The sequence below is a fragment of the Pezoporus wallicus genome, unplaced genomic scaffold (assembly GCF_028554395.1).
Source record: "Pezoporus wallicus isolate ANWC-B61680 ecotype Strahan unplaced genomic scaffold, APGP_CSIRO_Pwel_v1 contig_13071, whole genome shotgun sequence".
Taxonomy (NCBI): Eukaryota; Metazoa; Chordata; class Aves; order Psittaciformes; family Psittacidae; genus Pezoporus; species Pezoporus wallicus.
In genome coordinates, this window is record NW_026641407.1 from 1 (window position 1) to 103,530 (window position 103,530).

At 54.8% G+C, this 103,530-nt stretch overlaps 9 protein-coding genes across 11 annotated transcripts; 7 read left to right on the plus strand and 2 right to left on the minus strand.

The window, feature by feature from the left end:
* The first annotated feature begins 14,564 nt into the window (after window positions 1-14,564).
* Window positions 14,565-23,565, plus strand: USP49 (ubiquitin specific peptidase 49). Of its 2 annotated transcripts, none has more exons than XM_057423566.1 (6): window positions 14,565-14,801; window positions 15,646-17,056; window positions 19,102-19,306; window positions 20,813-20,921; window positions 21,665-21,719; window positions 22,632-22,803. In XM_057423566.1, the coding sequence occupies exons 2-6, from the start codon at window positions 15,674-15,676 to the stop codon at window positions 22,662-22,664; spliced, it is 1,785 nt and encodes a 594-aa protein (XP_057279549.1). In that variant the 5' UTR covers window positions 14,565-14,801; window positions 15,646-15,673; the 3' UTR covers window positions 22,665-22,803. The 2 variants fall into 2 exon arrangements, with proteins under 2 accessions (XP_057279549.1, XP_057279548.1); XM_057423565.1 differs by having other exon boundaries at window positions 14,567-14,801; window positions 21,665-21,870; window positions 22,632-23,565.
* A 5,462-nt stretch (window positions 23,566-29,027) lies between these two features.
* On the minus strand, window positions 29,028-30,425 carry TOMM6 (translocase of outer mitochondrial membrane 6). Its single transcript, XM_057423563.1, has 3 exons — window positions 30,295-30,425; window positions 29,480-29,578; window positions 29,028-29,349 (listed from the first exon to the last, which is right to left on the minus strand). Exons 1-2 carry the CDS (start codon window positions 30,423-30,425, stop codon window positions 29,482-29,484), a joined length of 228 nt encoding a protein of 75 aa, XP_057279546.1. The 3' UTR covers window positions 29,028-29,349; window positions 29,480-29,481.
* Window positions 30,426-35,904: 5,479 nt separating this feature from the next.
* LOC130606948 (uncharacterized) lies at window positions 35,905-38,716 on the plus strand. Its single transcript, XM_057423592.1, has 6 exons — window positions 35,905-36,108; window positions 36,560-36,671; window positions 37,177-37,871; window positions 38,033-38,124; window positions 38,288-38,421; window positions 38,565-38,716. Exons 1-6 carry the CDS (start codon window positions 35,905-35,907, stop codon window positions 38,714-38,716), a joined length of 1,389 nt encoding a protein of 462 aa, XP_057279575.1.
* Window positions 38,717-38,893: 177 nt separating this feature from the next.
* On the plus strand, window positions 38,894-40,892 carry LOC130606921 (periphilin-1-like). Its single transcript, XM_057423557.1, has 5 exons — window positions 38,894-38,914; window positions 39,384-39,512; window positions 39,652-39,774; window positions 40,278-40,385; window positions 40,637-40,892. The coding sequence occupies exons 1-5, from the start codon at window positions 38,909-38,911 to the stop codon at window positions 40,817-40,819; spliced, it is 549 nt and encodes a 182-aa protein (XP_057279540.1). The 5' UTR covers window positions 38,894-38,908; the 3' UTR covers window positions 40,820-40,892.
* Window positions 40,893-41,261: 369 nt separating this feature from the next.
* PRICKLE4 (prickle planar cell polarity protein 4) lies at window positions 41,262-48,131 on the minus strand. Its single transcript, XM_057423569.1, has 8 exons — window positions 47,986-48,131; window positions 44,554-44,709; window positions 44,108-44,215; window positions 43,890-44,027; window positions 43,598-43,798; window positions 43,214-43,400; window positions 42,437-42,736; window positions 41,262-42,176 (listed from the first exon to the last, which is right to left on the minus strand). The coding sequence occupies exons 2-8, from the start codon at window positions 44,704-44,706 to the stop codon at window positions 41,683-41,685; spliced, it is 1,581 nt and encodes a 526-aa protein (XP_057279552.1). The 5' UTR covers window positions 44,707-44,709; window positions 47,986-48,131; the 3' UTR covers window positions 41,262-41,682.
* A 2,085-nt stretch (window positions 48,132-50,216) lies between these two features.
* FRS3 (fibroblast growth factor receptor substrate 3) lies at window positions 50,217-58,332 on the plus strand. 2 transcript variants are annotated; one of them, XM_057423579.1, is made up of 7 exons: window positions 50,217-50,370; window positions 52,391-52,524; window positions 52,717-52,805; window positions 53,329-53,515; window positions 55,400-55,561; window positions 55,931-56,088; window positions 56,590-58,332. In XM_057423579.1, exons 3-7 carry the CDS (start codon window positions 52,740-52,742, stop codon window positions 57,502-57,504), a joined length of 1,488 nt encoding a protein of 495 aa, XP_057279562.1. In that variant the 5' UTR covers window positions 50,217-50,370; window positions 52,391-52,524; window positions 52,717-52,739; the 3' UTR covers window positions 57,505-58,332. The 2 variants fall into 2 exon arrangements, with proteins under 2 accessions (XP_057279562.1, XP_057279563.1); XM_057423580.1 differs by having other exon boundaries at window positions 50,230-50,370; window positions 52,424-52,524.
* Window positions 58,333-63,736: 5,404 nt separating this feature from the next.
* Window positions 63,737-67,596, plus strand: PGC (progastricsin). Its single transcript, XM_057423583.1, has 9 exons — window positions 63,737-64,012; window positions 64,283-64,436; window positions 64,825-64,942; window positions 65,776-65,894; window positions 66,134-66,333; window positions 66,476-66,598; window positions 66,819-66,963; window positions 67,200-67,298; window positions 67,413-67,596. The coding sequence occupies exons 1-9, from the start codon at window positions 63,957-63,959 to the stop codon at window positions 67,563-67,565; spliced, it is 1,167 nt and encodes a 388-aa protein (XP_057279566.1). The 5' UTR covers window positions 63,737-63,956; the 3' UTR covers window positions 67,566-67,596.
* Window positions 67,597-70,146: 2,550 nt separating this feature from the next.
* LOC130606940 (pepsin B-like) lies at window positions 70,147-73,259 on the plus strand. The gene is made up of 9 exons (XM_057423582.1): window positions 70,147-70,269; window positions 70,364-70,514; window positions 70,962-71,079; window positions 71,288-71,406; window positions 71,833-72,032; window positions 72,184-72,306; window positions 72,389-72,533; window positions 72,659-72,757; window positions 72,995-73,259. The coding sequence occupies exons 1-9, from the start codon at window positions 70,190-70,192 to the stop codon at window positions 73,145-73,147; spliced, it is 1,188 nt and encodes a 395-aa protein (XP_057279565.1). The 5' UTR covers window positions 70,147-70,189; the 3' UTR covers window positions 73,148-73,259.
* A 12,577-nt stretch (window positions 73,260-85,836) lies between these two features.
* Window positions 85,837-89,121, plus strand: TFEB (transcription factor EB). Its single transcript, XM_057423581.1, has 8 exons — window positions 85,837-86,150; window positions 86,235-86,489; window positions 86,582-86,662; window positions 87,109-87,229; window positions 87,404-87,460; window positions 87,910-87,985; window positions 88,127-88,274; window positions 88,542-89,121. The coding sequence occupies exons 1-8, from the start codon at window positions 85,956-85,958 to the stop codon at window positions 88,980-88,982; spliced, it is 1,374 nt and encodes a 457-aa protein (XP_057279564.1). The 5' UTR covers window positions 85,837-85,955; the 3' UTR covers window positions 88,983-89,121.
* The last annotated feature ends 14,409 nt before the right edge of the window (window positions 89,122-103,530 follow it).

A 103,530-nucleotide genomic window follows, 5' to 3' on the forward strand; every position in this document is an offset into this window, starting at 1 on the left:
CAATTGGGAGAGCATTGATGCAGCACCCGCTTGGTTTGGAATATATGGAGGGGGGGGAAGCATCTTTACTTAGAGCTACCCTCGTACTTCTGGCCAGGGAAGGATGCTCGTGGAGTAACAGAGCTCTTTTCATGTGAAATGTTCCCAAATCGGGTCCTTTCCTGTACCACTGCCTCGGAGGAGATGCTGCTGCAGCCTGAGGAGCGAGTGGAGCAGGATGTGATGGGTGCTGCGGGCTCCTCAGCCCAGGCACAACTCAAAGTTGGAGCTGCTGATGTAGCAGCAATGGCTCTGGTGGTGAAGGCAAGGAGAGAAATAGGGACCGGATTAAACCGGGTAATCAGGAGGTGGAATAGGAAGCAAAAAATAGGGTGTTAGGGAGAGGAGAGGGGATATGAGAAGGGGAAGAGGGAGAGCTGCGGAGTGGGAGGGTGAGAGCGGTTGTGACTATAAACTCCACGTGGGTGTGAACTGTGGATTAAACTTGCCCTTGGATTAAAGGAGTGAAGTGTCTGGAGTTATGCCCTGTTGACGTGCAGCATCGCTGGGCTTTGCGCTGAAGCGCTGTGGCTCTGCCTGCAGAACAAGGCTCCGCTGTTGAACAATTGTCAGATGCGTTGGTAGGATGTTAAAAACAGAAGGATCCAGGGCACCGAAAGCGTTTGGGGTTGGGTTTAATTGCTTTGGAAATAGCTGAGCTGCAAATGCTTGAACAGGACGTGCCAAGCGAGCAGCATTTGATGTCTGTGAGCATTCAAACAAGCAGTAAATGCTTGTTTGTTCCCCCCCCTCATCCTTCTTCCTCCTCATCTGAGCCGACTTCAAGTGCAAAGGGAGGTTGGAAGTTGGCAGCTTCTCAGGTCTGGAGTGATTCTTGGTCTCGTGCAAGTTCTGGTTCGTTACAAAGAATTGTGCTTGCTCAGGAGCAGGGTTTAACAATAGTCACGCATGCAGCGGTTTATGGAATGCTGCAGCCACTGCGTCCAAACCAGGGGTTCATTTAGTGCCCAGAGATCGTTAGGAAAGAATCTGCCTCTGCAGTTCCTGTGGAGAATGGGGTTGTGAGGGATGCAGAGCCCTGTGGTGGACAAGACACCCTGGAGCCCTGTAAGGATGGGGAAGCGGAGAAGGAGCCTCGTGTGCTTGGTCTGAGCAGGGCTTGGATTGGGAAGCTCGAAGGGAATGGCGAAGGATCTCCTTTTGTGTGTTGTGCTGTTGATGACAGGGGTTCTGCTGCCTGGGGTGCTCAGCTTGGTGGATCCCCTCTGCTCTTGGGTATGAAAGGATCCAGTGTGGGTCCTTGCTGCAGCGGGTCTCTTGGGACTGATCAGAAGCCTTCCCTTGGTGCGTGTGTGTTTGCAGCTCTCTGGTTGTCTTCTTCAGTGCTAAACCATGCTTGTTAATAGGCATTTGTAAGAGTAGTTGCTGTTTTGTCCCAGCTCCTCGGAACGAGTGACAAGAAACCCTTTCCCTAGCGTCAAAGTTGCTGTGAATTACTGAATATGCCCTTTAAGATCCTACTTTTCTTGGCCCTTTTCCCTTTTGTTGGCTGTTTTCATAGTGAAATGTCTTTGGTAGCAACAAGAGACACCAAGATAAGTTGTCTGAAGGCTTTGCCTGTGATTGGGTGCAGCGATGGGGAGAAGGAAGATGGGGCAGCTCCAGCGACAGCTTGCCTGGTGGGAGATGCTCCCAAAGACCCTTTATTTCCTGCAGAAATCTCTCACTGTGTTTAACAACCTTTGTGGTTTTCATCTTGAGTATTTCATCAAGGCCTGGCTTTGGGGTTGGCTGGGGTTTATTTCTCCTTTGGGGAATGAAACCTTCGGAGATGCTCTTGTCTCGGCAGCCTGTTGTTAATTGCTCGATGTAGAAACGCTTCACCTTCCCTCAGCACTTAACCACAGCGAACAGGCTGTTGAGTTGATGCAGGTTGTACAGAACATAACTCCCCCTCCCTCCCTCAGTGTCACTGAATGGGAAACCAACCTCGTTAGCACAAAACCCTTAAGGAATCCTTGCTCTGGAGCGCACCAAGGAGTTCTTTAACCACTGCCGTTTCAAAATGGGATTTCCAGCTCGGAATGCCCACGTTGTGTGGTCGCATCACCCCCTGGACCGGTGTTAGCGCTCTTCACGTTGCTTCTTATGAGACCTTCGATCAAAGATGGCTCGTGCGAGGCTGTTAAGTCGTATATGGCTCAGAAGGCATTGAATTGCAGCCCCAGCTCACAGGCTTCTATGGAGCAGCTCTGCCACGCCACTGAACAAACCAGGTTACAGTGGGAGTGAGGGGAGAGCAGGTAGAAATGGAGGTGGGGATTCTCCCCTTTGCCAGTGATTTCTGAGTGGTCCCAAGCTAACGATGGGTGGTTTTGCGGTAATTCGCAGCACAGAACATTGAGGGAAACGCAGATTAAAATGCACACTCTGTGGGTTTGGGAGGAGAAAAATCCCTTCACTTTCTGCGGCGGTGTTAAGAGCGAGTTGGTGGCTTTAGGAGGTGTAAGGTTAGTGGTTAGTGGCTTTAGGAGCTGTAAGATAGCTGGAAAACAAATCAAACTTGGCTGCTTTGTGCTGTGTCGTTAATTAGCTTTTTGCTTACACAATAGTGAGGAGGGCACGTTAACTATTGCACCACCACCACCGCTCAGGAAATGGGAAAGTTGTGCTGCTGAAAGCAGGCGCCCTCAGTAAGTCCCTTTAACCCGGGAATTACACTGGAATTCACTGGGAAGTGGGGCCTTTGAAGAACTTTACTGAGAAAGGAGAAGGAAAATGCAGCAGCTGGGTGAAAACCAGCTTCTTTCTGTGCTTCTCCCCACGGTGTGCACGCTTGCTGTCTGGTCACGCTGCCTCGGCTGCGTAATTCATCCACGTTTGCAGGCAGAAAACTGGCATACAGGGATCTGACAGCTCGCCCTTAGCATGAGTGCAGTGGAAAGGTTCCTGGTGTTAACGTGTCAGTCGTGGATGTCCCCTTGAAAAGAAAAGAAATCTGGTTCAAGGGATGCTTTTTGGAGGGCTGTGATTTAGTGAAATGCAAAAGGGTCCTTTAGCCGGAGCGAAAGTCACGTCCTCGAGCACAGGAATCCCTATAGAACATTGGAACTCCTAAATAACATGCGCCATCGTGGTCTTTACAAGTAAATAATAGCCTGGTCTATTGTAGTGCGCTCCAGTGCATGGTATATATCACCCAAACTTTTACACTCAACCTCTAACCGAGTGCAGTGAAAAAGAAGCTTCCCCCCCTTCCCCGGGCAAAGCCAGGGATGCTTTAGAAAGAACCAATTTAATGGAGAAAAGCTTTAGTGCATTTATGTGCTTTTCAGGCTTTTCAGTCAAACCATGGAAGATCGAGGCAAGAGTTATGGGCCGCAGCTGTGTTCCTCCATTGAGCTCCTGTATAGGACATCAGCTGAGCCGATTAAGGAGTGGTGACCACAGCTCCATCCCCTGATTCGCTCTGAAAGGCGCTTGATTGAGGAGCATCGCCTTGCAACCATGTTTTCCCATTCACTTGCAGTGGGCGGCTTAGATTTGATTAAGAAATACTGGCCCAGAATGGCATTCTGCCCCTCTCTCTCATGCTGCTGAAAGGGCTCTGAAGACAATTGGAGGGTTTGAACTCTCCATGCAAGAAGAGCCCTTGCAGCCTGGCGAGGTGGGTGTGCGGGTGAAGGGCTAAGGAGCTTTTAGGCAGGAATCCTAACAGGAGCGTCCTGGGAAGGGCAGTCAGCGCTGGTTTGTGTTTCCGCACTGCTGCAGCTTTGTTCCCTGCTTTCCTGAAGGGATCCGTGTCTCGAAGCCTGACTTCATTGCAATCACTTGGTGACAAACGTGCTTTCCTCCTCCTCAAAGCGCGAAGCCGTGGTTTATATCCAATCCTTTCTTTTGGTGTGATGGGACCCGTTCAGCCTCTTGCCTGGTGCTGCAGTTAACTCTACCCACTAATTTCAGATAGTTTAGACTTTCACATTATGCTGTATATTAAATGTGTTCCAGCTGAATAACAAGTGCCTTGTGTATTAAGGAAATGATAGAGATTTGTGGCTGGCTTCTAGCTTGAACATTATCTGCATAAATCCAGCACTGGAGTGCATCGGAAGAAATACCATTTAGGCTGAACTTCAGCAATCACAGTCGGGGGGAAGACTTCCCTACCCTGCAGGTTTGTGTAGCTCAGGGCAACGAGGTGCTAATGTCTCCTTTGACTAATTGGGCTTCACATTTGCGTTCACTGTGGGGTTTTAATGGTTCAGGGGGGTTCTGGGTGGAGGGAGAGATCTAAGGATTGATTTGAACAGATTGTGTGTCTGTTTGTGTGTGTGTATCTATAGATGTGTTGTGGGAACGGGACAACCCGATGTGATTTTGGATGCTGAGGGGTTTTCCAGTCATTAAGCAGCAGGGGAAAAGGCTGTGTTCTAATGCAGGGATTGCGGCTGGCTGAGGCTGTTCCAGAGGGCTAAAGGTGAATTAAACACAAGTGGATTGTGTGTTACTGAAAGAGCAAACCCCATCCGCTCATGGAGCAGTGCTTGGGAACCCATGGAGATCGGCTGCTTGTAGCTGTCAGGGTCCAACTAAAGCATCTCATTCCAGCCCCACGCTGATGCCCGCAGCTCTTCCATCCAGGGACCTTCATCCATAGGGACAGACTGGTTTCACTGGAGGAGGAGGAGGACATCAGGAGGGTGACTCTTTGCTTAGGGGCTGCTTTCCACGTTGTTGGTGTGGAGTGAAACCGTTTGCCGATGGCATGGAAATGTCGGTGTCCTGTTTGGGGTATTTGGTATTTAATGTAGAAGGAAGCCGTGCTTAAAAGCATGTTGGTTGGTGTGACAGGAGGGCTTCGCTGCCCGTCCCTGCAGAATCCGTTGTGTCTTCTGCAGCTGGAGAAACGTGATGGGGACACAAGTGCCACGCTGGGTACAAAGGAGCAGGTTGGTCTCGAGAGCTGTTTCTCTCTGAGGAGAACAAAGAGGGGTTTTATGTGCTTAAAACCCCACACAAACGTGGAAAACGTGTTTCAGTGTTAAGGACAAGTGTTCTAGGCTTAGCGTAGTATTAATTATTCCCCCAAAAATCAATGTAAAACTCTGCTCTTCCTGTAGAAAACAGAAGTTAAATCAGCAAACTGTTTATTCACTGGAGTTGTGAGAAAGAGCCGTTAGCTTGGATTTAATGATGTTTAATCATTCCTTCAAAAATACAAAGGAGCTACTAAAAGCTGTTCAGCTGAGCTTTAAGGAACTAATAGCTGTAGCTCAGATTCAGAAGTGATTTCGGTCCAGAGGTAAGTCTATAATCCTCCCAGTCATGAGTTAATCTGTTCTCAGGCTAAGACTAGAAGCAAATCTGTTTAACTAAGAATAGTTAATTCACCTGAATGGGAGCAAGGATGAAGATCCTGCTCACGAGAGTTTATGTGGGGGAAATGGAATATTCCTGACAGAGCATGGAAATAGCGAGTGCTTGCCAAAGGTGGCCTGAAGAATCCTGCGTTGTAATACGCACCACTCTTTTCCTCAGCTTGGACACTATGGAAATGACTGATGCAGGGAATGAGGACGAACACATCCTGTTTATTATCCAGTGGGAAGGGTTTAGGAACAGCTTGTTGAGGCACAGGATGGAAATCAAATCAAAAGAGGTGCAAATCCACCTCTCCCTCTTTCCTTCCCTTGCCTTGTTGCCATTTCGTCTCAAGACAAATTGATGTGATGAACTCTAACCTCCCAGCATCTGTTACTTTAATAAATTACCCGAGTGTAGAATGGGGCCCGGGTTGGTCTCCAGTTCTTAAAGGAGATTAACAAGCCGGTATGTGCCGTGTGCCCGTCTCCTACCTCGTTCTGTTCCCTTGGCGTGTTGTGGGGAGGACAAAGGCGCTGCTCCGCTATCCCCTGTAATTTATAGGAAAGGATTTCAGCCAGAACAGGATTCATAATATCCAAATTAGGAATAATTCCATCAGGAATGGGGAGGGGGGGGAAAGGTGCATTTAAGAAAGTGAAATCGTTCCTTAGGTACCAGAGACTAGAAGAGCAAACCTTTCGCATCAGTTGGGCTGGATGCAGGGAGGGCTGAGATTGAATATACTCTTGTTGTGTTTGTTAATGCCACTTTAGGTCTCCTTTTGCACACCTGGGATGAGGAGGATTTGCTGTATAGGTTTGTTTTCCAAGCACAGAACAGGGCCATCAGCTGAGCAGAGAAGAGGATGTGTAAATCTCTGTCTAATTCCTTGTTGACAAGAGAACAGAGCAGACCTTGGTAGAGCGCCGTGGTCCAAGCAAAGGCTGGGTCAGGTCGTTTGCTGCTTCTAGAGCCAAGGATGTGGCAGTGCTCATGGGTGCTACACAGATAAATACTATGGAGCATCTTGGGCTGATGCCTGGGGTTTGTTGGCAGAGCAAGTCCTTGCTGCATTTGGCTACACTGGTCACTGTGGGTTACTCCATTTACCAGTTAACAGCATGCATTAAAACCCATAGAGAATTTTCTAGCTGCTGCTCTGTTTCACTCCTCAAAGACCTAATAGTAGTTGATTGGCAAGAGAAGGAAAAGGAAATGATGGAGAGCTGTGTCAAAACCCCTCGTTATTTCTGGCTCCTTGTAATCTCTGCTCCTCAAACGTATCGGAGGCACCTTTCCTGCTTCAAACATTGCAAAATGTGGCTGTGAATACTGTACTTATATTTAATGCTATTTGCCTATTCATTATGGCTGTGAAGATAATAAGGCACAGCCTGCTGGGGTTGTCTCGTTCTTTATTGCCTCAGTAGATGGCACTGACATGTTCGTTTGACTGATTGCTTTATGTGTTGGATCATCTGTGATGTTGGTTTAGATTAGTTAATAGTCTGTCTTAAGATTTTGCCAAGATGAATATGAATTAAAACGGGGGAGGAAGAACAGGAGAGGACTCCCCATAACTTACCAAGTGTTCACTCTCTGGTATGATCCGTCTTTGTGTCGATCACAAAGAGATCCTCGAGGAGGCTCTTACGCTGCCACTGAATCCTGGGGCTCTTCAGCTGATCCGTGCTGCAGCCACCCGTGGGGATGTGAGCAGCAGCAGGAGGCTTCTTTGACGCGTTGGAGCTCCAAAACTTCACCCCGTCCCCCTGCAATGGGTTTGGGTTATTGTAACTGCAGCTTACTTGTTTTATTATAAGCACATTTGGTTTATTATAACTGTCTTTTGATAACAGAAGCGATTGGGGTTTGTGAGCGATGTGAGGGATGCAGCAAGGTACCATCGGTCAGAACGCACCCAGTTCTGACTGTGCTAACGAAGCTCTTTGCCAGCAGTGGGAAGTTCTGTTTAACCTGGTGGTGTTCATGTGAAGGCAGGTGGGAAGGGAGTGGGATTTTCCCTATCAAAGGTTGAGAGTGTGGGTTTGAGTGTTTTTAACATCTCTGAGCTGCTGGTGTGAACCTCGACTCGGAGCGTGTGGGTTATGTGACTGGTGGTGAGAAATCTGATAGACACTGAATGGGAAAAATAATGTTTGAGGAGTCTGGTCAAAAGAATAATGCTTTCTGCATCCCCCAAAATGGGGCTTTTTGGCTGCATTGTAGTAGGCCATGGTAATAATAAGGTAAGGAAAGTGGGGGCACCAGAGAATGCCTGTTTCTCTCTTCTCTTCCTGCTTTGTTTAGCCACGTTGAACCAGAGCATGGCTCGTTGTTAATTATTCCTAGGGTGCCTTGTTCACGTCTGCCCAGGTCCTGACCCATGAGTACGTGAGCGTGTCCTTGGCCATTTGAACACTCTCACTAAGCCTGAATGCAAACCGAGCTGGGCAGTGCTGAGTGAGAAAGCAAGCAAAAAGAACTCAGTTTTGGTGCGAATCCCTGCAGTTTTGGGGGGTGGGGCCTAAAACCTGGATTTCCCAATAGTGAAAATGGATGTAGAGCTCTTGGCTTGGAGTCAGTGCCCCTGATTTTGCATCCATGACAGCTCTGTCACTGTGTGCTCGAGCAGAGAGGTTCTTCAGGAGCAAACACACAGGAGACTCTAAAACGCTTTGGTGTGTCCCAGCCTGCGGTTGTCACAAGTAAGGAAATAGTTGGATGGGGATTCATGGATTCTATCAAGCTGGTTGCTTGACTCATAAAATGAAATGATTGCTTTATATGGGGCAGTTACCATCCACTTTCAGACTGTCCTAATGCAAACCAGCTTTTTCCTGCTTGATTCTGACAATTCAGATTGCCTGTATTTGCTCCAGGCTTCTCCGGCTGTAAGTACCTTTGGAATTCCTGCACTGGCTCTTTCCCTTTTGGACTGGTGCACCAGCACTAGGCTATCCTGTGGATTGGTTACATGCACAGTGAGTTCCCCTTTTATATGGTGTATCCATGTTGAGTTTCCCAGCTTATTAACGCTTCCAAAAGCCAAAACCAAAAGCTGGGAAGCTTCTGAAAAGAAAGGAGAGGGAGAATTTTATGTACTGCCATAAATGAGGAAACATTAACTTCTGGAAAGCCGTGAACTAAGAAGTATATAGCATTTTAATAATGCTTTTTAACATCCAGGGCTGTTACGTTGTGACTTCCCACATTCCCAGGGACTTGCAGGACGTGCATCTTTCTGTTTGCTTGGTGTATGGTGACCCTAAGGAATAAATAGGATTGGTTGGATTGCACATGGAAAAGCTGCTCTTGAAGCTGAAGGTGAAAACTGAGATAGGTGGGGGCTCCACCTGGGCCTTCAGTCACTTGGTTTTATTCATCTCTTGCACTTAGATGAGAAACGGGGAGTTTGGCTTAATAAGAATATTCATGTTTCATCTTTAACGTGCCTCTAAAACGTCCAAGTTTAAACTTGGACATCTGGAGAACGTGGATGGCAGCACAAATCACCTCCTGGCTGGTTCCTGAGGGGGGCTGTATGGAAGAGCTTTGTGAGCCGAAGGATTTCCCCTTCTCTTTGCCCTTCCATGCTTATCTTCAAACCATAAACTGCCAGCTCCATCCCTCATGACTGCTGAACTGGCTCTTGTTGTAAGAGGATCTTCATCAGGAAGGAATGTGGATAGAAGACAGATGCACATTTGCAACTCTTTGTTGGCCTGTATGAAGTCTGAGTTACTGCTCTTGGAGGATGCCAAGGCTTTTGGTGTAGTCATAAATTGATTCTAGTCCATAAATGTATTTGAACCAAACTAAAGGAGTTTGGTGGGGTTTGGTTGGAGTTTGCCAGCAAGCCTCTGGTAAAGAGAGTGTGTATCTGCAGGGAGGTGTAGCGTAGCTAAGCTTTCCCTTCCTGGTGTGTTATGGAATTGGGATGTTAACATCTCTGGTTTGGTAGGTTTGGGGCATTTACATCTCTAAATGGAAGGCAAACACTTGTCTTGTCTCAGCTACCCCCCTAAATCCATGTGAGCAGAACTTCATAGGGAGGATGCTCAATCCCTGTGGGTGGGTTGGTGTTAGGGACAAATTGGAGCCCTTTGAAGCCTTGTTGGCTTTGCTGTGGAGTGTGACGTGTTGGGAGCTAATTGTACTCAGCACACCACAGTGCCTGTGCCCTTCCTTGTACTGTAAAATGAGCTGCGGACCAGTATCCACTAACTTCAGCATCCCAAGACGATGCCGAGAGCAAAGTCCTGCAGAAGTCATGTCCTCTCCCACCAAGGACGCCAGATTTTCTTCATCCTCGTGCTTTGTGGTTTCTGAGGGTTTTGGGCTTGGTTGGGGGGTTTCTTTTTGCAATAATTGGATCTTTCTTTGCAAACTGATTCCTGAGATTCCAGCCTTGAGCCTAGAGCACATCTTTACAGCACGCTGCGAGCTCCCAGAAACAGCATCACATTGACATAGTTATAATTAACTTAAAGGAGTTAATAAACCAGAACTCGCTGTGGAAGTTGGCAGGGAAGTCACATTTTCGTCAAGCTCCCTTGTGATTATAGCTTGGGAGCTGGAACAGCAGAAGGGGGTGGGAGGATGTCCTCCGGTGCCTGTATGGAATGGCTGGAACCAGTGGAAGTCCTGTGAGCTTGCTGTGATTCCCATAGGACACCAGCCAGCTCCCAGGGGAGATGCTGTGGAATTCAGGATGCTTTGGATCAAGGTGGGAGGTTTGTGTGTGTTGGGATGAGGAGGGTGATGCTGGCCGGGAGGGAGATGGGAGCAGCGACTGCTGCTGCTGTCATAGCTCCTGTCTCCTGTCTTGTCATATGTCTTTTACACTGTGGTTAATTCATGGATTCACGGGAGCTGTTTAATTCATTGCTTTGCTGCCTCTTCAATGAAACACCGAATCCTGACTCATCTCTGACTCTTCCTCCTGTGTCTTCCCTTCTTTTTTTCCCCTTTGTCAGCTGTGTTAACTTGCCTGTAACTGACTTGATGGAATGTCAGCCTGGATAGGAGGAATCCAGCAACTGGAGGGTAGGAAGCTGACAATTTCCAAGGAAATATGCTTTCAGAATAATTGAAAAAGTCTTCAGGGCTCTCGTTACCCTTTGGAGATGCAATTTGAAAGTCTGAAAGGGTTTGAACCAGAGGAGTGAAGGGAGAAACCCATTCCTGCCCAGGCAAGCTGATGGCTCTTAGGAGAAAGAGAAGCAGAAAGAGCTTCTTGCATGTTTTCCTGGCTGTTTTCCTTGCTCCATGGTCCAGAACTACTCGAGTTCTGGACCATGCAGTGGCTCTGTAAGGATACAGGGTACCTGCTGAGGTGATGCGCTGGTGGAACTCATTCCTTCATGCAGCAATTCCTCTTCTCTAATGGAGTTATCAATGACGAGAGGTTTCGTGTTTGACAAAGCCCTATTGCCAGTGGCTTGGAGAGGCAAATGCTGCGTGGACACAGAGGTTTGCTGCGTGGACACAGAGGGCTCTCGCTGGCAGAGGAGCACCAAGGTCTTGAGCAGGAACTTTTTGTTCCCATCTTCCGCACAGCTCCGAATCCGTGTTTTCATTAGGCAGCTGGTTGAGGAATTGGTTCCTCACAAGTGGGTGGGTTAAATAATCAGAGGAATACAGTTCTTGAGTGGTTATCTGTGATTTTTAGCTGTCGAGTCTCTCCGATATCTCTTTATCTGCTTTTTGGAGTCTTTGCAGCAGGGTAGTCATCCTCCACCGCTGCTCCTAAATGGGGAGAGAGGGGAAGGTGTTTGGCTTTTTGCATCCAGGATTTTTAAACCTATTTGCTCCAGTGCAGTAGGTTTCTGTGGGGATAGAGAGCAAGAATATCGAAGGGTGGGTTTTTTTCCAACAGTGTTTTAAAACAAAAGGTGAAGGAAGATAAAAGGCAGCCATGCTCTAATGTGGCACCCATTGCCCTTGGCCTGGTGAGGTGTTTCCCTTTTGCCACCCCCGGGAGGGGGCTGAAGGTGTGAATGAAAGAACCATTCAGGCTGAGCCTCCCTCCTGGCCTTAGAGATGATTTCCAGGCTGCAGCTTACAGGAGTTTGGGTCAGCACCAAAGCTGCCTTCTTGTTCTGGAATCAGCTCTTGGACAAATGAAAGCCACTTCCAGTGTCCTCAGCTGAACATCCAGCACCCTTCCTGATCCCTGAACTTCCCTCTTTGCTTCATGCACATTTACTTAGGAAAAGAAAGTAGCGAGTGTCGACAGATCCGTGCAGATGTCTTTAATCAGCTCCAAAATGTGTAAGAATGGCACAAAGAAGCATAATAAAGTCATGTGTTTTATTTTAACACTCTTGCAGGGTCAAGAGCCAAATTGTTTCGGCTGCGTTTGGTTCTTGAAGCTGTTACAGGATCTTGCCATAAGTTTTTCCATGATTACGAGCCATGCAAGAACAGAAAGTAGGGTTTGACCCAGTGTTTAAATACTGTGATTTGCAAGGTGAGAGCTTTTCAAATTGTCTCTAAACCATTGCTGGCTAAACCCGTGTCCTTAGTTTGCTTTTATTTCCTATTACTTTACAGCAGTTTTAACCCATCTTTAGTTGTATTGCAGTGCAGCTTCAAGCTGCTTCTCCATGCAGAGCAGTTAAGTTGTTCCTCCTGCCCTCTTTTCCTTCCCCCATCCCTTATCTGGGAAAGGAAAGTGCTAAGTATGTGAGAAAGGAGAAGTTTATTGCTTAAAATGAGATCTACCCTGGTGGAAAAAAAGAAGTGTAAACCCACGAAAGAAACCTGGAATACTGGAATTGCAAAGAGAAGATTCAGTTTGTTTGCTTCCAGACAAATGTAAGGTGTTAATTCTCCATCCTTAAACTCTCTTGTTGTTCATGGCTTCTCACAGCAACCACGTTTTTGTGTTCAACCAAGTTGTGTTCACTCCTTGCAGGATCTTGAATAGCTCCAGCCAGGGTTTGTTTCCCTTTTGCCTGTTTACAGGTTCTGACTCATCTTTGGGCTTTCCTTCCATTGTAGCATTGTCGTTTCTCCTGGCAGGGAGTTCTCTTTATTCTCGCTGCTAGGTTGGGGCAAGCTGTTTGTTTACCTATGGAAAAGAGAGGAACAGATTTGGTTCTTCATCATGTCTTCCCGTGATGTGTTCAGTGTTTGCAGCAGGATGGCAGGGCTGACCCTGAGGCACCCCAGCTGCCTTTAGTACCCGCCGTGTGGGAGAGCCAGTTTTACTGATGGTTGAGTGATGCAGATGCTCCACAGCCAACCCTGCTGATGCCAAACAGGTTTCCTCTTGTCTGAGGAAGCTGAAAAGAGCTATCACTGAAGCGGTTTGGGTTAAATAAATGCTGTTTCTCACCTGGGTGTATATGGTATTGAGGCCTAGATTTGCAAGGGAAGTATCCATAATCCATAGATACCTGAAGAGAAACAGGTGGGGAACATCACAGGCAGCATCAAAGATGCTTTTGTGCTGAGAATTACCAAATTAAGGTGTAACAAAGCTGCTTTGTTAACCCACCAACGCTCTTAAGATCTCTTTTCCTCTTCAAACAGGAAATCTTGCTGGCCCACACAGGAAAAGCAAAAGCAGTTGGCAAAAGGCTTGTGATTTATATAGTGCCAGCCTACTTCATTGTTAAACATGATTCTTTAATGCAATGGATCTGGTGTGTGATTGATTTCCTCGTAGCCTGTTACCCACCTGAAACCAGTAACGTAGCAGCATTGGAACCTGAAGCTGAATTCAGTGCGCTCGGAACGTGCGGTGTCCTGAGCCCTTGCAGGGCTGGTGGGTGACCTCCCTTGGCAGGGATTCCATCAGCCTCTAGGAAATGGTTCTTTCAGAGGCCCAGTTTTTGTTCCGCAGCACAAATCTCAGCTCTCCTGGTGAGACTCAAGGGTTAAATTCCCAACCCTGTCGCATATGGCAGTGAGCAGAATCACAGATGTTGATGATACAACATAATTAGTATTCTTTTATGTAAATGAAGGCTGTCAATGTTACCATAGTGTCTATACTCTTTCAAGCTGGAATCTACGCTACTTGGTCTCACCACGGCTAGACGGGATTATGCCATAATTTTCCATCAAGACCTGGACACAAAAATAAAGGAGAAAGAGGAGAGAAAAGAGCTCGGGGAGAAAGGTGAGAGGGAGGTGGGAAGGGACGGTTCCAATTTGGAGACCAAATCGGCCCTTTGTTTAGTGTGGGGTTTCCAAAAGCGCCTTTCCAGGCCTGAGGATTTGGGAGGGGATGGTCTCGGCCCAAAGGAGAGGTGCAGAGCTGCTTGAACCGTTCCAGCTAACCAGCGGAAAGGGTTATTTCGACACTGCTCATCCCTCCATGGAGAGGAATGCTGAAGTGGCCACTTGTGCTCTAATCTGAAGTCGAGAAGAGTTAAAGAACAGAAGAGCTTTGATTTTTCCTGAACAGATTCCATCTTTAGCAGCAATGTCACTGGAAGAAGATAGGAATTAAAGTAAACCTGCATGATTTGAAGGCCACTAAGGATAGGTTTGCTTGGCCTGGTCAGATAGAGGCAGCTGCTCCATAGCTGTCTCTGGGGAAGCCACAGCCTCCGTTGCGTTAAACTTTGCTCCTTGTAGAGTGATTCCTTTTAACTACGTAATCCATGTGCCGGCTCTGACGCTCTCTGTGACATCTGTAACCACTTTGTGCCTGTTCTCGCTGTCTCTCCTGTCAGTGCTCCGTGTTGCGTTCAAGCTGTAGGTGTGTGAGTTAATTTAGTCTTTCTTGGGTTATTACAACAGATACAGGTTTGCAATCAGTTCTGCCTTTTCCTACCTCTCTTTCCCCCGCAGTTCTTTGTTGCAGTTCACACTTAACAACTATTCATTACTTCCTTTCTATTGTTTGATACTGGATATTTCAGGACAGCTTTTTTGCCTCCTTTCCCCCCACCCCGTCTCCTCCCCTCCTGCTTTCACCAAGTCAGTGATCGCAGGAGGTGCAACATTTGCGCTCCGTCTTTTTGAACTCCACATCTTCTCTCTGCCATATGCTGGGTCATCCGCTACAAAAGGCTGATGGTGAAGAGGCTGCACGTGACCAGCAGGTTTATAGATGATGGGGAAATGAAAGCAGAAAGATGAAATTCCACAGGGCCCCTTCCATTGGGGTTCCTCCGTGCGCTCCGGCTTCGACTTCCAGAGCATTCCGGTGTCTGGAGTAAGAGCGTTCTCCGCAGTAGCTCTTGCGCCAAGGGGATTAATCCTGTTCCAGAGCAGCCCTGCCAGCGCTCTCAGTTTGTTTCTGTGCATCACACGAATATCCTCTCTCTAGGGCTTTGAAGCTGCGCTGCCTTACAATGAAGACTTAAGTAGTAATTAAATTCCCGAAGATCCGCCAAGACTCCTCCGGCTGCGATGGGGATGTTCCGTGCCCGGGCTGCGGCGGCGCGGGGGGAAGGATGTTTGAACAGGACTCCGTGAGTAGCTGTGCCCTCATCTCTTTCCCTTGGATCAGAGCATTGGAGGGAGCATACAAAGACGCCCCAGTGTCACTTGTGCTCTTTGTACATCTGAGCATCTCCTAGAAAGCGCGTGGGTACAGGACACGGAGTAAAAGCTTTCTGCGCCTTCTAATAGCGCTGCTTTGATTTCTCTTCAGTTACAGTGCAGTAACTCAGTTACCTTCTCTCTGTCTGTGTGCTCCTGGAAGCGTGTACACCTGCAGATGTTCCTTTAGGTTCACTCTAGCCCGTTTCAGTTTTTATTCCCTCCTGATGTTTTTTAAAGGCTGGAACGTTTGGGAGGCTGTGGGGAATGAGAGAATTCCAGGGTAGAACGGAGAGCCTGCAGGCTTGCAAATGCTCTGGTTATGACAATTATCTGGTGTTTTTGTGGCTTCTGCAAGGAGTTAGTAACCTCAGCCCGGTCCTGATGACATGCGTTCCCATTCCAAATTCATTTTGCATGTATCAGTTTCAAGAGGGCAGCTAAAGATCAAGCGTGTGTGTGGACTGAATTAATCTTTTTCTCCTTGGAAGCGAGCCATTCAGGTTGGGTGAGGCGTGCTGGCAGCTGGCTGGGCTGTCCCTCGTAGGCTGATAGACAGTTGTATGCTGTAGACCTTGTCAATCCAGTCTCTTTGGCTGGTACTGAAAACTGCCCACGGAAATAATGGAGTTGCTTGAGGGAAAACTGAGGTTGAGACTGACAAGATTCAACATCTGTGTTTTTATAGGTCTTTACAGCCAGCACGAAAGAGATGGTTTTAAACGTGTGCCGTGGCTCTAAGCCCCTTTTCTCTCTGTCTTTTTGCCTTCCAAGGTCAAAGCAGCGAAGACTTCCGTAAGACATGGATAGATGCAAACATGTTGGGCGGCTACGACTCGCCCAGGACCACTCCATCCTGAACCCCCAGAAGTGGCACTGCGTGGACTGCCAGACCACGGAGTCCATCTGGGCCTGCCTGAAGTGCTCCCACGTGGCCTGCGGGAGGTACATCGAGGAGCATGCACTTAAACACTTTGAAGAAACCAGGCACCCCTTGGCCATGGAAGTGAATGACCTGTACGTCTTTTGTTACCTTTGTGAAGATTATGTCTTGAATGATAACCCGGAGGGTGATTTGAAACTGCTGAGAAGTTCCCTGTCAGCGATTAAAAGCCAAAAGCATGACCCATCCACAAGAAGCGGCAGGACGCTGCGGTCGATGGCTTTGGGGGAGGACGTGTGCGGCCATCAGAGGAGCCCTCAGGGACAGTCTCAGATGCTGACAGCCCTCTGGCACAGGCGCCAGTCCTTGCTGGCGAAGGCGCTGCGGACCTGGTTCGAGAAGAGCTCCAGGGGCCAGCGAAAGCTAAGGGAGAAGCAGCAAAGGGAAGAGCTGGAGAAGAAGAAGGAGGCGGCGAGGCAGCGGCGGCGGGAGATGAAGAGGCAGCTCCTGGAGGAGCTGGCGAACGCCCCTCCCAGGAAGAGCGCGAGGCTCTTGTCTCACGTGCGCAGGGAGAGCTTGATTCCAAGGAAATTCAGGGAGGTGGCGACCGCTTCCCCTACCTCAAGGCAGATGCAGAGCAGCAGGTTGAAGCAGTTCTATTCCATCCGGCGCAAGCCGCTCATGACCCCCGGGGTGACGGGTCTGAGGAACCTGGGGAACACGTGCTACATGAATTCCATCCTGCAAGTGCTGAGTCACCTCCAGAAGTTCAGAGAATGTTTTCTGACGCTCGATCTCTGTGAAACGGAAGAGCTCTTGGCTAAAACTGTGAATGGCAAGTCCAGGATGCCTGGCAGGTTGGCAAACGGGGCTGCTGCTAACGAGGCGGGGAAGACTGACAAAGTGGGATCATATGGCACGCAGAGCTTGCCAGCTGGCTTAAATGGTGGCTCCTCCATAAGCAGGAGTTTGGAACTGATACAGCCCAAGGAGCCGAGCTCAAAGCACATCTCCCTGTGTCACGAACTGCACACCCTCTTCAGAGTGATGTGGTCTGGCAAGTGGGCGCTCGTGTCCCCCTTTGCCATGCTGCACTCTGTGTGGAGCCTGATCCCGGCGTTCCGAGGGTACGATCAGCAGGACGCTCAGGAATTTCTCTGCGAGCTCTTGGACAAAGTGCAGCAGGAGCTGGAGTCGGAAGGAACGAAGCGCAGGATCCTCATCCCTTTCTCGCAGAGGAAGCTCACCAAGCAGGTCCTGAAGGTGGTGAACACCATTTTTCATGGGCAGTTGCTTAGTCAGGTATGAACCTGCTTTTGCACAGGCATCCGTTCGAGCCCTTCATCCAAGCTCTGTTTCCTCAGGAGCCCCCAGATACACGAGAGGAGCTGCTATGCAGGTTGTCAGCGTTCTCCAGCCTTGCCACGGGTCTTGTAAGCTCAGTTGACTTGAGCCACTTTGGAGTGAAATGTGCCCAAGTACAGAAGCCTTCAGTTTTCAGTTTTTCCTGTGCTTTTTCAATGTCTTTGTAATTTGGGTTTGCCTCTCCTGGTTTTGTTTCCATGTCTGGGACGAACATGATGGAGCACAGAGAGGGCTTGTGACAAATAAGCTCCCTCTGACAATTTGGGGGTTTCTGCAGGCATATGAAAGTCATCTCGAGACCCGGAACACGCTTAACATATGTTTCTGTAGGAGATGAAAGTGCCTGTCGAGCTGCTTGGTCTCTTATTCCTGTGCCTTTCCCTTGTCTGAAACATATTGCTCCCTAACAGACCCACAGTGCCTTTTGAAAGCTCTCCACTACCTTTGCTTTCCAGGAGAAAGGAAACTTGTGCATAACTTGACACTCCAGGGTTTGGGAGATCAGACCACGTGTGCACGTTCTCATCACTGTTTCTCTCATCCTTCTCAGTGCTAGCGAGCATCCCCTTCATTGAGCTTACTCACGTGGTAAAGATTAAAAGGTGCATTTCTCAAGTCAAAGCTCTTGGCTTTCAGGGCAGGGCTGCTTGAAGTCCTGGTTCATTTGAGTCATCTCTGCAGTGTGTGAGCTTCTTGTGGACCTCTAAGCTCAGTGTTCTTCGTTCGCTTGGCTCTGGATGGTGGGGTGTTGGGGCTGATGTAGGTTCAGCGATAGGTCTCTTAACAATGTGAAGATACAAATCAGTGTAATTGATCTGCACCTACGATACACTATCAGTAACTTGCCAGGCTATTTGTTCTGCTTGTGTATGTGCACTGTTTCATTTCAAACCCCTCTACGCACAGGATTCCGTCCCTATCTTCTAGCTACAAATCCATCATCAAGTTGCTTCAGTGCAAGGTTGGAAGCTGGTTTCTGGTGGATGATTCTCACAGTACCACAGGGTCTGACCAGATCTGCTCTCTGGTTTCATAGAACCAGAGAATAGTTCAGGTTGGAAAGGACCTTAAGATCATCCAGTTCCAACCCCCCTGCCATGGGCAGGGACACCTCACACTAAACCATGGCACCCAAGGCTCTGTCCAACCTGGTCTTGAACACTGCCAGGGATGGAGCATTCACAGCCTCCCTGGGCAACCCATTCCAGTGCCTCAGCACCCTCACAGGAAAGAATTTCCTCCTTAGATCCAATCTAAACTTCCCCTGTTTAAGTTTGAACCCATCACCCCTTGTCCTGTCACTGCAGTCCCTAATGAAGAGTCCCTCCCCAGCATCCCTATAGCCCCCCTTCAGATACTGGAAGGCTGCTATGAGGTCTCCACTCAGCCTTCTCTTCTCCAGGCTGTTTGTTTTGTTGCTTCCTCGAGTTCTCACTTTCTGCCTCTGAGTTTAATAGGAAACTTTTCTGCTCTTCTTATTTATAATCCTCTTGGGATGAGATGAGAAAACGAATGCATCTGAAATGTGGCCTTTCATGCTCTGTTCAGGAAAGATTCTATATAGTTAGCAGATAAAGCATTAAAGGAATTGCACACTTTGAGATATGTAAGGAAGGCAGAGAAACTATGGAAGGATGATGGCGTGCTAAATGCTAACATGTACTTTTTGTAGTAGGAAACAGATCCAAGGTGCTTGTTACCAGCTGTAAATCAGTGTTATACCTGTAACAGTGTTCATCTGAGGAAGTAAAGCCCATAAACATGAACGTTGGCTCTGTCTGGGGGGGGATTGAGAAAGTAGTTTGAATGATTTGCTCAAGATTAGCTTTCAGAGTGGAAAGAAGTCATGTTTCTCTTGACTCACAGATCATCCTGCCTGTGAAACTGCAAGGCCTTTGGGGCATAAACCTGCTCCTTAGATGTGACTGTAACTGCCAGGCTGCAGGTGTACACGCACATAACTCCGTTTGTGTCATCCCCAGGTCACCTGCATAACATGCAACTACAAATCCAACACTGTGGAGCCCTTCTGGGATCTTTCCCTGGAATTCCCCGAGCGCTATCACTCCATGGAGAAGGGGATTGTCCCTGTTCACCAGGCAGAGTGCATGCTGACAGAGATGTTGGCCAAGTTCACCGAGACCGAGGCGCTGGAAGGGAGGATATACGCGTGCGACCAGTGCAACAGTAAGTGAGCTGCTGATGCTGTCTCTGTACCATCTCTTTTTCCAATTGAGACGTTTCTGATGTGTGTTTGATGTGTCTCAAAACGGGGATCGTCATCTGCATGTATAGGAAAACTGCTCTTCCTTGCTGCTCGTGCTGTTTTGTTTCCTCCTCTTGGTAGCTTCTGCTCCTTTGGGTACCGGTTTGGACCTGATACAACATTTTTCTTGTCTCCACCATTCAGCAGCACAGTTTGCTAAGGTTTTACTATGACCCTGCTCATGCTTTCCCCACTTGCCTTAAGAGGAGAAGGCAACCTCAAGAATTCTTCTGGGGGTAAGAGGGGGCCTGGATTTAGGGGCAGAAGAAGGAACCTTATCCCCTGTGGTTTGCTCATCTCTGCATCGTAGGAAAGCTTTTATAGCAAGTCATCCATATGCAGCTTGCTCTTGATTGAATCCTTTAACCAGAATCACAAATGCAGAGTTCTCAAGGTGTGCTGCTAGGTTCCAGCTTCCAGCTCTCTGTAAGCATTTTGTCAAGAAGCACTGAACTGATGCTATTTGGGCAGTCTCAGGTTAATGTAATACCTGTTAGATGGATGCACATGTTTTGCTGCGCTCAGCTAGAAGATGACTTCTCTCTTCCTGTAGCAAATCTGAGTGTAAGGTCATTATATGCCTGAGAATAATTTTAGCTGTGTTATAACCATGCAGCTCAGCTACTCTGAGAAGCTGCATTTGAAATATTTTTTCATGCAGGTATTTATGGCAAATATTCATCCCTGTGGGAGGAAAATGCCAATACCTTGACTTGCATTGCAACTAAGCAGCTGAAGCAGCAAATATTTGTAGAGATCTGTTCTCTGTCCACTCACAAATCTGTTACCAAACATCTTCACAGAGCATTAGGAAATAACCATTGACGAGATGTTCTTGAAACAAAGCCAAATATGATAGGAGTAGATTCTGGTTCACAGAGTGTTGATGTGGGTGAGTGTGGCTTCGTCTCGGCTCTGTTTTCCTGGATTCTTTGTGGAAGCCCAAATTGTAACCGTTTCTTCAGAGTGAAATGAGGAAGGGAATCTTAACCAGCTGAAAAAAGCCAGGGGAAGGCAACCAGCCTGCACCTAGCTGCCAGAAACTACTGGGGGCACTTGTCAGACATGATGGAGGAGGAGCATCCCATCTGTTGTGAGCTGGTGCAGTGAGGTGCAGAAATCTAATTAACAGGTACCTTTCTTACTGGAAGCTCTGGAAGCCACCTGTCTTCCTCCTGGTACACTCATATGCTCAGTGTCCTGGAAGGAGTAATCCCTGGCAGGAGGAACCTTTTTTTCCCTCCTCTCTTTTGGTTCAGAGGTGGCTCCTGCTCTGTGAAGGAATTCATAGGCGATGTTGACTCCCGCGTCCGTCGTGAGTGCACGTGAGCTGGAAGAAAAGAGTTCACAACGTGCTTGTTTCCCCTTCTGAAAGCGAATTCCACCCCAACAATCTTTGCCTCGGTGTTTTTCATTCTGTTTGGTAGGCAAACGGCGAAAGTCTTCTCCTAAACCCCTTGTTCTGAGTGAAGCTAAAAAGCAGTTACTGATCTACAGACTACCTCAGGTCCTCCGGCTGCACCTTAAACGATTCAGGTGAGTGGGGCACACTGCGTGGTGTCAGGCAGGAGACTTGACTTTGGGAGAGATGTGATTCGTGTGGGCTCATCACCCCTCCCTTTCTGGTAAATGCATTTTAACCCAAACCAGAGAGGTGATTCCCTCTCAGTACATCTCACATTACAATCAGTAGCCTGTTTGTAGCGTGTTTAGTGCTATGCACATAATGTAATGTTTTATACATGTTAATGCTGATTCCCTTGCATTGTACTCGACAGCAGTTGTCTGAGTTTGGAGGCAACTTGAAAGAGTGGCTGTGAGATGGATGAGCTGAGTGAAAGATTTGTTGAAGCTGGAAGCCTGCGCTAGTTAAATGCCAACATTATGGATGTAGCCATTGAGTAAAGCACAGCAGCCCAAGCTCAAAATACTGTGAGCAGTTTCTGAAGCTCAGGCCAGGCATTTGAGGCAGGAGGGGGGGGGTTAAATTCCAACTGAGCATTTCAGCCCCTGTCTTGCTGTCACGGGAGTTTGGCTTGCTTTGTGCTTGGCCGTTGCAAATCTCCGCAGTACCCTAACGATAACGAACGGGCATCGGTGTCAGAATGAGCTCGGTGCAGGAGATTGTTAGAGTGGAAACAGAAGGAAAGAATTACACACCGCCTACTTGACCCAAGCACAGAAAGCTCTTCAGAGCTGTCGAGCAGCAGCTGCTTTTGTGTGCACCAGAGGCGAGAAGCGGGAGCCGGAGTCTTTGATTCGTGCCCTTGTGTTTGCAGGTGGTCTGAACGTAATCACCGCGAGAAGATTGGGGTCCATGTCCTCTTTGACCAGGTATTAAACATGGAACCTTACTGCTGCAGGGACTCTCTCTCCTCTCTTGACAAAGAGACCTTTGTCTATGACCTCTCCGCTGTGGTGATGCATCACGGGAAAGGGTTTGGCTCAGGACACTACACAGCATATTGCTACAACACAGAGGGAGGTGCGTGTGCCTTGTTACGGGGGAAACAGATTCAAGAACCTCGTGTTTTGTTCCACAGACGTAGTGCGTTGTAAAGCTTTCTGATGGAAGTTGGTTGGAATCAATTTCCCAGCGTTTGGTACTTTGTTTCCCAGAATGGCTTCCCGGGAGCATGTTTTCTGGGCTTTTGCCTAAAGCCACAGATTGCCGTTCTTTGCTTCGCAGCCCTTCGGGATGCCTTTTATTGCTTGCTGTTAACAGCATGAATGCTTCATTTTCTCATGCAGCGTAACTCCGTGGAGCTGCTCCAGCTGGGTGTCTTTTCTCAGTATCCTTGGGATGATGAGATAAACAGAAAGTGTTTTGAAGCTGGACAGGAACCATTCATGAGTAACATCCGCAGGGGTTTTGTGCCTTTCCAGCAGTCTCTCTCTGCAGCTGGATCAGTGTTGATTCTGCCTTCGGACTTGGGCAGAAAGAGCTACAAATTGCCTCTCTCCAGGGAATTTTTCTTTTCCTAATGGAGCTCTTGGGCTATAATATACAGTTGGTTAAATTACAGTTTGGTATTTCTGAACTCTGTTAATGGCACAGAAACAATCCAAATGTTTTCCAGATCAGGAGCTCCTTTCCAAAGCATCCGTAGAGGAAACGATAGAGATGCCTTTTCTCCTCCGCTGCCCTTTTTCTCTGTGGATGTTTCCTCTGAACCGTTCCAAAATGCATGCAGAAGGAGTTAACGCCTCCCTTACTAATACCGTCTTTCTCACTTTGATTCCTAGGGTTTTGGGTCCACTGCAATGACTCCAAACTGAATGTATGTAGTGTGGAGGAGGTGTGCAAAACCCAGGCCTACATTCTGTTTTACACTCAAAGAACAGTGCAGGACAAAGCGAGAATCTCAGAAAAACAACTCCAAGCTCAGGTGCCATCCAGACACAGTGATAATAAGGACAGAAGATTGACATTCCCATGATGGGGAGCTCCGTGACTCAACCAACAGCCTCCGTTTCCTTTACAGCCATTGGCGTTCACGTCTTTCCTCTTTGTAGGAAGAAAGGCTCACTGCGGGAAGGGGATCAGCTCTTGACATTGGCCACCCAGGGTCTGGAAAAGCCTGTCGAGCTGTGCCGTTCTGACACGTAAGGTTGCAGTCAGGATCTTGTTTAGAAAGCATCTCGTCGTTCAGTATGCTCCCAGAATGAAATGGGAAGGTTTGATGCTGTGTATCCCTCATCTCAAAAAGGATGTGGGTAAGGCGTGTAAGAGCTGAGCACAACCAGGATACTGAAGCATTCAGCTGGCTTCAGAAACCTTCACTACCTGGTAATGGTGATAAAACTGCAGAAGGAGCAGGTACAGTCCCCTCCCCTTCAGTCGCTGTTCACATTGCCAAGGTTTGAAACGCAGATCACCCAGGTATGTGTTGGGACAGTTGTTGGATAGATGGAGTTGACGGCCCTCAGAGCTGTTCTTGCTAGAGAAATGTTAAATGTTCTTCAACCAGGGATAATACTGCCCCGGGGCCTCAGCAGTCTCTGGGATACCAAGTTCTTTGCCATCCGTTGAGGGCAAACCCATGGTGGGCAAGCTTTGCCAGCAGCTCCTCTCCTCTGTTTCTGGGGCTGTGTGCACCCTCGGTGGTTTGTTCTCCGGGCTGAACTGAACCGGCAGCTAAATTCACAAGGAATGTGATTTAAAAACAGTTCTGCTCTGGAAAAAAAAAAAAAAAAAAGTCTGTTTAAAACACAAAACTCGGTCCTAAACCAGGAATGTAGCAGTGTGTCAAATCTGTTTACAGTGGCAGCAAAAACAAAGCCTGTGCTGCAGGCTTCTGCTGGCATAGCTTGGTCGTCAGGATGACAGAGGAGCCTGAGCCCTGGCTGTGACAGCAGAAGCGGGTGGCATGGAGGCATCTTACACTGGCAAAGTAGCACTTTCATACAAGCGTGGCGTGTTTTCCTTAGGGGAACAGGGTGGTGGTGAGACCACAGCAGTGAGAGGCTGCTCCTATTGCTCCTCTAAGGGGAATGGCCACGGATTGCAGTTGTCACACAAAGGAGGCTGTGCAGAGCTCAGCCTGCGCCGTCTTTGTTTCTGCTGGGCCATAAAGGGAAGGAATGTACTTCAATGTCAAATTCCACGTCGGGTTTGAAAGGCAACGAAAACGTCTGTATGTGTGGTCGTCTTGGGTCTGGAATTCTGTGGGAAGCACAGGGCCTTAGCTGACTATTGACAGTCACTTCTCAGCCTACAGTTGCGCCTCAGGTGTGGTTTTCTAAGTTGGGGTTTGGCGGTTCACATGTCATGTTCAAATCTGAACCCTCTAAGGAGGCACGATGTCTGTCAGTCTTCATGGTCTGGGGAGGGTTTAAAGGTGAAATAACCTCAAAAATGAGCTGCTTAAAAACCAGTTCCATTTTCAGGTAGAGAAGTTATAAAAGTGTTTCTCTTCCTCCCTCTTTTTCTGCTCTTATCCGTATTTATCCATCACACACACACCCTGACAACCTCATGCTGGTGGTGGAAGGGGGAAGAGGTAAGTCTCCCAAACGCTGTTCCTCCATTTCCACTGCCACTACTGGGACTGTTCTGTCCTGTGGGCGCATTGGTCTGTGCTGCTGTGGCTGCTGTTCCTCGCTGCAGCCGTGCAGGTGAACACAGCGAGCAGAGCACAGTGTGGTGCTAGGTCTCTGTCCTTGAGGTTCCCCATTTCCCGTGTGTCTGAGCAACGTGCTGCTTTTTGAGGCACCAAAACCTGTCTTTTTTTGGCAATTCGGTCTCGTTTTGACATCATGGGCTCGAATTCTGTTGGAAACAAGACAGTTTTAAGCCAGTTCCCATAGGACTCTGTCAGAAGTTGTAGTTCTGGTTCTGTAGATGTAGCAGCGTCTGGAGGGATTTCAGTGAATGTCTTTGTAGCCTTGTATTTACTCAGTAGGGAATTTACTGCCAGTGAATAAAATGCAAGAGGCTAAATTGCGACCCAGTAGCAGTTAATTGTGGCTGCTGACTGCAGGGGAGGCTGAGTTGGCTTCAGCGCAGGTAGGAGTTGACATTCCTGGAAGCATCAGGATCTTGGGATTATCAGACACATGATGGGTTCTTTTCTAGAGCTCTGGGAACGCTATGTGTCAAAAAGAGAATTCAAGGGAAAAGTAGTGCTTAAAATTGCCTTTTTCATCTTAGAGGTGGAAAGGAAAACTGGTATTTTTCCCATGTATCGATCCTTCCAGGCCTGTCCGCTCTTAAATACGAGGATTATATTCTCCTAAGTGGCAGTCACAGTTTAGTGTGGCTACCAAATGCACGTTCCCTCTGAGTCCCTCAGTCCTGTGGGTGTCAAACTCAACAGGAAAGCAAACCTTAGTGCAGCATCCATTGATCCTGCAGGGAGCTGAGGCTCTCTGCTGTGGTGCTCATCTTTTGACTGAGTGTTTGGCGTTAAGAGTTGAATTCAGTTGTCACACGAGGCGAGGGGGAGGCACATTTGGTAGCGTGTGCTGGTGACACCTTTTGACATGAGTGGCCTCTCCATGTGTCATCAGCTCGGTTGCGCTGAGATGCAGGGATACTGCAGTCAGAAAGTGATTGCCCTGATAGGGAAGGAATGAATTTATACTTCAAAGGATCTAAACTTGCTTTTTCCAACACTGTGAGGTTTCTGTAATATTCAGCTTTTATTTGGAAGCGAGAGCGTATAGCATGTTTTATGCTGTTTGGTTTATATTTGTCTACTGCAGGCTTCTTTATATAAGCATAGCCCAGTGCTCCCTCCGTGGTGGACACTGTTTTATAGTGTCCTGCTTGCCAGAAATTCGGATTGGAAGTTACCTCTCTACATCAGTAAGATGAAGGTGCTGTATCATTAGCCTGTAAAGCAAACTTTGTCCCTCCTGTAATGGTATGGCTTCAAATCCTGGTAATAGATTGATGTCTATTAGAATAACTCCAGGCTTAGGCTCTGCTCTTGCAAATACACAGGCAGGTGACATGGCTTGACTGGAGTCAGTGGTTGCAACATGAGTTCCAAGCTGAGTGTCTGCAGCACAAAACCCTTGCTTTTGGTACAACTGGGAGCAGAATTGGTTTCTCTGTGCACTGGGATTTCCCATACTGGGGTTCCAGTCCTGTAGCAAGGAGTCATTTGCCTTGAGGGATGCTCGGAGCACATGTGAAGGTGCAGGAAGCCTTTGAATGCTGGCAGATGGACTCGGGAGGAGCAGCCGTTGGGGCAGAACTGTTCCCAGCATATCCCTATTGCATCCAACTTGTGAGTCAATTGGCATTCCTTAATGTTATGTTTTTAGGAATGAAGACTTAATGTTTCCATGGCCAGGCGTGATACAGCATCTGCTGTCGCTGATGGAAACCACTTTATCTTAACTGACTTTATTCTGCTAGCAAGTCAGTTACAGAGATTGGCCTTTCTGTTACCCTTCATGGCCACGTTAAACTATGCACACTGCAAAACCAGTTCCTCTGCAAAGCACTGAAAATACCCTCGTTTCCCTCCCACCTCCTTAGTTCTGACCAGAACAATTCTATGGTCTGGCTTTGACATTGTTAATGTGAGGCAGCAAATGGAGAACTACATAAAGGAGAGACAGGGAGATGAGTTTTCCCTGCCAGTACAGATGGGTGAACTAATTTTGTATGATTCCTTAGACTTGGTGCCTTGGATCCAATAACGTTTTGCATGGGACAGAAACCTTGGGAAATAAGTCAGGAATTCCCCCCTCTGAAGCAGCAGACAGGCTTGTGTGCTTTTACAAGTCCTCAGCAGCACTGACAAGCTCAGAAAGAAGGATTTGAGTGCGACATGTCTGAACTCTGTGTATTTGTACCCCTTCAAATAACAGCTTATGCAAAAGTGGATTAGAGTTGGCTTTTTAGATAAGAGTTCCCATCGTCCTGGCAGTGTTTGCACAGGTTTCCCCTTAGCAGCCTGGCAAATGTTTCCACACGTGAGTAGAACCGTGCTGTGGTTATGCCTGTGTAAGTTTAACATGCAATAACTATAGGTGTGTATGGTGACCAAGTGTCCCTTCTTCGAGGTGAACAGCAAAATCCAAGCTCTGAACACTGCCTTTGTGTGTGCATCTAATCCCTCCAGCAGGTTTCAGATCGGACAGGGAGGACTTAGGTTAAGAATTTATTGCCTCTGGGAATACAAAACCTCAATTTAGTGGGGTTTTTGGTGTCTATTACATTAATATTGATACCTGGCTACTGCAGATAGGGGATATGAAGCATTCTAGCAAGCTTCTAAGTTTATGTACCCATGTGTTTCAGTGATCAAAAGCTACATACATCAGTTACCTGTGCCAAACAATGATCATTTCCTTTTGGGCTGCTCCTGTTGTGTGCCCTTTTGCCCAGTCCACGTAGTGATTGGGCTGCGTAGCTCCACACCTCCGATGAGGAATGGCATCTTCATAGTGAGTGTCCTCTTCACCTTACGTGTATTAAATGATGTTAGTCGGCCAGGCCCTTAAAGCTATTTCTTACTGCCTGCTTTATCAGATGTGTAAACTGCAGTAATTTATCACTGGCAACCCAGAGCCCAGAGTAAGAGAGATTGGGCTCTGTTTTCCTCCCTGCTTAATGTGAGCTTTGGTTAAGCGGTTACAAACATCAAGCCACAGCCCTCTATACATCGATCAAACAGCTTACAGGAAAGGAACAAGTGAATGAGTTCGTTTTCAGTGAAACTTGTGTTTTGCAGGTCTGCCTTTCCATAAGAGAAGCTTAAACACAGCTTAGAAACTTCAGGCAGCTGCTCCAAGGCAAGAGCTGCCTGCGTGAGTGCAGTGGGCTTGGGCAGGGGGCTGTGGGACTGCTTTGTTGACTGGAGGAAGGGCAGAACTGAAGCTAATCGTCAGCACTTTCAGACAGTCAATCCTGCTCCAAGTTAAGGTTGCTGGAAGGGGGCTGTTGGCAGAGGATGAGGTTTCCCTCAGTGCGAAATCCCCTTGGGAAAGCTGCACCTCTTCCAAGAGCTGGGGCTCAGGTGGGTTTCCTGGTGTTTTCAGTGGCTTCAAGTCAGAGCAGCCTCTAGTTTGAGTTTCTGTTCCTCCCATCCCTATTGACTTAAGCTGATGTGTGCCGTGCTGTGCTCGTGAACCAGACCTGGCTTCAAGGACACTTCCAGGCAGCAACAAGGGACAAGAGAATCCGATTAGCTCCTGAATGTGGCTGGCCATCCGTCCAGCTGCCTCAGAGCGCGGGGCACGCGCGCTGCTCCTTCAGTTCGTAATTCATTGTGCTCCTAATCGTGGCTTCAGCTGCTTTTAGTTCAGTCGAGGGTTTGTTAAGACCACAGCCAGTAAGTCCCCTGTGGCAGCTTCATGTACTTAACTGCAGGGACTGCCCCCAGCCTGACCCCCAGCCTCGGGAGATTAGTGTGTTCCCAATCAAAACAGAGATTAACTATAAAGTGACTCCGTGTTCTAATTAATCTCCTTTTCCTGCAGAAACTCCTTCTGTGTAACTTGGATTATCCCTACTTCAAAGGAACTTCCATTTCTTTACAGGATAGTCAAAAACCTGCTTTGAAAACAGCGTTTTTAGGAGTCTGTATGTGGGGAGCGGAGCGAGGTTCCCCCCCTGGGGCAAGCGAGGGGCAGTTCTGTCACTAAACATGAATGTCTTATCCTAAAACCCATGTGGGACTGTGCAAAGAACCTGCAGCCACATGGCAATCATGCTGCCATCCTGCTCAGGGCTGGGAAGTCCCTGTGCTCGACAAACAGCATCCTCAAGGAGCTGTCATGTAACGTAGCCAAATCACAGCCACGGCTCCCACATGGTGCTTCTGCTGTTGCCCAACGGCAAGTTTTAGGCTCAGCCCAGGGCACTAAAATGCTATGCAACACCAAATGGCTTCTCCTTCCCACTTGCAGTCATCATTCCCTAAAGCATCCCAGCGTTATCTCATCCAGACATCACCCAGGAAACATTTGGGCCTCGTCACAGGTTTGGTTTTCCCTTTGGATAAGCAGCCGGTGGGGCTCGTGGCCACCCCAGGCCTGGACTCCCTTCCTTTGTCTTTGGGGTGTGGAATATAAATCATGTTTTTATGATTTTTTTGTAAATCTTTACACTTTTTACACCTTGTTTTTTGTAAGCTGAAGTTTTCTTATTAAAAACGACACAAAACCAGAACTCCCAGCGGGTCGTGTCATTATTGTACAGACTTTAATAACCACCTCGACGGGGGTACAGAATAAAATCCCACACGTGATGGCTTCACATCCCCGAAGACACCACTCGTGAGCCTCGCACGAGGAATCCACCTTCCCTCTGGCATCTAAAAGCTTTTCCCCCCTTTGTCACTGCTCCAGGCGTGGCGGGGCTGAGGTGTGAGCAGCAGCGCTGAGGAGGAGGAGGAGGACGGGATGAGGACGGGACGCACTCCTGCAGGCGAAGGCATCGCAAGGTGGAACGGCCGAACCCTGCTCCTGGTCCCGGCGGGCGCTTCCCGGCGGCTCTTCCTCCCTGTACCGGCGATGAGGCAGGGTAAGGAGCGGCAGGGCTCGGGACCGCCGTGTGCCATCGATGCCTCCCGGAGCCCGGCTGCGCTCGGGGGGTTGCCTGGCACCGGGACACCCGCTCCCGAGGGACTCACCGCTATGGGACGGGCTGCGGGGCCATCAGGTCGATGTCCGTCAGGTTCCGGGCGACCCAGACTCCAGCGGCGAACAGCCCCAGGTTCACCAGCAGGTTCCTAAGGGAGAAAGCGGAAGCGTGGGGTCCCGTCGCCACTGCAGGGTCCCACTCCCGGTCCCTATCCTGTCCCCTCTGCCAGTTCCGCTCCCGGTCCCTATCCCGGTTCCTGCTCCCGGTCCCTATCCCGGTCCCTATCCCGTCCCCTCTCCCGGTTCCGCTCCCGGTCCCTATCCCATCCCGTCCCTGGTCCCGGTCCCTGTCCTGTCCCCGCTCCCGCTCTCTATCCCGTCCCCTCTCCCGGTTCCGCTCCCAGTCCCTACCCCGTCCCCGCTCCCAGTCCCTATCCCGTCCCCTCTCCCGGTTCCTCTCCCGGTCCCTATCCCGTCCCCTCTCCCGGTCCCTATCCCGTCCCCGCTCCCGGTTCCACTCCCGGTCCCTATCCCGTCCCCTCTCCTGGTTCCGCTCCGGTCCCTACCCCATCCCCACTCCCGTCCCCTCTCCCGGTTCCACTCCCGGTCCCTATCCCGGTTCCGCTCCCGGTCCCTATCCCGTCCCCTCTCCCGGTTCCGCTCCCGGTCCCTATCCCGTCCCCTCTCCCGGTTCCACTCCCGTCCCCTCTCCTGGTTCCGCTCCGGTCCGTACCCCATCCCCACTCCCGTCCCCTCTCCCGGTTCCAATCCCGTCCCCTCTCCTGGTTCCGCTCCGGTCCGTACCCCATCCCCACTCCCGTCCCCTCTCCCGGTTCCGCTCCCTATCCCGTCCCCGCTCCCTCACCTGCGGAAGTCATTGCGGTCGGTGGCGAACCGGTACGCGCTGCGCAGCCACCCGCCCAACCCCTGCGGGGCAGCGCCCGGCCCGCCCGGTGCCGGTGCCGCCGCCGCCGCCGCTGCCGCCGCCCCCGCCATGCTGCCACCTGCTCCTGCTGGCCCCGTCGCGGCGCGATGGCGTCACTTCCGGGGCGCTTGAAGCGGAAAGTGCCCGGACCCCAACCTTGGCCGGGAGCGTTCCGCCCCGCGGGGCCGTTCCTCAGGGCCCGGGCCCCGGGGGTTGCTCCCGCGGAACCGCTTCGGTGCCGTTCCCAGCCCCGCTGCGTCCTGTGCCCGGCCCCTGCGCTGACCTCACCGAGCTCCCCCTTCCCTCCGCTCACACCGCGCTGTGATGAGTAAATCCCCGTTCGTTAATCAAATCTTGCTTAAGAGTTACTGGAAAATTACGGCGCTTCGACATTGTGCTTCTAGACCGCAGGCGTCCGGTAAAGTAAACGATGTATGGGGGAAGGAGATACGGAGCCTTCCTCCGCACACCCACCGGGAGGCAGCATGAGACCCCTTATCAACAGGTCACACAGAGCAGATACACCAGGAAGTGACACGTCCATCGGATGAAGAAGAGTATAAAACCAGTGACTTTGGGGAAGTGGGGTGCGCGCCGTTGGGGGAGCGGAGGCTCCCCGGCCGCCCAGCGCTGTTTTGCTTGCTGTGGCTTGCTCAATAAACCGATTTGATTCATTTGGTCTGGCTCCCGTCAGTTTATTTGAGCCACGTTTATAACAGTTTTGGTGCCGTGACTCGGATAGAGGCAATCTGGTGCGAAGCCCCACACAAGGGAGGCGCCCCGCTGTATAGCGGCCCTTGCTTGGGTGCTGTCTCACCATACCCTCTACCGACGAATCCTAAATTCGACAGCAAGCAAAAGAAAGCCGGCAACCCCGTAATCTTTGTGCACGAAGCTCCGAACGAAGATGCAGGAGTGCGTAAGTACAGGCCGGTTACCTGTTCGGTTGGGGTTGGGTATCCCGGAGTGTGCCTGTGTGAGATGTCCAGTTAAGGATGAAGGGAGTGCAGACCCCTCAGTAGTGCGGTTCCCATCTCCTGTGAAGGACTGGGCCACGAACAGGGGGCAAAAAGACTGTGTGTGTGTGAGAAGGCACTCCGGAAGATGGGACAGAAGAAAAGCAAGCCTTCTGATTCCATGGTGGGGGGTCCCTGGCAACAAGAAGTTGAGTTCCTAGCGGACTCAGGAGCGAAAAGATGAACTGTTCAAGAATTGCCCCGAGGATGTAAGATACCCCCGGAGACCGTACAGGTTACTGGAGCAAAAGGAGAACCTTTTGGAGTACCTGTAATAAAGGATGTACTTTTTGAACCGCATTCCAAAATGGGAGTGGGGTCCCTGCTGCTAGTGCCTGAAGCAGACTATAATTTATTGGGCAGAGATCTAATGATTGAACTAGGGATTAGTTTAGAGGTAAAGGATGAAACATTGAAGATTAAATTGTACCCACTGCGAGTAACAGATGAAGAAAATACAAACCTGAAGTATGGTATACCCCGGAACCGGTAGGCAAATTGGATATCAAACCGTTTTCAGTCACGATAAGGAACCCAGAAATACCAGTAAGGATAAAAAAATACCCTTTGTCTAGAGAAGGGACTTCCCTCCCTCACACCGAATGGTGCAAGGGATTGTGAGACCCAGAGCCTGGAGGGGGTACGGCGAACCTGGAGAGGGGCTGCGGGCAAGGGCCTGTAGGGACAGGCCAAGGGGAATGGCTTTAACCTGCCAGAGGGGAGACTGAGATGAGCTCTTAGGCAGAAGCTCTTCCCTGTGAGGGTGCTGAGGCGCTGGCACAGGGTGCCCAGAGAAGCTGTGGCTGCCCCATCCCTGGCAGTGTTCAAGGCCAGGTTGGACACAGGGGCTTGGAGCAAGCTGCTCCATGGAAGGGGTCCCTGCCTGTGGCAGGGGTTGGAGCTGGAGGAGCTTTGAGGTCCCTTCAACACAAACCAGGCTGGGGTTCCATGACTCCTCAGCCATGAGCCCCATTCCCCTTGCTCTGGCAGCTCCCTCTCAGCCTTCACGGCTTTTTAGGAGGGGGAAAAAGCTTTTCTGCCCCCCCCCCCCCCCCCCCCCGACACCGCTGCAGGAGGTGCCCGTTCCCATCAGGAGGGAGCAATCCCCATGAGCTCAATGACTCCTGGCACTGGGGGTTGCTGCTGCTGGGGCCCCCAGCACTGGCCCTTCCCCATCCTCTTTTTCCCTGCCCTGCCTCCGTGCCCCTGCTCCCTGCTGAGACACGATGGTGCCCGTGTGCTTCCACAGCAAACACTCCAGGACAGAGCAGCCGCGGTCACCACACCGCGTTGCCTGGGTGCAGCAGGACGGGGTGAGCCAGGACCAGGGCGCTGCACCCGGATGGAGCCTCAGCCCAGCACCAGCTCCTGTGCTCCCTTGTGCCAGAGCTGCGAAAAGCAGCCTGCAGGGCTGAGATGTGCTAAAGTGACCCGGCCCCAGCAGGGATGCTGCCTGCAGAGCCCCAAAGCCAGTGTGGTTTGCATCGTTGTGGGCTGTCCCCCAGTGCTGCGGGACAGGAAAGCTCCTGTGTGGAATGAGAACTGGCTGCAGGGCTGTAGCTATAATGAGACCTTTATTATCATACCAAGATTTTACCAGAGGAGCTTATCCTTACATAGTTTCTATCAATTGGCATCACTGTCCCATGCCTCCCATTTCCCTGCTTCCCAAGAGCTCATTTTGCCCTCCTGGTCTGGATCCCCAGACCAGGCTCGGAACAGAGGACATGCACCACTGGAGCCACTCAGCTCTCCAGGGGATGTGCTGCAGCCACCATTCTCCCTGCCGCTGCTGCATTCCTATCCCAAATCCCAAATTGCTAATTGATCCGCCCAGTTAGTTAATTGATTTATAGCTATTAGAGACCATAATTAGCCGACCAGCTGTGTGTTATCTGCCCGGTGGGAGCAGCCTTGAGAAGCAGTCAGCTCCGAGGGGCTGCCCCGTCCCTGTGAGCTCAGTTGCGTCGTTGGAGGATTTTACTCCATGCTTTTTGCTTTCCCTTTTATCTCCTCCTTTGCTGACATTTGGTATCTGCGAGCCTCTCTCAGGCCTTCCTCTTCTCTCTTATCTCCTCCTACATTCCTGCAAGGTCAAAAGCTTGCTCCACACTCCCTATCCATGCAGGAGTTTCTGCTGCTGGGCTGACCCACTTGGACCAGGTTGTTATCAAAGCGTTCCCAGGCAGCAGCAAAGCCTCCCACTGCTGTCAGCCCCTAACACAAGGCAGATGTTAAAGTGCTGGAGGGGCTGGGTGATGTGTGTGTACCTCGGGCTTCCTGGGAGTGCTGCTCTCATAGGAATGCAGGGAAATAGGGAGGAGGGGAAGCTGGACGTGCCTTGCAGGGGCACCCAGTGCCTGGCTGCTCCGGGAGGCCCGGCCATACCTGGGACCAACCAGGCTCCATCCGCAGGGCTGCTGCCAGCGTTAGGAGGTGACCAGACACCACAGCAGCTCCAGCCCCAGTCCTGGAGCAGCTGTGTCCCGGGAGCAGCTCCTCATTAACAAAGGTGGGTGCGATGGCAGCGTCCATCCCTGCTGGGCTCTGTCCTGCCAGGGCCACCTCTCTGCTCCTCTGCTTTCCCCCCCCTCATCCCTGCAGGCTGTGCTGCAGCCCCTGGGGGGTGCGGGGGCTGCTCCCCCAGATCCCTCCAGGATAAGGCTGGGAGCATCCCAGAGACGGCGTGGCTGATGCAGGTGTTATAAAAACTCCATCTTAGGCATGATCTGATTTAATTATTTTATTACAATAGATTAATATCGAGAGGCAATAAGCAAGCAGCGCTGGGTGTCCCGGGGAGTCTCCGCTCCACCAAAGACGCACCCCGTGGTCTTTAGGGTTCAGTCTCTTACACTCCTTGGTCTTGGGTTTCAGCCAATCTCTTTGTCTTCTTTTTCCCGGATGCCGACGTGGCTCCTTCCTGTTATAAACGTGGCTCAAATAAATTGACGGGAGCCAGACCAAATGAATCAAATCGGTTTATTGAGCAAGCCACAGCAAGCAAAACAGCGCTGGGCGGCCGGGGAGCCTCCGCTCCGCCAACGGCGCGCACCCCACTTCCCCAAAGTCACTGGTTTTATACTCTTCTTCATCCGATGTACGTGTCACTTCCTGGTGTATCTGCTCTGCGTGACCTGTTGATAAGGGGTCTCATTCTGCCTCCCGGTGGGTGTGGGGAGGAAGGCTCCGTATCTCCTTCCCCCATACATCGTTTACTTTACCGGACGCCTGCGGTCTAGAAGCACAATGTCGAAGTGTCGTAATTTTCCAATAACTCTTAAGCAAGATTTGATTAACAAACAGAAATTTACTCATTACACTTCCCATTGTTCTTTTCTTGTTGATGGGGTCTTCTTTTCGGTGAAAAAAACTTCTTGGTAACGTGTTAACAGAACACTTTCAAGCTTCACCACAGTCCTAGCCCTATTTGTCCCATACCTTATATGGCTATTTGCCTAGTACCCAAGTCTCACAATATCCTGTAACAGGATGTGTCTCTTGGTCGCCCAACCATGCAGACCTTCAGGAAGTTGAGCAAATGGACTATCCCTTTGTTTCTTCTTCTCTTTCATCATAGTCGTGATCATTCCTAGACATTTCACACAACGTACAATGATCACAAAGAGTTCCAAATTGTTGACACGAATCATTCCTGCATATCCCACACGAGTGTGGTTGCAGGGTCCCCCCCTTGCACGGGTGCTCCATGTACCTGGGGGTGCGGGGGTCCCCCTTGCACGGAGCAGGGGCTGACGAGGTGCAGTTTGCAGGTCTTGCATCAAGCAGTGCTTTAAAGGCGGATGTGCCGATGGAGCTGGGATAACCGGAGGAATTCGGCTGTGCCTGTGGCTCTGAGGGGAGGGACACCACGTTCTCTGAAAGGCTCCAGGGGAATTCCCCGGAGGGCAATTAGCACCTAGTTGCAATTGGTTTGCATGGAGCCGGGGTTGGGGCGGGGAGGTTTCAGGAGTCCTGAGGGCTTCATCCCAGCTCCTGAGTGCTTGCTTTCTGCCGGCAGGAGAGCTGCTTCCCAGGGCTACCTGAGGCTGCTGCCGGGTGAAAGAAACTCCAGCGTGTGCTTCCCTTCGCTCTGGTGCTGCGGTGAGTGGTGCCCAGTACCTCCTGCCAGCCGGGATGGGGGCTGCGGGCATCCACTGGTGGCTCTGGGAGCCCCAGTATCGGGTCAGAGCATCCCTGACTGCGTCCCTTGCGATGAGCCCTGCTCTGTGCCCCACACCGTGGTCGGGGAACCACAAGGGCTGTGCTAGGGAATGTTTTTTTTGCCTCCGCGTCCGGGTCCTTTGCCCCGATGCAGAGCCCCAGCTGGGCAGGGGGGTATCCGTGCCAAGGAGCCAGAGCGGCTCGGCTGGGATCCGTGGGGATGATGCTGTGGGGTGCTGAGACCCGTGGGGTTTGGGGGATGGGGGTGGGGGTGTTGAGACGTGCTTGCGAGCGAGGGCGGGGCTCAACCAAGGTGTTGGGAGCATAAAACCAGTGAAGAAGATGCACAAGGTCGCTGTGGGTCAGGATGATGGCGGCGGGCACAGGGACCAGGTGGAGGAGCTCTGTGGGATGTGGAGCGGGGCGGATGCTGCCCGGTCCCGTTGTGCTGCTTGATACCGAAAAGTGTTTAATCCAACGGCTGCTGGATATACCTGTGGCCAAGAAATACCCGTACACCGCGACCACAAGGCTGGACCACAGTCCCACCCGCAGCACTTTGTGCAATAACCAGGTATAAACACCCCAATTGTACCCTATGGGGATGAGTTCCACACCTGGTTGTATGGGCAGCTGGAGGGGTTTGTCCACCTCGCCCTCCCCAGAAGGCTTTTGGCAAGACTCAAGTGTTTCAAGCTGGGAAATCTGGCTTGTGATTGCAGCTGCATTGTTGGTGCTGTGGCTATTCTGTGGTTAATGGGTTTTATCTCTGGCAACCCAAAAGAGCCGCATATCTTGCATGTGAATAAGCTGTACTGTGAACCTGACCGGGTCTTTCTGACGGGGCTTAGAGCTAGCAGAGCTATTCCTGGGGGGTGGGGAATGTAGTTATGCTTTTGTGTTTGCAACACATGGAAGCAGCCGCGGTGCTGGGAGGCCCCGTGTCCATAGGGAGCGGGGTCCCTGTGGTCCCCATCGCGCTGTGAGTGATGTGGGGATGTGCTCACCCGCACCTCTCCCTCCAGAGCAGGGTGCTGACCCCTCCGGGGCCCTTGTCCTCCCTGGGACCACGGCCAGGAAGAGCTTCGAGGCAGGATGTACTCGCCCACGGGCTCCAGGAGGGGCTTCCCCAGGCAGGTAGGTGGGTTTGTGACCCCCCTGCTGCCGTGCTGCCAGGGTAGTGGGAGGGGGGGAGCTCTGGGGGCAATGGGGGATGCTCCATTGCATAGGATGCTGAGGAGGCAGGAGTGCATCACTGATGTATGGGGAAGAATTGGGACTTATCTGCGACCTCATGCAGGGGAAGAGGATGGATGGGCTCCTGGCTCCCCATCCCTGCTCAGCATCCAGCTGGTGCAAGGGTCAAGGTGAGGGTCCCATCCTGCTTTCACCTCCCTGTGCTCTCTCCACAGCCTGGTCCTTGGCAAGCTGGACCATCACCACCCCGACGTTATGGCTCCCAGAACATGTGGGATGAGATGCCCCAGCGCAGGAGAGGGAGAGGCCAGTGGTGCCCGGTAAGGGGCCATGCAGTGGGGAGAGATGGTGCTGTTGGGGTTCACCTGCAAATCTGGGGTAGCCAAAACCATGGGTTCCCCGTGCAGCAGGAGAGACAGAAGGGGCTGAGCACTGCCGTGGGGAGGGGGAACCACAGCAAATCTAAACCCAGGGAGCTGCCATCCTTTGCAGCCTGATCCCTGGGAGCCCTTCCCTGGTCTTGACTTCCATGTGGCTGAGGAGAACAGGGGATGGGCACCCAACAACTGCCTCCCGCCACCATCCTGGCACAATGAAGAGTGTGACCAAGGACCTGTGGAGTGCTTCGGAGAGGGCCAGTACTCGGTATGGGGAGGTGGGCCAGGGGGATGGCAGCTGCGTGGCTGTCTCCAGTGTGCCACTGTCCTCACTGGTGGGGATTTGCCATTGCAGCCCTGGCTCTCTGAGCCCGGACCATTCCCTGGCCCTGATGACCTCTATGGGAATGAGGAGAACAGGAGATGGGGACCTCATGATGTGTCACCTCCACGCCACTGGGACAATGAAGAATGTGACCAAAGACCTGAAGCCTGCTTTGGAGAGGGCTGGTACCCGGTGAGGAGAAATGGACCAGAGGGGTGGCAGCTGTGTGGCTGTTCCCTGCATGCCACTGTCCTCACTGGCGATCATTTGCCATTGCAGCTTTGGTCCTGTGACCCCAGGCCATTCCCTGGCCCTGCTGACTACTGTGGGAATGAGGAGTACAGGGGATGGGCACCCAATGACTGGTCCGCTCCATGCTTTTGGGGTGCCAGAGGTGACGGAGGACCTGAGGAGTGCTTTGGAGAGGGCTGGCACCCGGTGAGGGGTGGTGGACTGGGGGCAAGGAGCGGGTGAAATGAGCCAGGGGCCATTCACTGCCATGGTGAGCAGCACAATGCATGGGGACAGGTTTCCCTGCATGGCAGACCCCCAGCATCCCCTGCCCTGCTCTGTGTCTAAACCCACCTCGTTCCCTGCAGGAGATGATGCCACCCGGCCCCAGCCGCTCTACCTGGCGTGAATTCCCCAACGAGAGGCAGCACTCCCCCTGGCCCCCTGCCCACCAGACAGAGTGAGTGCCTGTGCCCATGGTGGGGCACACGGGGCCAGGCTCTGTGGCCAGGCACAGCCAAGGAAGGGGATGCAGCTTTGGAGCTAGCTCAAGGTCGAGGGATTGCACTGGAGATCCCTTCCAGCCTCAGTCCTATCTCCTGCATCTGCCTTTGTTCCTGCAGGGAGCAAGGTGGCTTCCAGGATGACTGCAAGCCCTGGGGCTTCCATGGCCCTTCTAGGAGGCACTGCCAACGCCTTCGCAGAGCCCACCGAAAGCCAACCACGGTCCTGCGCCCGCTGTGTGTTCAGCCCAGAGGTATGTGCCTTACACTGTGCTCAGCACCAGCTCCTCGCTGCTCAGCACCAGCTCCTCGCTGCTCAGCACCAGCTCCTCGCTGCTCAGCACCAGCTGCTTGGGCAGAGCGAGGAGTTGCTCCTGTTGTGTGTCTCGCTCCGCAGGGTATTGGCCACCCTCTCGGTCTACTCGCGGCTCTGGGACGAGCCAGCCAGTGGTCAAAGAAGAGCCACTTACTCCCATCAAAGCTCCTGTGCAGAGCGGGGAGCAGCAGGCCAAGGTTGTGGGATTTCACTGCTTACATGCCAAACGGTGACCGGGTTTGCCTGGCTGGAGCCCCGCACGGTGCTGCCGTGGCCCTGACCCTCACTGTGTCCTCCAGGACATGCCAGCAGCCAGTGAGAAGGTCCCAGAGTGCTCCAGAGCCACCAGTACCTCTCAGAAGAGCCTGGCTGCTGATCCCCAGGTTGTGACAGAGGCTGTGAAGACAGAGCAGGCAGCAGGAGAGATGCTGGTAGGAGATCGCTCCTCTCCTGGGGCACCTCTGGAGGTGTCTCAGGGTCTCCTTGGCCACTGTAACTCTTCCTCCTCGCTCTCATCCAGCCCTTTCGCTCTTCACCTTGCTGTCTCTTTGCCAGGCATGGGATTTTTCCTGACTCTTCTCCAGTGCTGCAAAGCCCCATGGTTTCCTTTGGGTTTTCCTTTGTCCCCAGGCTCCTCTTCCCGGGACAGACACATGGCCCAGCCTCACACCATTGCATGTCCCCAGGTTGAGCAGGCAGCCTAGGCCCTTCTGCTTTGGAAACAGAGCCAGCCCCGCTGGGGAAGAGTTCTGCTGGGCCAGGGGAGCAGCTCCTGCTTCTCTCCTTCCCTCCTAAGAGCAGAGCCCAGGGAGCTTGCACTCCCCTTTGCAAACCCTTTTATCCCTTTGCCTGGGTGGCATCGCCAGCCCTCACCATGGGCTCTGCAATGCTTTGTTACAGGTAAAGCCATGCAACCAAAGCAGCCCTGAGGCTGGTGCTGGGTCATGTCCCTGCAGTCCCACAGCCCCTCCGGAGCCTGCTGAGCCATCCCAGGGCCAGCAGGGCAAGGTAGAAGCTGCCAGTGCTGGGGTGAGTCTTGGGGTGGGCAGCCCCATTGTGTGTCCCCCCCCAGGGGAGAGGCCACTGCTGAGGGCAGGGCTGTGCTGGCTCCCCCCATCCTGTGCACCCACAGCTTCTTGGTGACCTTCAGCCATCCAAACTCTTGCAGATCCCACCAGAAGATCCCACAGAGCCCAAGGTACAACCCAGAGAGGCTTCCTCCTGTACCTGCATCAAACCAGAGACCTCAGCAGGGACCCAGCACCCTCCTGAATCCAGTGAGGCGAAACCGGTACGGGGCAGGGTGTCTCTGCTCTCGCTCCGAGGTGTCCCTGCATGGGGCGGGTGCCCCGGGATGCTGCCGCAGCTTGGGAGCAGGATCCTGTTGGCAGGATTAGGGGCTGGGTAAAAGCACTGCTTTGTCTGGAGGCAGAGCCCGTGGCAGCCCCGGAGATGCCGATAAATGGGAACGAGCTGGGAATAGGCCAACAGAACAACGAGAGGCGTGATGGAGCGTGACCAACCTGGGGCTCCAGCCTCAGCGCGAGCGATGCAGAGCAGCTTATTTACTGCCTAATGGCCAAGAGAAAGCTGCTGGCAGGGCTCTTGTGGTGATGCTGGGGGGGAGCTGGGGCAGCTCTTGCATGTCAGAGAAGGGAGCCAAGTGGGTCCCCACACAGGGTGACCAGTCCCTGGCTAGCAATGGGTGCTGCTAGCCCCAGTTCAGCCTAAACCTTGCCCAGACCCTCTCTCCTTCAAAGGGTCTGACTCTTCCTCACCTTTATCACTGCACAGGCTGCAGATGACTCGCACCAGCTCTGCTCTGAGCTCCCAAACCCCTCCCCAGCCATCACAGACCTCCGCTCTGCTGCTGTCCTCTCCAGGAAGGAGAAGATTGAGCTGGTGAGTCCTTGTGGCCCCTGAGCTGTGGGGGCAGAAGTGATGCTGGGTGATGTGGGATGTGAGTTTGGTACTTTTGGGGTCACTGGGGGGAAACGCCTCTTAGCAACAACAGTGGTTGTAGGGGAAGTGCTTGTGGGCGAGAAGGGCTTTAAGTGGGCTCATGGGGTTTGTGGATGAGCTCGGGGGGGTGCATGCTATTGGTGGGGAGGTTTTGGGAGGTCCTGTGCTGACTCCATGCTGCTCCCCTGCAGTCCTACCAGCAGTTCAGCCTGACCATCGCAGTGGTGGCCACGATGCTGCTGCAGAAGGAGCCCTCCATGGAGGCAGCGCTGGGGCTGGCGCTGAGGGCGAACCTGCGCCAGGGCCGCATCCACCACCTCCAGGAGCTGGAGGACTTCATCAACAGCTACGACTCGGCCACCCCAAGCCACTGAGGGTGCTGAGCCCTCAGGTCAGGATGTTATGGACACATTGGTGCGATCCCACCACCTCTCACGGACATGGAGGTGGGGGAAGTGGGTGCTTGGTTTTAGCCCTGCTCAGTGTGGGGAGGCTGCAATGTTTGCTCCCCTCCACCCCAGCTCCTCGCTCCATTCCTGGTTCACAGGGATGTGCCCTGAACCCCCTGGGTTGTTCTTTGGTTTACATCTAAGTTAAACCAGTTGTGATCGTTGCAGCTCTTGCTCTGGCATCCTTCTGGTCCCACTCTCCTCGTGTTGCAGAGCCCACCGTAGGGGATCACTGGTGGCATGGTCAATGCCATGCTGGCCCCGAGGTGAGGAGGAATGGGGACAGAGCTGTGCTGGCTCTCTTGCGGTCAGATTTCAGCCGAACTTTATTGGAGCATCGTCGTTGGCAGCAGCAGAGCTGCTCCCTTGGTGCCATGAGGGATGGAGCATGGCTGGCCATGGTGTTCATCCTTCAAGGTATCCCAGTGAAGGATCCCACCCTGCAGCCAGGACCCTGCCTGTCCCCACAGGTCCCCAGCAGCAGGACGATGCAGGCAGCTCTGCCTTTGTCCCCTCCCCTGCATGTGGCTGCTCTCTGGGCTGCCACCGTGTCTGCGAAGGGAGGCCGCAGCTCCCTGCTCCCTACCTGCTTTTCCTGTTCCTAATTGCGGGAGAGGCCGCTGGGAATCACAGGCTGTTGTTTGCCGGTGGCTGCCGGGGGGGGGGGAAGGATCCCAACAGCTTCCCATGAGCCTTGAGCCACATCCAGCACACACTCGGAACGTGGTGAGAGCACGGCAGGGGCTGGCAGGGCAGCAGCCCGGGTCCAGTACCCCCAGTCCCTGCTGTTAGGACACGCTGCAGTGCTTGCTGCTGCCCCACGGCTTCACCGTCCTGCCCCTGGCCCTCTCCGGAGGCTCCCTGCCCAGGGAGCTCATCCCAGGCTTGGGAATGGGCTTCCCAAAGAAGAAACCCTCTTCCTCTGAGTCCGTGTCTGAAGATGAAGAGCAGGTGGGGCACCAGGAGTCATCCTCCTCTGTGATGTCCTGCAGGTCGATGTCCTCCGGCTGCAGGCTGTGCTGGCCAGGGGATGTGCCTGCTCGGAACGATGCGTTTCCATTGCCTGCGGGTGCTCTGGGCTCAGAGCCCCCCAAAACTGGGTGTCCCGAGCCTCCAAGCTCATTGGGACCCTCTGTGCTGGGCTGGGGGGCAGAGGGGTGTCCGGCCGGTGGTCCCAGCATCCCTGTGTGCGCAGCATCGCTGCTCCGCTCCTTACCCACTGCTCCGCAGCCCTCCCGACTCCTGAACGCAGGATGTACGGGGGCCGGATCTGAAGGAGCCTCTGGAAGAAGGAAAGCAAAGGTGGGTGAGAAGGGGAAGGCTGAGCCTGCCCTGCCCCAGCCCCTCGGCGTGCAGAGGAGGGTTTTACCCACCGAATCCCAACCACCAGCATTCACCCTGCTGTGGGCAGTGGGCTGGGGACTCGGTGCTTGTGCTGCATCCATGTCCCAGACCCCATAAAGTACCCAGGGGCTGAGCGGAGCCTGGTTTTGCTCCCGCTCCCCTCCCACCACATCACAAGCGGAGCAGGAGCATCCTTACCAGCCCCTTCCACCGGCTGCCTGCAGCCCCCGGTGCCGCCGGTCCTGCCCGCGGCGCTGGCTCGGGACAGGGGCGTCGAGGCCGGGGATGGAGCCGAAGCGAAGGCAGAGTCGGAGGAGTCGGAGGAGGCGCTGGAGGCTCCGTCCTGCCGCCGGCTGCAGGTCTCGGAGCAGAAGAGCCGCCCGCGGCGCGCCGTGAGGGGCTGCCCCCGCAGGGGCTTGCGGCAGCGGCTGCAGCAGAAGCAGGCGGCCCGGGCGTGCCAGCGCAGCCCCTGGTGCGTGGCCTCCTCGCTGTCAGCACCTGAGGGGCAACCACGGGTGAGGGGGAGGCTCTGCCCGCAGCCCCCCTGCCAGAGCCCGTCCTTCCCACCCAGCCGCAGGGATCTGGCTCCGGAGCGGCAGCTCCCGGCCCACGTCCTGCCTGGGGAGCCCCGGAGCAGCCTTACGGGGGGGGGGGGGGGGGGGGCTACAAGGATCCTGTGCATCAGGGATGTAGCAATAAAGCAAAGGGTGATGGGTTCAAACTGAAACGGGGAGTTCAGGTTGGAGATAAGGAAGACGGTCCTCCCTGTGAGGGTGCTGAGGCACTGGCACAGGGTGCCCAGAGAAGCTGTGGCTGCCCCATCCCTGGCAGTGTTCAAGGCCAGGTTGGACACAGGGGCTTGGAGCAAGCTGCTCTATGGAAGGGGTCCCTGGATCAGCTTTAAGGTCCCTTCCAACCCAAACCATTCCTTGATCCTCTTTCACCCTGCCCGGGTTGAGGGGTGCTGGGCCGTACCGATGGGGTCCCCGCAGGCCTGGCAGGGCTCAGCGAAGAGGCTCTCGAAGCATCCACGGCAGCAGGGGCGGCCGCTCTGCATCACGTAGCGCTGCCCGCGCAGGGGAGCATCGCACTCCAGGCAGCAGAAGTGCTCCAAGTGCCAGCGCCGGCCCTCGGCCTCGATGCATTCCTCCATGAAGATCAGCTGGAGGGGGAAAGCCATCCATAAAGGATCCATCTGGAACCCCATAGCCTGGAGGATGCTTTGCCGTGCTGAGAGCACAGGGACTCGGGAAGGAACATTTCCTCTTGGCCATCAGCGTGTCTGCAGCTCCAGATGAGCATGCGGTCTCTTAACAACACAAAAGGGAGTCAAAAGCTTCCCCCCTGCCCAGCACTCACCTGGTCGCAGGAGGCACAGCGGGGCCGAAAGAGCTCAGCGTGGTGCCGGCCGCAGTAGATCCTCCCATCCTGCTGGAAGTAGATGAGGTCCACCAGGGGCTGGTGGCAGAAGTGGCAGGAGAAGCAGGACGGATGCCAGAACTGGTCCCCGAGGCGCGATGCTGAGACCCCTGGGTCCCCCTTGTTCAGCCTCCGGCCGCACTGCAAGGCAGAGGGGATGCGGTGTTTGGAGCCAGGCTGGGGATGGGTCCCCACTGGGGAATAACGGGTGCTCATAGCGGGGATGCTTCACCTTCTTGCAGGGACAGCCATGGCAGGGACCCGGCACGGGGCATGCCAGCCCCTGCCCCAGCGCTTCGCGTCTCCGTCGGGCACTGAAGGCTCGGAGCTGCCTCCTCTCCTCCTCGGCGAGGTCGGGGCAGTACCGCTCCTGCACGGGGAGGTGGAGGTGAGGGGATGGGGTGCGGGTAAAGCCCAGGGTGGGCAGCACCCAACTGATCGGTATCTTACATCGCAGTCCTGAGGGGGCAGCTGCTGCAGGAGGGCTCTAGTGCGGAGCTGGATGCTGTCAGTGGGTGAGCAGGGATGCAGAGTGGGGGCGCCGGAGCACGGCGGGACCTGAGGGTGTTGTGTAGAGGAGAGAAACACAAGTGGGTTTTTAGGGGGGTTCAAGCTGCATTGCTCAAACACATGCTTCATCGTGGGGATGCTCTGCTGTGGGTACCACTGTGGATGGTGATACCATTTCCATCATCCCAGGGCTGGGGATGCTCTGCTGTGGGTACCACTGTGGATGGTGATACCATTTCCATCATCCCAGGGCTGGGGATGCTCTGCTGTGGGTACCACCATGGATGGTGATACCATTTCCATCATCCCAGGGCTGGGGATGCTCTGCTGTGGGTACCACCATGGATGGCACCCACAGGGCTGGGAGAGATACAGGGTGCTCCCACCTCGGGGGGCGCAGGCTCTGTGGAGGGCTCCGGATACTCTTCCAGGGCACAGCCGGAGTCGCTGTCGGATGAGGCCAGCGGGAGGCTGGTGGTGGTGGTGCCGCAGGGAGGGGGCTCATCGCGCTGGGGCCATGCGGTGCTGGGCAGGGACATGAGCTGGGGAGACAGGATGGGAGCTGGTGAGAGCCTCAGCGAGGCGGGGAGTAGGGCACTGATGGGGTGGGGATGGCTTGAAGCTGTGCAGGGAAGACCCCGGGTGTCCATGCTCAAGCAGCACAGAGGTTTCCCCACCAGTCCTCTGCTGGCACAGCTGATCCCTGGCCTGGTGGCCTGGCCCTGAGCGGGGCAGTGGGAGGAGACCGAGGTCCAGCCTAATCCAGTGGAAAATCGTGTATTCCCCTCGGGCTGCTATTGTTCTGCAGCCACCACCTCTCCAGGCCCACGGCTACGCAGTGGAAACCCATCCTGCGCGTCCCCTCCTCCCCATGCGGTTCCTCGCTGCTCGCTTCCTTCCTGGCTTGGCTTTCCAAAACAAAGCCTGACCAGGGGCTCCTGGGGCTCCCTGGACACCAGCCCAGAGCCCAACGCCCTCTGCCCGTGCTTCCTGCCCTGGTGCAGGGATGGGGTGGGATGGAGCTGAGCTGGGTCCCAGCGCTGTGACCAAACAGCCCCAGAGCACCCCTGCAGATGGTTCAGTGCCCACCATGGATTGAGCGACTGCTCTGGAAAGTGTTTTACACAGCAAAGAGCTTGGCATGGGCTCAGAATAAGGGTTGTGGGGTGGTAGCCCCCAGGCCATGCACTTAGGTCCTCCTGCATCAGTGCCACCATGAGGACCAGTTCACCCAGCCCATCCTGGCCAGCACCAGCAGCCACATCCCCACTAAACACCTTCAACCCCCCCTGCTCCCTGCACCACAGATCACTCGCCTTCCTATGTAGGATCTCTGGGTGATGCACCCAAACGTGGTCGGCTCTGGAGCTGGGATCAGCCAGGACCACTCGGGTTTCCCCACCAAGCACCTGAGTCAATGATTAACACTGCAGGTTGGCTCATCAGGGGTAAAACAAAAGTGCTGCTGGCTCTTCCCTGGGGTTTGGGCTTACACTGCAGGGCTGGTTGCATGGTGCTGTTTGAAGCTGTGCTCAGGAGGGGATGGGGATGAAGTAACTTGTCCCAACTCCATGTATCTGCAGGCCGAAGAGAGCCCTGGCCTTGCTGACATGGTGAAGGGCTGCTCTGCCACTGCCGGTGTTGGGCCAGGGAGCAGTCTTGGCTTTGCAGCTCCAAAAGAAGATGTGTGTCCCTGGGGATGATGGATGGGAACCTCCATGGGCTCCATGTCCATCCCCAACCCAGCTGCTACCTTGTCTGGGTAAGTGTCTCTGCTGAGCTTGGCTAATTAAGCCTCCAAGTTGCATTTATCTAATCTGTTGGGGCTTGGCTGGGATTAGACCCTTGTGATGCTCTGCAGCCCCAGCAGCACCGGTGGTACCCGTGGAACCCCATCCCTGCGGCAGCGTGCACAGGGCACCTTTTCCCATCAGCAGGGTGATGCTGGGGGACACTGGCGAGGGCAGGGCTCCTGGATCCGTAGGGATGCGCTGGGGAGCCCAGCCCGGTTTGATGTGATTACGGCGGCTGGCAGCCGTCTGGGCTGCACACAAGTCCCTGTAATTAGCCCCAGACAGTGACAGAGGTACGCGCCCCATGCTAAGGAGCCAGGCAGCCCCAACAGGTCTGTCTCCTCTGCTCCCCATCCCTATCCCCGCTTCCTTCCTGCCTTCCCTCGCTGCCTCCAGGCAGTCCTGCTGCTGCTCTTCCCTGCTGGCATGCGAAGGGATACAAGGATGCTCCCAGCCTCAGGAACGGGGGCAGGGGAGCCTGGACCAGGCATCAGGGTGCTTTGGAGGCCTGCTCTTCCCTGTGCGCACGGACCTGAGTGCTGTCGGTGCACCCCCAAAGAGGGATGTGTGACAGACCAGTCGGGCAGGCTGCGTGCCACCCGCTGTCATTTGCCTCTGCTTTAGAAGTCTCTGGTTCTGCCTGTGGGAGCTTCTCCAGGCTGCGATTGCTCAGCTCCCTTGTGCTCCCCAAAGGATGGGTGATGGCCCCGCTGCGCTCCCCTGCCTGCTCACAGCCCCTCGGTGTCTAAAGGGATTCATGGGGATCTCCATCTTGTTTGGCTCCCCGGGAGCAGCCCCTGTCTCCAGCTGGCTCCCAGCCCTCTCCTGCCAAGGTCACACATTAACTTGCAGAGCAGCCACCCTGGCCCATTCTCATTCAGCACAAGCTCCCTGCTCCCAGCATGGGCTCCATCTCTGCCATAGCCTTTGGCTAGCTGCAGTCTCCATCTCACAACATCCCACCTTCAGCCCCCTCCAGAAGCACCAAACACTCCACAAGCCCGGGGTAACACAACACCTCGGCACTACCAAAAAGAGCTGATCCCCTTTCAAGCACCCAAACGCACCGGCAGCCCTCAGAGGCACAGCTCTGTGTTCACCACCTCACCCACAGGATAACCTGTTTTCGCTTGAGCTCCTGTCAACACAGCTGCAACGGAGCTACGTGGAAATAAAGATGCAGAGCAATAAAGATGCAGCTCTTCTGGGCAGAGATAAGCTGAGGTCTGGCAAGGCAAGGCAAGCCAGAGCAGCAAGTCCTGCAGCACAGCCCGAGCCAGGCTGGAGCCTGGCTCACAAAGGAGCCCGAGGTGCCTTTTGGCCCTGTGATGGCACCAGGTGGAGCAACACTCCACTGCTGGACTGCTGGACACAGCAGTCTCTGGGTCAGCAGTGTGAGGGGACAAGGCGAGTGTAACCCCCCGTGTGTTCAGCATCCTGCTCCACCATATGGCACCACATCACCGGAGGGGGCCGTGACCAATGCCACAGGCTGCTCTGCTCATTTGGGGATGCGCCAGTGCTGCAAAGGGCTTTTCCTAACGTGTTTTTCCCCATCCAACCATTCCCGGTTCACAGGGAGCAGTGACCCATTAACCCATGGGTGTGAACCGAGCGCCAGCACCCGCCTCTCCCCGCAGCCACCAGGCTCCATCCCGGCACATCCATGTGCGACAGGGCCCAACCTCCATCACCAGCCCCAGAACATCCCATTCCACCTAATCCCGGCTGGAGGCAGGATGGCAGAGCTCAGACCCCTTCTGGAGCCCCTCACATCCAGAGACACAGCACCCCATGCCCAGTCCACCCTGGCACTACATCATGGAGCAGACCCCGTCTCTTTGCTCTCAGCGGGGGCAGCGACACCCTTCTCCTCCCTCCGTTTATTCCTCCGAGAGAAAAACAGCCCCCCAAGCCCTCCGTTTCTACTCATCCACCTCCTCTTCCCTTTCCAACAACACCCGGACGCGGCTCTCCATCCCCACCACCCCAACCCAACACATACTCACCCTGGCACACACGTACCTGCCCCTTCGCCTTGCCTTGGGCTCCGCGCTCCGTCGCTCCGTCCACTGCCTTGTCCCGGTCGGGAATGGAGGAGGCTGGGCCGGGAACACGGTGCAAAGCGAAAGGAAAACATCCAAGCTGAGCCAGGGAAACAGCTTGGTTTCCCCCCCCACCCCAACCCAACCCGCCCCTCTCTCTCTCGTGTTTAATCCGCCTCCCCAAGAGCCGGCTCCGTGTCAGCGGGGTCCTAATTACAGGTTTTCAGGGATTTCAGCCTAAACCTGCCGCGGCAGCCAATGGCAGGGGAACCCCGCGGTAGGCGGGGAGGGGAAGAGCAAAGGGCGGTGTGTGTGTGTGTGTGTGTAGGGGGGGGACGGACCCACACACGCATTAACCCCCCGGGGCAGGAGCGCTGGTGACATCGGCGCTGCTCCCTGCCTCTCATTTTCCGTCCGCGCCTCGGTTCAGCCCAGGTTGCCGTTTTGATGGCTTTTATGATCCGCGCCGTGATTTATTTCCCTAGCCGGCTCAGGGAAAGAGTCGAAGCCTCATGAAAGAGCGGGAAGTGTCATTACAGCTCCATTTAGAGGTGGAGAAACTCCGGCTGGGCTCTCACAAAGGAGGGAGCCAGGGGCGAGGCGGGATGTCCTAGTTTTCCAAAGCCCTGCTCACCTGACGACTCTGCCCTAAGAGCCATTCAGACCGGCTTCGGCTGCAGCAATTGCACCCGGGCAAGAGTCAGGGTAGAATGTATCAGAGGCTCTGACGCGAGGCACAGCGTCCTTGGTGTGCTTCGGTGCATTTGTCACATGCCAGGAGGTTTATCCTGCCCCATGATGTGACTTTAGGGATGGGCACGGACACAGCATCCCTCCAAACCCCCTCATCGGCAGAGGCTGCACCAGAGCTGATGCCCAGGAGCTGCTGCTTGGTTTGGGGCTCCATGAAGTGGAGGAGGCCCATGTGTTATGTGGGGCTCTGGGGAACCAGGGTCAGGATGACAGCCGGGATCTGCAGGGGTGGTAATTTGGTAGAGGAGGTGGCCAGGCTCTGTGGCATCACTGGTAGAGGCCGTGCAGGGCAGTGTTGGTGCATTATTACATGGATACGGTGCATGGGTGATTTATAGCTTTGCACATACCTCTGCAAAATCACCTGGGCAGGGAAAGAAGCAAGAGGAAAGGGAGAAAGGGCAGACGAGCATCTCTACAGGCCTCCGAACCCCACACAGGAGTCCTATTGGAGCTGCCAAACCAGCCCTGCAATTCCACAGGGACCCTTTAAGGGCTCGGATCTGTGCCAGGGACGTTAACCCGCTGTTTGGCTTTGCTGGGAGGTTGTTCTGTGCTGCTTTATCTTGACCCGCTCGCTGCTGTGGACTTTGTACCCCTGGGTGGTGCTGGGCCCCCTTCCTCGCCACTGCTCCCAGCGCTCCTGCATCCCTCTGCAGCATGGAATGATGGATGGGCAAAATCTTTGTTAGGGACTCGGAGCTGACACATGGAGCATTTGGGGCTTTCTAAGGAAGGACACTGAACACATTGCAGCCCAGAACCCCCCATGTGCAGCAGGGCAGGGAGGGGATCCTGCCCCTCTGTTGTGCTCTCATGAGACCCCCCCCTGCAGCCCTGATCCAGCTCTGGGGCAGCAGCACAGGAGGGACGTGGAGCTGTTGGAGCGAGGCCAGAGGAGGCCATGGAGATGCTGCGAGGGCTGGAGCAGCTCTGCTCTGGAGCCAGGCTGAGAGAGCTGGGCTGGGGCAGCCTGGAGAAGAGAAGGCTCCTGAAGGGGAGACCTGAGAGCAGCTCCAGTGCCTGAAGGGGCTGCAGGAAAGCTGGAGAGGGGCTTGGGACAAGGATGTAGGGACAGGCCAAGGGGAATGGCTTGAAGGGGAGACTGAGCTGAGCTCTTAGGCAGAAGCTCTTCCCTGTGAGGGTGCTGAGGCGCTGACCCCCATCACCCCCAGTCCCCTTCACTGACCCCTCAGCATCTCCCCTGCCCCAGACCCATCTCCACTGCCCCCCCCATTGACCCCACAGCTCCGCATCCGGCCCCAGACCCCACAATCCCCCCCCCCAACCCCGGGGACACCCAAGCCCCGCCCCTCTCTCTGACCACGCCCCTTCCCCAGTCCCCGCCCCCTCTCGGCGCTGTCGCCGCGGGCCCCGCCCGCCCCCTGGCGGCCGCCCTTGGTCCCGTCCGGGTCCTCCCCGCCCGCGACGCTCTAGGCGGCGGCCGCCGGTCTCGCTGCTCCCGGCGGGCCCGGCCCGCGCTGTGGGACGCGGCGCTGGCGGGGCCCGACCCGCACCGGGACCCCCGCACCCGGACCCCCGGGGCCGGGCCGGGGGCCGGGCGGCAGCGGGGGCCCGGGCCTCAGCTCTGCGGAGCCGGGCAGCGCCTCAGGTACCGACCCGCACCCGGGCCTTCCCCCGGCACCGGCCGCGCTCCCGTCTCCCGCTCCCCTCGTCCCCTTCCCCGCGCTCCCTTTGCGCCCTCTTCCCCGTTATCCCCCGGGCCTCGCCGCTTCCTCCTCCCCTCCAGCCCCTTTCCCTTCCCGCGGGCCCTCTTTAGCCCTTCCCCTCCCTCCCTGCCGTCGGTCGGTGCGGGGCCGTGTGAGCCGTTCCGCTCCCGGTGTCCGTGTGCAGGGCTGCCCGCTGGGGCCTTGGTCCCTTGGGAGCAGGGGGAAGCGCTGGGGTGAGGAAGGGGGGTCTTGGGTGGACGGGGCTGCTGTGGGAGCAACAGGCAGCAGTGCAGGCAGGGCCGAGGAGGGGTGCGAAGGTTTAGGTGTAAGGAGGGTTTAGGTTTGGGTGCTGGGAAAGGGGAGGGTGGGTTGCGGGTCTGGTTGGGGGGAAGCAGCGGTGGTGCCATTGGAGTGCTTGGGTTGACAGGTTAAAGGCTGTGAACTGGGGAGGCGCTGAGCGAGAGGCTGGAGCCTGGAGAGTGAAGCGTGGAAGTGATGCCCCTGAAATACGGAGCAGTGAGGAGGAGCAGGAAGGGCCCAGGGAGCGTTCAGGCATCCCGAGATGTGCATTTGCTTCTTGCTTGTGCAGTTCTGGCCACAACAACTGCTTGGGGTAGGCAGCAGCTCTTCAACCAAACCCCATTGTAGGTTAGGTGTGAGGGGAGGGAGCACCAGAGGGAAAGAGGGAGAAAGGGGAAAGAGGGAGAAAGGAGAAAGAGGAGACAAAGGTAAGATGTTTTATACCAGGTTTTGGTGTTTTTACTGATGTGATGGGAGCAGGAGGGCAGAGACAGCAGAGGACAAGGCCCTCAGTGAGCAGAATAGATGGAGCAGAGAGGGATCTGTTGCTACATTATTGAGCAAAGCTTGTAAGGTCAGCAGGGAGTAAATCCATAACTGAGCCTAGAAAAGCAAATAGGATGGGGTTGAACAGGGCGTTGGGGTGATGGGGACATGCAGGTGGCTTGATTTGTGCCCAAGCTCCTTCCTGCTTTCTAAAGCAAACACTGCTCTTCCAGGGGGCTTGGCAGGGTTAGGACATGGGAGGGCATTCTTCAGCCAAAGCCGAGGCGTGGGGTTGCAGCTGGGGGGGGGTGGTTGATTCGATGTCAGAGATGAAGTGGGAGCCCGAGGGCAGCGGCACAGCGTGGCTCTGCTCGGAGAGGCCGCTCTGTGATTCATGGTTTAATTTGGAGCGAGTGTTGAGGCGGGTTCTGGCCTGGCAGGGGGAGAGCTTTCCAATAGCCTTTTCATTTCGTGTGCTGCTCCGCTGCCAGGCTGCTCACCCGTAGGACTTCACTCCCTCACGCCGTGGATGGAGAGCTCAGCGGCTGTTCTCACCCAAGGGGACATCTCCCCTGTGACCTGCTGCTGGGTCCCCTGCCCTCGAGTGCACGCGGAATCCTTTACGTTTGCATCCAAGCCCCTGGTATTTCTCACTCCCGGTGCGTGCAGCTCCTGCCTGCTTGGTCCTTGTGCTCGCTGGCTGTGGTCAGAGCACGGAGCTTTGGGGGTTTCTGCCATTCCTTCTCACAGCCTGAAGCAGAAGGGCTGTTGTGTTCACTTGCTTTTAAGGCTGCTGGTTCTCTGACCCTTAAGGACCTTGCGTGGCATGAAGGTATCCGCACATTCCTGAGCAGCAGATGTGTGTGGTTCCTTATATCCTCACCACCTCTCAGCATTGTGTTTTATTTGCACAACTGAGAAACCCTGTGTAGAGTCCCAAAGCAGCACCTTCAAAGGGTAAAATATCTTAGTTTTAGGTTTTTGAGCTGTAGACAATGTATTTTTTTAGCAGTCACAGGAGTGCTCTTTGAAAAATTATTTCTATTTTCATACAAAAAGCAGGTCGTGAATTAAAATAATATCCTTGTGATATTTGAAAGGAGCTTCAGTCACCTCCTTACCCCCTGTGTAGCCTTCTCTGCTTTTTAACCTGTTTCATTGTATTCTCCTTGTCAGGTGGAAGATGGGACCATTTCCCTTGTGTTTTAGGTGACTCTGATACCTGTTACCATGAAGTCCCGAAGGAGATAGAGGGACAGTAGTGGGAATTTCTTCTCACTCCTCCAAAAAACCCCAACAGTTGCCTAATGGTAAGGAAGCTGTTCTTTTGAATTAGCCTTCTATTGTACCCATTAATCAAGGAACATGTTGGGGAGTTTGAGATCTGAGCCCACTGGGCCATGTTTAGGGGGAGTTGAGGAGGAAACAGGCTGTAAATGCTGTGTGGTGGGAGGAGCTGGTGAGAAAATACAGTTGTCCTCTGTTTTGTGTCCTCTCCCCAGGGATTACCTCTTACACTGACGTGATGGGGAGCTGCTGCAGTTGTCTGTGCAGAGACAGCATCCCAGACAACCATCCCACCAAATTCAAGGTAAGTGTTGCACCTTTATCCCCATCAGAGAGCCTGTGACAGCACCAACTACTAGAAAAGCCCGGTGTTGGTGGGAATCCAGGCATGAAAAGAAAGAAAACCTCTGCTCTTGCTGAGAAGTCTTTTGCTTTATAAGATTTGCAGATACGTCACTGTTTTGTTTGGCTTTTCCCCCCTTTCCTTAAGCAACCTCTGCTGCAAATACGTTTGTGTTTGCAGGAGAGATTGCCTCTGCACAGAGAGTCAGCCTGAGCGAGGAAATGGGGAACTGGAGAGAAACCTTTTATTGCTCAGGGCTGTGTTCCAGTGTCTGTGCTGAGACACATCAGCTGAACTGCCAGGCACGCAGTCTCCAGGGCTGCTGGCTTGGCACCTTCTGCCAGCACTGAATTCGTGCTCTCAGCTGAGAAAGGGCCATCTCAGCAAGCACAGGGGGACTCCACAGCAATTACAGTGTCCTCACGGGTGGGCTTTTCTGCGACACCAAATGCACTGAGTGTCCTGAGCCCTGTGGCCTCTGCAGGTAACGAACGTGGACGATGAAGGTAACGAGCTGGGATCTGGGGTTATGGAGCTGACACAGATGGAGCTCATCTTGCACACTCACAAACGAGATGCTGTCAGGTGGCCCTACCTCTGCCTGCGCCGCTACGGCTACGACTCCAACCTCTTCTCCTTCGAGAGCGGCCGGCGCTGCCAGACGGGGCAGGGTGAGTGTCCAGGTTCTGTTCATCTGATGCATCGACAGGTTCTTCTGCAGCCTCTGTTCCCCCACAGTACTGGAGTGTGCAGATCATACACTTAATGCCCCTGATAAAACACTGATGAGACCAACACTGTGGCTCAGGACCTGGGTGTAAATCTAATGCTCTCATTTTGCTAGTGCATTGGTGCTCGTGAGGCAATTGGTGGAGCAGGCTTGAGCACTGGATGGGGTGGATTTCCTGTCAGATTGCTGTTTGGCTTTGCCTAGGTACTAAAGGATGCACAGGAGGGTGTGCTGGGCTTCTTTAGCAGCTAGAAAGTGCTTTTTGCAAGGCTGAAACTTTGTTGAGCATCTTTTAACTTGAGATGAAGTGAAAGGGCATCACTGCACCTTTTTGCAGGACCCTCTTGGAGCTCTGTTCCACAGAGCTGCCAAATGCATGTCAGTAGCAACAGTTGTTTGAGCACGTTTTGGTTTTCTGGGTGCATTCTCTCTGCCTTAGTTAGTGCTGGTTCTATCCAATGCTTTGCATTTTATGCCTGGCAGTACTTTGTAACATAGAGGGAGAGGAGTTTTACGCTTTACAGACCTCATGCATGGGGCTGCTGTGCCTAGAGAAGGGAAGTGAGTCACCCAGGAGTACGTGCCAAGTCATCAGCAGCACTGGGAATAGACTCCAGTTTACAATGGGGCCTGTTAGTTCTTTTCCCAGTCTGTCTCTCTTGCTTTTAAAGAGCTGAACATTTTCTTGGCATCTGCATTCCCAAGGAGCAAAAAAAGTTTGCTTCCTCATTCTTTTAGTGTGTTTGTAAACTCCTCCTTACCCAAAAGGACTCTGTGTGACTGTTCAGTGTCAGGGTAGAGCTCTGTGCAGATCTGTAGTGCCATATGCTCCTTTTTAATATTCATGTACATGGGGTTTTCCTCTCCTGGAGTCCTCTGCTTATCAGCTGCCAGCGGTGGGAGTCGCTTCTCTTCAGGTTCTGGTTTGCCTTTTGCAGGATGCAGAGCAGTGCTTAACAACCTGTCCTGTTCAGGGCCAGGTACTGGTGGTGAAGCAGAGCCGTTTGCTTTTCACATATTACAGGATTTTTAGCAGATACATACTTACTCACTGGTCTCAAAGCAGGGGGAAATGAGAGGGGTGGCAGTGTGTTTTGAGGAGGTTTCTGCCTCCCTTGTAGGATTTGATTCTGCTCAGCTGATTGCACTGGGAGGACTCCTTCCTGATGCTGCTCCCCACCTTGTACAAGGCAGAGAGAGCTGTGTTTTGGGCCAGGATTTTGAAAGCCTTCCTCTCGGTGGCAGCAGCGTTGTTGCCATGCTGTTTCTGTTGCCATGGCTCGTGTGCCTGCCAGCCTGGATTGGCAGCTCCGTGCACACAGGCTCTGCCGGGGCTGCTCTTCTGGGGAGATGCTGTTTAATTCCATATAGATTTTAACCATTCCATTGTCCCTCCCTCATGTGCATGCTCCACAGGGCCCAGTTCAGCTTTGGGTAGCCACTGGGTAGCTTTTCCCCTGGCAGTGAGAATTGGACTGTGTGCCAAGCGAGTTAGAACAGATTAGAGCTGAAACAAGAGCGGGTAGCCTGTCCTTTCACACCTCTGCTTGTGTGGGATTGATTCTTGTAAGAGAACTTGAGATGCTCAGTATGTTCCTTGTAACGATGCACCGTTTGGTCAGATAGCAGCCATAACATTGTGTTCCTGTTGATGCAATAATCCACAGTGGTTGGTTGTTTCCCTGTGGGTTGCAGGGATTGATTGCGTTAAACACAGCAGAAGAAATCAGAGTTGCCTGTTCATTTAGAGCCAGGAATTACGCACACTCCTGGTAAAGCAGGACCCTGTCTTGCTTTGCTGACCCTCCTCTTTGTTACTGTGCAGGGATTTTTGCCTTTAAGTGTTCCAGAGCCGAGGAGATCTTTAACCTGCTCCAGGACCTGATGCAGTGTAACAGTATCAACGTTGTGGAAGAGCCTGTTGTCATCACCAGGAACAGTCACCCCACCGAGCGGGAGCTCTCCAGGACCCCCCAGGCATCCAACAGTAAGGCTCCTTCAGTGTCTGGGAGAAGAGAGGGGAACACAGGGATGTGCTCCCTCACAGCTGACCCACATGATTTAAATAGATTTAAAACAAGAGATGAGCCCCTCACTGACATGGTTTAGTGGTGGATTTGGCAGCCCTGGGGTAATGGTTGGCTTTGATGATCTTAAAGGTCTTTTCCAACCTGGTTGATTCTGTTATTCTGAGAGAGCACAGCCCTTGTGTTTAGATGAGGTGCTTTGTCACAGGGGTCTTCCCCAGAGAGGTTGATTCTGACTTACAGATACCAGCTCACTGCAGAAAGGAAGTAAACTCTATTTGTGGCAAACCAGTGCTGTAACCCCCTTACCTGCCTTGATTCTCTCCCAGGTCTGGGGTACACTGTCCCAGGATTTCCTAATGGATTTCACAGCTACTCTGGAGAAACCCTACCATACTCTGCAGCCCACCACCCCTCTGTGAGCAGCCTGAAGCATTCCTCTGTGGGTGAAGACTCTACTCATGCCCTTATTGGGCCTGATGAACAGGTAAACCTGGATGTCTTAAATTCTCCTGTTTGCAAGCAGTGACCGAGCAGCTTGTTTGCTCATGGTTCTGGGCAGTTCTGGGTTTCTTCAGCAACCCAGGGGATCCTCATACCTTGTCATCCTTTTTTTCCCCTCTTTTGCTTCGTTTTACTCTTGGAAACTTCTGCTGTGTGACACTTCACTACAACAGGCACTCTGCCTGAGGTGCCTTTCTTAATCCACTAGTATTTGCACAGCAGAACTTTAAGTTCTGTGCCATATGCATCGAGCATGAGCTAGACGATGTGTTTCTCCTGCAGTTGGACTCCCTTTGGTCTCTCCTTCAGCCCACAAATCCAGAAATGGCTTTTTTCTCCCCCCAGATCTTTCCAACTTCTGAAATTCTTTCACCCCCTCCTGCATCAGCCACCAACCTATTCTCCATCCCTGTTGGTTTCTCAGCTGCTTTGCTCTTGTCTCTTCTCTTCTCCCTTCACTGTCCCTCTGCTTCTCTCCTTGCAGTCCCACACCTACGTCAACACGGCCAATGGTGATCAGGAGTTGAGGGGCCGACACTGTATGCACTCCTTGCCTGAAGTCCACCCTCCTTTCCCCCATAGGAACCGCAGCTGCTCCCTCGAAGACCGCAATCCCCAGGTCTTCCTGCAGCCAGGGGAGGTTAAGTTCGTGTTAGGTCCCACATCCAACTGCAGACGCTCCTGTCGGCACCACCGGGAGTGCAGGACACACTTCTGCCCCCCCAACAACAACAACAACGAGTGTGAGGAGGAGTGTCCTTCACCCCAGTGCGTCTATGAGAACGTCAACGGCCTGCTGCCCCCCAGCACCTCCTCTCTCTGCCGAGGCGGGCGCTTGAAGCTGCCCCGGGAGGACTCGGGCTTAGCCGGCTGCTCCCATCGCAGGACGGCCTTGCTGCACTACGAGAACTTGCCATCCCTGCCCCCGGTGTGGGAATGCCAACCCCTCCCGCGGGGCGAGGAGGACGCAGGCGATGGGTTGACCCCTTCCCCCAGCGGCTACTCCGAGGCTGGTGAAGAAGATCCCCTCCAGAACTACATGAACTCGGAGAGCACGGCCCTGCACCGGGGCCAGCGGCGCAGCAGCTTCCTGCCGAAGCCTCGGCGCAGCTGCGTGCCCAACGTCTTCAGCTTCGACTTCCCCCGGCCCTGCCCGGAGCAGCCACGGCAGCTCAACTACATCCAAGTGGAGCTGGAGGCTGAGCCGCACAAGGGCCCTCAGAACCCCCCGGCCTCCCGTGTGCCAGCTCCTGCCAGCCCTGACGCCCGCCGGACGGACTCCTACGCGGTCATCGACCTAAAAAAGACAGCAGCCATGTCCAGTTTGCAACGGGCCCTGCCCAGAGATGATGGCACCTCACGGAAAACTCGGCATAACAGCACTGACCTGCCCTTGTGAGGGGGGCCCGCCGAGTGCCAGCACCGTGTCGTGGCTTCCGTACCTGCCTTCGGTGTGACTTCCGTTCGCCATTGCCTTCTGCTTCCCTGTTTACCCCATTACTTGGTGTCACGGGATGGCTCCTACAGCTGATGTTAAGCCTAGTCTGTCTGTCTGTCCTCCCCTCTCTGTCTGTCCCATGTCGTTCGTTTTTGAAGCCTTGTGGGGTATTCAGCATCGCTGTTTGAAGGTTCAGCCTCCAGCAGGAGGGGCAGGAGGTGCCAGCAGTGGCACCGGTGCTGTGTGGGTCCAGCCTTGGATTGGCTTAGCTCTGCTCTCGCCTGGCAGCTCCATGAGCAGTGCCAAGAGCCTGGCTCCAGAGGCAGAGCATAGCATGGTGGAGGCATGTTTCCCAAAGTGAGTTGCTTTAGGAGCTCCACTGCAAATCCAGCCTATTTTCCATGGATTCCATGCCTTGCGGCTCGAGGCGACTGCTGCAGCTGGGCCTTGTGGTTTCGCCGGTCCCTGGGGATGTGGGGGCTCATGCTGTGGTCTTTCCCCCCTCAGCTCCTTCTTCCCCTCTGCACTGTTCCGTGTTTTCTTGTAGAAGCTTTTGATACTTCTGTCCCTCTCTCAGATTCCATTTGAATTGGGCAGCTCTAGAAACGAAGAGGACAGACAGCCATGGGCGCAGACACTGTGATCACATAAACCTGACTTCCTAAAGAGACCCTGCTTTAAAAGGAGGGGAAGACCACAACTGTGAGAGAGGTTTGAGGTTTGGTACAGAAATCTTCAGTTGTACCATACCCTGCTCTTTAAAGGTTCTTTTTGGTGGCTGTTCCAAAATGGTGTTGATTTATTTATTTGCTTATTTATTCACTCGATGATGTTTTGCATCCCAATGGTGATTGCCCAGACCAGTGCCAATAGGACACGAGCACTCGCCGTGGCTCACTCCTGCCTGGGGGGGGGACAGCTCTCAGAAGAGGTTGGTGGCTTTGCTGAGCTGCTGCTGGGGAAAAGAGCAGTTGTGACTCAATAGACATGTTTAAACTGGGACCGACTGTCGCAGGCTGGGTGGCAAATGGGAGACGTGGGAGTGCGAGCGGAGCTGCCAGGCAGCCGAGCCTGGAGTTGTATCAGAGTCTTTGCCTTCACCCACGTGCCTGGCTGGCTCCATGAGGAATGTTTGATCGGTGTCCTGAGGGAATGTGCAGTTGGTTTCCTGCAGCTGGGGGCTTGGAAGGGCTCAGCTTCAGCTCCTGGGTAAATCTGTGGCCTTTGATGTGGTTTTTTTCTCTTGATACCAGGGCTGAGTCTAAGCTGAGCTGTGAGGCCTCTGCATGAGGCCCTGTGTAGGGTCTCTGCTCCTTGTCCTGTTGCAGGCTGTCCCACCACCCCTCTCCACATGGTGACACACTGCAGCTTAGTCCCTCCCTGGCTCACTCTTTGCCATTATAAGCTATTCCAATATGACACAAGTGCTCTGGATTCCCACCCTTCTGCTGCCTGTGTTCATCTTCCTCCCTGGGATAGGAGTGGGGAGAGCTAGTGCTCTCCGATGTGTCCCACTGCCAAATCTTGCTGTGTTCTCCTTGTCCCTAAGGTTTCCACTGTCAAAACCTCTGGGCTGAAAGAGGAGAGAACCCCCTTGTCCTGTTGCAACCTGCTTCTGAGGTCCAGAAACTTGGCGTCCAGAATTAAGTTCAGCCTTTTTGGGTTTGGTGCTGTAATGTCACGCTGAAATGTGACCCTTTTGGGAGCAAGGACATGCTCCTGCAGGTCAGAAGGTGTGAGCAGTGCCATGCTTGTGTGGGCAGGACGTGGATCTCTTGTCTTGCTGGTGCACTATAAATTCAAGGTTCACCTCGTGCTTAAATTCACTGGGTTTTGGGGAAGTGCTTGTGCTTGTCTTCCATACTGTTCTCCACCCCATCCTTTGTGTGGTCTGTAACTGGGAGGAAACCCAAGTAATATATTTTTATATGGATGCCAAATGAATTTATTTGACAGGGAAAGGCAATGTATCCCCCTAAATCTAGCTTTCAGTTAGGGAAGTGAGAAGAGAAATTGTTTATATATATATATACATAAATATATATATGAAAGTTAACGGCATTAAGCTTTAAATAAATGATTTAACTAAAGAGTTTCTAGGCTGTGTCACCCTGTGGGGCAGCTCCAGCCTGGCTGCATGTCTGTGATGAGTGGGAGAAGGCTGCTGTGAGGGTCTGTAGGCACTGCTTGCTCCAGGGATCAGGTCTGTGGGTACTGGGAGCTCCAGGGATCAGGTCCGTGGGCACTGGGAGCTCCAGGGATCAGGTCCGTGGGCACTGGGAGCTCCAGGGTGGCACAGCCCGGGCGGTGCTGGCCGGTGTCACAGCTTCCTCTAGTGGCCACGCTGGAAACGGTTTCAGAGGAGGAATCAGCGTTGGGTTGAAAGGCAAGGAGGGCATCAGTGTTTTCTCATCCCTTCAGTTGTTTTCATAGGGACTTTGATTTCATAGGGGTTGGAGCTGGATGAGCTTTAAGGTCCCTTCCAACCCGAACCACTCTGATTCGATGATAACCCTGGAGTCTTCCCTCGGTACCGTTTCCTTTTGGTTGAAAATGATGTTTATGCCATTTGTAGTGTCTTTATGGCACCTTGTCCAGAGGCATCTTTGCTTTGGGCCAGGTCTCCGTCCTCTGCCTGTGAGAGTGACGTTCCGGGGATGACTTGGTGAGCAGCCTGTGCCGTGCAGAGGGAGTTTGACTGTCTTAACCTTTGTCAGTGGTTCTTGTTTGAGTTTTGAGTCAATCAATGAGACGTCTTCCCCTGATCATTCTTCCCTGGTGAATGCATAAACACATCTTTCACCCTTCCTTTCCCAAGATCCTGTTGGTAGGAATGCAGCTTCTCCTGGTGCTCAGCTGTCTGTTACCATGGCAGGAGTTTGGATTTGCCTGTTTCTTTTAACCCATTTTATGTTCCTGCTTTTCCCCTAGGGAAGGACGTTGGAATATCCTTGAGCTGTACCTGCCTCACAGGAGAGGATGGCAAAGGAGAGGCTGGATTGTGGGGGTTAAATGATCACTGTTTCTGCAGAGAGGCTCACGTGTGTTAGCTGGGACTGAAGTGTTGTGATTATTACCTAAGCCATGCTATTCCCTGGAGAAGAACCAAGCCAGGGCTCGGCTCTTTCCTCCCCAAGTCTTTCCTCTGTTCCTCCCTGTGATGCTGCTCAGCCCTCTGGGGTGGTATCTGGCTGATGGTTAATGCAGGTGGTGCCTGAATTCAGCTCCTGGGCTGGCTGCTCTGAGTCCTTGTGGGAGTTTGTCTTTCCCCTAAACTTGGCTCGTCTTGAAATGCCACACAGAGGTGGCAGAACAGGTTTAGATCCCTGTTACCCAACAGGACCAAAGGTGAATACATTCGTGGAAATCCTGCGAGCTTTGAGGCTGGCAATTACAGGCCAGGGTATGGCAAAGGCTAATTGTGAAGGGGTCTAATTTGTGTCTCCTTCTTCTGTAAGTGAATGTGATTTTACAGTCAAAAGGCTCAGATGCATCTGTGTTATCTCCAGCTCTCCTCCCCTGTGGTTCCCCTCGTCGTTGTTCTGGTGTCTTTGGTCCTGAACGTCCCTGATGGGGCAGAAAACCAAAGGTTTGTTGGGGTTCAGTTGCTCTGACCAGAGGCGTTGCTCTCGCTGTGTAATTGCTTCTTCAGGTTGTCTCTATGGATGTCCCTCCTTGTATCTCATCCGGGTGTAGCCGCAGAGGTGAAGAACAGCAGCAGTGCTCTGTGACCTGGGGAGTGCTCATGTCTTACATTGATGTGCACTACGAATGTATACAGAATAAATGGAACATGATGACTAGCCAGTGGTCCTGTCTTTTGTCTGGGGTGCTGTCCAGGTCTCCCTTCCCTGAAGGAATAATGCCTGTGTCCTTACGTGTCCTACCTGGAGCAATGGTTGCCCCATCCATAGGCTTAAAAAATAAGCCTATTTATAAGACACCTTTCCCTCTCTGTGGGCTGCTGACCCATGTGGGTATCTCTGCAGGGTGATTCCATGGGCTGTTGGTCGGAGCTGGAAGCTGGACTTCCAGCTGTGTTTGGATGAGGTTCTCGCCCTGGTTTGGGACGTTAAACCTGCAGCCCAGGGGTTTATTTCAGGAGCTGTTGTTGCGGTTGGACAGGAAAAGAGGAATATTTCTTTGGAGACAGATGGAAGCTGCTCCTCTGTGTCCTGTGAGCTCTGTTTTGGAAATAAACCCCTAAAACCTGCTCGGGCAGCACTGGGTAAAGGATCCGTGTGCTGTGTGTGGGGCATAAACACAGCTGGTCGTGTGCTGTGCTCCCACCACCAGCTCCTCCTGCTTGGAGAACCCAGCCAGGGAGCACTGATGCTCCAGGCAAAGGGGCCGGAGCTGGTTTAAATGAACCACACAGCGCGAGGCTGTTCGGTGGTCAAAAGGAGAGCGTTCACTTGGATGGGATTTGGCCTCTTCAGGAAGGGTTTTAGCTGACATGGTCCTTGTCCTGGAGCTGGGAACAGCCACTTCCCTGTTTTTTGCCATGGGTAAAGCAGAGCCCAGAGCAGATGAGGAAAGCCAGGCGATGGCAGCGTCTCTGAAAAGGTTTCTGTTCCCTGTCGGTGGGCAGGAGAGCTCTTTGGGTCCCAGGGAAGGCTGGATCCCACATTAGATCCTGTTTCTAATGCTGCTAAACACTGTCACAAGCTGCCAGCCTTTGGGAGATGGTGCCACTTCTGCTGGTTTACTGGGATTTGTTGGCTCATGTTGGGAGTGCTCAAGGCCTCCGGCTGCTCGCAGCTCATCTCATTTGCTGGCTTTCCCTGCTGTAGTATCCCGGGAGAGGTTGGTGGAGTTGCCCATGGGAGGCAGAAGGGATCTAGGCTCATCTGGGAGAGATGGGATTCTTAGACCTGGAGTTGTCTGAATGTGGGCTGAGCCATTGCATCAACACAGAGAAGAAACACAAAGCAAAGGAGGAGAAATGCCCAGAGCTTGGTCCCAAGGAGAAGCCCTGCCCTGGGGCAGCAGGGGTACGTGCTGCTGGCGGAGTCCTGCCCCATGTAGAGATGGGATCTCTGATTTAAGGACTGAGCATCCTGTTAGGCTGAATGCCTCAGCAGACAAGTGCTGTGCCTATCTTTGGGTCAAGAAGTGCCAAAAGTAGAATGCATCTCTGTGTGCTGTAGAGGGCACCTTCCTCCTTTGTCTTTTGGCAGGGCCGATTCCCCTCGGGACCCGCAGATAACAGTCGGCGTATTGACGTTTTGATAACTGCTCTTTGCTTTCAGCCAGAATTTGCTTTTTATCCAATCTTAATAAGTTGATCTTTCTATCAATCCTGCTAGCAAACAAGATAATTGCTTTATTATAGTCTCAATATCCAGCAAAGGACACACACTCCCCGCTGCTCCCGAGGGAACGCAATCTGTGCAGAGCACTGGCACGGGATGAGTGCCGGATGAGGATGAGTGTGATTCCTGCACTGTGGAGAGCCAGGCTGCTCGCAGCGGGAATGCAAGGCAGGAGGCTTAGAAAATATTTAGGTTCTAACCCAAAACGTTTTGGTCTCTTTGCTAGAAAATATTTAGGTTTTGGAGTCATTTGCTAGGAAATATTTGGGTTATAACCGGAAGGGTTTTGGTCTGTTTGGGTATTTGTTGGCGGTTTGGGAGCTCTGTGTTTGTGCTTCTCTTCTTTCAACATGAAAAAGAAAAGCAAACAAGGGATTTCCTGGCTCGCTGGGCTGGGGTGAGGACCCGGAAGGTGGCTGAAACCCCGTGGTGGGTTAAACCTCCCCCATGCAGGGAGGCACAGCGCTCCCCTTAATGCAGGATGGGGACGGGAGCAGCTCCTCCACAAAATAAGTGGGCAACTGCGGGATTTCTGACCCAAACAGCACACAAGCAGCGGCAGGACTGGGGTGTGTGACATGAGCTGGTCCTGCAGGAGAGGATGGGGAAAACACCGAGAACCAGAGGAGGAAGCACCTCTTTGCTCCTGGCAAAGCCTCACCTCCAGCAGCATTCCCAGCTCCAGGCCAGGTCCCGAATATGTGTGTGGAGGAAAAAAGGCTCCTTCATTTCGGGAAAAGCCTTGGGCAGGTTTTGCTAGGCAGAGATAACGGCCCAGCACGGTGACGCGTGGCTCCCTCCTCTGCGCTGCGATAAGGGCCGGCCGCCAATTGGATGGGGACGCTTCCATCTCGCTATCGAAGGCGGGCGCCGCTCGATCCTCACCTCGCGCCCCGCGACGGGAACGCCTCGAGAGCCCTCGTGGCCCCAAACACAAAGGAACCCTTGAAGCCAAGGGTGTGCGTGGCAATGGAAAACAGAGGTCAGCAGATAAGGGGGATCGCTGCTTCCCGGTTATAAAGCCAGGGAGCCCGGGCAGCTCAGCCCAGCTGCGGTCATCGGGAGGGTGAGTGTGGACCGGTGGGTACCTCCTGCACCATGAAGTGGCTCGTCCTGGCCCTGCTGTGTCTCCAGCTCTCGGAGGGGGTGGTGAGGTGAGTGTCCGGCAGGGAGTGGGGTGGTAACAGAGCTGTAACCTGCATGGGCTGTGCTGTGACCCTGAACACCTTCAACCGGGCGTGATTCCAGCCTCCTGCATTTCCATTGACCATCGTGGTCCTGGCCCAGGCTGGGTCAGGGGGTGTAAAGAGCAGCCGAGGGGATGGCTCTTATCACGGCAGGGCACAGAGATAACCTGGCAGTGCCCAAATCCCCGGATTTCCTGCTGAGTTTTGTTGGTTTGGGTTGGTTTTCCCTCCGTGCAGAATCAAACTGAAGAAAGGCAAATCCATCCGGGAGAACATGAAGAAGGCTGGAGTGTTGGAGGACTACCTGAGGAGAATGAAACATCACACAGCTAAGAAACATCGCTTCAGAGAGGACTTTGTGGTGTATGAGCCCATAACCAGCCATCTGGATGTGAGTACCCCATTTCCCACTGCTGCCTGTCTGTATACCATGAACATCCCTTTCCCTCCTCCTTCCCAGCTGCCAGGGATCCGTTCACCCCAAGCCTCCAGGAGTGAGAGATGGTTTTCCCCGCTCTTCTTTAAGCTTCTACTTTAGAAGAGTTTTCCCCCGCCATGAAAAGTGAGGCTTTTCTGTGTGAAACAGAAAACACAACAAAATACATAGTTAATATTACATCCTCCTGCAGAAAAAGCAGGGTGAGAGTCAGCTCCATCCCTACCTCCTTGCCTGCAAGAGGGAGCTTGGCGTTCCCCCTGCACCACCCTGCAATGCACTCGGATGCCCGGTCTGTCCCTGCTCCTGTGGCCAATGGAGATTCCCATTCTCTTCTTCGCAGTCCTCCTACTTTGGGGAGATCAGCATCGGGGACCCCCCCCAGAACTTCACAGTGCTCTTCGACACCGGCTCCTCCAACCTGTGGGTGCCCTCCACCTACTGCAAGAACCCAGCGTGCTGTGAGTACCACATCGCACACAGCTCCCAGCAGCTGGGCTGGGGCAGCCTGGAGAAGAGAAGGTTCCTGAAGGGGAGACCTGAGAGCAGCTCCAGTGCCTGAAGGGGCTGCAGGAAACCTGGAGAGGGGCTTGGGACAAGGGATGTAGGGACAGGCCAAGGGGAATGGCTTTAACCTCCAGAGGGGAGACTGAGATGAGCTCTTAGGCAGAAGCTCTTCCCTGTGAGGGTGCTGAGGCACTGGCACAGGGTGCCCAGAGAAGCTGTGGCTGCCCCATCCCTGGCAGTGTTCAAGGCCAGGTTGGACACAGGGGCTCGGAGCAAGCTGCTCTAGTGGAAGGGGTCCCTGCCCGTGGCAGGGGTTGGAGCTGCATGAGCTTTAAGGTCCCTTCCAGCCCAAACCAGTCTGGGATTCCATGTGCCTTGCTAATGGAGATGGCCAAATCCCTATGACCACTGTGGGTGCAGGAATCTTGCTGGCAGTGCCTGAGCTGGCATGGAAAAAGCAAAGCTGTGAATCATGGAGCTGATGTCCTGCTCCCTGGCACTCACCCCATGTCACTCCCTGCTGATGGCTTTGCTGACGCTGAGGCTGATGTGGTTGGGATTGCAGTGCCCGTTCCCCGCAGAGGGATGCAGGCAGAACCGGGATGCAAACCCTGCCTTAGAGGTAACTGTGAGGCAGAGGCACAGCCTGTTCTGCTCTTCCAGACCTGCTCCCTGCAGGAGAAGCTGCTTTCCCAGGCGTTATCCTGGCAGAGCGACCGCAGGTGAGTCCCCATCCCAGCCCGGTTATCGCGTACCCAGGAGCTGTGCCCTCTTCTCTCTCATGCAGTCAACCACATGAAGTTCAGGCCCAGAGAGTCCTCCACCTTCATCACCAACGGGCAGTCCTACACCCTCTCCTATGGCAGCGGCACGCTCACGGTGCTCTTGGGCTATGACACACTAAGGGTGAGTGCGCCCGCGATGCCCTCGTCTTCCTGGCCACTGTGGACCAGTTATTGCCACTATCGGTTACCCAGCTGGCTTTTAGGTTGGTTTTAATGCGATTGCTGCTCATTTCCCAGCTGCCTGGTGATGTTTCCACTCACACTTGGCCCCTTGGGCTTTCAGAGCATCCATCATCCCACCCAACCCCTGCTTGGCTTCCCTAAGTGCACAGGCTGACCGGGCATCTCCTTCCCCTCCAGATCCAGAGCATCACGGTCACAAACCAGGAGTTTGGGCTCAGTGAGAACGAGCCAACGCAGCCTTTCTACTACGCGGATTTTGATGGGATCCTGGGAATGGCCTACCCCTCGCTGGCAGTGGGAGGGACGCCCACCGTGCTGCAGGGAATGCTGGAGCAGAACCAGCTCGCCGAGCCCATCTTCAGCTTCTACTTCTCCCGGTAAAAAACCCCACACATCCTAATGCAGCAGCATCCCTCTGCCTGTCCCCATGCAGCTCCCTGCTGGGTTTGTCCCTCGCTACCCCATGCGCATTGCACTGATTTACCCACCTCTGCTGCTGTAACTCTTGGGTTTTTGCAGCGATCCCACCTACTACTATGGAGGAGAGCTCATTCTTGGAGGAGTTGACCCTCAGCTCTACTATGGGGACATTGCATGGGCACCAGTGACCCAGGAGCTCTACTGGCAGGTTGCCATTAATGAGTGAGTTGTATTTGTACCTGATGGGCACGATCCACCCCGGCAGCTCCTGCAATGAAGGCGGTACAGTTGTCTTCCACAACAGCTTACTGCAGCAGGCATGGGCTCGAGGCAGGGCTTTGGCACTGCACTTCAGAGCATCCCAACGTATAGATCCAGCCAAACCAGGTTTAGTTGCCGGTGGGTGCTTGAAATGGTGTCCATCCCCTTATCCTCCCCCCAGGTTTGCCATCGGGCAGTCAATGACCGGTTGGTGCAGCCAGGGCTGCCAGGGCATCGTGGACACGGGGACGTTCCTGCTGACGGTGCCTGAGGAATACATAGAGAGCTTCCTCCAGGCCTTGGGAGCCCAGCTCACCAGCTATGGGGTGAGCACGCAAGGGATGCTTTGGGGGTGCCTGTGGAGCAGGGGGGAGGCTTGTGAGTGAGCTGTGGGCCCCCAAAACTCAGGTGGCATCTACAGAGCATGGTACTGTGGGCATGTTAGGGAAAGATGAGGTGACATGGCACTGCCAGGGGATAAGGTGTTACCCCCACGTATGGGGGTATCTCTCATGGTGGGTGCTGTCCCAGCCATAACCTCCTCTTCACCATCTCCCCACAGTATGCAGTTGACTGCAATGAGATCCAGAACATGCCCCCCATCACCTTCGTCATCGATGGAGCTCAGCTCCCACTCTACCCCTCTGCCTACGTCTTGAACGTACGTATTAGCCCAGCAGCTCCATCCTGCCTTATGGACAGGCCAGGAGAGGAGCCGGTGCTTCCCTGTATCCCACCCAGCAGGCTCTGACTCCCCGTTATTCCTCTCTTACAGAACAACGGTTACTGCACTCTGGGCATCGAGGTCACCTACCTGCCTTCCCAGAACGGGCAGCCGCTCTGGATCTTGGGCGATGTCTTCCTCAAGCAGTATTACACCATCTTCGACATGGCAAACAACCGCATCGGCTTCGCCCCATCGCTGTAGAGGAGCAGAGCCGCAGAATCCAGCCCCTCTCCTGGCCTGGCTTCAGCAGCATTCGGAGCGCTGCGGGCTTCCTCTGGACCTTGATGTTCCTCTCTGTGCCCGCACGGCTCCCTGTCCCTGCGGGATTTCTGTGCTCCCGCAGTCTCCTGTTACAAATAAACCTCACCATCCCCAATCATCACCCGCTTCTGTCCTCCTTGAAGCCCAGAATGAGAGTCCTGAGCCTGATTCCTGCCAGGGCTTCGCTTTGCAGGTGAGCAGCACCCCGCGCCAGGCTGCAGTGCACCAGAGCATCACCGGGGTTGGTCTCAGACCCCAACCATAGCCTTGGGGATGGGATTCCCCACAAAGCCAGTTCTGCTCTGTGCCATCGGGGTGTGTGAATGGAAAGGCCGTGGGGCTCCTCAACCTTCATCGTCCTCCAGCCGCTGCTCGCTGCACCGAGGCTGATGCTCCCCAGCTCCTACCCAGGCAAATACCGAGTGGTGGTGGACATCGCTTTGCCTGCTGTTTGTGGTGACCTCGGTGATGCCGTCTTGTCCGGTGGGTCCCCACCTCCATCCCTCATTGGGCACTGGGGAAACCTCATCAGAGGTGCATGTGGGCAGGCACTGCTCTTCCTTGTAGCTGGATAAGGCCCTGTGATTAAGGCGAAGTGGGAATATGAGAGCAGCTTAGGTTAGCCATGGCATCCAAATGAGCCCCAAACCCTCAAGTGGGGCTATTCGGGTAAAGCACATCAGGAATGGTCTGTGGCTGAAGGGGATGGGGAGCACCTTGGCCGGGGAGGGCTCGGGTAACACCGCTCATTCCTGGGATCCAAACTTGTTTCTGGGAAGCTCTTCACCCCCGGAGCTCATTATGGGATGTGTTAATAGCACTGTCATTTCAGCAGAGAAAGGACACAAACTCCTCCGTGCTTTGTGTCAAAATATTGACACAGGCTGAGTGCGGCGAGACAGGGATGGGATGTGTGGGTCTGGGATGTGTGGGTCTGGGATGTGTGGGTCTGGGATGCGTGGGTCTGGGGTGTGTGGAGGTGGGATGCGTGGAGCTGGGATGCGTGGAGCTGGGATGCGTGGAGCTGGGATGCGTGGAACTGGGATGCGTGGAACTGGGATGTGTGGAGCTGGGATGCATGGAACTGGGATGTGTGGAGCTGGGATGTGTGGAACTGGGATGTGTGGAACTGGGATGTGTGGAGCTGGGATGCATGGAACTGGGATGCGTGGAGCTGGGATGTGTGGAACTGGGATGTGTGGAACTGGGATGCGTGGAGCTGGGATGCGTGGAACTGGGATGCGTGGAGCTGGGATGCGTGGAACTGGGATGTGTGGAGCTGGGATGCGTGGAGCTGGGATGCGTGGAACTGGGATGCGTGGAACTGGGATGCGTGGAGCTGGGATGCGTGGAACTGGGATGCGTGGAGCTGGGATGCGTGGAACTGGGATGCGTGGAACTGGGATGTGTGGAACTGGGATGCGTGGAACTGGGATGTGTGGAGCTGGGATGCGTGGAACTGGGATGCGTGGAACTGGGATGCGTGGAGCTGGGATATGTGGAACTGGGATGTGTGGAACTGGGATGCGTGGAGCTGGGATGTGTGGGTCTGGGATGCATGGGTCTGGGATGCGTGGAGCTGGGATGCGTGGAACTGGGATGCGTGGTGCTGGGATGCGTGGAACTGGGATGCGTGGAGCTGGGATGCGTGGAACTGGGATGCGTGGAGCTGGGATGCGTGGAACTGGGATGCGTGGAGCTGGGATGCGTGGAGCTGGGATGCGTGGAGCTGGGATGCGTGGAACTGGGATGTGTGGATCTGGGATGTGTGGAACTGGGATGCGTGGATCTGGGATGCGTGGAACTGGGATGCGTGGAACTGGGATGCGTGGAACTGGGATGCGTGGAGCTGGGATGTGGGAGTTTTTCCTCTGAAATGGGGGTGGGGGTCTGAGAGCTGGAGCTGCTCCGGCAGCAGTGGTGGCAGGAAGGGAACAGGTGAAGGTTGACCACGTCCCTGCTGGTCTTCGCTCTTCCCTTTGCTCCCTGCAGGATCCGTCCAAGCAAAGGCAGATCCATCAGGATGCGATGGAGGAGAAAGGGATGCGGGGGCTTTTCCTGAGCTGCTGCAGGCTCAAAGCAATGGTCCAGCCCCAAAGTGTGCATGGAAGCAGCTCAGCTCCCCTGGGGTCCATCCCTGCTGCTAGCAGGGACTGGGGAGCCTGCAGGAGCCCTGCATCACAGGGCAGCGGGGCGGCTCCTGCCTACCCGGAACAGCAGCATCATGAATTTCCACTTACCACAAAGGGTGTGTTTTGCCTTTGTTTTCTGGAACGATCAAGCTGGTGCTTGAAGGCAAGAGAAAATACTTTAACTTCTTGATAGCAGCATAATTTTGCTTTTTATCAGATGTCACATATTTGGTCTCGGTATCAGAGGCACTGGACAATTAGCGGCTGAATAGCTGGGTAAGGAAGGGAAATCAGGGCGGCTGCAGTGACAAACACTGCGAGCGTTGGTGTGGGTGGGTGCAGCGATAGGGGAAAGGGGTGTCTGGAGCAGGGACTGGGCACGGCTCCCAGCTATATACACCCTGTCCTGGCCAAGGTGCTGCAGGAGCTGCCATGGAGCCACCAGCAGCCAGGGCTGTGCGGTGCCTGGTGCTGGCCCTGCTCTGCCTCCAGCTTGGGCAGGGGATGGTGAGGTGAGGCCAGGGTGGGTGCCAGGGCGCAGGGTCTGGCCTCAGTGCATGTGGATGGGTTCACTCAGCATCTTGGTGCCATCTCCATCCCGCGCAGGATCCCCCTGAGGAAAGGCAGGTCCATGCGGGAGGTGATGCGGGAGAAGGGGGTGCCGGAGCGTTTCCTGATGGACCTCAGAGGGGACCCTGGTAGGAAATACCAGCTCAGTAACGCTGTGGCTTATGAACCGCTAGCGAACTACCTGGATGTGAGTATTGAACCTTTTCCTTCCTCCTCTGGGTTCTGGTGTTCAGGAATGTCCTCCTCCCTTCCCGGCCGCTGCAGGAAGCTCCAGCTCGGCTGCCTCCCCAGCCAAGGGGTTGCAGTGGGCATGGGCTGTCTCTGTAGCCTGGCTCGGAAGGATGGGTGATGCTGGGAGCCAAGCAGGAGGCAGCACATCTCATCCTGAATTGGCTTCCCTTCTCAGAAGAAGCAGATCTTGATGGTTAGAGAAGTTCTGCTGCTCCTGGCCTTGTGTTGTAGGCAAATCACTGCCCCTTTCTGTGCTTCAGCTGCCCTGGGAGCACTTGAGGAGCTGGAGCCCTTCCAGACCCGGAGCAGTTTGGGTTTCTCAGCTCGCAGAGGGCAGAGAGCTGGAAACTCTCATTCAGAAGAGCAGCCAGCAGCAGCCATCCACAAACGCTCTTGTTCACAGTCCTTCTATTTCGGGGAGATCAGCATCGGGACCCCCCCGCAGCATTTCCTGGTGCTCTTTGACACCGGCTCTGCCAACCTTTGGGTGCCCTCCACCTACTGCCAGACCCCAGCGTGCGGTGAGCATCCCTTGGGATACAGCAGAGCCAGGGCCAGGCGTCCCCTGCATGTAATGGACTGGAGCTGTGACAGGGAATTCAGTGAGAGCCGATGGGGTTTGTCCTCTGCTCTGTGCCACCAGTGGGGCTGGCTTTGGATGGCCCCTTGCTGGGGACCGGGATGCGGGTCCAAGGGCAGGATGTGACCTGGGGGCTTCTCTCCATGCAGTGGATCATGCCAGGTTCAACAGCAGCCTCTCAACCACCTTCTCGGGCATTGGGGAGACCTATACCCTGAGCTATGGGTTTGGTGACCTGTCGGTGGTGTTGGGGTACGACACTGTGACAGTAAGTGAGTTCTATGTGTGCGACCCGGGTAAGACGTGGCTGGGGTTGTGACCCACCTCATTTGGTTAAGAAATGGCAGGGGGAGCTCAAAGTACCTTCTTGGTCTGGATATTAGTGCCTGAATCTCCCATAGGGCATAAACTTACTTGGAGACTGGGATTTGCAACCAACTCAGTCTGAGCCCCCGGGCTTTTCATCACTGCTTTGGGTTAAGGGATAACTTTGGCCATAAGCGCTTGCTTTTTACACTGATGGCTGAGCTTTGTCATTGCAGGATGTAAGAAATGAGACCTGCTTGCAGTGAAAATGGGATTTTTAAAGCAATTTAACCAAGGCAAACAACTTTGGGGGGTATTTTTGTGGAATAATAAGTGTGATGGGACAAAGACTACAAGCCATCTCCCAGCATCTTTCCTCTCCCTTTAGATCCAGAACATTGTCATCAGCAACCAGGAGTTTGGCCTGAGCCTGGATGAACCCACCAGACCCTTTTACTACCAGGACTTCGATGGGATTTTGGGCATGGCTTACCCAGGCGTTGGCATCCCTGGTTACAACACACTGATGCAGAACATGCTGCAGCAGAGCCAGCTCGCTGAGCCCATCTTCAGCTTCTATTACTCTCGGTGAGACAGCAGGTCTCTCTCTTCCATAGACACAGCTTGGATCTGTCCTTTCCTTATTCCCTCTCCATCCACGTTTCCTCCCACTTTATGCTACACAGCTTTCTCCTGAGCATCCTGCCTGAACTTTGGGGTTAATTTTGTGTCTTTCCAGCAACCCATCATATAGTTATGGCGGGGAAGTCATCCTCGGAGGGGTTGACCCTCTGCTGTACTCAGGGGAGATTTTATGGGCTCCTGTGGTCCAAGAATTGTACTGGCAGATCAGAATTGAGGAGTAAGTGCTGCACCATGGCTTAGAATGGGGCTTGGAGTGGGTGGGGGGCCTTTTCTGATGCCTTTTTTGCTGCTCTCTAAAGGTTCTCCATGGGGCTCTCAGCCACCGGCTGGTGCAGCCAAGGCTGTCAGGGCATTGTGGACACGGGGACGTTCCTGCTGACGGTGCCAGGACAATTCCTGTCAGCATTCCTGCAGGCGCTGGGTGCGGAGGAGAGCGACTACGGGGTAGGTTAAAGGATGCCAAGCACAGGAGGGGCTGATGAATGCCATGGGATGAGGAAGCGTTTGGTGGCAATGCTGAGCTGTGGGGGGCCCCCAAGCATCTCTGCCCCTCTTTGCTTCTTTTGCAGTTCGTTGTCAACTGCAGCGACGTCCCGAGCCTGCCCACCCTTTACTTTGCCATCAGTGGAGCCCAGTTACTGCTGCCTCCCTCTGTCTATGTGTTAAACGTAGGTGTGACTTATATCAGCCCCAATGTGTGTTTGCCATCATGGGGTAGTTCAGCCCAAGGGCTGTGTTTCCCAGCTGCTGATTTCATGATGCTTTTGCATCTCTGTGACCGTAAGGGTGGTTTAACCCCAGCCAAAGCAGCCACAAAGGCCTGGGCAACATCACACTCACACACACACACACCCACACACACACACACCATTGGTACTGAAATTGGTTCCTTTTCTCCCTTACAGAATGATGGTTTCTGCACCATTGGGGTCAAGAGCACGTACGTGTCCTCTGCCAGTGGGCAGCCTCTCTGGATCCTCGGCAACCTCTTCCTCCGGCAGTATTACTCCATCTTTGACATGGCCAACAACAGGGTTGGCTTTGCCCTGTCAGCTTAGGGATGCTGAGCATCACCCGGAGCATATCTGCCCCTGTGACATTGTCCTCCCTCGGACCTATGTGTGGTGATGAGTAGCCTCCAAATGTCCTGTACTGAATAAAGAACTGCAAAGGTCACTGCCTTGTGTCTCAGCTGAGCAGGACCTGGCACAGCTCTTAATAAAACAAAGTCTGAGATGATGCTTGAAGGTTCCAGGCACTGCCTGGGCTTCCAGATGTGCACGGAGCCTTTGAATTTGCAGCAATGACCAATTTGGGATCACCTTTTTGACTGGGAACCAGATCCCTGGCTGGGAAAGCAGGATGAGAGGAAGAGATTCGTGCTGAGCCATGGCTTGGGGACCCCAGGGCTGAGCCGATGTGGTTGCTGGAGGCTTCAGGAACCAGTTTGGAGCAGGATGTGCAGAGACAAGGAGCTGCGTGTGAACAGCTCCCGGGTCATTAGGTTTGGGGGAATTGCCCACACGTATTTGCAAATAAATGAGGGATTGGAAGGTGTCGCGCTGAGGAAAATGCCCTGGTTTTGTTCTCTCTTCATTGCTGCAGCTGCAAAGGGCAGACAATGAGAAGGAAGGGGTGGCAAGTCTGGGATGTGAATGTGACCAAAGCTTGGTGTGTCTGGATCCCCCCCCCCCCCAACGAAGAGCTGCTGGATGCACCATCAGACAAGTTGGACCAGACCCAAGAGGCTGGTCCTCGAGGTCTGGCATGGGAGATGCATCACCGAAGGGCCCCCTCACCCGTTCTCCAGCACCCATCTCCCAGTCAGATGGCAGTCACCCTGCTGGGGTATGTGACCACCTTTTAAACTGGCTTTTTGCAGCCAAATCTGCCATGGTGGGTCCTGCAGAGCTCAGACACTGAGAGCCATGGGCAGCCTGGTGGCAGGGTCACCCTGTGCAGTGGGGCGGCAGCATTGGGCTGGGCAAGGAGTCCCCACCTTATCCCAAGTCCATCCTATAGGAAAAACTCCTCAGTCCATGCATCCCTGCACAGATTCCACCTTGAGGGTCCTGTCTGGGGGGAATCAAACACCCCTAGTCATTAAGCAGGGACCTATGGCTGTTGCTGCCCAGGATGCTCACCACGGCTGCAGCAAGCCTATGGCACCGGGGCAAGAAACCGTGGGATCCTGGTGTAAGGAGTTGTACAACCCTAATGGAAGGAGCCACATGCCCCTAGTGCAAGAAGCCACAAACCCCTAGTGCAAGGAGCCACATGCCCCTAGTGCAAGGAGCCACAAACCCCTAGTGCAAGGAGCCACATGCCCCTAGTGCAAGAAGCCACAAACCCCTAGTGCAAGGAGCCACATGCCCCTAGTGCCCCTAGTGCAAGGAGCCACATGCCCCTAGTGCAAGGAGCCACAAACCCCTAGTGCAAGGAGCCACATGCCCCTAGTGCAAGGAGCCACAAACCCCTAGTGCAAGGAGCCACATGCCCCTAGTGCAAGGAGCCACAAACCCTAGTGCAAGGAGCCACAAACCCCTAGTGCAAGGAGCCACATGCCCCTAGTGCAAGGAGCCACAAACCCCTAGTGCAAGGAGCCACATGCCCCTAGTGCAAGGAGCCACAAACCCCTAGTGCAAGGAGCCACATGCCCCTAGTGCAAGGAGCCACAAACCCCTAGTGCAAGGAGCCACAAACCCCTGGTACAAGGAGCCACAAACCCCTGGTACAAGGAGCCACATGCCCCTAGTGCAAGGAGCCACAAAACCCTAGTGCAAGGAGCCACATGCCCCTAGTGCAAGGAGCCACATGCCCCTGGTACAAGGAGCCACAAACCCCTGGTACAAGGAGCCACAAACCCCTGGTACAAGGAGCCACAAACCCCTGGTACAAGGAGCCACATGCCCCTGGTGCAAGGAGCCACATGCCCCTGGTACAAGGAGTCACAAACCCCTGGTACAAGGAGCCACATGCCCCTGGTACAAGGAGCCACATGCCCCTGGTGCAAGGATGCGCATGATCCCGGTGGAAAGAGCTGCTACAAGACCCATACACCCGGGCTGCAGGACTCGTGCCCTGCGCCGCCTTCACCCCCGTTCCGGAGGTGGAAAAACCCGTTTTTGGGGGAGGAAATCACCGAGCCCAGCCCCGGCCGTGCCCGAGGCGGGGACTACAAGTCCCGGCAGGCGCGGGCAGCCCTGCCCCGCTCCGGACTACAGCTCCCGGCGTGCTGCGGAGCGGAGCGGGCCGTGCCGAGCCGAGCCGAGCCGAGCCGAGCCGAGCCGAGCCGGGCTGGGCCATCCGTGCCGAGCCGGCCGGGCGGTGCTGCCCTCCCTCGGTGCGGGAGCAAGCGGGGCCGGGCCGAGTGGAGCTTGAACGGAGCGGAGCGGTTCCGTCTCCCCGCAGCCACAGAGTGAGTGCCGCGGACGGGGCGTACCGGGGGGGGGGGGGACGACGACGACGGGGGGACGGGACCCCATCTCGGGGCTCTTTGAACTCGCAGCCCCGGGGTTGGTTCTTGTTTGCGCTCCTTTGCTGTGAATGTTAACGTGTTCCCCCCCACCCCGGCCCGGCCCGGCCCCCAGCGGGAGCAGCCCCGCGGCTGGGCAGGGATCGGGGGGGGGGGGGTCTCCGGCCGCTTGGTTGAGTGCCCCCCAACCCCGCATGGAAAGAGCCCCAGGAGGAGATTTGCTCGGGTCGCCGTTACCAAACCCCCCCCTCTCCTCCCTTTACCCTATGCGAGGGGAAACTGAGGCACGGATGCGGCAGCCCCCGACGCGCGGGGTTCACGGGGGAGTTTGGGTGCATCGACCTCCTTGGACAGGGTGCAAATGCCTTCCTTTGTGGGGTGCAGCAGAGTGGGGTCCCACCCGGAACTGACTTCCCCCCTCCCCTTGCTGCTTTGGGGGTGTGCAGAAAGAGTTGGGCTCCCCCCCCACATCACACAGCTTTTAGAGGGGTTACCGGGAGCGTTGCGACTTGCTCCTCTGGGGCAGCAGGAGTGGGGCAGGGGCTGCACTTCACCTACAGCCGCCGATTAATTGTATTCATGACTTAATTGCGAAGCAGGAAGGATTACGACAGCCCTCATGGCCGTGTCCCCTAGAGCCTCAGTGAGTCAGAGGATGGGGAAATTTCCTTAAAGCCCCAAAAATACCCTAGGAAAGAGAGAGAAAAGATGGTGGGTATTGTTGTTGTGCTGCTCTAAGGTAAATAAATCAGCCTGTGCGAGTCAGGGGCCTGTTTCCAGGAATCCCGGCGCTTCTGCGCGTTCCCGGGCCTTGGGGCACGGGGTGGGGGGGGGCTGTGATTTGTTTTATGTAACAGCAGAGAGCGGAGCAGGCAGAAAGGGCCGGAGTTTGGGGGATTCCTCGTGGGTTTTTCCCCCTCCTTCCCCCTTTAGTTTTCCCTGCCATGTTTGCTCGGCTTCATGCACGGCTGCTCCGCGGCCGCAGGCTGGTTTTTCCCTGCTCTGGGTGCCCGTTGAGCCTGCGCTTACCTGCTGCGGGGGGACCCAGCAGGGAAAACCACGCTGGGACCGATGGGCCTTTGGGAATCGGGCTGCTGGAGGTGGGAAACCACCAGATTTAGGCTCTGGGGTGGGTGGGGATGGCTGCGATGGGCAGCGTGTGCCGAGCCCATGGTGTGCACGGAGGGGGAGCCGGTGTGTTTTCCGAGGGATGCTGGCTTTACCTCCCGAGGGATGCTGGCTTTGCCTCCTGCCCTTATCAGTAGGAAACTGCTCCGGGGTGGAGCTGCCTGCCATGGGGCGACTCCGGCATCTGGGTGTTTGGGATGGATGGAGGTTGTGATTCCAAGCCGGGGCTTTTATTTCTTTTTCCATGCTTCACGGTGCCGGGTTTACGGCCCATGTGTTTCTGGTCCCACCCCTGCCCTGCCACTGCCTGTGCAGTGATGAGGTTTCCCTGTTTGCCGGTTCTTGGTGGTGCTGTGGGGAAAGGGAAGAGCCCTGTGCCCACAGGGACAAAAGGGGTGAATCATTGGAGCAGGGGGGAAGTGTCCAGGGCTGCAGTGGGGTAGCCGTGGGGAACAGAACAGCCACTGCAGGGAAATGGGGCTTTGGGGGGGGGGGGGGGGGCTCCTCAAAAGTGTGTGCATTGAGGGTAGAAACAGCCCTTAGGTTCCCTGTGTGCTGGGGTCTCGATGTTGAGTTGATGCAGGAGGTCTGAGCCCTGTGTTGCTGCTGTTCCTTTCTGGGGGTGCGGATGGATGGTGGGGAGGGATGGGGCTCTTCTGATGCTGGCCATGGCACATCCCCATCATCTCTGGGCCTCGTCCCTGGGCACATCTGGAGTTTGGGACCTGGGTTTTTGAGTGGGATGGACCTTGAGCTGCACTTGCCAAAAGGGAGCCATTTCATAACCCAGTGGTGTCCTTGGTGTAGGCAGCATCACGGCATCCCATGGCCGCCACATCCCATGGCCGCAGCCCATGCTGGTGTCAACCCACGGTGGCTGTTTCATGAGAGGTTCCCTGACCCTCTCTTCGCTGTGGGAGATGGACAGGGCTCTTCACAGACACAGGAGCTAGTGCTGGGTGCTGACAGTGTAATGCTTGGAGGGACAAAAAGGGTGATGTCTCGGTGAACACGCAGGAAATACGTGCTCATCTGTTGGGTTTCTCTTGTCCCCCATTGGTACATCCAGAAAAAGCCCCTGTGGTTCCCCTTTCGAGGTCATGCCCCACCGCAGGGTTGGTGCCTGGTTTCGGTCCGAGTGGGTTTTCCTTGCTGATGTACATGTAGGTAGGGTCCCATGACGTGGCCAGCGCAGGGATGCAGGAGGCTGAGCCCCGTGCTTTGGGATGAGCTCCAGTTCCAGCTCCTCGCCTTGCAGGGAGACCCGCGAGTTGGTTGGAGGTGGAGGCACCAATGAGAACCAGGAGCGATGGGCGCGATGCCGGCCCGATGCCGGCCCTGTCCGGCTGATGCTGACAGCCGGATTTGATGGAGCTGTCCCTTCTCCCAACACCTTCCCCCTTGGTTTCTGTGGAGCAAACGGGCAGCAGTCAAAGCTATAGATAGAAGAAAGAAAGAAAGAGGCAGGAACCACACGGTTTCCCTGCGGGCAGAGGAGGAGCGCGGGAGGGTCGAGCCCCGAGCGATGGAGGTGAGCTCGGAACCACGCCAGGAGCTGCTTGGCGTGGTGATGGTGGCTGCGTTCACCTGGATGGAGTCTCCTGGGAAGGGCTCAAGGTCTTTCAATGACACCTCCTGCCCCAGCCCCGCGGTCCCAACAGCCTGTGCAAGGAGGCTGTGCCGTCTTATTTTTAAATCCTCTTCTAAGAATCGCTCCCGGGGTTTTGTCACCCTTCCTGCAAGTACATTTGACTCCAAAGAGACTCCCCGCACCCTCCCATTGGCTTAAATCCTCTCCTTCACCTCAACCGGTGCAACTTTCAGTCCGGATAAACCTGAAACGCCCAGGCAGCATCCTTCCCTGCGGTTACATCCCTCTTTTCCCGTCCCATCCATGCACTCTGTTAGCGAAAGTGATTCACTTCGTGTATAAACAGTTGCAAAGCCAAAGGTTTCCCAGCGCTCAGCCCTGGCCCTGCTCTGCTTGGGTTGTAAATTCTCCTTGCAGTGAGCCCTGATCCTCCAGCACAGTTTATGCAGCTGCTGCCTTAGTGCCCAAGCGCCAAAATCATGAGCAGGGCCAAGGGCCAGTCAGTGTTGGCACTTTTTGACCCCCCCACTAGGAGCAAGCAGAGGGGCTGCGGATGCTCTCTGGTGCAGGGACACTGTTGATGGCAATGGGGATAGATCAGGGATGCTTTTGGAGCCTCAGGGACAAACTTCCTTGAGATTTTGGGATGGGGAATTTTGAGGAGGAAACGAGGAGGGGACTGCAGCCACTCAGCATGCAGGGAGCGCTTCCCTGCTCCTGGCTTGTGATCCCCATGGGATGAGGGGAGGTTGGGTGGCAGCTGGGTGCTGGCTGCAGCTCCCACCTTATCTGCGTCGGGGTGGGTGCCATGCTCAGCGCCGGCTGAGCTCCTCCGGGACCGCTGCAGCCTGGAAGGTGTCGCCTGGAGAAAGCCCAACCCGGTGGGAAAAACCTCATGGTCAGAACTGGTGCCAGGGAGGCGGCAGCACCCGCAGCCAGGACCCGACCCGGCTGCACCGGCGCGGTGCCAGGGCAGGGGCTGGATCGGCAGCGAGGGCCCCGAGAGCCCAGTTTGACCTTCACAGAGCAGGGAAGCGCTGGTCTGAGCCGGGGTTGGGGGGAGAGGAGGAACCCTCTCCTCTGCGGGTAAGCGGCGGTAGCTGGGTGCTGCTGGGTGCTGCTGGGGCCGGGATGGCAGCGGGGAGCTCTTTGGGCGGACAAGGCACAGGCTGTCCCCAGCTTGTTTTATTCTTGGGGTTGGAAAACAGCTGCGGCTCCATGGACGGGGCGGCCGCGGCGCTGGGGCTGCCGCTGGCACTGCGGGAAAGGCGGCTCCGAGGAGGCTCCGCGCCGGGCGCAGGGGCTGGATGGACGCGGTGTATTTATAAATATTACCTCCTTCCAGCAGCACGGGGAGGGAGGAGGAGGAGGAGGAGGAGGAGGGATGGGGGCGGTGCTGGGAGAGCCGCCGGCACCGGGGTGATGGGGACACGGGGTGGCCGCTGTCACCTTGTGCCTTCTGCTCGTGGCAAATGGCATCAATGGGGTGCGCGGAGCTCGAGGGCTGGTTTTGATGAGCGGCACCGCTTTCTGGGGTGGTTTCTAGGATTTTGGGGGTACGTGGTGGCTCTAAATCCTTGCGTTGTGGTGTGGTGCATCTGCACTGCTGGAATCCAGCTGGGGCTGGGGATGGTGCTGCCAGTTCCCTTTATTGCTCGTTTATCACAGAATGGTTTGTGTTGGAAGGGGCCATAAAGCTCGTCCAGTTCCACGGGCAGGGACCCCTTCCACTGGAGCAGCTTGCTCCAAGCCCCTGTGTCCAACCTGGCCAGGGATGGGGCAGCCACAGCTTCTCTGGGCACCCTGTGCCAGCGCCTCAGCACCCTCACACAGACGAGCTTCCTAAGATCCCATCTCAGCGTCCCCTGGGGCAGGTTAAAGCCATTCCCGAATTCGGGCAGCTCTTTAAACAAAACCCTTCAGCCCCTCCAAGGTCACCCCGCTCCTGTCCCCGCTGAGAGGTGGATGCGATACGGGGCTGATTAGTCGCTCCCGGCCCCGCGCTCCCGTTGGCTCATCCTGGCCCCAGGAACGTCCTTCTGCCTGTTAACACTTTTATTTTTAATTGCAGGGGCTTGGGGGGGGGGGGGGGGGGGGGTAGGAACGTGGCACCGGGGGCTGTTTGCACCCAAGGGCTGTGAATTCCCCGGGTGGGCAATTGGACAGTGATGTTTCAATCAGGGTTCCTGCATCGCACCAACCGCCCTGCGGATGCTGCTGCGGCCGTGGAGGGTCTGGCTCTGCCGTGGTGGGGTCCATGGGGTTCCCCTTCCTACCTGCACTGCTTTGGGGGCTGCCCATGATGCTGGCACATGGATGCCAGGCTCGTGCTCTGGTACACGCTGTCCCCAGGTGTGCAGAGGGGTTTTGGAGGTGAAGGAGAAGCTTTTTGGGGTGAAGGAAGGGGGTCAGAGCAAGGTTGTGTGTTATTAACCCCATAATGGCTGCCCTGCACAGGTGGGCTCTTATAGATCAACCTCAGCACCACCAGAACCAGGGGGTCTTTTCTATTGACCTCAATTCATTCTGTGCTGGGAGTGAGACTGTGACAAGGGATGCTCAGCCCTGGCTCTTGGTACCCAGATGCTTTTCCCTCCACTGGGTCCCTGACACATCCCAAGCTTACCTGGGCAATCTGGGGGCTGCTTTAGCTGCCTTACAAGACTTGTATAATGTTTTTACTGTGCTGGATACCTGGGCTGCTTCCAGGAGCGGTATTTAACGCATGGAAGGGAAAACACTTGGCCTCTGACCCAAGTGCCTGTTAACAACGTCGCGGTCCACGTTTCTGAGATGCCGGGGCTAAAAACAGTCCCGGTGACTCAGTCTCTATCTGGTGCTGTCAACTGACCCCGGTCTCTATTTGCCAAGTCCCTCCTCCTGCTCCTTCTCCCTTTCAGGGCTGCATGCTCACTGCATGGGGAAGGAGCCTCTGGACAGGGCGAGGGTGGCTCTGGCCATCCACCTGCCTGACCCATCTCCTGCCCACCCCATCGTCTCCTGCCTGACCCATCTCCCGCCTGCTGGGTGGGTGATGGGGAGGGCACTGATGCTCTTTGGGGTTGGAAAATGGGGCCATCCACCCTCTTTCCCACCACCCCATCCTTATCCCAGAGCAGCATCGGCTGAATGGGACCTCAGAGCCTCTGGTCCAGCCTCAGACATGTCCAATATTAGTGCTGGATTGGGGTCTCCAAGGCCAGGTTAGGTGGGGCCTTGAGCAACCTGGTCTAGTCTAAGGTGTCTCTGCCCATGGAACTGGATGTGCTTTAAGGTCCCTTCCAACCCAAATCAGTCTGGGATTCTATGAGGGAGGTTGCCCCACTGCCAGGGTTTGGCCACTGTCATGGTGGGGAACCCCATCCTAACACCCCAGGTCAGACCCTGTCCCACTGCCCCTTTCTGGGGCTGCCAACCCAGAGCACCGCGCTCCTCCGCGTGCCGATGAAGATGATACCGTGACACCACTGGCACGGCATAAATCACCCCACGGCGGCCTCACTAGGGCAGGGTGAGGGAGCTGCGTGGAGCAGATGGGTGCCAGCCGCGTTGCTGACGGGGTGGCACGGCCGCGGCTCGCAAAGGGGATGTGGTACAAAGCAGCTTTGCTCAGTGGGGCCATAGCGGGGGTCTCCGGCACTGTGTTGGGTGTTTGGGGCATCACACAGGCATCCTCGTTGTCCCCTGGCTTTGTCGTTGTCATCCTGGCTGGTATTGGTATCACCAGTCTGGTGACGGTGATGCCAATGGGGTATCGGATGTGGGTGCTGGAGGGATCCCGTGTGATGCATTTGGGGCTGGCTCCGGCTGTGTAATGCTGATGCTTACTCTGCATCCGCTGCAGGCACACAGAGCATGAGGGATCCCCATGTGTCCCATCCCCTGACAAAGGGCAGCTTTTGTCCCTCTGTGTTTGCATGTCACTGCGGGCAGCCCTGCAGCCGCTCTACCTGCAGCTCCGGAGGGGATGTGATGGGGCAGAGCCCGCCTGGGCTCCAGCATCGCCGTGAACCCGGCAGCGGTGCCTGGGTCTGTTTTTGCCATGCTGCTCCTCAGTTCAGTCACCAACTCTTGCGTTGCAGTGAGGAAAAGCAAGCAGGTTTGGAAGGGTTTTTGCAACTTCCCCCCTTTGCACCCCGCGTGGCAGCTGCTGCGTTCAAAACAGGGTCCTGAAAATGAGGAAACGTGGGGCTGGGGTGGGAGCGGGGCTGGCCCCGGCGAGGAGCACGAGGAGCTGTGACCCACGGGCACCCAGAGGTCCCCCCATCCCGCACCCAGGTAACCCCTGCGCCATCATCATCCTCCTTCCGCACGCATTGGGGTGCCATCGGAGACCCTCACGAGGCCGTGGGGTGGCTTTGGGGGTATCTGTGGGGTGGCAGCTTGGTGGCATCAGAGCTGCCTGCACCCTGCCTGCTCCTTCCCTCGCCATCCCCACTATATGAAAACGAAGAGGGAGGAAGGAAGGGAGGCTCAGCGGGCGCTTGGTGCTGGTAGCAAGCAGCAGAGCTGCTTTCAGTTCTTTCTTCTTCCTGCCCTCATGGTTCTCTGCAGCAACCCACAGCAGCGGGTGGGTGGGCAGCAAATTCCCCCCCCTACCCCCCCCATTCTCTTCCTTCCCTGGGGGTCCCCACTCATGGCTGAAGCTGCAAAATTGATTTTTCCGCTTACAAACGGCCACGATCGACCAGGAAATAAAGAGAAACGATGGAGCGGGGCTGGGCAGGCGGCTCCTCAGCTCGGGGGTCCTCAGCTCCATCTCCGGAGCATCGCTGGGTGAGCAGGAGATGCGTTGTGTTTGCAGTGTGGGTGCCAGGATGGCAGTGGGTGCTGCATCCCTGTGGGTGCCGGGCAGGGAAACGCGATCCCATGTATTTCACAGGGGCTAAATCTGGAAGCTGCCTCACAGCAGCTTTTATTTCTAACCCACACCTTGGTGCAGCGATGGGATGGGGAGGGAGGGAGACTTTGGGTGTTTGATCCCTTGGGGTGGCCCTGGGTAGCCACATTGGCTCTCTGCAGCCGGTCCTGCAGCATCACGGCCCCATGCATTGTGGAGCAGCTCCCAGTGTCACTGCAGAGATTGGTTGTCACAGCCTGGGTTATGGTGCCACCGAGCTCCCAGAGGGATGGGGGACACCATGGGGCACAGGCAAGTGTCAGAGCAGCTCTGGGTGCCTCTGGGCATCCTCCATCTAGAACCACCCCCAGCGCAGGGGGAGCGTGTTGGGCTCTTGGTGAAGTAACACCCCCAGAGGAAAAGCAAGAAAGGTCCAGAAATAACCGTGTTGCTAAACAGCACCAGAGATATTTTGAAGGGAGATTAATTCCCTGGCTCCAGCCCCGTGCCTTGTCCTGGTGGTGGCTCTGGAGTGTTGATGGAGCACGGTTTTCACTGGAGGAGCTCTGGCTTTAGGGTTCGGTCCTCAAACAAAGCGGGATCAACTTTTTCCTGCATCCCAAGGAGGCAGGGTCAGGCGGTTTGCAGAGCACAGGTTGAGTTTCCTTTGGGAAATCCATCGCTTTTCCATGCTCTGGGCATGGAAAAGCCGCTCTGTGTCCCCCAGACAGGAAAGGTGGAGTTTGGATGTGGATAGGGGCCAGAGCCATCCACCCTTTCCCTGCTCCCGGTTGCTTTCCCACCCCTCTTCTCCCTCTCCATCCCTTTCCTGATGCTCCGTTGCCCGCCCTGGCTCTCCCACCACCTTCCTCCCTCCCCTCCTCTGCTCTTCCCTCTCCGTGACCGATGGGGACGCTGCCCCAGCAGGTGCCCTGGCAGCTCCCACCAGGAAACCCAATGCCCAGGCATTCCCTGGCCCACGGCGCTGCCCGCTCCAAGCCAGGCCAGCCACTGCCCATGCACTGGGACAGACCCTCACTGGGGTCTTCCCTGTGTGGGGACTGGGGCTGCCTTGGCGCAGGGATGGATCCAGCTCTGCTCTGCTTTATCCGGGATACTGACATCCTTCCCGGGAACAACAGGAATCCCGGATGGAGCCACCATCCCACTTGCTTTATTTCTGCCCCCTGGACTACAGGCTAGCGGGAGGTGACCCCAGGGTGGGACGTGTCCCTGTGGTGCTGTGGCAGGGTCCCCATTGCTTCCCGCTGGGGCTGACTCAGAGCGAAAGCAGAAGCTGCTTGGCCTTTTGGGGTGGAGGGGGGAAGCCAAGCAGAACCACTGGGGTTATTTTAAACCTGACCTATTTTCCCCCCTCTCCTTATCCGGCCCTGCTCTGGCCACCCTTGCTCATCCTCACCCTTGGTAGCTCCTCTTTTCGGGAGCTTCCCAGGGGAAAGGGCAGCACTTCCCCTGTTTCCTATAAGGGGCAGCGGGGGTGTCCTGCGGGGTGGTGGGACACTGCCATCCCTCCGCACCGCAATGCCTCATCCCATCTCCATGTGGCTCTTGGAGGCTTTTCCCCTCGCCCTGCCCTTTGTATCTGGGGTTAGTACATCTCCCGTGGGCACCAGCTGTGCTTTATCCCCCTTCAACCTTGCTGTATCCTCTGCGGGCTGTCCTGGTGTCACTGGGTCCTTTCCCAGGCTCTGCTCTTGCTCATCTCATGCATCCCCATGTGCCCTCCTCTGAGGCTGGTTGTGATGAAGCCACAACTGGTAACTGTCCTCATCTCCCATCCCCCTCGGATGGGCCACCATGTCTAATTAATTACCTTCCTCTTGCTGTTCAATAGCTGGCTCTTGATCTATGTAATGTATTGCTGTCCACGCTGCCTTGATTTAATTTCCCCCTTAGGATACCGCGTGGCACTGCATATCGGATGCCTCCCCGACACCCTGGTGCGTTGGATCCCCTTTGTCTGCAATTACACCTTGTATTTAAATGCAGCCCCCTCCAGATTTGCCTGGTTCCACTGAGTGTTTCCTCCTGTTCCCCTGCAGTGTTTACTCCGGGTCCTGCGGGTGCTGTGGTCCAGACTCCATCCCATACAGCATCTCCCGCATCCCCATCCCAGCCCCGCATGGGAAAGCCACCCTCATAGGGCCAGGCAGCACCCGGAGCCCCGGCATCCCCTTCCCCACCTCCATGGGCCGCCGTCCCCTTTGTACGGGTGAACAAGGGCCGGTCTGTGCGGAGCGGGGGCCCCGCAGCCTCCCCCCGGCGCCGCGCTCGCGTGCCGGCCCCGCACAGAAGCTGCCTTGTTCACCCCGTGCCTCAGCAAGGGCTTCAGGCTGAGGCTTCGACCCTGCCCCTGGCTCCTGGCACCCGCCGGCCTTTTCTTCCTGCTCTTCCCTTGCTTTCTCTTTCCCTTTCGCTCCGCTCCTGGGCTCTGATTTATTCCCATCCCTTCGGGCTTTGCTCCAGTGTTTCGGAAGTTGGTGGCACAAAGCAGGCTCCGGCTGACCCCAGCAGTACGTGAGTCCAGACCTGACGGGTGCAAGGGTCCTCGCTGCCCCCCCTCCTTGTCACCTTCTGGGTGCCCCAGTGATCCCCAAGGAGAGGGGTGGCATGGTGGGGAGCTGCGATGAGAGGGCAGACCCGTCCGTCTGGCACGGGGACGGTCATGGTTTGGTCACTGCGGGTACGGGGGGTACAGGGTGTCTGCGCCCTCCCCGTGCCTCAGTTTCCCTGTTGCTGAGGTGCCGTGTCCTCCTCTCAGGGTCACCTCCGTGCTCGGCGGGCGCCCGCATCCCACCCCCCCGGAGCACCATGGCGTCCCGCATCGGCCTGCGGATGGAGCTGATGAAGCAGCAAGCGCAGCAGGAGGCCGAGAGGGAGCGCATGCAGCAGCAGATGATGATGAACTACATGCAGCAGCAGCGGATGCCGGTGGCCTCCACCCCGGCCATCAACACCCCTGTCCATTACCAGTCCCCACCGCCTGTGCCTGGAGAGGTCCTCAAGGTACAGTGTGTCCCCGCAGCCAGTGGGGATGAGGGGATATGGGGGACCCCTCGGGGTCCCTGATGGTTGGTCTCCTCCTTGCAGGTCCAGTCCTACCTGGAAAACCCCACCACGTACCACCTGCAGAAGTCACGGGATAAGAAGGTTCAGGCTTATCTCTCTGAAACCTATGGGAACAAGTTTGCTGCCCACGTCAGTCCCATCAGCCACTCTCCCAAGCCGCCCCCCGCTGCATCCCCTGGTGTCCGAGCCAGCCATGTCATGTCCTCCTCGGCGGGCAACAGCGCGCCCAACAGCCCCATGGCCATGCTCAACATCGGCTCCAACCCGGAGCGGGAGGTGAGGAGGTGCCGCCGAGCTGCTGGGGGATGCAAAGGGGCTGGAAATTCAGGCAGAGCAGTGCGTTGGCACCGTACACCTTTCCCTTTCAGTTTGATGAGGTCATCGATGACATCATGCGCCTGGATGACGTCTTGGGCTACATGAACCCCGAAGTCCACATGCCCAACACGGTGAGTCTCTGATGCGCGTTAGGAAGAGATCAGGCCTGATCTGGCAACCCCGTGCCTGCAGGTGGCACAGAGGGGACCTGTCCTGCCACATCCCTGCAGTGGTGCCAGCCCAGGTTTCGCAGCCATAAGCTTTCCTCAGAGCAGCACCGTCTCCCGGGTCACATCCGTGTGGCAGCTTGTGCCTCCCAGTGGCATTCATCCTGCCGAGCCCTCCTCGGATGTGATTCATCTGCCCTATTTTAGCTGTTGGCCGTGGGAGGGGATCAGCTGCGCCCTTTGAAGTCCTGTTTTCTTTGCTGCTCTGATTATAGCTGGTTTAAGGGCCCAGGAAGACGATTCCACCTGCCCGGGCTGCGCACTCGCAGCCCAGAGGCCAAGCAGTCGGGCTTGCGCCCCGCTCCTGCAGCCCCGCATGGAGCTAACCCGCCTGTGCCTCTGGTTTCCAGCTCCCGATGTCCAGCAGTCACATGAATGTCTATAGCGGGGACCCCCAGGTGACAGCCTCCCTCGTAGGTGTCACCAGCAGCTCCTGCCCCGCTGATCTCACCCAGAAGAGAGAGCTGACAGGTACGTCCCCAGCCCAGAGCTGGTGGGGTGATGGCGAGTGCCAGACCTGCCCTGTCCTGTGGGTGGGGAGGGCGGCTCTGGGGGTGCCGGGGTGCTCCGACATCAGCCCGTGGTGCTCGTGGGGTCAGATGCAGCCTTGTCCCCTCTGGGTGATGGTGTGGGTCTCGATTGCAGATGCTGAGAGCCGAGCCCTGGCTAAAGAACGCCAGAAGAAAGACAATCACAACCTGAGTGAGTTCAGTGCTGGCTGCTCGGGAGCGGTGTGGCTTCCCCTGTGCCACCCTGCACCCTTTCCCCATCACTCCTCTTTCTCGTTCCCCCTCTCTCTGAGCTGGGTCTCCCTTCCCTTCCCATCCCACCTCACCCTCACAGCCCCCTGCCGTGGATCCCTCTTTCCCATCCCTGCCGAATACCTGCGGTGCAGGAGACACCCTGTTGTCCTTCTCATTGTCACTGGGGGAAGGTCAGACCTCATGGGGTAATGGGTGGGAGCACGGTGCCAAAGGGTTCACCCCAAAGGTTTCTCATCCTGAGACCCCACCTCCAGAGGGTCTGCCCAGGGCACGTTGGTGGCTCCCGGCCCTATGAGCCAGGAGCAGCAGTGTGGTCGCTGGGGGCTGTGGGGCTCCTCCTGCTCCTGATGCCTCTTTCACAACCATCCCTCTCTTCCCACCCTGCAGTTGAGAGGCGGCGAAGGTTTAACATCAACGACCGCATCAAGGAGTTGGGGATGCTGATCCCCAAGGCCAACGACCTGTACGTACCGGCGTGGGGCTGGGATAAGTGTGGGTCTCAGGGGCGGGTGATACTTGCAGAGGAGCTCTTTGGTGGAGCAGGGGCGAGGGTTCACGTTGCTGGCACGCAGGTGGCAATCTCTGTTTCCATCCTGCCCGACAGGGACGTGCGCTGGAACAAAGGGACGATCCTGAAGGCGTCTGTGGACTACATCAAGAGGATGCAGAAGGACCTGCAGAGGTCACGAGACCTGGAGAATCACTCGCGGCGTCTGGAGATGACAAATAAGCAGCTGCTGCTCCGCATCCAGGTGAGCTTCCCTGTGCTCTTCCCTTTGCTCTGCTCCAGCCCCACGAGCAGCAGGGGCTCTCCTCCCTCTCGCTGCTGTCAAGTCACACCAGGAACAAAGTCTTCAGCCAACCTGACCGCAGCGAGTGTCGCTGAGCTTTGCGTGGGTCACCGTTTTCCATCCTTCAGCTCTTCTTGTGCTGCTCCCCAGTGAGCTTCTCGGTCCCTCTGTTCCTGCCGCCTCCGTGTGGGACATCCCCACCAAAGCCCTCCTGTGCTCTGTTGGCAGGAGCTGGAGATGCAGGCGCGCGTCCACGGGCTGCCCACCTCCTCGCCCTCGGGTGTCAATGTGGCCGAGCTGGCTCAGCAGGTCGTCAAGCAAGAAGCCAGTGGGGACGAGGGGACACTGGAGCCACTGCTGCCTGCCCTGGACCCCGAATCGCAGCCGCAGCCCGCGCTGCCTCCACCACCCCAGTCTCCCTACCACCAGCTGGACTTTACCCACAGCCTGAGCTTCGACGACGGCTCCCGGGGCTTCCCAGACAGCCTGGAGCCTGGCCACAGTGCTTCCTTCCCATCCCTATCCAAGAAGGAGCTGGACTTGATGCTGATGCAGGACACGATGCTGCCTCTGGCCTCCGACCCCTTGTTCTCAGCCATGTCCCCGGAGGCCTCCAAGGCCAGCAGTCGCCGGAGCAGCTTCAGCATGGAGGATGCTGACATGCTGTGACGAGGAGCCGACGCTTGGGGCGAGGACCGGACCTTCGGGTTTGGTTGGTGAAGTTACCGGCCCCTCTTCCCATAGGAGGAGCCCGTCCTGCCGTGCACTTGAATCTACGTAGGAGTGAGGAGAACCTTTTCTCTATGCAACGGGGTGTGGGGGGGAGAGCTCGGAGCCAGGCTCGCCGGGTGCCGCCGTGTCTTTCGCAAGCTTTTCTTTGGCCGGGAGCTGGAGCCGACCTTGGCTTGCCGTGGCGTTGGCCTGACTGCGGATGCCACATCCCGGGAGCGTGTTCCCGGCTGCTTTTGCCTTTCAGCAACCCCCTGCCACACCGAGCCCCTTCCCCAGGGCACTGCTCGGAGCCCAAGGAGCCTTCCCTGGGAGGAGAGGGACGATGCTCAGAGCTTTGTGTCTGCCTTGCTGCCTCCTGGAGCCTGCATCCTCAATGAGTCTTCCCCAGCCTCTGAGCCTCGTGGATGCTTCCCTTTGCCACGTCCTTCATGGTTCCTCCTTCCTCAGAGCACTCCGAGGTGTTAACTGGAGCACGTTAAGCCATGGGGCACCGGGGTGTTGTCTGAGGGAGCTGAGGCTGAGGCTCTGGGTTTGGGGTTGACATTGAAGGCTTCCAGAACAACTGGGACAGGGTGTTTGATGTTTGGTCAATGATTGCTGTGGCCTGACCCCTGCCTCCTGGGGGTTTGGCAGCATCCACCACCCCCAAACCTCACTGGCCTCCGGACAGGGGCTGCATGGTGCCGGGTGATGTTCTGCCTCTCTTGAGACAACCCCACAGAGGTGCCTCTGCCCCATAACCAAGCCCTGGCTCTTCAGGGGGAAGGATAAAGGGGTTTTTATGCTTTTCCTTGGGGATATTTGTGGCAAGCAGATGTCCTGCCCCGCAGCTGGGCACGGAGGTCCCGGCTGTGGCTGGAGATCAGGGAGTGGTTTGTGCCAAACCTGAGCTGCTGCTTCCTTTGCCTTTGGCTCGTGGGGTTTATTTCTGTTCCCAGCACCACCAGCTTATTCCGCAGCCAGGATGCCTCGGTGATGGGGACCTGCTTTGGGCTCTGTCACCTTCTGCCTTCACAGCCTGGCTCAGGGTTTGGGGTTGGGGGGGGGGGGGGGGAATGACACTGTTCATAGGGAAAATACCACAGGAACTTTTTCAGGGAGAGGAGGGAAGGCCAGGGAGAGAAGACCCCTTTGGGATCCTGCCTGAGAGCACAGCATCCTGGACCAAGGATGGGGGATGTTGCCAGGTTAGGACAGTGAAGGGAAAGCCCAGCCAAGTAGGGACAAGCTCCACTGGTGGCTGCATTTGGGACTGGGAGGTGGGGAACAGCCCCGGTGCCCCCTGCAGAGGTGCCTATGGGACATGAGGGTGTGGGGAAGTGCAGAAGATGGGGAGGAGAGGGGGAAAGGACAAGGGAGGATGCACTGGAGGTGTCTCAGGGTGCAGGGAAGGGAGCAGCCATCAGGGCTGCAGCTGGGATTGGGGCTGTTCCCCACTGTGTGCTCCCGGGAGGCCTCGGCATCCTTCCTGCACTGCCATTAGTGCCTGTAATGAGAAGCATCCCCTGGCAGGGCCGCAGCACCCGCACACTGAGCTCAGGACATGGGGTTACCTCTGGGTGTGGGGATCCGTGGACACCAGAAGGGCTGTGTGGGTGCCTCAGGGTGGGATACAGATCCCTGCTCGCTTGGGATTATCGTGGCTATGGGGTGGTTCTGCTGGTGGTACCCGGCACGTGTGGGGCCGGCATCCTGCTCTGGCACTGTCTGATGCCAGCACAGGATGTGGCATCTCCCGTGAGGAAACGGTTGTGGATTATTTTTTGTTGTTTTTAATCTTTTTGGGGTTTTGTTTGGTTGTTTTTTTTTTTTTTTTAATGCACTGTGCTCTGATTAAAAAATTTTACTACTGTTTTATAAATAAATGTATAAAAGAATGAACTGGAATGGAGAAAGAATCATTAAAATATATTTATTTACAACATCCCGGAGCGCTGCAGTGTGGGCTGTTTGTTCTTGGCCTGCAGGAGGGAGGGAGCCCGAGCCCCTTTCCCCCTGGGATGCTGTGGCCATGCCAAAGCTGGGGCTGCTGCAGCATCCCTGCCTTGCAGCAGGTTGCCTGGGATATAGGGGGCTGCTTGGGAGCTGGGATGTATTTGGCTGGCTCAGTTAGAGGGGGAGGCACTGCTGTTCCCATTGTTCAGCTGGTCCCAGGGTGGTTTGGGATGTTTGGGGTCCCTCCGGAGGGATGCTTCAGGGAGGTCCCCAGCTCCCGGTGCTGGGAATTGGAGGTGCTGACCTATCTGCTGATGGCTTAATTGGAACCAGGCTTGGCCCCCTGATTAATAATAGACACAAGGCCCCAGAGAGCTGAGTGGGAAGGAGCTGTGTCCCCGAGGCTGAGCATGGTGCTGGAAATGGGGGGTTGTGGTACCCATCCTGCTCTGTGCTGGGTGAGAGCGATGCTGGAGCCATCCCAGGAGCTCAGGTGTGTTTCCTGCCTGTTGGGTGGCACCTGGAGCAAGCATGGGGCTGTGGGGGGGCTTTGCTTTCCCCATCTCAATGTGGCTGGCTTAGCATCACCCCTGGGTGCTGTGAAACCCTTCTGGGGGCTTGGGCATGGATGCAGGCAGGGTTTGGGGCAGGATATTCCCCATATCCTCTTCGCAGCAAAGGGGCAAATGAACCTTATAAAGCATCCTGGGGGCTGAGCCCATGCTTTTGCAAGACCCATCACATGCCATGTTTGCAGACCCTCCACGCGCAGCCACGTGCCAGGGCCCTGCTGCCCCTGTTCCCTGCTGCGACGGCGTTAAATACCCCCACACAGGAGGGAAAACACGGGAAATCCACCTTAAAACGGACTTGCCAGGATGGAAAACCACAGGGGCGAATCTTGGGAAGTTTATTAGGAAGGGGAGAAAAAAGGAGCTCGAGGAGGCTGGGGGCAGAGGAAAAGCGAGGAGTTTCAGACCCTTCAAAATCCCCCAGCCCTCCCTGCTTTGATTTATCTGGGGAGCGCGAGCGCTAAATAGAGAACAACGCCTGAAGTGTGAATTATTTCCTATATTAACACAGGGAAAAACTGATAGCCTTTTCATGTCAAGAGAATAGCGCGGCGGGAGGCAGGGGAGAGGATGACATTGTTGGAGCTCCGCGTTTGCTCACTCTTTATCAGGCTGAGATCAGAATTTATTCCCAGGACGAGGCCTGCGGCCCGGCTGAGGCCCTGGAGGTTTTTAAGGGCCTAATTAAGAAAACAGGATGAAAATGGCGAAATAAGAGGGCAATTTACTTCTTGCAGAAGAGGGAGATCAAATCAACTTATGAGCAATTAATGTGCGCAAGGAGAGAATAAAGGGATGCCGGGATATGGTAGAGGGGCCTCATTTTAATGACATGCTCTGGTGTTGGCATAGAGGATTACTCTGAAGGTCAGATGTAGATTGAAACGACCTTGCAGATTCTTAACCCTCCTTCCAATTAACAGAACCAACTCAGAAATGCAAAAGCCCCTGGCTTGGAGCGCTGTCATCCCCTGATGTTCTGAAGGGAGGGGAAAAATGAACTGATGCAGGAGAAGAGAGGACAGAAGGAGGTTCCCTTTGCTTGAACAGAGGCTGCTGGAGCCGGGAGCTGGGGCAGACAGGAGAAGGGCTCTTAATTACAGCCTGAGCCACCCACGGACAGGGAAAAAACGGTGTCTGGGCTCCAAGTGGGATATAAAAGGGAGGGCGGGTGTGCTGGAGCTGCGGTGTGATGAGCTGCGCCGGGCTCTGCCCGCGGGATGGATGGATGGATGGATGGATGGATGGATGGATGGATGGATGGATGGATGGATGCACACACGGAGCAGTGGGATGGGTACCGGGCAGCGCTTTGCAGTCATCGCACCGGGGGAGTTTTGGGGTATTACTTGGTGTGTGTCCCCCTCCTCCATCACTGGGTTAGGACCGGGGACCGGCGGGGCTGCACCGGGGCTGAGCGGCCACCAGGGAGAGCCAGATGGTTGCCGGAGCGAGCGGGGCTCCGCCGGGGCCGCGTCCTTCCCCCTCGCGGTGTCCCCGGTGCCGTCGGAGCGCAGTGAAGCGCATCCCTCCCTTGGGAACCGCTGCAAGGACCGGGCGGTCCCGGGGCTGCTGCCGGGGTTCGCCGGGCCCCAGCACCCAGAGCATCCCCCGGGATCGCTGCCCCCCCCCGTAAGAGAGAGCATCTCTCCCGGTACCCACCGCCGGGCAGCGGCACCGTCCCCTCTTTGAAGCGGCTTTGACTTGGACCTGTGTGAAGTGGCAGCAAAAGATGCGAAAGGGGAGAAGCCCTGGATGAGGCTGGGGATGGACCGGGCTGGGGAAGTGAAGGGGGATGAGCACCAGCACTCAAGTGGGATGGGACCAGAGCCCACTGATGGGCTGAGCCGTGGTACCACGAGGATGCAGCCGCATCCCCTTGGTCTTCCCTATGGAAAGGTCTTAGTGATGAGTTGGGTTCATTGGTTCTATCATCAGATCGGACTTGTATGAGAGCAAAGATGTGTGTAGAGAGAGCTGCGACCTCCACATCACCATCCTTCAGTACCGCGGTACAAATGTGTCTCCAGTCCCCTTCTCAAGTGATTTGGGCTCTCCGGGATCAAGGCATCCCTGCATGGCTCCATGGCATCCCTGGGGGGGAACCAACTGGTCCTGTAGCCTGGCAGACCCCCCCCCCCCCCCACTGCGGTGCTGGGCTCTCGCTGAGTTTTCCTTCTCCTCCCCATGTCTCATTTCCTTCCTGGCTCTCATGAGCTCCTTCTGTGTTTTGAGCACTTCTGGTGCTGCTGTTCTGTCCCCATCTGAAGCCCCAGTCCTCTGTTGTTGTGGCAACGGTTGGGATGAGGTCAGGAGGGAGGGATGGCTTTTTCAGGTGGGGGAATAGGCAGCGCAGCCACCTTGGCTTGAGAAATCAAAGCAGATCTCTGCAAGTAAATCTTTGCATGCAATAAAGAGGGAGAGACTGGAAAACCTCTGATGCCTGTCCAGAAATTGCTTCCAAGGAGAAGGGGCCAAGCTGGTCCTGGGGCGAGGCTCTGGCTCAGAAGGGTTATTCCCTGGATGCATTGGCCTGTTGTATTTCCATCAGCAGCCTTGGGGTCAGGGACCCCTTTGGGCTCTGCATGGAGCCCCTCCAGACAGTTCAGTGCTTGGTTTTGGGTGCTATAAAGCAAGGGGCCTTCAGAGCTGGGGCTGAAGAGTGGTTATGGTTGTAAGAGGGGTACAGATATGCTGGGAAAAGCCCTGGGAGGAGGAAAAAGAGGGACAGAAGGACATGGAGAAGATTCATGACTTGGTTTCCTCACCAAGCAGGGGCTGGCTCAAGGAAGATGACCTGGCCCTTGCCAGTGGTACTGCTGGCAGCTCACGTGAAGCAGTGATGCTGGAGCAGGCCCCCTTCCCTGGGGGATGCAAATTCCTCAGGCTTGAGCTCCAGAGAGCAGATCCCTGGCTCCCGGCTGGCTGAGCACAGCCCCATGGGTTGGATTCAGCTGGAATGAGAGACAACGGGTAGAGCAGCAGGAATTTGCATCCCCCAGTCTCCACTGGAGCCATATGGCCCCACTCCACCGGCCCTGGCAAGGCTGGGAATTCTGCCAGGGGAGCTTGGCCTGGGATTCCCCATAGACTTAACAGCAGCAGCTCAGCTGGATTTTCCATGCCTGACACTGGCTTTGCAGTGCTGGATGCTGGAGCAATTGCTGCCTGGATTGGCCTTGCTGAGCTGAGAGCAGCAGAGCAACCAGAAAAGAGGACCTGGGATGAGAAGAGCAGTGGATGCAGCAATGGAACCGCAGGGAGCAGCAGCCCTGGAGCGCATGGAAGTGCTGGCACCCAAAGGAGGGCTGAGCCAAGCAGTGCTCCATTTGTCTCGGTGTTCAGGAATCCCTCTGGAAAACCAGTTCTGCCACACAGACACCCCAAGGAGGTTGCAATGGATGCGCTGGGACTCCTTCTCCCACCACGCTGCACCCCAAGGTGCTTGGCGACTGCTTTCCCAGGAAAACCACCCCAATCCTGGGATTTTTCCTCCAACCTGGGAGCCGGTGACCACGGGGACCTTGGCAGTGAGGAATTCCTTATCCCCAGCTTCTTGAGGGTCCCGCTGTGGGTTTGCCCATCTCCCATGCTACAATGGAGTTCTTTTCCCTCTTCCCCCCCATCACTGCAGAGCTGGTTTAATCAGCTCATAGTTTTCATTTCATGCCTTCCTCTGTCTCCCTTTTTGAGGGGGCAGTGGAATTTATACAATATTTAAGCAGCCGAGTGGAGTCCTGGAAGATATTATTAATGTAAAAGGGACAGGCTGGAAATGCACTTGAACCTGGTTACAATTAGAGGGTGATTTTTCTAAAGGTCAATGAATTCAGATAATATCCACAGGGGGGAAAAGAAATTTAATACCTTTTTAGTGAATTAATTAATTATAATATTATATCGGCTTGGGGTTCTTTTCCAGAGTGATTAAGGGAACGATCTGTCTTCGGAGAGGCTGGGGGAAGTCAATGAGCGAAGGAAAGACTGACAGAGGGAAGGGAGAGAAGGGGGAGAGCCGGGGAGAGTTTAATGGGAGAATAATGGAGCCTTTTTTCCCCCTTTAAAAACTTACTGTATTTCCAGGCCACATGATCCCAGCCTGCCAGGTCCGGACCCTTTCCATGCAGTCTCTCCAAAGGCCGTTGCAGGGATTAGTTTGCATTTCGACCTTTCCAAAGTGCCTTTGGATGCTTTAGCATCTCCAGTGGCTGACACGGTGGAGTGGGTGGCCAGACCCTTCATGGCAGCTCCATCCCTGGTACCACCAGCTCCACGCTCCAGGGCTGGCAAAGGGGTTCTTGCCCGGTCTATGTGTGGGGATACGGGGTCCTCAGGAGCCACTGAATGCTGTGGCCTTGGCACGGTGCTGCTCCTGGCCCTGGGGAGCCCTCAGCCGTGCTGGTTTCTCTGCAGCCTGAGCTGAGGCTGGAATTTACACTCTCTGCTAATCCAGGCAGCCCCAGAAATTAATTACAGCCTTGTACATTAAAAATTAACATAACCTTTCTGGATATATGTTCTTATAGCACAGGAGTGGGCCGGAGTCCCTCAGCCACCTCTAATTGGAGCTGCTTCCCTTCTAATTCTCCCCCCTCCCTCGTTTTTTAAGGATGTGGCTGTTTGAACTCATTAATCACGGAGCCTGGGAGCTGGTGAAGTTGAAGAGGGTTTGTAATTGCATTTGGTCCTGCCTGAGTTTGCAGGGAAGGGGAGGAGGAGGTGTCTGTCCTTCGCTGGGAAGGTTTAAGCGAGCACCCAGAGGCTGGGGTGGGAGCGAAGAGATGCTCGTGCTCACCTCCTGGTGTGGGTAGGGTACCAAAACCCTGGCAGGGAGCTTATCAAGGGCTTGGCTGAAGGAGAGATGGGCTGAACATTTACAGCCTCCCATTCGGATGTGGGTCCAACAGCCCCAGAATAAAAGCCACTGTGTTGTGGGATGCTATGGCATGTTTCCACTCTTCTGCTGAGCCCCAGGCTGCAAACATCCTGTCCTGACAGGTCCGGGATGTGAAACCGGAGAGCTGAGGGGTGACTTGGGCTGAGCTGACCCCATAGGATTGAGTGTTCCCACTGCTCTGCTTGCTTGGTGAGTGGTGGCAGATGCAGTGCTGGTAATGGGATTGCTCGAGACAGTTTGTGTCTACCATTGATGTGCGCTATGGGCATGCAGAGCATCTTCATGCAGGGATTTGCTCCCTGCTGCTGCAGCATCACATCCCTGGGCTCCTACCCCTCCCATCCCCACTTCCCAGTGGGAAGCCAAGGCTGGAACCTTCCACCCAACCTGTGGAGATCTCCCAGCAGAACCCATTCGGTGCCCAGCCCTGGTTGATGCTGCTGTGTCAGGGCAGCCCCTGGCGATGGGGATTGGAACGCGACGATGCCGGGCTGTGCCAGTGGCTCAGAACTCGGGGTCTGCTGTATCCCTGCTGTATCCTCATAGCCCCAGTTCCCCTGGGGAAGCACCCATCCTTCAGGAGGCTCCCTCCTCCTCCTCCTCCATTGCCTCCAGCGGGGCAGAGCACTTGCCAAGCCTTGGGGCTCATCACCCATTCCCTCCTTCCCCATCTCCCCTTCAAACCCCATCATCTTCTATCAAACCAACCCTTCCATTTCTCTTTCTTCCCCCCTCTCCTCTTCCAGCACCACCAACCTCCCTCCCACCACCTCCACCTCCCCGAGCCAGGCAGCGGCTGCCGGGGAGCGCCAGCTCGCTCCCATTGTGCTATCTTTGGGTCCTAAATTAAAATTTATGACATCTCGAAATGAGCAGTGAGGGTAATTTTGCTTCTGAGCGAAGATGCTAATGAGTCCCCTTAATGGCGTGAATAAGGAGTTGACGGGTCGTGTGTCACTTCGCGCAGCCCGTGCTGGTGGTGTAATGGCCGCAGTAAGTGTCTGTAATTATACCCTGTCTCGCTGTATTTTGGCAGCCGTTGTGGGAGAGCAGGAGGCTCAGCCACGTACAAGGCAGGGGGGAGGGAAAAAGGAAAGAGAGGGGGGGGCAGAAAATATCCCAGCATCTCCTGTGCTTCCTTAGTGCTCCCTGCGCTCCGGGTCCCTCTGTCCACGCAGCTCCGGAGCGGGCGCTTTGCTGGGCTCAGCTCCAGCTGCTTTGGGATTGAGTTTCTCCATCCCCTTTTCCTTCCCTTTAAAACAAGGGGATAAACGCACACATCGGAGCCAGTGCTGCAGGTTGTGCCCCGTGGGGGGGATGGCAAAGACCTCTTGGACCCGAGTGCGTGGGGTCACATAGGATCTGAATGAGGTTTTGCAGCTCTTGAAGGCTTGGGTCTTGCTTCCAAAAGCACAACTCAGTTTTCTGGAGGGTTTTATCTGCCCAAGGAGATCACGTTTTAACTCTCATTATTCAAGGAGATTGTGGCTGCCCCATCCCCGAGTGCTCAAGGCCAGGTTGGACGGGGCTTGGAGCTGGATGGAGGCTGGAGCTCGGTGGGCGCTAGAGCTGGATGAGCTTTAAGGTCCCTTCCAACCCAAACCATCCCACGATTCTATGACTCTGTTGATGGGAAGGTGCCCAGGATGAGGGCATGGAGTGGTTCCCAAGGCGTATGGAAGCTGCTTCTCCTCCCAGCTGCTGTCATGGCACATCCCAGCTCCGGCTCCACCAGCAGCCCTTGTGCCTCAAGTTGAAAAGCAGCGAGGGGTTGGCTCTTTCCCTGCAGTCTCAGGAGCCTTGGAGCTGCCTCCAGAGGATGCTTTACAAACTGCACCCTTCTTGATGTTAGGGATTCCTGGGCTCTCCCAACCCCTGCAGGAAAGAGCTGGGATGCTGCAGGTGGCCGTGGGACAGTCACCAAGCACAGAGGTGCTGCCTGGGTGCGTGTCACTCGCCCTGGCTTTCCCCATCCTTCCTTCATGTCTCCTTCTTGCTCCTCTGCCATCACCAGCCACCACCTTTGGTCCCTGGGGCTTTTTGGGACCCTTTTCTGTCCCATCCTTGTGTGTGTGTGTGTGTGTGGGACGGGGTGTCTATAGCTCAGTGAAGCCACACTTAAGGCATGGCTCCATTGAGCAGCGTGGTCAGGGTGTCCCTTTGTAGGTGTGTGGTGGGTCCAGTTGATGGGCATAGGTTTATCTCAGGGCATCGACGTGCTCTCAGGCAAATTGATGTCATTTTTGGAGGCAGCAGGAATGACCAGGAGAATAAAAGCATCTGGGGCAATGTGGGGCTGTCCAATGCTCCTTAATGGCAGATGATGCTGAAGAAAGCCCCATGCTCAGTGCCTCAGTACTTCTATATGGCCAGGGCAAGGGAGGCTTCATGCTTGCCCAGTGCAGCCAGGGAATGCCTTATCCCGATGGGAAGCTGAGCTCTGCCACGTCACCAGCGCCAGCAGAATCAATACCAAGGGTCTGTTCCAGAGCTCCAGTGTTTGAAAGGACAGCATCAATGAAGTGGGGAGAGCCGGGTGCTCCCTGCACCAGCACAGAGCAGAGAAATATTGAAGTACTCACGTATAAACTGTGCTTTCAAGTGTTTTTTGACAAGGGGACTAATTAAATCTTAATTGACACCGCACTAATTAGCTTCTTAATTACATGGAACCACATAATTAGCAGCACACTCTGTGCTAATTGTTAATTAGGAAAACCAGGCTTCCCCCTAGCCCCCTCCCCATCCCTCCCATCCTGTGGTAGCTTTTAACTAAAGAGCCTCTGATGGGAGGAGGAGAAGAAGGAAGAAGAAGGGGAAGCCTGTAAAGGCTGGTACGGAGGGGTGGTTGGGCTCCCAGCACATGGCACTGGGATGGTCTTTGGCTCCAGACAGGGGTTTGGGCAGAGGGACAGGGATATGGGGGTGAGTGGGTACCTCAATGGGGGTTGTTCATAGTAATGTGTTGGTGATGCAGCTCATGCTCTGGGCTGGCTTGTGACCCCTTCCCCATGGCCACGTGCTTAACATTCCCCAAAGAGACATTTTTCCCCCTTCAGATGGGTCTGTCCACTTGCTCCCTTTATTCCCTTGGTTTCTTAATGGTTTTCCTGCCTTGCTCCATCTCTCCTGGCAGGCAGTGGCAGCATCTCATCGCTGGGGCAGCAAGGTTTTCCCTTAAATGGGGCTTTGCTCCAGGGTGGATTTTCATACCTCATCCCTCTGTGTGCTCAATGGGCACTGCAGAGCTTGGGGCTGGTGGGTCTGTGCCAGTGTCAGCCTGGTTTAAGCTCACTACCTGGTTTTGGTAGAGGAATTGCTTGGGATTTAACCATGTGGGAACAGGACTTCTACATTCCAATCTCCGCACCAGCACTGGTGCCCTACAACCTTCTGATCCAATAGGATCACAGCCACAGGGTGATGCTCCATAGCATGGCCCAGCATCTGCCACCTTCCCTGCATCTCCCAGCCCCAAAAGCTGCTCCAGCAGCTGCCTCACTGCCCATCCTTAGTGTGGGACAAAATCAAACCCCAAAGCTGTGTTTTTTCAGGTCTCTTTTTCTCTCTTTTTATTTTTTAATTATTTTTTTAATTAATAATTATTGTTTTTTTTAATAGTGCAGTTTTCCACTAACACTTGCCGTGGAGCCCATCTTTCCCAAGAACCTGATGGAGCGGGATGCGGAGCTGGAAGCTTGCAGCCCCTGTTTATGGGGGAAAAGGTGAAGGGGCAAAGAAAATATCCCTGTTTTCACCAGGGGGAAAAGAAGAGGAAAAGAATAGGGAAGAAAAAAAAAAAAAACCAGAAAAGAAAGAAGAGGTGAGAAAATTGTTCACATTTGACAAATCTTTCTAATTAGGGGCCAATTATGTCCTCAGATTCCTAATTGGGATTCCGGCAGGTTTTCAGGCTTGTAGGGTAATTACAGGCTCGTAATTCTATTAAGATGGAAATTTGGGAGAAATACCTTATCATAACATTTAGATTTTGCCATCTGTGTTGACGGGCTGCAGCTCGGGTGGGAAGGAGGTGTCGCCTCCCTGCCTGGAGCCTGAGCCTCACCCTGCACCACTGCGGGTAGAGCGGGGTGAAACGGGAATGGGGAGATCTGAGCATCACTGTGGTCCCCGCGGGCTCGTTGAGGGTCCTGGGATGTGTAAGTGAAGATCCCTGGGGAAGTGTTGGGCAGGCAGGATGGCTGAGCTGAGCTCCATCCATGTCCCATCCATCGTCACTGATGCCACAGCAATCACTTTCCATCTTCCAACATGGAGCTCCCTTAGGTTCCAGGCAGCTCTGTTTTCATGTGCACCAAATTCACCTGGGTGCAAAAAAACTGAGGGGAAATAATGGGTGTAAAGTCCCTTCTGCAGCACCCAGGCAGTGTAAAGGGGCTCAGAGCATCTGTGGGGCATACTGGAGTTGGTAGGGGTGTGCCATGGGGCAGAGGTGAGCATGTGCTGGCAAGTCCCTTTTTGGTTTGGCAGCCAAACTGAGGATGGTGTGGAAAACCCAAAGCCTGAGTCCACCAGGATGCTCTGTTTAACCTCAGCCAAGGCGTTTTGTGCCCTATCAAGGGGACGCAGCAAAATGTCTTATGAATGGCCCAAAGGATCAAATGGAGGCATTGATTTATTTCGGTGGGATGAGTGGGGAAATGGAAGCATGGGAGGTTAAAGGAACATCCCTGGGATGCTTTGGGGCATTTGATGCTGTCGCTAACTCCAGCTCTTGGGTTGCAGCAGGAGCTGGAGCATCATCCGATGGGAGGAAGGAGACCTGAGGGAGAAGCCGCACAGGAAAACCACGCTGGATTTCCACCATGTCCCCCAAAAGGAGTTCCCCAAGTCTTACAGGTGCTCTTTCAGCATCTCCAGGTGTCCCTTGACTGCTGGGCAAGGACATTGCTCCCTTTGGGGACACAGAGGCTGGAGGGGAACAGCGGGGGCCAGGGGTCACCCGGGAGCAGCCCCTGCCGCCTGCTGCTGCGTAATTGGTTTCCTATTAATCTGGCTTTTTATTATTATTATTATTGTTATTATTATTAAACATCTCTCTTCTCCCAAATCATCTCGGAGCCGTGGCGAGGTCCCTGGTAATAGCTCCATAAATTTCAGCCATAAAAAGTAATGGAGGGAGACAAATGAGATAATTAGGAATAAATCTTGGCGAGGTCTCTATTCATCAACATCCCCCAGAACTGGCCAATATTCCAAATCATTAGCAAAGCCCGTAATTAACAAAGAGCCAAGGCTTCCAACGTTCATAAAGCTCGCTCAACTCTATATTATCAGGTAGCGGCTGACGAATCAGCCCTGGTAATATTATGGCCTTTGTTAAAGATCTTTCTTTTCTCTTTTTTTAAAGCTAAAAACCCTGTGTCATTTCTTCCCCCCCCTTCTTCTGCTAAATTTTAATTAGATTTTGCACATGCATCTGTAGAGGGCAAGCGAGGGGACAAAGGGACAGGGTTTTTTCTTTTAGACCTGGGGATACTGGCAAAAGAACAAGCTGATGGAGTTTTCTTTCATTAGTTTTTCATCTTTCTCCCTCTTTTTTGTCATCGCTTCACACTTGGATGGGTTCTGGGGTTGCTGAGGAGTTTGTCTGTCCCCTGCCCACCTGGGCATGCTGGGACACTCACCTACATGCCACCCATATCCTCCAGCCTGGCACTGGATCCCAAGGTGTCCCACTGTCCCCATCCCAGGGTGGGACGGCTACGGAGCAGCTGCATTGCAGAAGCCCCTCTGTAATCCCAAGTGCCCACAGGTTAATGTCCCATCAGTAAATGGGGATATCCCCAGATCTGATAGGGAAAAGGGAGAGGGTTGGGAAGGATGAATAACTCTGTGCTTTGGGCTTGCACAGTCAGGCCCTTACTTCCAGCACTGGACCACATCCACGCTGCCACAGCATCTTCTTGAAGCCTCCTCATCAGCCACTGTCACAAGTCAAACACAGAGGGATGAAGCTGCTGCTGGTGGGCATCCCTTGGCATCACACCAGGTACTGGTGAACATAGCAGCCCCTGGGGAAGGGGAACAAACGGCTGGGTTAGGGGCTCAGGCCATGTGTGAAGGCCATGCAGGAGGAAAGGTAGAAAACTGGGTCTGTGGCTCAGCAAAACTGTCTACATGGGCAAAAAGTAGGACCAACCCCCTCCAATTTGGCCTCTCCATCACCAACTGGGAGGAGAGCTCCAAGGAGGCTGTGCCAGCACCCACAGGCACAGGATGCCTGCTCCTAGGAGAAAATGTAATGAGATTCTAAGCTGTTTCCTGGAGTTTCCTCCAGGGTTTAAGTGACAATTTATCGTGGGGTGCAACAGTGTCGTCAAAGGGGATTTCGTTCTGTCTCTGCCATATCCGATTTTGATGATGCCATATTGAGCCATCCTCAATAACAACCTTTATGGACATGAAATAGTTCAGGCAATCAAAAAAAAACCCTTTATTGAAAATAACTCCATGTAAACATAAAACTGAGGGGACATAAACCACAACAGGGAACAGCTTTGACTTCATGGGATGTTGCTGCGTGGATGCTACATGTGCTCAGCAAGCACAGAGAGGGGACTGAGCAAGTCCCCAAGTCCAAGCAACCTCCTGCAAGGCTGCTCAAAGCTTTTAAAGCAGGAAACTACCCACGGGGCTATTTGAGGGCTGTGGCCACAACAGCTCCCATTTAACAACCAAGAAATACTACCTGGGATTGGGATATTTGTGTCCACTCCTCCATGGGAAGTGTTTGGATGCAGGGACTGCTTAGGGAAGCAGAGGCTGGTCCTGCAGGCTGGTTCTGAATGGGGATGCAGGGAAGGGGCTCCTCCCAGCCCCGATGCCATCCCTGTGGAGCCAGGAGCCTGGGGATTTGGGTACCAGAGTGATGAGGGGCCAGACTTGCTCTGCACGCCAGGCAATGGGAATAATGGTAGCTGCAGTGTGCAGTAGTGAGTAGAGCCCCAAATACCTATTGCCTTGGAAGCCCTGGGATCAAGCTAGCTTGGCAAAACAGCCCCTGGGCAGGGTGTGAGAGGCCATAGGGGACTCTCTGGCCTTTCCAAAGGGTACAAGT

What these genes read in the sequence shown, in the direction of transcription:
- USP49 (XM_057423565.1), top strand. Translation starts at nt 15,674, where the DNA reads ATGGATAGATGCAAACATGTTGGGCGGCTACGACTCGCCCAGGACCAC. An exon ending in CGCGTGCGACCAGTGCAACA is followed by an intron (nt 19,307 to 20,812) that starts GTAAGTGAGCTG and finishes TCTGTTTGGTAG; the next exon opens with GCAAACGGCGAAAGTCTTCT. An exon ending in TTGCTACAACACAGAGGGAG is followed by an intron (nt 21,871 to 22,631) that starts GTGCGTGTGCCT and finishes TTTGATTCCTAG; the next exon opens with GGTTTTGGGTCCACTGCAAT.
- TOMM6 (XM_057423563.1), bottom strand. Translation starts at nt 30,425, where the DNA reads ATGGCGGGGGCGGCGGCAGCGGCGGCGGCGGCGGCACCGGCACCGGGC. An exon ending in GACCGCAATGACTTCCGCAG is followed by an intron (nt 29,579 to 30,294) that starts GTGAGGGAGCGG and finishes TTTCTCCCTTAG; the next exon opens with GAACCTGCTGGTGAACCTGG.
- LOC130606948 (XM_057423592.1), top strand. Translation starts at nt 35,905, where the DNA reads ATGGCGGCGGGCACAGGGACCAGGTGGAGGAGCTCTGTGGGATGTGGA. An exon ending in TTGGAGAGGGCTGGCACCCG is followed by an intron (nt 37,872 to 38,032) that starts GTGAGGGGTGGT and finishes CGTTCCCTGCAG; the next exon opens with GAGATGATGCCACCCGGCCC. An exon ending in GCTGTGTGTTCAGCCCAGAG is followed by an intron (nt 38,422 to 38,564) that starts GTATGTGCCTTA and finishes CTCGCTCCGCAG; the next exon opens with GGTATTGGCCACCCTCTCGG.
- LOC130606921 (XM_057423557.1), top strand. An exon ending in TAGAAGCTGCCAGTGCTGGG is followed by an intron (nt 39,513 to 39,651) that starts GTGAGTCTTGGG and finishes AAACTCTTGCAG; the next exon opens with ATCCCACCAGAAGATCCCAC. An exon ending in GGAAGGAGAAGATTGAGCTG is followed by an intron (nt 40,386 to 40,636) that starts GTGAGTCCTTGT and finishes GCTCCCCTGCAG; the next exon opens with TCCTACCAGCAGTTCAGCCT.
- PRICKLE4 (XM_057423569.1), bottom strand. Translation starts at nt 44,706, where the DNA reads ATGTCCCTGCCCAGCACCGCATGGCCCCAGCGCGATGAGCCCCCTCCC. An exon ending in GGCCTGCGGGGACCCCATCG is followed by an intron (nt 42,737 to 43,213) that starts GTACGGCCCAGC and finishes GTTGCCCCTCAG; the next exon opens with GTGCTGACAGCGAGGAGGCC. An exon ending in GCAGCCGGTGGAAGGGGCTG is followed by an intron (nt 42,177 to 42,436) that starts GTAAGGATGCTC and finishes TCCTTCTTCCAG; the next exon opens with AGGCTCCTTCAGATCCGGCC.
- FRS3 (XM_057423579.1), top strand. Translation starts at nt 52,740, where the DNA reads ATGGGGAGCTGCTGCAGTTGTCTGTGCAGAGACAGCATCCCAGACAAC. An exon ending in ACCATCCCACCAAATTCAAG is followed by an intron (nt 52,806 to 53,328) that starts GTAAGTGTTGCA and finishes TGGCCTCTGCAG; the next exon opens with GTAACGAACGTGGACGATGA. An exon ending in TTATTGGGCCTGATGAACAG is followed by an intron (nt 56,089 to 56,589) that starts GTAAACCTGGAT and finishes CTCTCCTTGCAG; the next exon opens with TCCCACACCTACGTCAACAC.
- PGC (XM_057423583.1), top strand. Translation starts at nt 63,957, where the DNA reads ATGAAGTGGCTCGTCCTGGCCCTGCTGTGTCTCCAGCTCTCGGAGGGG. An exon ending in CTGCAAGAACCCAGCGTGCT is followed by an intron (nt 64,943 to 65,775) that starts GTGAGTACCACA and finishes TCTCTCATGCAG; the next exon opens with TCAACCACATGAAGTTCAGG. An exon ending in TGGGCTATGACACACTAAGG is followed by an intron (nt 65,895 to 66,133) that starts GTGAGTGCGCCC and finishes CTTCCCCTCCAG; the next exon opens with ATCCAGAGCATCACGGTCAC.
- LOC130606940 (XM_057423582.1), top strand. Translation starts at nt 70,190, where the DNA reads ATGGAGCCACCAGCAGCCAGGGCTGTGCGGTGCCTGGTGCTGGCCCTG. An exon ending in CTGCCAGACCCCAGCGTGCG is followed by an intron (nt 71,080 to 71,287) that starts GTGAGCATCCCT and finishes CTCTCCATGCAG; the next exon opens with TGGATCATGCCAGGTTCAAC. An exon ending in TTCAGCTTCTATTACTCTCG is followed by an intron (nt 72,033 to 72,183) that starts GTGAGACAGCAG and finishes GTGTCTTTCCAG; the next exon opens with CAACCCATCATATAGTTATG.
- TFEB (XM_057423581.1), top strand. Translation starts at nt 85,956, where the DNA reads ATGGCGTCCCGCATCGGCCTGCGGATGGAGCTGATGAAGCAGCAAGCG. An exon ending in TGCCTGGAGAGGTCCTCAAG is followed by an intron (nt 86,151 to 86,234) that starts GTACAGTGTGTC and finishes TCCTCCTTGCAG; the next exon opens with GTCCAGTCCTACCTGGAAAA. An exon ending in ATCCCCAAGGCCAACGACCT is followed by an intron (nt 87,986 to 88,126) that starts GTACGTACCGGC and finishes CCTGCCCGACAG; the next exon opens with GGACGTGCGCTGGAACAAAG.